Here is a 139,454-nt window from a genome sequence, read left to right on the forward strand (position 1 = left end):
CTTTACGGCTTAGGAATTTATTAATTTATTAAATTTCACAGCTTCTAACACTCTTGACTCAAGCTTTCGCAATTGTTTAGCATATTTAACAATACTTTGATTACAAATTCATGTTAAATTTTCTCCGGTCGAGAAAATTGATAATCGATTTCATGCGTTTGTTATGATTGTTAAAGTACGAGTGTATCTAATCCATCATTAATCTTTCAACAAATTGATCTTGGACAAATTGGCAGTTTGATATCGTACAATTAATAGCTCAAACATGTTCTCCATGGTTACTTTTCAATTAAAGCCATGCAACCAGGGAACGTGGAGTCAACGACTTCTTTGGCCATTTAAAGCGTGGCACGCACTTTAAGGTTAAAATCAGAGTCAAGTGGGGAAGACAAGAGGCAGGGAGAGGGAAGTAGGAGAGATTTTGCAACTGCCACAACTTGGCGCAGGTAACGCTAACTGATAATCACTCAATTTGCTTGGAGGCACAAAAACTATGAAGTTCACTCAACTTGGCCAACAACAAGCAGGCAGAACGCGGGCGGAGAACGGGGATAATGAAAGGCTACAAAAGAAGCCAACGCCTGCGAGGCTTTTAGAATAACAACAACAAGCAAGAGGTGAAGAGATAGAGATAGAGAGAGAGAGAGAAAGAGAAAGAGGCAGCGAGAAGTGCACCAAATTGGCATTACCGTGGCAAAGTGAGCAGCATTAGGTGGGCGGTCATGAAGGGAAGGGAAGGGAAGGGAGCGGTAGCTAGTGCATCTGCCATGCAAAATAAATGTTGTAAGCGTAAACATTGCTTAGCGCTTGCAACAATGCGGGGCAAGGCAGCAACCTCAGCTGAGGCAAATGCATAATGCAGCAGCAGCCGCAGCCGCAGAAGGTTTAAACTTGCAACTCGAAAAATGGGCGAAGAAAAACAGCGAGAGCAACAGCAACAACAGCAAGAGAAACAAAAGAAAAACAACATAAATGGAAAGCACAGGAGAAAAATTAGTTACGCCAAAAGCGAGACGACGCGACGTTGAATGCTCTGGATGGATGCCATGCTAAATGTCTGCGGGGCACGATTATCATGTAAGTCGAGGCCGAGAAGCGAGAAGATGCTACCTAACAGCGAGAGGAATGAGAGGAAGGAGAGGGAGGAGAGAAAAGAGAGGGAGCTACTTAAACTTCTACTATTGCTACTACTTGTGCACTAAGTTTAGTAGTACTTTAGTACATAGTTGAATTCCATGCATGATATTAAGTTGAGTTGGAAAGATACAAATGCGGAAAGGGTATGTAGCCCTACTACTAAAACTGCTCCTACTACTTTTGTTACTATATTTACTACTACTTTTTATACTGTGAGGCTCGCGGATACGTACTTAGAGTCGTACTTAGAACTACAGTTTGAAAAATAGCTGGGTTCGAATCCTATACTGCCATGTTAAAAATCTGTTGTTTAATAATAATAATAATAAGTGTATCAAAAACTATTTTTACTGCTTTTAGGTTGAGTTGGAAAGAAACAAGTGAGGAATAAGGTTGAACTACTAATATTGCTACTATTATTAGAATGTATAATGTTACATTATTGAACGCTTGTTAAAAGTCTATGCTAAGCTACTTAGCTGAAATGCAAGTATGGGGACTACTACTTCTACTATTGGTACTCCTATTGCTACTCTTATTGCTACTACTATTGCAACTACAATGTACTTACATACTTTCCTTATATGGGCACTACATAAGAGGCATCAACTGAATCGAACGCGGCTCGAATGTGTTGAGCTTGTTATATTTGGAAGTCTATAGAATGACTTGCAAGTGGCTAAGAAGAGGGGTAGAGAGGGATAAAAGGGGCAGAGTGGGTGGAGATTTTCTTGGAGGCATTCATGTATGCTGTTGCAATTTGATGCATATACGTATAAGTATTCTGTGGGTTAAGGGTAATTGCTTACTGAGAGAGCCAGAAAAAGAGATAGGGAGATATAGACGAATATATATATAGAGACTGACAGAAAGGAAGAGTATCCTGAAGAAATGCAGATAAAATACTGAATTTATTCATGATACTCTTCCTCTCACTTTCTCTTTAAGAAGTGGGTTTCGCAGGATAAGGAACCATTTAATTCGGAACTTCCTACTTCATTATACCCGTTAAAAAATAAGTAAAAGGGTATATATATTCGTGATCAGCATCAACAGCCGAGTCGATATAGCCATGTGTGTCTGTCCGTCTGTCCGTCTGTCTGTCTGTCTGTCTGTCTGTCTGTCTGTCTGTCTGTCTGTCTGTCTGTCTGTCTGTCTGTCTGTCTGTCTGTCCGTCTGTCTGTCTGTCTGTCTGTCTGTCCGTCTGTCTGTCCGTCTGTCTGTCCGTCTGTCCGTCCGTCCGTCTGTATGTCCGTCCGTCTGAGCGCCTAGATCTCTGAGACTATAAGAGATAGAGATATCAAACTTTCGCACACGGACTCCAAAGGCGTTGGAGTAGGTCAAGTTTGTATTACATTTTTGACACGCCCCTTTCCGCCTCATGTATAAACAAAAGGATTTCAGAGACTAAAAGAGATAGAGTAATAAAATTTAGCACACTGATTTTTATATATCCCTCACAGCTTAAGTTTGTTTCAAATTTAAGCCATGCCCCCTACGCCCCCACAAATCGCAAAAAACTACCACACCCACAGTTTTTAAGATAATTGGTTTTTTTTTGGTCACTAACGTTATCTATTATTATTATCTATTACCCCACTGAATCTCATCAAGATCGTACAAGTAATTTCTTTAAAGTATTTTTATATATATTGAAATAAGTAAAGGGTATCCTATGGTCGGGATCAGGACTATAGGCTTTCCCACTTGTTTTGTATTGAATTTGTCCTTAAACAAATTCAGTGAGGTATGTAATCCTTAGCTTAAATTTAATTCGAAGGTACAACTCTACAGTAAAAGAGTATTTAATAAATATTTAACTGTATACTTGTCGTTATGTTTGGTAGAGTATATAAAACTGCCCCAACTTCTCAGTGAAGTTACTGAAACCATTCTGCATAATTCTAAAGTCAGGCCGCGAATTGACGGCCAAAATGTGGCCAAAATGCCGCGGATGACACACGCTGTCTGACTAACTGGTTGACTGTCTGGCAGGCATGGATCTGCAGAGGATGCAGCTCGGGATGAGGATGCAGTCGCTGTGGCGACACCGACTGTGGCATTGGCGGTTGCATGGCTCAGTGCGCCTAAGCTCCGTTTGATGGGTGACATTTTGAAGCGTCGCTAAGGCAATCCGCATCCCCTTGCAACAATGCAGCCATGTTGCAGCACTTGGTTGCGGATTTGGCGACATTGTCGCATGATTTGAAGATTTCCAGCTGGCGACAAGTTATCAAGACGAACGTGACTAGCAAACAGTTGGCTTAACTTCATCCTCTCCCACTTGCAGACACAAAGTTTCCACTAGTTTCCACCAGACCAGGCCGGGAACGGCTGGAGTTGCCACTGACAGGCGATAGGGCGTTTAGTCTGAAACTGTGGCACAACTTTGTATCTACGTGTGTGTGTGTGTGTGTGTGTGTGTGTGTGTGTGTGAGGTGCATGCTTACTTAAGCAGAACCCGTGGGCTGTCTGACTTTGACGCTGACTCTGTGACTCTCTAATCAAAGTTCTGCAAGAATTTTAAATATGCTAGTCGACTTAACAAAAATTGTCACTTCTATTGAAAGAGCTCTAAATATTCAAAGCTCTAATATTATTAAAATATATATAGTGAATAAATCAATTTGATTTGATCTCACTACATAGCACTCAATCTTTTCTTGATCCCTTCTTGAGTTCATTAGACTAGACTTATTTCTGCTGAAGACCTTTCATTGATCTCTTGCTCATTAATGAACTGACGTAATTTTAATAATAATAGAAAAATCAGCAAGCCATTTTGATAGAAGAATAGCAACAGAAATGAGGCAAGAAATCGCATGGACTTGAGAGATTGAATGAGACTTCATCATAAAGGGCATTTGCTAAAGGTCGTGAGCATAAATTTCAAAAATTGTTTTGACGTTATTAAAGCGTCGCCAGCCGAAGAGTGGAGAACAAATGGCCAGAATGAAGCAGCACCGAACCACCAAACAGCATTGATGAAGTACATCAAAATCAGCATCTAGAGAAGCAACCAAAAGGAGTTGGAGTTGGAGTTGGAGTTGGCAATGGCGACCTCATATGCCACAGGGCAACTTTTCGGCTTGAAACTTATGGCAGAGACTACAAACCTCAGACTGAGATGGAGATGAGTAGGTGAGGAGTGAAGAAAGAGACCAGGAAACCATTGTGCTCAACGGTCTGACTGCCTTCCTATTGAGTGTTTGGCGACTGTGACTGGCCTGACTTGGAGCGGGTCTGGCGATGTTGTGCGGGTGATAAGTAACATGAATCACGTTTTATTTTGCCTTTGGACTTTAACGATGCAGTTCGTGTGGAGGTGGATGATTGGAACGGGGGGGAAGAAGCAGCAGGAGGCGAATACGCTGACTGTTGACTGCCTGGCGACTGGCTCAATGGCTGACTGACTTTGACTACGACTTCGACTGAGACTTCGACTGAGACTTCGACTCTAGCAAAGGTCAGGCCATGCTACAAGTCCCAGCTCTCAGCTCCCAGTTCTCCACACTGAAAAAAAAGACCAAGTTCTAAAATCAAGAACATTCATCTTAAATATTTTGTTCTTAAAATAAGATTATTTTAAGACCAAATTACTAAAACTAAGATTATTAATCTAAAAAATCTTAAAATCTTAATATAAGAATAAAAATCTTAAATTGTTAGTAAAGTATAAATAGGTACTATTTCATATTAAACAAATGATGGCACCGTGGCGCTCTGGTTAGAGAGGCCGCTTCCGTTGTGAAGCAGTAGGCGGCGGCTCGAATCCCCCTCGTAACAAATTAAAATAACATTTATAAAATTACTAAAGCAGAATTAAAAATAAATAAATCAAAATTTAAAAATAAAAAAAAAAAAATAAATAAAAAAAATAGTTTTCATTTATTTTATTTTTTGATTTTAATTTTTAACATTTATTCTTAAAATAAGAACTTGGTCTTATTTAAAGAATTTTATGTTCTCGACGCATTTTTTAGACCGAAAATCTTAGTTCTGAGATCTTGAGTTCTTGATTTTAGAACATTTTTTTTATCAGTGCAGTTCTCCACTTCTTCAGTTCTCCAGTTCCCAATGAGTCTTTGCTGCAATTTTTATTTACCTTTTGTATACGATACGAGAGTTCTGCTCAGGTTTTGTATTATGCTCCAAGCGTTTTCAGTTGTTGTTTTCTTTATATTTTTCTTTGCCTTCCATTGTTGTTGTTTTTACTGTGCAACGTGAGAATTTAATATTTCTTTTCATTAGCCACGGTGCTAGCAGTTCACCTTGTTCAGCTGTGCGGAGTCTGGAATGGGGACTCCGAGTGGAGTGTTGAAGTCACAGGTAAAATTTGTTGTAACTGGCTGAGAGGCAGGCGACACTTATAAATTTCATGGTTCTATTTAAAAGACGACAAAAAAAGGTCACATCAACTGTGAAACAAATGCCAAATAAATTATGCCATAAGGCCAAGGGCAAAATATGATTTGATGTCGAGATTTCTGAACATTTCCAGATGAAATACTTGATATAAGATAAACTAACGACAGTTTGAAATGCATAATTTTCAAATAAAATGATATCAACTAATCTCTTAAAGCAGATTTTATGATTGTTAATTTTTTCTGCATTTTTAACTTTAATCATTGTCGCATTTCTTATCGCCTAGAGATTATGTATTAAGCAGCACTTTAGCGTCTTTTTTGGCTCTCTCATTACATTTGTAAGAGCTCGTTGGGCTTCTCATTTCGACAGCTTTGAGCGCTAAAAAGAAATTATGACAATTAAGCGAAGCACGAGCCAAAAAGCGTCGAAAACCGCAACATAAATCTGTTTAAGCCCAGTCACTACCATAACTCCCCAATGCTATCCCCTCAGCGCATTTGGAGTCCATGGCTTGTGACCACACGCTGACAGTCTTTGTGGCCATGGCTTTAATTACTGAACGTGGCTAGAACCGCTTTTTGGCCACCTGCTGCATGTTTTACGAGTTTAATACCTTAAACGTAGGCCATAGACCCATTGCCTGATCTGGAGTTGTTTTCTATTCCCAATGATATTCACTTTAGCTTAGTTTAGTTTAGTTGAGTTGAGTTTGGAACTCAGCGTGTGTCCTCATCAGTGCTCGCCTTTTATGGCCTGCTTGCATTAAAATCTGCTGCTTATATCATATGATTCACATTTGAATACATCTATGGCAAAACGAAAATTTATGCGACAGCACTTAAAGCTCCAACTTAATCCATAAACCCGTCAATTCGAAAGGATGCCCAATCAGTTTGGCTGAGTTATGTGTATCACGCACTTTATACACCCGTCCATAGAGAATTACAGAGGGTGTATTACTAATTTACGCGTCTTATGAGCATTGTTGTCTATGGATATATATACATACGCATAGGAACTTGGACTCTTTATATAGTAGATGTAGTCGTTCAATTAGAGGTATAATCTAAACTTCAATACGAACATGACATTTAAGAAATAAATAAAAGAGAATAAAGATTTTAGTCAGTGCGGGTATTTTTTATTTGTGATGTCTTTCTGTATACTGGGAACGTCATATTCTCATTTATATATCGTTAGTCTAATGAAGAGTATGATCCTACTACTTTATAGATAAACATTAAGTTTTATTATATTAACCAGTGAATTAATTAAAGTTTTGAAGGATTGTATGCCATTAAAGATCGTTCTGATGACTTTTCAAGTTAAAGCAACTCACAGTTCGGGTAATTTTTAGTCGGATTACCCTTAATCGAATCAGATATAACTCTCCATTTGTTAAGCCTATTCACATAGCTCATTTCATCAAATTGCCAGCGATAACTATAAAATTTTACAGCATTTTCACCATCGAACTCAATTCATTTCCGAGTTGAAAGTTTGTTATCCACCTCCTCATCTACTCCCGTATTCCCCTTTCTGGGATAGGCGCTGCATAAACAAGTCAACTGTTTTCTCAACTTGGCAAATTTACAGACAATATTTTCATTACATTATTTGCGATGCCATTAAAATCGATTTTGGTCCAGAGAAGAGGAACTTTTGGGCCAACTGTCATTAGCATTGTTAGTGCACGAAGTAAAACTTTATCAATTTGTGGGCGTGGCTTTTGCTAATAATTTATGCCAATCCCCTTGCCCCGCAGACCCCAGACAACGGGCAACTAATGGCATTGTCCATAACATGACTCATCAGTAGTGAAGTTTTGTAACACCCCTCGCCGATTCGGTGGGCGACGCTTCCCTCTGGGATTTATATCCATTTGTGTTCATTCATTCATTCCATTCGAAGCGATTGTTTGTCTTCATTTCCGACGCTTAACTCTGATTGACATTCATGCCCCATCATTTATTCATTTGGGCGCCGTTTTAATCCCGAAAACTTCTGAGATGTCAGCCGAAGAGTCCTTGCCGAAAATTTAATTGACTGCTGCCTCAGAAATTGGCAACCCACAAAAGTGGCTGCAATTGTCGGCGGGCTGACAAATATTGGCACTGCTATTAGTCAGCCGGAAGTTGTCTTAGTTCCCCAACTCCACCTCTCCCCACACACACACACACTCCCTCCTGCCTCACCCAGCCAATTACCACCCGATGCCACTTGAAGACTGCTCTGATTTTTTGACTGGTTCCTCAACAGGATTCCATTTGTTGCGGCAGCTGCTGCGCAATTTGCTGTGATTTGCAAGCACCTCATAACGAATATACAGTTTGGGGCAGCTGAGCAGACCCAAAGGGGGAGTGAACGCCTCTCGATGGGGTTGTTGTTCCGTCTGGCAATTAACTTTTCCATTGTTTGTTCTGCTTCCCCCTTGTCATCATCAGACCAACTAGCCCAAAACAGGGTCACAAGTAGTTGGGCTGCAGTTGAGCGCAGCTGTTGAGATTTTTATAGCCTAAAAATTGGGTTAGTATCTCTTACTACACTTTACATATAGAATTCGACTTGAGCATACCCTATATGACATTTTATAGGATTATCGACTGCCTCTAAGCTTGAAAAAGAATGGTAGCTACAGTCTGTAGATTGCTTAGCAAATTTAACCAAATAGACATTTCAAGATACCACAATATTTTTGGTTCCCTTTCAGTAACCAGTGACCAAAGTGACACAGAAAATTATAGTAATCAACAAGAGAATTTTCTATCCTATTCTATTTCTCTGTATAATATGTTTCTTTTATTCAAATTTTAAGATAGTTCCTGTATAAAATCCATTTAATTTTTTACATTCATTCACAATCACATTTTTTACCGTTTTGTTTTTTTAATTGAAAGATAAATAAATTCCCTGTCTCCACCTTCTAAATAGAATCATGACAAGTAGCTATCTATTTACAAAACACTATGCCAGCTTGTTATCATACAACTAATTAACTTTACGTTTTTACACTGCTCCTTATTTAATTACTAGAATTACAGCTTTTACTTTGTCAAAGAGTCAAAAGCCAAAGTCAAGTGCATTCAGCTAAAAAGTATTCTGCTTTTTTGTGAGTTTCGTTTTGGCCGTCGCGTAATTGAAAATTGCAATTAAACGCGTTCAATTCAGTTTAGTTCAGTTTGTCGCTGTTTTTCACAGTTTTTCACAGTTTTTCGCTGGTATCATTTTTGCCGACTGTCTGCCAAAGTATTTGCAATTAATTAAATGAAAATCTCTTTTTTTACCCTGTTTCCATTGCTTTTCTCTTTTGCTTTTTAATGCGACAATTGCAACAAAGAGAAGAAAAGTACTGGTTTATGTGCTGAATATTCTAGTATAGTAAACAACTTAAAACAAGACTAGTTGCAGATGTTGATAATGCTTTTAATTTTATATCTATTAGCCAGATTTGTTAGCTGTTTTGTTGCTCCTCTGGACCTTTTCCCTTTCGCGCTCTGCTCGATAGTTGGCTATACTCTTGCGGACCATTTGAGTCATCTGTTGGCCCACCTCGAGCATTGATCTCAGCTCTAGCTTAAGCCTTTCCCTTGTCTGCTTCGTATTCGGTAAGAATGCCGTCAGATATCCGACAATGTCCGTGACCTCTTGAACCTCGGACTGACTGAAGAAATCCGTGTACACATATATGTGTGCTATGCCCACAGACAGCAGGGCAATACAAACCCAAAATTTAGAAGTCATTCTTGTATAGAGTAATAGAGTAATTCAATATGTCAAATAATCTAACAAAGCTCTCGAAATAATATGATTTCATCTGTCGCAAACTCTGTTTCGAAATGAGATTCCAGGCTGTCTGAGCCCTGGCTTAAACAGTCTACCCATAAAGTGCCAAAAAGTATGCTACAACAAGGTAGCAACTGAATCTGAACGTGCAACAGCACAAAACTCTTGCATTTGTCCATCTGTGGAAGAGGGTCAAGGCACAAGGGAGAACTTCTTTTACTGCCCTCGAAATGTTCACACTTTTATTTTTAGTAACTTCCACACAAATGTCTATCCACTCATATGTTTTCTTTATGATTTTTACGCCTCAAAAGCGGGAAAAAAATGCAATACAAATAATAAAAGCGGCATTAAATATAAGATGTTAAAGTCAAGTCGAATATAAAATGCTCTATAAAAATTGAAAAGTAAATTTGAATCATTGTTGTATTTATTTCTTAAATTGTAGAATATTTGTTGCTTTTTTTTAACAGACCTAAAGGATATTGTTGAGTTCAATATTATTTTTTAGTTATTTAATGTCTTCCTTGTAACCAAGTTGAATATAGAATGCTCTATAAAAATTGAAAAGTAAATTTGAATCATTGGTGTTCTTATTTCTTAAATTGTAGAATATCTGTTAGTTTTTTTTACAGATCTGAAGGATATTGTTAAGTCCAATATAATTTAAAAGTTATTTAATGTCTTTCTTGTAACCAAGTTGAATATAGAATGATCTATAAAAATTCAAAAGTAAATTTGAATCATTGTTGTTCTTATTTCTTAAATTGTAGAATATTTGTTGCTTATTTTTTACAGATCTGAAGGATATTGTTAAGTCCAATATTATTTTTGAGCTATTTAATGTCTTCCTTGTAATCAAATTTCATTCTGCTATACTTATCTTCAGTCGATTGGACGTTCTCGGGTGCATTCCTTATGGCTGGCCTTTGAGACTCTGACTTTTGTTAGAGCATTTAGAAACTTGTCGAGCCAAATAGAAAAGTTCATTGCAAAAACATTTTTGCCACATTAACGCTTGCACACGCCCGCGCCATTTTGTGCCGTGTGCTACACACACACACACACATCTCTCACATTCACACACACACACCTACACATTAATAACTTTTTTATGGCGGTCACATAAAAACGCAACAAAACTCGCTGCCATATTGAATGTTTTTCTTGTTGTTGGTGTTTTTCTCTTTAATTTTTTTTTTTTTTCTGTAAAAACTTTTTGTTTGCTTTTGGCTGCAGTTATAGTTGTTGTTCCTCGACTCGTTCTTGTTGTTGTTTTATTATTTGTTGTAGTTGTTAAATCGCACACGTGTTTTGTAAAACAGCGCCATATCCTTCATATCCTTACGACCTGTCCCGCTGTGTGCGTGTGGTTTGAGGAGAGGTGTGAGGGAGAGAGGAAGGAAGAGAGGATCTAGCGCAGCGCAGCAACAAAGCAGCTCAGATTTCTGGCCGTCGCTTTTAACTGCAATTTGTTGCCAAGGCGCTTATCCGACGCGCACCTAAGTTTGCCACCTCTGCTCCACCCTCTGCCCCTCCCCTTTCCACACTCCACCTCTCCAGCGAATACGTGCAGAAGTCCCGGATTTTATTTGAAGCCGGGCATTGCACACATGTTGTTCAGTTTCAGTGTGGTTCTTTTATAGCCGGAGTATTTAGAAAACAAGTGTAATCAAAATTATATGGGCGTGTGGCACACGGAGCGGCGGGAGGACTAAATGTAGGTGGTCTTCTGCCCCCTCGTAAATTTCAACGCTTACGGCCATGTGGCTCAAGTATAAACTCAGCTGCAAAAAGGAGGAGAGGGAGAGGAAGGGATATTTTAGGGAAGGTTTATGCTGTAGCTGCGGCTGCTGCCAAGTTATGATTGAATTTGAAGCTGCTTTGTGGCCAGCGCTCTTAGTGTGTGTTTACTGTGTGTTCATGTATTCCTGTATATCTATGTGTGTGTGTGTTTATTTGTTTGGGATGAGCTGCATCTAATGGGAAAAGTTTTAGCCAAAAACATGGGACAAGTGCTTGTGGTTATTGTCGGAACTGCAATTAGTTGAAGATGAGCCACAAATATTGCAGCTTACATTAAATAGTGATTTTAATAATGGTCATGATAACGATGACCATGTATGTAGTTCGTAGTTTGCTCGATTTTTTGATTAATATAAAATATGTATATGATTTTATATCGGCGAATTTTGTTGTATTCTTATTTCATTGCAAGTCCTATTAATCATAAGAAATAATTTTAGAAACAGTTACCGAGTGACTTATCTAATTTAAATAATATTTAAGTCATTTTCTTTATCATCAAGAAGTCTTACAAAGCTTAAAAAAACACTACAGTCCTTAATTGTTAATTAATAAAGTTTATCCTTGCGGTCGAAAAAATATCTAAGAAGTTGTACAAATATAGTAAAACATACTTACTCAATTGTTATCTGAAACAGAGTCTTCCCATTACCAGTAATAAATGCCATTCATATTCAGTCTTTAACAATAAAATAAAGTTTTATTTGTTCATATTTGTTTTGTTTATCGGTTTTTCTTGCCATTTGTTGGTTTTGTTTAATATGTATACACACACTTATATATTTGTTTGTTCGCTAAATGTTCATACGTATTGAGTTCTATTTTACAGCGATTCTAATCGAATTGTAATTAAAATTGCAATCGAAATGAATTTCATATGCACTACATTTCTTACGCTTCAATTATTCACTTAAATGCTATATTTAAACTTTGGACACGAATTTCCAAAAAAGATTAAAAAAAAACACACAGTTATAATTATTGTTGAAAATAGAAATTGCAAAACAATTAAACGTGTCAACAAATGTTTAAAATGGCAGTTTTTGTTGCTTAATTTAAGGTCTGACTTAATTAATTGGTTATGCAATTTTTCACAATGGATAGGGCAGATGTTGAGGGAGGGAAGTGTGAGTTCTTAAGTGTTATGACTACAACGTCATTAAAAATGTAATAAAAACGCGTTTGGCTTTAAAACTGAATTCGTTTAACAAATACATACATAATAAATATACAATAATTATAATTATAGCTCTACATTAAACGCTTTAAGTTTAGCACATGGAGGACATTTATTGCTACATAATACATTTATCATTTTTATAGTAGTTTCTTTTCATACATTTAAATAGTTAGATCGTTTATATATTGTTTATCATTACGTTTCGTTAAGTATTGTATTTTACATTTAGTTTCGCATATTTTCTTAACATATTTCTGTAGTGCAATTTGACTTTGGATTAAATAATTCAATGTGAAATTTGAATGTGGCCAATTTTTAATGACTTCTACGGAATCTCAGAAGCTGTATTTACTTTCTAAAGTTATATGCGTTAAACATGTAAATTTATAAGTACGTTTCATTAATTGCTAGGGCACATTTAAAGCTTTCACAAATCATATTAAATTCTGCAAAAATTCTACATAAATGCAAATTTAATGCGCCGTCAATTAAAAGAAAAGATAAGAACTTTGATTAAAATTCGTATACGATTTACGAAAACTAAAATGTTTCAATGATAGGTGATAGATGGTGTCAATAACAACTAGAATGCTTTAAAATACTAGGATAAACTATGCTTCAACTTACAATCTAATATATTTTTTATCAACTTATGCAAATAGTTTTGGTTCAACAAGAAAGCCAGGCTCTAGCTTTCGTATAACTAAATATTAAACAATAGTTTTTGATTTCGCTTGTGAAGGGAGGCAGGCGCGTGATTACGAAACGCAGAGAAAGAGAAGAGACAGGCAGGGGAAAGCGAGAGAGATGAACTTTATACAAAGTTGTATGAGGTTTGTTGACTGCTTCTTGGCGCGGGGTGGACATCGACTTGGTTAGAGGGGGAGGACTGACTGGTAAGACTCTACGTGCTGAACGCCAAGTAACTCTCGTTAGCCGCCGCCTCAGCCGCCACCGCCGCCGTCTCATACTAGACATACGCCTGGGGCCGGGTACGTGGTTCCTTGCCCTGCAATCGCTCCACAAAGTTGCGCCAGCTGACCATGGTCTTGCTGGAGTACAGCCACACACTGGACGTTACGCCCACGAGCATGGAGCACAGATACTTGACCATATAGATCTGGAATATGGGACGCGCCTCGGCAGTGCCAGGCGGTCTGGCAGCCGGACAGGGAATTGAGAATGGTTTACAAATGTCACGATGCCATTGAATCATCCATTCATCAAAGTTGTAATACTCGTAGAACAGGCAACCAAGCAGACCCAGAGCGGGAAGTATAAAGAGACCCGAGAAGAATCCAATGCGCAGCATGAGACGCTCCAATTTATCCGTTCGCTTTCCATCCGTCTTCATCACGGTGCGTATGCGAAAGAGCGAGATAAAGCCGGCGAGCAGAAAGAGAGCGCCAATCGAGAGATAAATGCAGAGCGGCAAAATGAGAAAAGCGCCAAGAGAATGAGTATCCAGCTGACCCACAAAGCAAACACCAGAGAGTATGTCACCTGTAAAGAGAAAAGAGAGAGAAAGTGTTATTAGCAAGGCTGTAAATAAAAGAGATTGTGAGAGACTATAAAAGATAAATAGTTTGTAAAGTATGAAAAGAATAACACGATTTATTAGAATAATAAAGGGAGAAAAGAAATATTAATTAAGCATCTCAAAGAAAATTAGATAAAACTCCTAAAGACTACAAAATGAACTAAGATCAATAGCATATACATAGCTAAAAAATTGAAGGGTTCAAGATCTTTGGGATAAAAAATAATCATCAGATATGTGAATAGAACAGAGAAAATAATGGTTTGATTTAAATTTAAATTTAAAAAGGTAGAAAATAATCCGTCTTTCTATGAAAGAAGACAGAAGTAAAAGAAAATAAATATACCTTAAGTATATTTGAACAGAAAATATAAATAAGTTAGAGTTTCAGGCTTTACTGGTATAAAATTTATTTAATTGACGATCAAGGATCTATTGCATATAAGTTAAATAATTGTTTCATAGTGAAGTTTGAATATTCAAGGAATACAAGATATTGAGATACGAGACTTGATGACTTTTATCCGCAAATATCTCCACTTATGTTAACTTATGCAAACTTAAAGTCACTTTTGCTTGTTAGCTTGAAATACATTTAGATACGAGTAATCCACAAAATGTGGCAGACTACCTAAGGCCGAATGCAAAACCAAATGGCTACAACGTAAATAGAGTTGTTCAAGTGGCATGTTGCAAGTTGTATTTGCAACTCGGGACATGTATTAATATTCGACATTTGATGTCTGCATCAAGCACAAATGCAACACAAATATTTGAGGCAAATATTCGGTTAATGCTCACCATGCTAGTGAGTGAGTGAGTGAGCGGGCTAGAGAGCAAGGAAAGGGATAGTGATAGAGTGAGAGGTGAAGATAAACAATGCTTAAATTTACTTTTACCTTTTGGGTAAATATTTACACAATGATTGTTGCTTAAACAGCAACAGAGGAGGAACAAAGTCGGAGTCGTCTGTCTCCTCGCACTCGTAGTTCAAAGTCGAATGTGCCGACGCTTGTTTAAACAATTTACAATCAACTACAAACCCCCCCACCCCCATCTCCCTTTATACACCCTCTGATTCCCCTCGCACCCCTCTCACTATTCACCTTTGGCAGCCAATGTTGTTGACACCGACACACATCGAAGTGAGTGACGGACGTGCCACAAGAAGTTGAAGTCAGAGACGAAGTTGAAACCGAAGTTGAAGTTGGTCGTTTGCTCTGCTCATTAGCGCTATTTATAAACATGTTACAGGTTTTACCCCCCACTCTTTCTCACTCTGTCTCTCTCGCCATGTCTGCTTGCTTTGGTTTAGCATTATATCCGCTCATAAATTATCGATTAGCTGTTGCACATCGACCCCCTTTATTTATTTTATGACATGCTAATTCAGTTTTCACTTGAAACTCTCGAAACTCTCGTCACGCTTTTCCGAGGCGCTTGCCATAAATTATTAACGCCCGATTGACTTGTAAATAATTTCAATTAATTTGCACATGGTTCGCTTTTAAATATCTTCATTTATTGCCCAAATAATTAGCCATGTTTAACTATGGTTGACTTATTTAATAGAAATACATTTTTAAATCAAATCTAGTTATACGCTCATGCTATAAGCAAACCGCCAACAGATGGCGCCACTGATTGCCTCAGTTTGTTGCAGCTGCTTAAAGAATAGCTGGAAATATAATTCCTGGCCATTAAAGCCAGCTGAGCTGCAGTTCTTTAGCAAATTAAGCGAATCGAAATTTATAAGCGCCTGGAAAATGCAGATAAACGAATACAATAAATAACCTCAGAGTGATGGAGAGAGGAGTACAGTGGGGTAGAGAGGTTGCAGGCCAGCGTTAGGAATGCCGCTTAAATGGCTAATAGTGTGGAGGGGGCAGCAGGGGAATTGGACATCAAAGCGCGCCAATTGAATTGAAAAGCTAAAAGCGAATGGGTTCCACGTTTAACGTCCCACGTATTAAGCGATTTCCGCCACTGGAAACTGAAAATAAATCAGAGTTGCACAGAGAAAAAGCGGCAAAGAAAGAGAGAGCTGATGTGTGAGAGCAAGAGATAGAGATAAAGAGAGGCAATGCCACCTGCCGATGGAACAGCTACTGCCCGATTTGAGTCTCGATATTGATCTTAATTTTGCGGCAGAAGAGCAAAAGACAGCAATGATAACAGACAGAAAGAAAGAACGACAGACAGAGATGGATATAAATAGAGTGAGAGAGAAAGATAGAGAGATAGACAGCGTAACAGTCTGAAGTGAAATGAAATGATATTGAAAGGAAACCGGCCCAAGTCTTTTGCCAAGCGGATCACAGATCAGGCAACTAAAATGTGGTGGAATGAAGACAAGGGGAAGGAATTGGATGCTATTGATAAATGAAGAGCAGACAATTTGCTGTTGACGATGGACGAGGAACCAGTTCCAGATCCAGCTCCAGTTCTGGCGAGGTCCTTTCAAAGCAGAAAACCCGTTTGGAGTGTCAGCCTTTGTTGGCCATTTTGGAAAATTGCATTTTGTAGTCAGGCAACGTTGACAGGAGAGTGGAAAGAGGGAGGGGTGGGGAGGGGAGGGTACGCGCTTGTTGCTGCTGTGACAATTCAGTGCTGTCACTGCAACAACAACAAGAGCAGCTACAACAACAACAACTACAACAACAACAGCAACAACAACAACAATGCATGTCAATTGTTTTGTATGGCATGAGGAATGCGTGTTGGGAACGGGTTGGGTTCCAACCGTCGGGATGTTGCGTTGACTTTTCTGTCTCTCCGTCTGCCCGTCCGTCTGTCCGTCCGTCTGTCCGTCTGTCTTTGAGTCATTTGGGGCCCCGCATGTTGATGAAGTGCAGACAGCAAAATTCCATTTTTAGTCATGCCATTGCATTTGATTATAAAGCAAACCAAAAAAGAAAAAATAAAAGTAAATGAAAAATTGAAAAGAAAAAGGTTTTTTTTTTGTTTTGCCCAGTAAAAACAGCATCTCTTCAACAGAGGCAGCTGTGGTTCTTTCAGTCTGTTGTAGTGCTTGTGGCCAGGAACAAGTTTCGTGTTGAGACAACCACTTCAAAAGGTGTTAATCTGTTGGCCAAATACCTCAAGTACAACTGCAGCTATCTCTCTTTGGCCAGATGAGAAGTGCTTTTGCGAGTGAAATTACAGGGCGACAAAAGTGAACAAAGGCAGCGCCTTCTTCTTCTGCTTCTTCTACTACTGACTACTTCTGCTGACTTCATGAGACTTGGCACTAAATGCTAAAACTCGACTTTGACGTGGTGCTTGAAATGAGGTGTCAGTTGCTGATTGTCAATCAAAAGGCAGCTTTGTCTGTCTACAATTAACAGGTGGCAGCACCCAAAATCACTTAAGATTCTCTCTGCAGACAAAAACCGTCCAAGTGCAATAGCAAACTGACAAAAAAACCTGATAGATTGCAGTCAAGAAGAGAGCTTACAGTTAAAAGTGATGATTTCAAAGCTGTTTCTTATTCATGAAGCTATTAAATTGAATTTATGCAATAGTTACAAAGAGTAAAATAACAGAAAGGAGAGGCGAGTAAAACCTAGCTGTTCTTTGAGTGGATTATTTCTACTTTAATTTTTATATAAAAGTTTACTCTTAATTTAGTTTTTAAAAGCATTCTTAAATGCAGAAAATATTTAGTAGCTACAAAATAAATCAAGGAGAAAGGAATAATAAAAAGATTAGAGAATTAAAGTCATGCATGAAATACAGTAGAAAAGAATTTAAGGACAAAATCACATAAAAACGAGCTTTTAAAGCTCATATGAAATTCCTCGATAATAGGATTGAAGAAAAATAAGAAAAATTCTAGTCAAACTTTCATTCAGGCTTTAAAAGTTCTCTGTTAAATCAACATAAAGCGTAATTAAGCACGAAAACAGAATATCATCAAGTTCATTGAGCTTTAAATGACTTTAGCTTATTTATCAGCTTGAATTAAGCTATAATTGAGCGTAGCCCGCAGTTCTTGAACTCTTCCTTAACCCGAAATAAGCCAATTTCTGGCCTGCCTTTGGTACGATAATCGTATCGGAAAGCAACTTTATGACAGTGCTGTCAAAATGTTTATCTAACACTCGAAATGCGTTCCACAAATGATAAAACACAATGCGGCAAATAAAGTTAATGGAGAGTGATGGGAATACGAGTGCTCGTTATTAAAACAAATATGTGTGAACGGGGCTAATAAACCAACGATCATAACTACTTTCAACAGTTTTTCAACGGAAAAGTGGATGAAATGGAGAAAAGAAAAACTGTAGAAAGAATGAACGAAAAGCAAAGGGAGCTAAAAGCAACATAAGCAGCCTGACAATTGTTTTATAATTATTCTATTATGTTGGAGAGACATAAAGATACTTGTGAAGAGTAAGGGGGCAAAAACAGCAAGTAAAATAAAAGGAAAATTGCTTAATTTATGTGTCACTTATCTAAATGGAGCAGAGTTGCCAAGCAAACAGCAAGAGGAACAGAAGCAGAGATAGAGAAAGAGACAGAGACAGCGACAGCGACAGAACAGAGAGCAACTCAATGAGTGTCTCTCTATATTATTATTTTTATACAGCCAAGCGATAAGCGAATGACAACAGAAATGGGTCGGCAAGGAGGTGGAGGAGGACAGAGGGAAACTGGGTTGACTTTTGTTGTCTTGTGGTGCAGTAATTAAAATCTTCAGGGGCGGAGATAAGGAAAGGGGTTTACAACTGGTGACAATAATCGCGGCGACAACTGCAAAGCGAGAGAAACAACATGCGATTAAATTTAAATGACAGTTGACAGTTTCATCAGGTGTGTGCAACAGACTTGACGCTAACATACATAGATATAGATATGGTTACATATGTGGAGATGTGGATATGGTAGCACACTTTGTATACTCGTTAAAGGATAGGACAGGATATGCGCCAGGTGAGCAGGTGAGCAGGTGAGCAGCAGGTGAACTGTCAGGTCTGGGGATTGTCTTTTCACTATGCAAGTGAAACGGGGCAGCTGCTGAATATTGTCAAACAGATTAAAATGGGTTGGCTGATGAACGACGAGGAAGCTGAAAGAGGGTGGACTATAGGGGGATTAAGCTTCGGTTATGGGTTAAGGAATCTCGCTATTTGAACAACTGCTGCATGAGAAGGGTCTTTGAATTCCATAGTTTCTTACGTACACAGAAGGGAAAACTGACAGCTCGTTAGTTCAAGTTAATAATAAAACATTTCCAACAACAGTGAAATTATTGAAAGTTTTCAATAATCGTTTGTAATCGATATATATTGCAGTACATGTTTTAGCAAACTAAAATATTCTTAGATAAACTTGTGTAATTGAATCTAAAAAATTATTTTATCAAATAAATAATCCTAACTAAACTTATCTTAACTCAAATTACTGCGTAATTTAAATGTAGACCTTTACACACAACCTTAAAAGCTATAGTTGATTTATTATCCGAAAATTTACTTTATTCAATATTAAATTACTAGTTTAATTGGTTAAAGGTGTATACATTTTTTCAGCAGTGTATTATAACATTGTGATATTTATTCGTTAAATAATGAAAATATATCACACTTGTCAATCACTTAAGCAACTATTCGATTACAACGTGCAGGTTAAAATCAGTTGTTCGACAACAAATCGATTACGTTGAAATTGACTTCAAATGGGTTTGTCTTATATTTCTGGTGCATTTCACAGCATTGTTCCACACCTCCGATAGGTAGACTATGGAAATGTGGAAACGTGTTCGTGTTTCTGTATAAACACTCTCAGTCTTACATATAGTACGTACCTATTTACGTATGGTAAGTATTAACGTGGTTACATGTTCTTTTGGCCTTAGTCTTTATCGACAACGCGCTGACGACACGTTCTTTCAGCAGTTCCATATGTTTCCCCAAGTACAACCACAAATGTTGCTAACCGCCACTTAATGCCCTTCCTCTAATCCCCCAGATCCCCTCCAGCTGCCACTACCTTACAGTTGACAGGGACAGGACCCCGCATAGTTGCATTTTGAACTTTGGCAACCAATTTTCCAGCTGTGTGCGTGTGTGTGTGTGTGTGTGTGTGTGTGTGTGTGTGTGTGTGTGTGTGTGTGAGTGTATTTGTGTCCTTGTTTCTACATGCAAATTGAAATTGTTTGCATTGTCTGTGCCTGCCCTCAGTTCTAACCTTGCCAGCAGCAGCTGTTGTCTCTCTTGTTGTCATTGTTGTTCTTGTTATTGTTGTTCTTGTTCTTGTTGTTGTTGCTGTCGACACGTAATATAAATTCTCAACAAATTTTAGGCATGTCTGTGCCTCCACCCCTGCCCCACCCTCATCATTGATGTCTCGTGGGCTTGTGTTTAATTTTCAAATATTTGCAGCAAATAATCGCAAATGCGTTGACAACAACACTTAACTTAAATACACAACAACATCAACAGCATTGCCACAACCTCGCCTCGCCTCGCCTGCCCCTTGCCACATCCCTACTTGCAACACATTCCAACTGCCACGCCCGCAGGCCGCACCGAGCGACCCTCTTTTACTAAATAAAATGTGCCACAAAATGACATTTAATTGTTTTAAAGTTTTTTCACTGTTGTTGTATTTTGTTGTGTCAAGTGAGGAGTAGAAGATGTCAGTGGAGGTGTGGGGAGAGTCAACGCTAATGACACTTGTCGCGTGTGCAGATTTCGTGTTGCTGTTGTTGTTGTTGTTGCTTTTTAAACGTGCAACATGCCGCATTGTTGCCACCATTTCCATTTCTGCGCATTTCCATATTTAATTGCGCATCTTGATAAAACTCGCCTCACTTTTTAACCCCCTCTTTCTGCTCCACACTTCCTCTGCTTCCCCCTCTTACAGTTGTTGTAGTTTCTGCCTTTGTTATTCATTAGCTGCCTTCTCTGTTGTCGTTGTTGTCGTTGTTGTTGTTGCTGCTGTTGACCTCAATTTTTATTGCCTGCCACGTTTTTAATGTCGCGTGTCGCAATTTTTCGCTTTTTTTTCCAACAGTTGTTGTTGTTATTTTGCCACTTGTGCAACAGTTTGTTGAACTTTTGATTGGCTAAAGTGCTTTTTAGAATTGACAACGCCACAAGAAGTGGCACAATTAAAAGTCTGAAATTATTAATGGGAATTTGCGATTCTAGATGCGATCTTAACAGATGATGATGATATTTGGACGTAATCTCTATAAGCTTTAAATATTTTTCATATTTTAGCAAAAGGAAAATAAAGAGGAAAAATACTCAGAATGTATTTAGCATTTTTTGACTTTTAATACAAACATCTGTTATATCTTTTTCAACCTAACTAAAGCTTAATTTCTTCGCATTTTTCATTGCTAACTTAAATCAATCATTATCAGCAAGTAATTTAATATATATTTCATTTAATTTAATAAGAGCCTATCGACTTTTTAAACTATAAATTATTCGAGAAAACTTTGATTATTAACAATCAAGTATTTAGCAATATGCATTTGAGTAAAAGAATTGATAACAAATAACTTAGAAAAGTATGTCAACTGTCTATATGTCTTCGATCTCTATTTCGATTTGTTCACTTTGTTAAATTTTATAATATTTTTTAAGTCATTGCAATTAAGCTTTCTTTATGCAAAAAAAAAATCAGAATTTCTTAAATCAATCATGTTTAATGTTCACCAACATTTATAATATCTCTGGTGTTATATCTGGACTATTTCATGACATTCATGAGTGCTATTCATGGTATATTCATTTAGTCAATTGCTATCCCTGTGCAGTTGTTCACTTCATTCCAACTTTAGCATTTTGAATCCTGTACATGGCATTTCAAAATGCACATTCCACACATACACACACACACATACACACACCCACATACCAAATACAGAGTCAGATTCAATGGCAGAACGACTGCTTAGACATGCATAAATTACGCGTGACAGGACACGATGCGAGTTGACGCATCCGCGGGGTTTCTTCTCACATCCTGTCCTATGCCAACCCATCCTGTCCTGAGCTGTCCATGTCCTGGCTGAGCGTACATAACTCTCACACGCATTCCCGCCATTTTCATCGCAATTTTCATTTGTTTTTCCTTTTCGAGAGTCGGGTGCATATTTAAATGTCGACCCCAAAAACCATTTCCAACTTGCTATTTAAATTATGTGACACCCCGAGAGCAGAGCGAGCGCGAAAGAGAGAAAAAAGAGTGAGAGAACGAGTATGAGCGAGAGAGAGAGAGAGAGAAAAGGGGATTCCCAACTAACCGCAGGCATTCAACATGGCGTATGCTTGACATTAAGTGTGCCGTTCTCTATGTCCTCTCCATGTCCTATCCCCGTTCCTCTTTCCTCTTCCCACTCACATCCACACTCATAATGCGAGGTGCCAAAGTAATTAGTGCTGCACTGAGCACTTTTAGCTTTTCATATTGTACTCCTGCTTATACAATTGTCGACCCCACCTCCCCCGTCCACCGTTTAGCCCTCATGTCCGTCGGTTAGTTTCATATTACTTGCCAAGGGTTAAACACAACTTGTTTTGCGCTTCTCTCGGAGAAGATAGTAAGGGAATATCAATTGTAGAACAGAGTAAAGGAAAATGTTGAACTTATATTACAGAAAACTCTTTATACGGTAAAATTGCTTTTTTGGTATGTCAACTCAATTTTTATTTTAATTAAGCATTTTATTGTATTTATTGTATTATGAAATTGTAAAAAAAATTAACTATGATTTTCTGGATTACAAAAATGTTATAAAATAATTGATATATGTTAATGGATTTTTTAAAATTATTATTACTCAGTTATCTGAATTCTTATTACTGCCACATGTTTAATTCTTAATGATAAAGGTGCCTTTTTACCTCTATATCATTATTATTTATTTACATCCTCATTAACTACTGATCATTACAAATATATTTTATTATATATGTACTCGTGTATTTTCATATATAGGGTATTTCCAAGTCGACTAACTGGGGCCAGCATTGCGTAGTTGTTATTTTTGCTTCTTTCTAGACAACAGCAAGACATCCAAGCGTGCGACGGAAATGAGTTTCGTGTATTTCACTTTCCATTTTCTATTTTCCGCGCACCTTTTGACTGTCGCCATGCAATCTTCTTCCCTCTCTTTTCCTTAGCTATATTCTCTTCTCCCTCTAGCCATCTATCCCAGCTTGCTACGGTTGTTGTATTCATTCCTTGGCAATAAAAAAGGATTAAAATTTATGAAATTGCGCGTTTTGGCATTTTCGTTTGAAAATTGTAAATGAAAATGGAATTCTTTTTCTATAGAAGTATATGTTACGTGCTTGTGGTTAGGTTAAGGTTAGAAATGTTTTTATTTTACCTTTTTCGGGTATGTGAGGGAGTTATAAATCAGAGAATCCCTGGCGAAATTGAGAGTTATCAAATAGAAATGGGGAAATTGCCATAAATCATAGAACATGTGTAATTCTATTTTGCTATAGCAATCAAGAAAGAAATCCTTTTTTTGTTTTAATTTTCCATTTCGCATTCTCCAAAAACTAATCCTTTTTTCCTAAACCTCTTGAATGCGTCCCTGCGGTTTTTGTGTGTAAGCCATTAAACCGGTCTTTTTCTCCCTCTCCCTATCTCTCTCTCTCTCTCTTTCACTTTCGTGCTGGTTGTCCTTAAATGTCCCATTTGTGGGTCGCGTGCTGCGCGGTCTAAACTCAATTATCCAGCAACACGGAGTACCTGCAAGTTCTGAGGTTACGAGCTGCCTTGTAAAAGTACTAAAAATGTTCATTGCAGGAAATTTCATTTAATGGAGAGTAGCAGGGGAGGAATGCAGGGGAAGAGTGAGGGGAAAGGAGAGCAGGTTAACTGGCCAGGTAAATGTTGTAAATGCTAAATGAGGGAAATTGTCATAAGATGTCCTTGAGCTGCATTTCTTGATTATGCTGCAGAAGAGTTGGGAGTTTAGACCGGAATTTGGTTAGGTAAGGAGAGTTGTGATAAATCTAATTGAAATGAATGGCATCTGTCAAAGACAAAGTTTGGTTTATTTACAGTGTGTTTAGGTCCTATAAAATGCAATCTTATGACGCCTAAAACTATGCAACACAAACACCAACGACTAACAAAAAACGTTACAAACAGCACTTTGATGGAGAGGGGGTGAGAGAGCAGAGGGATGAGGAGAGTACTCAGCAGTCAACACCAGCGGCGTCAAGGCCCAAGAGAGAGCCAAACTCAAACCAAGTGGGAAAACTGGTAAACTTGGAAACTGACAACTGGGGAATTGATGAAACTCTTAACTCTCACTCTGTGTCCCGCTCACTCTTTTCGCTCTCTTTGTCTCTTGTGGGGACTCAACTGGGGGCAAACTTTTCTCCGAGTTAGCCTGGCCAGAGTTTTGCTTACATTTAGCTCAGTTTGTTGCTGTTGTCGTCGGTTTGTTGAGTTGCTTAGAACAAAAGACTCAAATTTGGAGAAAAGAAAAATACAAAGTAAGTATTATATAATATGTATTAACACAAAATATGCGCACACATGCACAATGTATGGAAAATAAATTAGAAAAGTTGTGGTGTACTTTTTTCTTAGGCATTCCCCCAAAGTGCTGACAAAGTTTTTCCAGCACACCCGGAAAATCTATACAAAATTTATGAATATTTTCACATGCTCCTCACCTTTCATTTTCCTCTAACACTTAGTTGAATATGAATGCGATTGTATACATTCAATTAAAAGTTGTAAAGGCAACATTTGCTTAGCCTTTAACTTTATTTGATATTTTCTTGTCATTTGCTATTTTTAGCATTTTTGCTTAAGTGCAAAATCGAAGGGAAATCAAAGTTTATGAAGGCGCCAAAAACATAAACCCCAAAAAACGAAACAAACACGAAAATAAAGAAAAGCGAATATCGCATTTTTCTCTGTCGATTTTTCCTCTGCGGTTTTTCGTTCTTTTCACGCTCTGCATTCGTAATGAGAACAAGAAGGAAGAATGAAAAGGTTTCGGTTTCAATTGCCAAGTGCCGCACCAATTTGTTAAGTCGGTGAGCCAAGTGCTTCATTTTTCGGCTATTTGTTCGTCTGATTGGTAGACAAACACGAATTTAGGTTTAGGTTTGGGTTACGGTTTCTCGGTTTTGGCCATGTTTCTGACACTTTTTTAATTGAAGGGGTCAGAACAGCGAACAGTTGATGACTTGACTTGATTTTGTATATGTTTGGGTTGCCCCAAGGCTCTTATAACCCAATCTCCGCCGATTGGATTTGCCTTGTGTATTGACTAAAGTTAATCAACCTCGTCAAAGCCATAAAATAAGTCAACGTTTTAATGAAGCGTGCAAAGGACTCCAGTTTACCAATTTAATACTGAATGAGATTGAGTTGAAGAAGTTCAGAAAGGATCAGACAAAGTATTTAAGTTGCTGGAGAAACAACAAAAATAAATTTACTGAAATTTTATTCAAATTACTTTGATTGTATTCTGCTAATTTGTAATTTCAACCGAGTTCTAAAATGATTTGAGTAACTTTAGTTGCTCCCCTCTTGTTTAATTGAAGTAAGTTTTCGCCCTTTGTAGATAGATTATTGCATTCCATTTCTGCCTTTCCCTTCTCTCTGCTGCTTTCAATGTTTTTGTCTTGAACGATGCGCACACAAATTATTAAGAAACATTCTAACAAACTGCAGACAAAGTTGGCAACAAAAGCAGCCCGCTTAATTATACACACCATTAATAACTAAAACCAATTTGTATGCGCAACAAGACGCAGTCACTGCCTCTGTCGCTGCCTCTGTCGCTGCCTCTGCCGCTGCCTCTGTCGCTGCCATGAAGCCACTGCACTCAATGTCTTCTCCAGGGAAGTTGGTGAAGACGCGTCGACGTCGACTGCGTTGAGGACAACTTCAGCTGCAGGCGCTCTCGCCCTTAGGGCCCACACACGCCCACATTCATACATACGCCCACACATGCAGCGCCCATAAATCAACACACATAGCAACAATAAAAACAGTACAAGCGGAAGCAGCGTCAGCGGCAGAACAAAACGCAATTTGTGTAGAGAGAGGCGGAAAGAAGAGTAGGCGAAAGAGTGAGAGAGAAAGAGAGGGAGAGAGAGGTAGAGCAGCAGAGAAGTAAAGCAGTTACAATAACTGCCAAACAACAAGCGATTGGCAAGGGGCACATAGAGAGATAGCGAGAGGGAGAGAGAGACAGGGTAAGTGAGAACAGCAAAAAGCACTGTTGCATATAAGCAATATTGATGACTTTTATGCGCGTTGTGCCGCCAGGTGGCGCTGCTGTTGCTGTTGAGAGCGGTAAGAAATAGATCTCCCCGCTTACAAGAACAAGACAATGCTGCAAAAACTGAAAACAATGTAACCAAAAAAGGGCTGGCAAAATGTGCAACTAACGCGTGATGTGCACACTAGTGATGCCAAAGAAATAGAAACATTTTATTATTTTTTGTTGATACGTTTTAAAAATATTTTGAGCACGCTACATGCTACTTAAAGCAGTTTCAGTGTAAATTCAATATTTTAACAGAACAGGTAAGTTATAGATATTTAAACATGGCAGGGTTCGAACCCACACTAGTGATGCTACAGAAATAGAAACATTTTTTTTATTTATATTTTCTTAAAGCATTTTCAGTGCAAATTCAATATTTTAAGAGAACAGGTTAGTTACAGATATTTAAACATGGCAGGGTTCGAACCCAGCCACGGGACCGCACAGAAAAATATCCAGAAAAAAAACATAATACTGAAATAATTGAAAAAATAAAGAAAATAATTTGGTTCAAATTGTTTTTTTTCTCGGAAACTATATGTATAATTGTACTACCTTTTTCATTATTATTTGTCACATTTCTTTGTTACTTGTTCATGTGTGGAAATGAAAATGTGCTTAAATGTCATTAATTTCGCAGGGATTACATCACTTTTAAAATTTCTATTTTACGATAGATTCTCCGATCGGGGATATTCGATCTAATTTGGGATTTTTAATATAAAACAGTTTGTTGTTCATTTTTAATATTCTTAAATTTATTATTATATTTATTATTAGTTTTTTGCATTTTCTTGAAAGTTAATGTATGTACATCGTTAGGTAGACTGTTCAGAGTTGATAATATTTAATAAATAGACAAATGTTTTATGCAACCAAAGTAGTTTGAAAAAGGCTAAATGTAACCGGAAAAAGCTAAATTGACAACACTGGTGCACACACACGCACACTTACAATAAGGCCAATGATGGCTGTTGCTTTCTCGCCATCCGCTCTCACTCAAGTCAATCAGCCTGGCACTCTCCCACTTTCCTACTCTCTTACACTCCCTCTCTTCCCAAGTGGTAAGCAGCTTTTGTTCTGATGTGCAGAAAATCCAAAAGCTGCGTTCGCCAAAACCAACGGCATGTTAAAGTTAACGGGCTGCAGCTTTGGATTTGGTTTTGTTTTTGGTTTTTGGTTTTGGCTTTTGGGGTTGTTCGTTTCTTTGGCATTTTTTACACCATTAAATGGTCTGCTGTCTCCCTTGCTCTTAGGCTGCCCTTTGATTGTTTTTAGCTATGTTTTGGTTGCCTCGAAGGCAGTTGCAATCTCATTACGTCACTTGGATTCATGAATTGCACTGACTCCGCTTTTCCAGGATTTCCTTTTGCCTTTTTGCACTTCTTGTAGCATGTAATTAGCATTTGAAGTGACTTTTCTTGTTGTTGGCATTGTTTTGTTGCCATTTTCCAGAGTGAACAACAGAGTGAATACCCACTGAATGCATTCACACGTTTGTAGTATTCACTTGTTGTTACTTTTTCACTTCTTTTTTCCTCTTTTCTTCCGGTTCTCTTAGCACAACAACGGAACAAAATTCTAATGATTGGCCAATTTGTTTTAAAAGCTTGGTTTAAACGCTGGAATAAACTCTTCCCATTCCATTTAATAACATCATATTTTTGCCAACTTTAACCCTTTGACCTAACCTCAATGTAAGCCACATTTTACTCTCCATTGAACTTGCAGTTTCGAAAACTTCACTATCTTGAACTCTATTGTCTTTTGTCTGTGTTGTTCAACAATTTCAAGTTGAACCCCATTCCGGACTCGGAACTTATCTATCTACCTTTTCATTGGCCATCAAAACGCACTTAACACAATTGAGAGCCAAAAGTTCAAAGCGCAAAACTGCCATAAAAGTAACTCAGTAACTCAACTATCTTACGAGTGTGCCAATTCTCTCTATCTATCTCTCTTTCTCCCACTTCTTGCCCAGAGCAACAGGTGTTTTTTGCTCTTTACTTGTCGATACTTTTGTCTGACAACTTTTTAGCTCATTTGCGTAAAACTTATTAAGATAGAGATGGAAGATGGAAAGGGGGAGGGAGTCAGAGATATATAACACACAGACACACAAATTGTAAGCTTTCTTTTAAGCTCTGGCTGAGAAAACTTTCCCTGTCGCAATAAATGAAAATTTAATTATAACGCTAGCTAATGACAAGCCTGACAACTTGTCAGGTAAAGGCAATTGGATCAAACACTCATGAGTGCCCTTATTCATTCCACACCTTACAACACTCACACTCCTGTCACACTCCTTTCCCCTCTGCACTCTGCACTATTCACTCTTCACTTTATCTGCAGTTTGCCATCTACAAGCTACTCAGGTTTATTATGCAGCTTGTCTGGGCCGCATTGCAGTCAATGGGTTAAGCCTCCTTTCTATGCATCTGTCGTCTGTCTGCCCGCATTGATGTGTGCTTGAGATACTGTTATACTCGCACCAGAGGTGTGCTTAAAGCATATGGCAAAATAAGTTTAATAAATGTAATTGAACAATATTATTACTTTTAAATTTAGCATATTATTTTAGCGTATTCTTCCATTTTAGTCACTCATCTATAAAGCTCTTTATTCTGACTGATTGTCTGCCTGATCCTAATCGTCATAACCCAAAACCGTAAGCGCTACGAGGTTAATATTTTAGCACAGCATAGGTTTATGTGTTTATTTCTATTTATTTTTTTCTTTTGCTTCTTAAGTTTGACATATTTTCAATATTTTTTTACTTAATACTTTTTGAGCTACAGTTTATTATTAAAATTTTTCCATTTTAGTCACTCATTTATAAAGCTCTTTATTCTGACTGATTGTCTGCCTGATCCTAAACGTCCCACCCTAAAACCGTAAGCGCTACGAGGTTAATATTTTAACACAGCATAGATTTATGTGTTTATTTCTATTTATTTTTTTCTTTTGCTTCTTAAGTTTGACATATTTTCAATTTTTTTTTACTTGAGTGTGAAGTCGTTCATTTAGGTCTATTTACATTTAGTTTTTAAACTGCCCTCATCAACTTATATAGACATCTCCCTCTCGCTCTTGCACTCATTGACTTCGCTCAGCCAATCGGCAATGATTAATAATCAAAATGTCAGCGCTGTCAGTTATAAAGTCACTTGACAGTTTAATCAATTTGTGTGTGTGTGTGTGGGTATGTGTGTGTGTGTTGGCCTTTCAAGTGTCAAAGCTGAATGGAATTTGCATGCGGGATTCGACTGTAGATTGGCGGCGGAGGCGTGAAACGAGGGGTGCAAACAAATTATAAAGTTTACATTTCTATTCAGCACAAAGAGCTGCTATTGTTGAATACATCTTAAAAGTAATACAAGAGGGCAGTTTCGTAAGTAAACAAACAGAGGCCCACTTATAAGAGGAAAACACAATATTGCCAATAAAATGTGGTGCAAAAGAAAAAGCTAAAGTAGAGGAGAAACAGAAGGAGGCAACTTTAAGAATGACACAGGATCTGCGACAGCTGTGCGTGGTATGGAAATGAAAATAAATACTGGGAAATAACTCAAATACATTTGTATAAATGTGCAAATGTGTATGGGGAATAGGCCACACCGTCAGTATTTTCTCAAGAAGCACACACAACAAGCGCTGGGGCAAACAAAATAAACAAAAATTATGACAAGCAGCAGTAAAAAATAATAATAAAAAAAATGCTCATGAAAACTAGCTAAAGTCTGAAAGAGAGAGCGAGTGAGAAGGAGATACCAATTGGAAGGGGGCGACTGGCGAGTTGGTGGCATGTGTGGGCGGCATACAACCGAGTGGGAAGTGGCAAGTGGCTGGCTGTGTGGCAACTACTAATAAACAGACCCCATATGTGCTTGGCCCTGAGTCGACGAGCTAAGTACGTGTATTAGGCATAAAAATGCCAAGACATAAAGCCAACTAACACGTAAGACCGACGACTACCAGCGGAAACTAACAAATAAATGAGTTAAGACCAGGTAAACAAATATAAAGTTACCTAAAGGCTTAACAATATTTAAAATAACCATAGGGAATCTTATTTATTAACTTGTTTTTTACCAACTTAATGTCTGTATTCAGGTAGAGCTAACATCAACTGTTATGGCCATTATAATGGGAACATTTTTAGTCAAGTTGGCAGCTAACATATTCCAAGTGCTGTTATCCTCCAACTCAACGTTCATTGACTTTCAAATGACCATCATCGGTGCCCCCTCCCCCCTTTTTGGGTCCTCGACATTGTCACATCAATTGCCGCCCCACTTGGCCAAGTGTTTTGTCTGTCTTAGCCTGGCTGTGGCAAAGCCCATTAACAATTTCATTATGCCCTGTTCTCTGGTTTCTGTTCTCTTTTTGCCGTTTTCTTTGTAAAAGTTCTCTGGGGCGATTCTTTAGCTACTTCAGTTGAGTGCGCCTCAGTCTTGCAAAACTAATCATTTTTAATAACCAATAATTTATTTTTAATCAAACTTTAATGAAAACTTGGACGCCCAACGCAGCGCAACGCATGAAAAATTAAGCAACCATAGCTAAAATGCTGATGGCCATCTTCAGAGAATGAGAAGAAGAACAGAGTGAATGTAAAAGAGAGACAGTGAGGGGAATAGCAAACTTTTTGGACAAAGCATTCAGCAGTGTTGTCATGCATAAGAATTAGAGTAGCAGCTGGAGGCGTGGCTGAGATTGAGCTAAGATTTATTGTGGCAAAATTGATAGGAGAACGAGAAAGAACGAAAAATATACACACATTTATATAAATAATTATCTATACACCAAGACTCTGCATGAAGGTCGTGCAGAAATCAAACAACCCAACCGACAACACCTCATTCGAATCACTTGCCTCACTTGCTTCACTTGCTTCAGTTGCCTTGCTTGTTATACTAAACTTGCTTCACTTGCAATCTCTGTTTCAGTTTGCAGCCCTTTTGCCTTAATTAATTTCTCAGTCGTAGACCGACGACTGCTCTACTCGTAGGTCCAAGACCAAAAGGGTTACAGCTCATTATTTTTTGCCGGTTTTTCTACTTATTCATTTTCTTTTGCTTTTTCACTTTTTTTCTGCTTGATTTCCTATACGGACACTTGCAGCCCGGGGACCTGCAATTGCTTTGATTGCCCACAACACGCCGCCAAGAACTGGACAAGAAAATCAGCAGCAAAAACTGTGGGCGTAGTTTCAAAGAGGGGACATTGGGCTGTGACAGGGGCGTCACTGACTGTTGGAAAAGGGATAAGATATCTTCGAATCTATCTTATGTATGTCGATAACTATTAAATATATAGATTAAATACAATAATTTATTTCAAGAGCTATAACACAATGTTATACAGCTCTTTTACAATTATAATCGAGTATTTTGCAGCTAAAATGCAACTGTTATACAGTAGTTAATTTACTGAAATACAATTTAATTTTATATCACTAGACATTATTATACATTTATAACTTAAAATCTCTCTAATGCTATTTTACGTGTTTGCAGCTGTTATACAGTGACCATGCAGCTCTTCTAAACATTAAAACTTAAAACTGTTATACCGCAGTAAAGTCTTTGTGTTTAATTTTGTTAATTACAAGAGTTTTTTGCATCATCAACTGTTATACTACTGTCATACATCTGTTATAAATCTGTTATACAGCTGTTATAGCGTCGCAATTTCTATAAAATATTTTTCATTCCTTTGAAATTCCTATCTAAACAACCACATTCCCCTTTTCAGCTACGCCTTTGCCTGCAATGAGCACTTTTACCCATGTTTGATCAGATTTTTTGCGCCTCTCTGCTGTCCAAGCCATTGCCCGTTTAGTTGCTTGTTCAGTCTGCAGTGTGTAGTGCCCAGTCCTCAGTTCCCAGTTCTCGTCTCTTGTCTTTTAAGCCTTTTGTGTCTATGGCTGTTCGCCTTCGCCTTGGCATCTGAAAAATGTCGCTGGTTAACTTGCTTTAAGTATAGTTTGCTTTAGCTTTGATTGTCCACTTGGACAGCCGCCCACTGGGCTTACTACGGCAGCACCTCCTGCTGACCACAAGATGATGATGACAATTATTGCAATCTGCCCTGATGTCCCCCATCCTTTTCTTTCCTTGCCTTTCCTTTCCTGTCCTTTCAGTTCTTCGTTCTCACTTCTGCTCAGTTGTCTTGTCTTATTGTTATCGGGCGGCTTTTACTCGCGTCTGGAGTCACTTTTCTTCTGTTGATTGTCTGTCTGAAGTTTTTATGAGTTTTCATTTGCACGAGACGAAGTTGACGACAGGCAACCGCAGACCAACTGCCACTTATTACCACCACAAAGAGCAGCACTACTGCAACTACTTTTATGCTACTTCTTCTTCTTCTTATTATTATTATTATTATTATTTTAAGCAACGTGCAACAATGGCGCGACAATTATTCTGTGGACTTTGGAGTGGGGCCCATGACTTTGTGGTTAGTTCTCTATCTCCCCACTCTGTCTTTCCCCCTTACTGTTCCCTGCTCTTACCCACACTTGCTGTCTGCGTTCCATTTCATTTTCGCTGTTGAATGCGGCTCATCAACTTGGCGAAACGTGACGAGCAATTAATTAAAAAATTAAAGCTATGAAAACGAGCTGGAGGCCAGAGAGGGGAGCAACGAAATAAGAGGACACTTGATTGACTGGCGAACAAATAAAAAATTGTTCCGTCAATTCGTTGATCGTTTTGGCCAAGCAGCTGCTAAGCTCAATTCAAATGCCAATGCTCATGTCCCATTTGGTGCTTTATGGCCAACTACTTGACGACTACTGGCCACAAAATTTGTGCTGTTAGCCATAAAACTAGCGTTGCCAATAATAATAATTGGCCAATGATGCACATGGGAAAAGGCCAAACGCTGGCCCGTCGTTGACCAGTTTTGTTGCCATTAGGCAGCTATTAGGCCATAACCATATATGAGCGATAGAGACGCTCCTCTATCGATCATAAAAACTCCCAGACACAGACAAAGCCAGGGGAGAGGAGGGGAAACTGCCTGGCAGCTGTTGCCAAATGACAGATGACATTTCAAGTGACTCAACTATAGGACATTGTCGTTGCTGTAACTAATTTTTGTGGCTAGATAAAAACAAAACATAGCCTAAACGCACTTAACATTATGCCTGGCCAGATTTATGTACTGCGTGGCAAAGAGACCCTCCATTAGAAAGAGAGGGGGCAACTCCACGACAACTTGCTGCGAGTGGCGAGTTATGAACGGCTCATTACCAGCGACTAAGTGATGTAAGCATATGCAAAAATGCTAAAAAGATGGAAATGCTGGATACGCAGCAAAAGAAAAAAAGGAAAAGCACGCAAGAAAAGTAGTCTTCAATGTGCCGAATATTAAATACCCTTGCAGGCAACTGTTAATTTACAAAATAGTATAAAGTAAAATTCAATTGTTAAACTATCCCGCAAAACAAAAGAGAATTTTTTACAATTTTTAAAATTTTCAACCAATACGATGAAAATATTTCTTTAGTTAATAAAATATAAATTAAAATATTTGAATTAATTTCTTCAGACCTAATCAATGTGATTGTTAATTAAATAGTCAATTGAATGTTATACCACAAACACCACGAAACTAATTTTATTTTAAATTTTACCATAACCCACATATTTTCTTGTTGTATTAAGAGTTGTGCAGTTTGATGTGAATTTTTTACTATTTGTGTAGATTTTATGCCCAAAAATTATTATTATTAAAATCATTATGCACCTTAACATATTAAATATTTGTGAAACCATGAAATAGTTTATGGTTAAAATCAATAATACGCTACAAGTTTTGTGACAAAAATATGATGCGCTCTACCAGGGTATAAAAACGGTATTAAAAGAAGTAGAAAACCTTAGACAATGCCAAAGCAATAGTGAATTCCAATGAAACGAGACAAAATGAGACGGAAGAGAAAAGTGGAGAGGCAAGCAAAATGATTTTGGGCAAAGAGTTAAAGAGTGGGCAACTGAATCTGGACCTGAGCGTGGTTCCAGCCAAGTGAGTGAGCTCTGTGAGCCACTGCACGGGTGTAACAAACAGCCATAATGGATGCATATACAAGGCAACAACAGACGTTGACAACATGGCTCAAATGTCAGCCAATGGTCAACGGCTGTTCACAGAGCTTTTGCTGCTACTGTTGTTGTTGTTGTTGTTGTTGCCGTTGTCGCTGTTGTTGTTATTCTGTTTCATCTATTGTTGGCCAGGCTATTGCTTTTTACCATATGTGTGTGTGTGTTGACTCGATGTTGTCGTCGTCGTTGTTGTTGCTTGTATTCTGCATGTGTGCTATGTCCAAGTCCTGCTCCTGCTACTCCCTCTCCTTTCTCCCTCTTCCTTTTCCTAAAGTCGCAGCTGGGATTCCGGCTCACAACGTTTCCGCCTGCCAAACGTAACATTTTGTGAAAATTTTGGCTTCCCAGTCAGATGGACAGAGAGACAGACAGACAGTCGGAGAGAGACTACTCCGACTGCTACTGGTGGTGTTGTTGCTGCCACAGAGTGTTGCCACTGCCACAGCTTACCTGATAGGGACAATAAGTTTGCCATACAAGGCCATTTAGACATGGCTTTGACGAAATTTGCATGATTGGCTTAGTGAGGCATGTAAAAAATGCATGTGTAGGGTCATAAGTCATTCTCTGTACACTTGGATTGGATTGCGCATTGGACTTATGAATAGATAACGCAGTTAGATAATGTTTTACTCTTACTCAAGACAATTGCAGATGCACAAAAAAGGCAAGACACAATTGCCAATTAAAGTGTGTGGGAAATTCTGCATCAAATAAGTTAAGAAATCAGACATTTTTTATTGTAATTAAATGTAAATGCTAAGTAAATTCCTCTAAAAATAATATATAAAGTTTTTCTTCAATTTTCTTAAAATATCATTAAATAAGAAAAAGTTGGCCATAAAATATAATATGATGTATAATATATCAAATAATATACTTAGTATGTATGTGTGTGTTTCATATAGATATCCCAATAAATAATAAAGATATTATGCCTGGACTTTACTCTGAATTTAGCAGAATTATGTATAAAGATTTGTTGTATAAATTCCTATTTAAATCTCAACTTGGGAGTTTGGGACCAAGAGTCGTATACTTTATATTCTGGCAGAGCAAGGGTATTAATCAAAAGGTCACGCGATGACATTTCGTATGGAAATCGATGCAGTCTTTCGCAATGCCAAGTCTACACAGAGGAATGGGTTGAATTTCAATCAAAAGTCAGAAAGTCAGTCAGTCAATCAATTCGCTATCTGTATAACAGTTACAATATCGGCCAGCATTCTGGATCACTTCAATCAAGAGTCAGACAAGTGTCTGAAGTGAAACCTACACCGAACTGCACTTGAAAAGCCAAGCGTCAAAATGTCGCTCAAAAAATAAAATTGAAGCACAAGACTGCCGCAAGTTGAAACAAATTTCCGCAGAAGAAAAACTACACAAAGTCAGCGACGCGACTGATGGACAAGTGCAGATACTGGAGGATAGAATACGGGATAGCTAGGAGCGGTAAGGGGGAAGAGGGGTGCCGTCTCAGAGACAGGCCAAAAGCAAGGCTTGGCCAATTTTTCACACCAAAAGGAAAATCGCAAAATGCAACGCGGTGGGGCAAGGCTGCGATTTTGTTTTGCTTTTAACGTTTTTACGGCTCGCTGCGTGGAGTTGTACAACAATTTGTTATCTATGCATTTGTATCTAAACGTTGCATTTAACGGTACACAGACAACACCAGCAATAACAACAACAACAGCAACAGCAACATGCTGTGGCACGCACTGGAGACAAAGTCTGCAGTCGAAGTGGGAATCGGAATCGGAGTTGCAGACTCCAGTTGTTGTTGTTATGCAAGTGTTGCCAAAACATATTGAAGTCAACACTTTGCCAAAAACTTTTGGCGTCTTATGAATTTACAGCTCGGCAACAGCAACAGCAACATAACAACAGCAACATAGCAACTTCAACACTGCAACAGCAACTGCTAAAATGTATCTCAATTTAAGATCAACAGCAAGCAAATGAATGACGACGACTGCAAACTTAACATAACAAATGACAAGTTGTTCGTTGCAAGTTGCATCTGCATATGTTGCATGTATGTGTGGCATCTTGCACGACACGCACAAACAAGTTTCCTACACTTAAAAAAGGGTTCAACCTTTGCAGCTGCCCTCGGAGAAGCATTCATTAACAATGATTTATGTGAGTTGTCCATTTTGAAAATTATTTATAAGTTTTTATAGTTTATTTATGCCGGTTTATTAATGTTAATTTATGTATGCTTAACTTGCCACACTTGCCACGCACAAGTACAAGTATCTATCAGATATTTTCACACACAACACAGCACAACCTGGTGGAGTCTGTTTATGATTTACAGCAGCTGTTATATTGTAGCTGCTACAGCTTCAACTTCCCCATACTGGACGTGGCTTAATTGGCCCCGCCTTAAATTGCCACACACTCGTGTGCCACATGTGCCACATGTTACGATTTGCAGTAATATGAAACGCACTTTCAAAATGCTCAAAATATGATTTATTGTCGCCTTTGTGTGGAGTAAAAGAAACTGAGCCTCTACTTTTGGCTCAAACCACACAAATTCTTGGTAAAGCTCGCTTAGCTGGCAGTTTTAATAGTTTGACCTATTCTAGGAATTATTTTTAAGCATTTTTTTATTCTTTTTAGCAACGTTTAATGCTGTTTATGTGCCTCACATGAGTTGTTAAAATACTCGCAAATTTTTTAAGAAAGAATTTCGAATAACTTGGACTTATGTGAACCTTATTGTAAAGTCTCTAAGCTGAAATTACTTTTATATTCTTACAATAAACTCAGTTTTAAGCGACCTAATTTCAATTTTATGATATTTGCAAGTTGTAAATTCTATTTCTCAAGTTTTCAATTGCCAAAAATTCTCTGTAAAAAAGTTATTCAGTTATTAAAGCAAGATGACGTCCAGATAAACGACTAGAGAACCACATTTCCAAATACTTAATGGCCAGGTGACAATCCAAATGTCAGTTTGATAAAGCTGAAAATTCAGTCACTGATCGCCAGCTTGAAAATAAAGCACTTTAATACCCAGTAATCAGTGGAGAAACGGGTATAAGATAGTCAAAGGTAAGTTACAGTAGAAATATGTAATACGGTATTATTCCTTGTCAATTGATCTTAGATCTACAGTCACAGATCGCGACTAAACGAAGAGAGAGAGAGAGAGTCCCTTGAATACTCTTTATGCTAGTTCTACAGGGCAGTTTGCAAAGCACTAAAGGGTATTTATGAAACTCTCCCCAATTAGTATCAATTGTCAAGTTTATTTATCCACAATTAATACAAAAAAAAATGCGAACTTAGATACTCTGTAACCATTTTATAAAGAGTATAAAGTATTTACATAAATGTATAGATTTAAATATCAATGATAACTTTTCTGTACATAAAATCCTCATTTGAAGAAATTATATATAATAAGTATTTGTTACCCTGTAATCGACTGTAGATGCTTAATTTAGAGGGTAACTACCTAGTCTATAATTCCCCATTCAATTCAATACTGGTTTTTTTTATCTGTATGTAAATTTATGAGCCGTCTGGCACTTAAAGTCGAGTCAAATAGTTGACTGGCAATAATTATGACTTCTTGGCGTGGCATAAGAGTATTTCTTTCAATTCTTTATAATATTTTTTCATTCTTATTATTCTTTTTTTTTTTGGGTATATTTTGCACAAGTCATTGCGATGCCTATTGACGCGGTATTGCCGAGGCACTTGACAGGCAGCCTCGAGTGGCATTTGGAGAAACCAGTCTCAAGTGCCACAGAATGAATTCAAGTGTGGCAAGCTAAAGCTTCGAGTTGCTTAGGAAAAATAGTGCGTGGAGCCATCGAGAAGCGTGTTGCCATCCGAAGCGCCGTGCTTCACATGTTAACCGTAGAGAAGAGACAAGATTCCGATTCAATTCAATTCTCAACTTGCAGCACACCAAATGTGTGGCAAAAGATAATATTTACATTGCTCGGATTTTTGGTCTGGTTGCGTCTTCTGCCACACAAGACTCAACCGGTTTCATTAACTATCTCTTGTTAGGCCCCAAACCAAGGGACAAACCTTGGTCAGAACGGTGTTTCCTTAAATAACCACAATTAAATACATTTATATGGTACTGGGGTGCCATAAACTATAAATTTTAAGTATTTTCGGATAGTAGAAGATGAAATACACTGCAAGACAGATTTTAAGTATAAAATAAAGTGTAATATAATAATTATAATTATATAAAAGTTGGAAAAAAACAGAAATGGGAGTAGATTTCCGTACACAAAAATGAACTTTTAACATTTACTGTAGCATTTTGAAATGAGTTTAAGCTTAACTTTCCACCCAGTGGTTAAATTTTCTATCATCAATTCTACGTCAGTTTAAAAGTGGTTTACTTTTCCTATAACCGACTTGTTGCTTACTTATACGAAAATATTTATTTATACAACGTTTTTATGCGATTACATTGCGTGACAAAAGCATGTTACCCCAAAGTAAGAGCATATGAGACACAGGAAAACGCCTTCCCGGCGGGCAAACAATAAAATAAAATAAATTTACTTTATGGCATAATTATAGAGCTGGAGCTACCAACTAAGAGCGGAGTAACTTGCCGGCAGGATTTACAACTGGCGTTGAGGATTGTAAAGCGCTTTCCATTATCTCCATATGCGATTTTAAATAAATTCCATAAGCCGGCGATGTTGCTGGGTTAATCAGCAACGGCAACAACGACAAACAGCCATAGAATTAATTGGCTCTATTTGCAATCATTTCAAGAGTTTCAACTCAGAGTAAGTCCCTCTCACTCTCTCTCTCTCTCTCTGTGTCTCTTGCTAACTCTTTCTGTATGTCGGCTTAAGTGGCTCAAAGTGCATATTGATGTTAAATTGATGGCCGATGAACTGGCAATTACAATGCGGATATATATATATAAATGTATATATAGGCACATAGTACATATAAAGCGATAAACCTGCTTAATTGGTGTAAATTAGCAGATGAGTTCAATAAAATGCATTTATATAACTACTCATATGACTGTCAATGGATTGTTGAACTTACTTAGCTAAGTGCACAATCGTATTCATTAGGAGAACATCAGTTTACATACCTGCAATAAGAAATAAAATATGTATCTAATTAGTGACTATGATAAAGTTTGAGATTTATTACTAATTTTTAATTTTATGTTTTAACTGGGATATTTTGTTGTAGTTACATCAGTATCATTATCATTACCTGTAATTTAATTTGACTTATATTTAAATATAATATATGAATCACAACTCAATTTGTCTCTTTTATTCTACATTTTCAACTGTCTTATAATCACAACTTAACCCTATAACCTGTTAACAACCACACAAGTGCCCTCCCCTCTCATCATTACATTGTCTTACCTACTTTCAACTATCTCATATTACTCACAGCAGAAGAAGCCCCACATTTAGAATTTCCCAGAGCAGCGTCTTTGAAAATATTCATAATATCTTTGTGGAACCGCCTAGACTTAAGTCTAAACTAACTTGGAGAGCTGGCGGAGTACTTTGGGTGTTCGTTTACATGTTTTGGTTTTTTCTACTCTGTATTCTAAGTGCCCTACTCCAAGACTCCCCCCACACCTCTTCGCTGTACTCTCCACAAAGAGTGTGAAAAACATAAAAAGGCCGCGCTTCAAAAAATAAAAAGAAACTTTTTTTTTGCTATTTACAAAAACTTTAAGAAAAAGAAAAACTCTTTTACATGACACGACACAATTTGCAAGCTCAGTTGGTCGCTGTTGTTTATGTCGTTGTTATTGTTGTTGTTGTCGCTTCGACATGTTTGTCTGTGGCTTGGCTAAGTTCCCGACTCAGTCTGCTAGTCGTTAATACCTGGTCCCGACCTGGGGCCCAGGTAGACAACAGACCATAGACCGTAGACAAAGTCTTTGAGACGAAGGCCACTTTGTTTACGCGTGTGAAAAATTTGTTGCCGCCGAAACTTTTCATCACATAAAATGTTTAAGTTTTATGTTTTTCTTAGCCGAAAAATAAGAGCCAGAATTGCTGGCTGACTGAAAGCTTGTACTTGAATTTTACTAAAGCTGTCCCAGATTAAATTCACAATCACTCAAAGTGGCAGCACACAATTTTAAGCTAATCAAATTTTAACTCAAACAATTTATCTTTCAGCTAATATTATTTAAACTTATAGTTATGCTTCCTGAAATCTCTTTGGTTTTTGTGTTTTAAACTCTAATATGATATGAAAATGAAAACATTTTTATTTAATGTACAAATTAAATTGTCTCACATTGATTATGCGTATTATATTTGTATAATAAAAGTCAATGTTGTCTTTATTGAATGCCGAAAGGAAACAAACCAAATAAATTTACAAATATTTTTGTTTATTATCAAACAAACGAGCGCAAAAGTCATCAAGCGTATTGAAGAAATAAATCAATTAATTGAAATGGAAAATTAAATCGAATTTGAAATTATGTTGAGGGGCCGTTGGAGCGTTGCCGCTAGATTAATGCGTATAATTGCCAGTTTGATTATTAACATATCGGCAAACTTCAATTAATTGACAATCAATCATTTTTAATGAAACAAGCGACGGTGCCAAAAGGCCCACAGAACTGTTAAGAACTCTCGCCAAGAGGAACTGGCAAAAGAACTGGCGACATTATCGACAGCCTTCGATCTAGACAACAGCGCAACGAGCGCTGGAAAACGACAAAGACAGAGCCAAAGCCAACGGGTAATCAAGCGCTGATAGACTAAGGGATACTCTGTAAAAGCACTGAAGAATTTAACTTGTTACAATCGATTCTTAAGGAAATTTCTATAATATCATGCTGAGATTTCTTTAATAAATTTGGGCTTTTCAAAAAAAAAAAATAATAATAATAAAAATAATTAATTATAATTGTACGCGATACTTAAAAAATTAGTAAGAGGGTACATTGTGTTCGTTGGAATGTATGTAACAGGGAGAAGAAGACATTTCCGACCCTATAAAGTATATATATTCTTGATCAGCATCAACATCCAAGTCGATATAGAGACTATAAGAGATAGAGATACCAAACTTTTACACGCAGATCCCAAGGGTGTTGGACCAGGTCAAGTTTGTTTAAAATTTTTGTTACGGCCCCTTCCACCTCAGCTAATTGCGAAAGCCGTCCGTCCGACTGTATGAACACAAGGATCTCAGTGAATATAAGAGATAGAATAACCAAGTTTGGCACACAGATTTCTATATACCTCACTCTGATCAAGTTTGTTTTAAATTGCGAAAAACCTCTACACACACAGTTTTAAAGATTATACGTTTTTTATGGTAATCACTGTTATATATTACAATTTTCTATTATCCCACTGAATCGCATAAAGATCGGACAAGTAGAAAAGCAGTTATGCCGAATTTATGTTTTCAAAGTAATACAAGTACTTTCTTTAAAGTACTTTTATATGTATTGAAATAAGTAGTCGGGTTGTCGACTATAGCCTTTCTCATTTGTTTTTATTTCTAATGAATTGTTTGGTTTATTAACAGATATTTCTGCATATAAATTCTGGGGTGAATTAATAAAAATATAAATAAATGTGGAAATAATACAATTCCTGTTTTGTTTACCAAACATAATTAAATAAAAGAATGGCAGGAAAGCTCTACATATCTTGTAAATTAATGTTTTTACTCATAGGAAATTCATTTAAAATTTTATTAAGCAACAAGTTATAATATACAATAAATAATGTTGGACTCTTATACCCTACCTCCGAGTTTTTTTTTGCACAGGGTATAAATACAAGTAAAGAAAATATCGCTGATTGTGTACGAGTAGAGGAAAACGTGGCACGCTGGAGTTGACCAAGCGATTGACAAGCGGTTTTTGGTCTTACTCCACGTACCTGGCCACGAACTGAGTCTGCGGGAATAGTATGGGAAGGGAGGGGAAGGAATGGGAAGGAAGTATTAGGATGAGGACTGGCCCTGGTCTCTTTCTCTGTCCGCGTCTATGTAGCTGCATCTGCCACTGACTGTTGTGAGTGGCAGCATTGCCTGGAGCTGAGTTAACCTATGGCAAAGTTGCCAGACAGCCGAGACAAGTCGTTGCCTTCAGCCGCCAGCCACGAGTTGCGGGTGCAACACTGCAGTTGGCATCTTTGGATGCAATTTACAGGGCTGGGTAAATTAACCACTATTGTGATTCAAATCGTTGGCATAACTGACAATTTAAATCATTAAATCAATAGATCTATCAAATTGCAAGCAACTACAAAACAAAAGAAAGCTGAAATAGATTTGAAATTGAGATAATTTTAATAAGACTCATCAAATACCGATGCATATCGATAAATTGCTGTGTAAATGAATAGTTAATGCAGCCCTAAGTGTAAAATCAACGGTTATGCGAGAGTTACATGCTATTAAACCCCTCATTTGGATCAACATCAGGTTGATGACGAGAGGAGGACACGCCTGGAACACATTTCAAACAAATTTATTTGCGCCTGCAATTTACGAGCTTTCATTTAACGACGACAAGAACAACAACAATCGCAACAACAGCAACAACGATGAAGAATAAACCTCTAACGGGGCGCATAATTAAAATGTTACGGCAAATGAGGAAGTTGTTGCTACTGCTGCTGCTGCTGCTGCTGTGGAGTGTAAGAAGAACATGGAACACGGGGCAACTTGCAACATGGCAAGCGGCAATTCAAGTTGCAGATACAACAGCATTAAACATACAACTTTCAAGTCAAGTTGCGCATGCGCCTAACGCAAATTAAATTTCAGCTTTTCGCCTTCGTTTTTTTTTTTCGCATTTTTCTTTTCTATTTTTGTAAACATATTGCAAAAAAAATATGCTAATACCCGGAGCAGTTGAGTGATGGAGTGGGAAGTGAGGGTGTCGCGGGGTTGCTGAGCAATTCAACTTAATTTGCCAGTTGACTACAATTTTTGACTCGTGATGGCTTTTTGCTACTTAAGAGCAGTTAGTTGGGTCGAGTTACCCAGGGTTACATATGAATTCCTGGCTGAAAATGTAGCTTTTTCCACCTGTATACACCAACTCCCCTCTGCACATGCCATTTCGCACCAGGTGCCAGTGGCAGTTGCTCATGTGTGAAATGAAATGCAGAAACGTTGAGGACGACACCCGAAAGAGGGAAGCATGAGGAGGAGTAAGGGAAGTGAACAGTGCCAAAGGTCTGCAACAAACATTTTGGGCCATGCACGCACATTTTTCTGCAGAGCCAGTCCCAGAGTCAGGGCCAGAACCGTAGTCAGAGCCGGATCTTGGTGCATCTGTTTGCTGGGAAATTTGTTGATTAAAGTTGTTCAAAAGTTTTTAATTGCCTGGATGTAACCGGGCAGCATACAGAGAGAGAGACGTGTACTCTGATGTGAAGATTTTCCTTTTTAACATGTTGACTGATGATGAAGATGCAGCCAAAGATTATGCAAACTAAAATTGCGAAAAACGTATGCTGCACACTTGAAAAACTCGACAATTTGCTCTAATACACCTCACTTTTTAAAAAAGTTTTCTTATTTAAAATCAATCAGATTTGAATAATAAAAATATCTAGGAAATAAGACAAATATAGAAATAAAATACGTTAATTATATCTCAGACAGCGAGTTTTTTTTTAACTTTTTTTAGCTAGCTTTAATTTTGCAGTCTTTAAAATTTTAAATAAGTAAATACTATAAAATCTTTACAATTTTTTAATTTAAACAAATTTTTCATTATCTTTCCCATTATTTTTAAAGCTTTCCTCGAGAACGCATTGAGATACTTTCAAGTGCTACCTCTTTGTTCACACCTATTTCAGTCCCCTAACGAAAATAAAGTTTGTTTTTTAATAATCCAATTCAGTGCACAACGTTTTCTCTCTCTCTCTCTCCTACACACTAAAAGTAATCGTTGAAGAAGGGGGAGTAGAAGCAGGGGCAACAACTGGAGGAGTACCCCCCAAGACATACGATTTAGTCGACGCTGTGTGATGATCTATGGCGCCTGTAGTCAAGATTTATGCTTTCAGCCGCTCAGATTGGAATAATATGCAAGGCATTTGACCAGGCCAAGGGGCGTGACGGGAATGGGGGGCGGGGGAGGGCAGTAACAGGCCCGATAAGCCATAAAAAAGCTGGCGAAAAGTTTATGCACAATTCTTGAGCCTTGTGCAAGAAATAGTACAATAAAATAAATAAGAAATTGTATAAATTTATGAGGGAGAAGCGCACTTGATAGTCGAAGCAAGTATGTCAGATCTGGTAGCAAGCAAGCAGTTCCTATTCCCTTTGCCCTCCTCCTATACCTACCAAACTTGGTTACTTCCTGCACTTTGCCAGTCGTTTTCTTATTCATTTTTTTTTTTATATTTTGTGTGTTTTTGCTTTTTAGAATTTAATTGGACATTATATCGCATATTCGCATATTGTGAGAGATTTTGCTGGGCAGGCGAAATCAATGCCTGGCCATATATCAAATTGTGTTAAAGCCAAAGGCAAAGCGGCTAAGGATGTTGGTACAACAAACGGTAATGGCCATGCTCCATTGTCTGGGCTCCAGCTGCTCACCGAGTGAGTACCATTATTTATGGTTGGCCTCTCCATTCCATTCCATTCCTTTCCATTCCCTTGTCTCTGTTTCTGTCTCAAAGAGCACTAATGCACACTTGGCATGTCGCAATCGCATTGGGGTTTCAGACACGGGTTTCGGGGGTCGTCCTTCACTCCACTTGTGGCAAACTAATGTGTGAAAAGTGTCTGGGAACGGTGGCAGCTGCAACATCATCGATGATGCCTTTGACAAACTGCTCCGCAATGAATTGCCAAATGGAAAGCACTTCTCTCGCTCTCTCTCTCCCCCTCTCTTTCCATTACATTGTGATGCTTCTCGTTCTTTATCATGCTCTAATCAAATTTGCTTATTTCGCTCATCAAAATCGCGACAGAGATTTGAGCTCGTCTCAGCTGCCAAGTCAAACTCAGTGAATTGTAAGTAAGCGGATAAGTTGGGGCAGCTTTTGACAAGGAGCCAACCAACTGTCCAGCTTGATAGCTGTCGTTCCATCTGGAAATCTATTGTTGTGCACTGTCTGAATATTCTGACAGTCTAACAGTCTGGCAACCCACGCCACATTGAAGCCCCAACTGGCGCCAGTTTTTAAATCGGCTTAAAATTATAAGCAGAATGTGACATTTTTTCATTATTATTAAGATGTTTACATTTGCGCCTCGCTCTAGATAATGGAAGAGCACCAAACTATGAGTAATGCCAGAAAAGAATAAGAGAGAGAGACTGGGAGAAATAAGAAAAGAATGAAACAATTTGCATACTACACACAAAATTGTTTAATTTAATGTGAAAATGTTTATGTTCCATAAATTTCTTTGTAGTCGAAAAAATAGCAGACATTAATATATAAAATAACAATGATTGAAATGAATAACATAAAAATACATTTTAAATACCATGAAATTTTGTAGCGAACATTTGAATGGAAAACATATAAATATACATTAATTTAGTAAAATCAATTCTTTAGCATAATACATTGTATTAAATTTAATGTATATGGGACGGAAAATGGAAAAATGTTTTAATAAAAATGTGCATATTACTTATTGTTATTTAAGTAAAATTGATATCAAAATGTTTATGTTGAAACAACTGAACAGATTAATTAAAAACAAACAATAATTTAGAATTAGAATTTGGAGTTTTAAATATTTAGACATTTTTTTGGACATGGTTTAAGCATCATCGTCTTTAATTCTACGCATTGATTATTCTTTTTATTTCAATTGCGCCATGAGCTGCCTGTTCCTTTGTCTATCTCTGCTCCCTAATGATGACATTTTAATTGTGAGACAAGCTTTACATTTTTCTCAAAATATAAAATGGAAAAAAAAATTAATAAAAATGTCAAGCTGACCCAGGGGTCCATTTGCAGTGCCTGAATGTGTCCCATATGTTAATGCGGAGATTTGGGGACAACAGGACAGACGAATGGAGGAGGCTGAAATTCTGCTACGAATTAGATGTGAATTATGTTGGACCCTAATTAATGTTGACATGGGATATTCTTTATACCTTGCACTCTACTAAACTGAAGTGAGATGAGTTGAGCTCTGGCTTTGTCTCAGTCTGAAAATATGCTAAACAAATCTCTTAGATTAGTGCGTTAACAAGGGGTCATTGGGATGACAAGTGGATTAGGTGCCATACAGGACGGGAAGAGGTCCTGAAAAATGTTTACCCTTGTCTCTTTGGCTGCAGATTAACCTGGCAGTCTACTTAGATATTCCTAAAGAATTTACATAAAAGGAATAAATAAATAAATTCAAGTTGTTTTAATTTTTCAGGGACAATTTTAAAGCGCACAGATAAAACAAGACACTTGAGGTTCATAATTAATTTTTGCTGTCAAACTGTACGCTATATGTTGACGTCAAGAGAAACTTTATTACATAATTAAATAATTTTTTTAAGTGACTTTTGCCACCTCAGTGCTGCGTCTCTCCCTCTTCCCCCCTCAGCCAAGCAGACAGCTTTTACAAGCTGACAAAAAGTTGCGAAAATGGCATTCGCACCTGACTTGGACATTTCACCTGCATAAATTACAATTTACTTTCTTCTCTCTGCCCTTTTTCCCTCTCATAAATTAAGATAAATCACGAAAGCTGCGAAAAATTGTGAAAATGCGTGGAGTAATTAAATTGGCTATGGGGAGAACTTGCAATAGGAGACAAAAGATGCAGATGCAATAAAGGAAAATTGAAAAACAATGAGAGTGCTTAATGAAAGGGAAAAACTGTCCAGACATGATCATGACTATGCATTTAATCACATTTGTATGTATGTACTATATATCCGGTTTTTTAATGACGTATCATTGTCTCGCTTTATACTTGGCGACCATTAAAAATTTAAAAAAGGATCAATGTTTTCCGACCCTAAAAATACATGGTTGTCTATATGAACGTGAATTTCGAAACTCTATGATCCTTGATATTCACATTTGGAATGTAGGTTTCTGTATGTAAAACTAAAGTCGAAATTTTTTTGCAATTCCCTTTTGCTAATTATCGAAATAATAGGAAAACATTGACAATACAGCGAACGTAAGTATTACTTGTTATAAAAATAGTTTATAGTAATAGGTCCCATTAATTAGTGCTCGTAACAATATAATTAGGTTTAGTGTTCTATAATAGATTTAATTTCTTAGAAAAAGTATGTATATGAGTTTAGTGTTTGCTACACAGTTGCAATTTGCTATCTTATTGGCTGTTTTCTAAAGTACATGAATTATTAGATTTATGTATAGAACTTACACAAATACTTTAATACCCTTTTTTGACCATTTTTGCAGATATTTGTTTCTTGAAGTTGGTAAATGTAGAAGTTATTTCATTAAAAATATTTCATATGGACAAATAATATAAAATACAGTATGTGTAAATAAACTTGTAATAGTAAATTTCATATTAAATTATACACGTACCACAAATTTCAGTACATAAATTACAGTTTGAGTTATCAAATTCTTATCCGCTTTTCTCTGAATATCATAAGTATTAATTCTTATTGGTTAAATATTGCAAAGACGACCATCGTTTTGTTCTGTAGACAAAAGGAAGGGTAACTGATAAGACTTCATTAAAGAGTAAATAAACGACACAATGTAAATTTAGTAGTAATACGACAAGCGATCAACATGAAAGTGCTCCTAGTTCTGGCTCTAGTTTTTGCCTTCGTCTCTGCCTTCGACAAGTATAAACCCGCAACTCCGATTTATCGATAATATTTTCAAAGAATTGTGCGGTGGCTCCATCATTTCTAATCAGTGGGTTCTGACTACTGCTCACTGCACTTACAAGTAAGTAGCTATCCTACATGGATTGATTTGATGTGAAATCTGACTTGACTTATGTACTTTCTATGTATTTACTTGCCAAGTCTGAGATCCGTGAACGTAATATTCGGGACCACCGACCTTAATAACCGCAGACTCACTCTAACTATTGATAGCAGCAATTTCCACCCACATAATGATTTTCATTATCCCCAACGCGAGAACGACATCTGTTTGATCAAAACACCCAATGTTGAGTTCAACGACTTCATCAAGAAGGTAGTGTTGCCTCCAATTGCCACCAGTCACTCCACCTTTGATGGAGAGAATGCTGTCATCGCAGGTTGGGGCAAGACCTCTGACTCAAGTCGCATCGGTACCAACAATCTGCAGTACGCGGACTTTGAAATTATAGACTATGACACGTGTAAGATATTCTTCCGGAACGTAGTCCCAACAACCATATGCGTTGAAACACCCAGAAGGAGATCCCCTTGCACAGGGGACTCAGGCGGTCCTCTGGTACTGCTAAGTAACAAACAACAGGTTGGGGTTATGTCATATGTTTCTGCTACAGGTTGCGAGACAGGTTTTCCTGCTGTCTTTACTCGAGTCACTAGCTACTTGGAATGGATCAAGGATATCTCTGGCGTTTACTACTAAATGCATTTTTTTATGAAATTTTAACTAAAAGAACAAAATTAATTAACGGTTTCCTCCTATAAAGTCCACACTGGAGACAAGGGTTACTGTCAAGATAAAGTTTGTTTTTTGCAATTATAGATATTTTCAAATTATCATCTTCTTTAGCTTAAGATAAATATAACACTCTTATCGTATTTGTTATTGTATGTATTATCATGCATAACTTGTTATTAAATAAGTATAGTAACTTTATGTTCGTATATATATTTAATTTGCAATTATCAGTTCATTAACATTTTTTCAACTGCATGAATCGTAAGATTTAAATATAGAACATGCACAAAAACCCTTATACCCTTTGTGAACCACTTGTGCAGATATTCTCCACTTGAAAAAGTTAAATATAATTAGTTATTATATTAATCTTATTTCATATGAACATAAAATATCAAACAAAATATTCGTTTAAAAATATACTTGTCATAGGATATTTTATATTGGACAGAACAGTATACAAATTTTCTCCAAATAAATTGCAGCGTGAATTATCAGATCCCCATATGAATTATCGCATTTGTAAGTGCATTTAAAAAATGGCTCTCCCTTGTTCACACAGAACGAAGGGAAGCTATGAATAATGCGTTGATATACGGCAACTGATAAGACTTCTTTACAGAGCAAATAAACGACGCAGTGTAAAATCATTCGTAATGCGGCAGGCAAACAACATGAAAGTGCTCATAGTTCTGTCTCTGGCTATTGTCTTCGTCTCTGCTTTCGGCAAGAAAAAACCTGCAAGCCCAATTTATATTCGGGACTTGCCTAAAAAGACCCCAAGGAAGTTTAGCATCACCAACGGTTACAGGGCTTACGATGGTCAATTCCCCTACCAGGTGGGACTCTACATGAAATTTGATTTTTTGTGTGAAGGCTTGTGCTCAGGCTCCATCATTTCCAATCAGTGGGTGCTGACTGCTGCTCACTGTGTATACAAGTAAGTGGCTAACGCTCAAGAATTGATCATATGTGAATAACTATGTACTTGAAATGATTTTTATGCAGTCGCAACTCCGTGTACATCATTTACGGTACCGTCGACTTCTTGAATCCCAGGCTCTCTATACATGTTGATAGCAACAATATCTGGCAACACGAAGACTTTAATTATTCCAATCTGGCGAACGATATATGTTTGATCAATACACCCTTTATTGCATTCAACGACTACATCAAGAAGATAATGTTGCCCCCTCTTAACACCAGGCAGTTTCAATTTGATGGGGAGAATGCTATCGTCGCAGGTTGGGGCCAGACCTCCGACTCAAGTCCCCCCGCTTGTAACATTTTGCAGTACGCGAACTTCATTATTATGAATGTCTACACCTGCCAGCTCTACTACGATCCAGGCATAGTTCAAAGCGATAGCATCTGCGTGGCCACCTCCAACGGCAGATCACCTTGCAAGGGTGACTCTGGTGGCCCTTTGGTACTAAATAGAAACAAACAACAGATTGGTGTTATGTCATATGGTTCTTTACATGGTTGCGAGAATGGTTTTCCTGTTGTCTTTACTAAAGTCACTAGCTACTTGGAATGGATCAAGGATATATCTGGCGTTTACTATTAAATGCATTTTATGCGAAGTTTAAACGATATAAAAATATTTAATTAAGTATTTTCAAGTTGGTCTTAGTAATATGTTTTTTAATAAAGTTTTAATGCAATACAAAATACTACTTTACCAGTCAATATAGTGTTTGCAAAAAACAGTATATTTAAGGCTCTAGAGTCTAGACCCAGGAGATTACTGACTAGAACTTTCTTACTTGTTGTTCTGTTCGTTTCGCAGAATTAATTGAAATATTGCCTGAAGGTAAACAATATTGAAAGCGAAATTGTTGCGGTCCAATGTGCATTGTTATCCTGGGGAACTTCTCGTAACAAAGGGCACATAAATCTTTTAGCTTCAAGCTGAATTTGCGACTTCTCTTCTTCCCCCTACATTTTTACCGTCTTCCCAGTTAACCTTCAGCCCATCTTGAGATTTTTTCGTGCTCGACTTGGCATTTAAATTGCAGCTGACTTGCGTCGACCTCTGAGAACACAATGTAAATACAAAACTTGCTAAACTATGCCGCCTGCTTGTTGTTTCGCTTGTTAACCAACTGAAAACCGACAAAACCATACAAAAAGAAAAACAAGAAATAAGAAAAAATCAAGTGAAACTCGCAAGTATCGTCAGCATTTTGCATACGAGCTCAAGTCGAGTGGTTGGTTGACGTTTAAATACCTCTCTTCGATAAGGATGCTAATGGGTATATTGATCAACAACGCACGAAGCTGTTTAATTTTAAGAAAACTTATAAGTCTTTGAATAACAACAAATTCTATACCATTTCACTCAAGATACTATTTCAAAATACAATTTCGTTCTTAGAAATTTTGTTTAAAAGGTATCACACAAATTTTTCAATTACTTCTTGCTGTCTAGGGTATATTTAAGTGCTTGATTTTACAATTCAGTGTACTTGCTTCTTGCTGCTGTTTCAGCTGCACACTCCACTTAAAAAATCGTTAAGCATAAAAAACAATAAAAATAAATACCTATAAACACTTAAAATGGCACAAGTGCCCCTGTGTTGGATCTGGTTCCCTCTGTCCCCTCATCCTTGCACTGTGTGCAACTCTGTCACCCTCTCTACCTTGGCAACTAGCACACATCCAGTCCACAGACACATCACACAGAGAGCTTGGTTCGTAAGCCAGTTGCCAAGTTGGCAGTAACTAGTTGGCCAGTTTGGCCATTGTAAATGTCAAGCAAATTTGGTTGGTTGCATTTTTCGATGTTCCGTTCTCCTACAGTTCCCCTTGGTCCCCTTTTGGCATCCCTGGCACCTCTTGCCATCTTTGCTCTTAGCCATGCGCCTCATGTGCAAGTTATGGCCATGTAGATGTCGCCAGAATGTTGTATGCAGAAGGTAAACATGGAGTTTTTCCTCTTGCTGGTTGCATGCCTCTTGTGGCAGTTTGGCATTTAAATGGGTTCATATCGAGGCGATAACTTTCCTAACTTTGCCAGTCTAACAGTAGATGTATCGCTCAATCTTATTTCGTAACGGTAGCTTCTTCTATTATCTATGTATTCCCCTCCAAGTTGTAGTCTGTTTGAATAACTTGGAAAGATTTTCATATAGTCAAAGAAGGATAATTGTTGTAAGATCTAAACCATTTATACACAAAAAGCGAATTTTTCCAAGCGTTTCTCTAAAGTAACAAAGATTTCGGATTATGAACCTCAAACTCTATTACTTTCTTCACCTGCATTCGCTTTATGTAAGTTTACTTCCTCATTCATAACAAATTATTAAGTCTTTTCCCTAGGAAAACCCACCGAGTCACCTCCCATTGAGTCTGAATCGAAATATAATTAATGCCCAAACATTTTAGCCGTGGCAGGGCTCATTTTTTGCGCATATTTCTCTCGAAGCAACGAACAATAATGTGAACCATAAGCAAAATGAAGGAAAAGCAACAATTTTTGCTAATGAATTTCCATGTATTTTTCTTTTTTCTTCAAGAGAGGCATCGCTTTGGTACGTGCCGCGAGAAATGCGCATTTAAATGTGTATGAAAATTAGTTAATAAATCACACGTGGAAAATTGATGAGCTACCGTCTGAGCTGACTTTTGCGGTAAGTTGGGGAAAATGCTCTCAAAATTAGATTTGTTTTGTTGTTGTTGCTATTATACATTTATTGTTTACTTGAGCTTTTGTTATGCATTACACGTAAATTATAAAAATGATGTATGTGGCCAGAGTCTGAGAGTCAGGAAGGAGAAACGAGACTGAAGCAAATTGCTGCAACTCTCCAAGGGATTCACAATGGATACCTTAATTAGGTGAAGCACGGGAAGAGTAAACAAGCGGGGTAAATGAAATTAATGCCGAGAGTTGGGAGAAACTGAGAGACCTTTTTGGCGAAAGAAAAAGATATTCACATTATTTATTAATACGTTCGTGTCGGTCGTTTTTCGTTGATGGGTTGTTACCCAAATAACCCCAGGTAGCTCCCATTTACCAGTTACCAGTTACGAATTACGAGTTACGAGCTAAAATTCAATTCGAAAGTTGCTCAACAATTGAAGAATTAGTGAGTTGTCAAGACGGAAGCTTAAGATTTCGTGTTTGCCTCTTATTTTCTTCACTCGAAAAGCAACCATAAACCTTTCCAACAACAACAACGGAATAGCTAACAACAGACTCCAATCAGAAATTTTAAAGGCAAAACCCCAAAAAAAAAACCCGATGAACTCATTGCCATTGTGCAAGCAAAGACCCCAATAGCTCCCTATCTGCTCATTGTCATGTAACTCAAATCAGACCAACAACAAAATCAACAGCAACAGCAACAACAACAAGAATTACATGCAAGTACAACAATAACAACACTTTGCATGTGTAGCCAAAGCACAACAAACCCAACAAACAATGAACACGACACACACACACACACACAAACACACATACACACAAACACACATACACACACCACACAAGTAAGTAGCCACAACAAGAACAACACAAATAGCTGGCTACACAAAAGAACCAAACAAGTAGAACTTGTCTAGGCCTAAACAACATAGGCGGCGTCAATGGGGGCCTAAGATCTAAAAAAAAAAAAAAACTGACTTATCATACAGAAAAAAACGCCGTGAGAGTTCTGAACAATTATTAAAATAGATGTGATGCCAATGAAATATAGAAAAATCTGGAAATTAGGATATTAATTATGATTTTACTCCAATAAGTGTAAGAAAAAGAAAGAAAAATGTTATACTTTGAATAAAAAACGGGTCCTTTTGGACCTTTAAGACGGATCTCAGAAGAAAATTAATGCACAAAATTCACAATCAGACTTTAAAAAATACCCAAGTATGTGTATTAGAATATATAAAATTGAAAATAAAACTACAATGTTATTCAAAGATTTTTTTCTAATGGGAAATATATTCTGGGAAATATTTTCCTAATAGATTGTATTATGGGATGAAATCAAAGATAATTAAAAAAATTGGAACAACTAAAGATCTAAATATCCAATTGGTGCATAATAACGAATATAATATAAAAAAATATAAATAGTATTCTTTAAATTCTTATAACTATGGAAACATGCTCGTGACTTTTTCTACCAATTTGTAATCTTCATTTAGTTGCTGTCTTATCTTTTTATGCTCTTTGGTTTTCACTATTCCTTTTACTTAAAGCCTTTCAACACAACCCCCTTTGAACATAACCCGACTCTGGCTTTCTTGCGGCGTCATCGGTTCAAACAAATGTTTCCCTTTAAAACGCAACTCCTAAAGCCGGCTATTTAAATGACTTTTCTTTCGTTTTAATGCCGTTTCGGTTTTGCAGAGTTAAGTATTATTTTTGTTTCTTTTTCTGTAGGTTTTTTGTCTTTTCTGTGTCTAAAGTCAAGATCACAAACGTGATTTGTTGTTTTTGTTGTTGTGTTGTTTTGTTTTGTTTTGTGTGTTGCTCTTTTTGGCAAGCGCTTCATGGAGCTGCAAAAGATCGTGATCTTTAAACTAAGCAAACTCTGTTGTTGTTGTTGTTGCTGTTTTTGTTGTCGTTGTTTATTTGTGGGCAATGCATTTGGCTTTTTCTTTGGCCATGCTGATTCGATCAGTCGTCACTTTGTTGCTGTTGTTGTTGCTGATCGAAGTCAACTTTGGATATAGTCGTAGTAAGTACGAGTGTGCGATTTTCCCCTAGCCAATGCTCGATTTATGTTAGCTCATTTATTTTGACAAGACCATGGGCCTAAAACCACATCGAGTTGAACTCAATTTGTGTGTGGGTGCAGCAGGCTCTATAGCAATAACTATATATCTATCTAGCCATCTCGCTCACTACAAACGTTTGCTAAAGTCTGTTATGTTTATTTTATGCGTCTCTTTTCCCTCCTCTCCCTCAAATCAGCCTCCAGCTCTCTGATTGATGTGGCGCACATTAATCAAGCCATTGAGCGGATCGCTTTGTTTGATGTTGATCAAGCGATCTTGTAACCTAGTACTCATATCTCTCCCTCTCTCTTTATATATTTTCCTCTCTCTCTCTCTCTCTCTGTCTCTCTTCTCTGTCTCCATTTGGCAATCAATCGATCTATCGGCAGTCGAGTTTGTAACTGAGTTTCGTTTAGGCTCGTTCCATTGATCGTTTCATCGAGATCGATCGATCGATCGTTGGATTGTTTGGCTGCTGTTTACGCGTTCCACTTGCTCATTTGTTTTTTTTTTTTTTTTTTTTTGGTGTTGATGAACACTTGTGGTTAATCTCTGGGGTTCGTTTCAACGTTTTTGGCTAGTTAATGGCCAATTTGCTTTCAATTAATTGGCTTGTTGTGTGTTAATGTTTTCCGTTTACGTGTTTGGCCCAAAGGCATAGTCATTGTATGAGTATTTCTATTTGTATATATTTTGCTTTAAATCACTTGCACTTTTCATCGCCCATAAATTTCACTCCAAGTTGTTGAGCGGTTTCTATTAAAAAGATCAAAGTGAAACGCAACAGAGCAGAAAAAAGTGAGAGAAAGAGAGATAAAGTGAGGAATAGAGACGAACTACCCACAAAACAGTTCTTCAGTCAGTCAATGATAGACTGAGGCATTGATAGAGTGAAGCATAGTTAAAGAGAATGAATGGATCTTTAGATATGCTAAGAAAAACGACATGCAATTTTCTTGATAACTTTAGTCATTACTGAAGCAATGACAATAAATATGGAGGCATTGATAAAAAAAAGAAATAGTTAAAGATACTGAAAAATCTTTGAATGCTTACATCAAAGGGAATTCAAAATAGTTGACAATGTTAATTTTTTTACTGTAGCAACATCTTCGGTATTGAAAAAAAGAAAAGCACAGTTAAATAGACTAAAAGATTTTTCAATGATCTCCAGTAAATTGGAATGTAAATGGTTTGACAATTTTAGTACTTACTGTAGAAATGCCACCGCATATGCGAGACGAATTTCAATGATTAACGTCTGGTTTCGTCTGGTTTTGGTCCATGCAAAATACTTTAATGTCATTTTTCAAATGAAAGCAAAAATTGTTCGGCTGTTTTTGTGGAGCCGTCGCATTCGTTTTACTACTTTGATATGCCGACGAGATGATTTTTCTTAGAATATCGAGCAAACGTACCATAAGAGAGAAAGCGACATAGAGGCATAGAAAGAGAGAGAGAGAGAGAGAGGGAGATACCCCATTGGAATAGACACATTTGAAATGATCGCCGCTCTACACAAATGAAGATGAATGGCAGATGGTGTCTATCGTTTGATGAGTTTCGAGGTTGTTTCAAGCTTTGAAGTTTTACTCTGTGCAACTTTTGGTTCATTAGCTCGTTTCCACTAATTCAGCTCCTCGAAGAAGTCTTAATTATGTGTGTTGTTGGGTCTGCAAGGGGGGTAAACTTTGTGCGGGTAGTTTGCCAAATTCTTTTGAAGTTTCTTGTGTGTGTGTGAAGTTTTTGGCAACGATGCGGGGCAAGTTTAATGGCTACACGTTGCAAGTAACTACACAAAGTATAGATTAGACATCTTTTCCTTCGATAGATTCTAAGAATTACTAACGATTTATCTCTATAAAATATGATTTAATTTTTGGTAATTGGTTTCCTTTATTTATTTTAATTTAGTTTTTCGAATAATATTCTTTGATTCGTAAAATCCCCCACAAATGTTATCTCTCGTTAAGTGCGTCAATTTAAATTTATATTAAATTTAATGTCACCCTCCACTTAACAACTCCAAGAGGCAAGTTTCGTTGTCGTCCTTCAGGCACTTGTTCCAAAAAAAAATTAGAGAAGAGGGAATGAGATTTCGGTTCCAGTTGCCTCACGACCGTCTGTTGGCTAATTTCATTTTTATGACTTTTATGCGCCGCATTTGTGTTTATTTTTTTTTTTTTTTTTGTCTTCTGTCAGAATCAGCATCAGCATCAGATTCGGATCCAGAGTTGGAGTCTCGACTCCACTTGGATGATTTATGGGCCTGGATTTTTCTTTGAATTTTTCTCATATTTTTTGGTGTATTTTTTTTTGCGCTGCTTTTGGCGTTAAAAACATTGCCAAGCTGCCATAAATTTTGTCGTATTTTGACAAGTAATAAAAATGCAGGCCACAGCTCTAAAATGCAAAGCTGCAAATGCATTCCATTTGCATAGGGCCAAAAGAAAAAACAACAAAAGAGAAGAAAGAAGATGAGACAGAGAAGGGCTGTCGGTTATTTCGATTTGTAGCTAATTTGCATATCAAAACCGAGACTCAGTCTCTTTTATGGCCGTCGAGAAATCAAAAATGGCTTTGACAAGTGTCTCCACATTTGGACGATCTCCATCGATGAACAAATGGATGAGTGCATGATTTATGGCAGTTCTTTTGTAGCTCTCCCTCTCTTCTCTCGTCTTATTTCTATTCAATTCAATATCTCATCATTTGTAAGTTTACTAATAGATTTCATTTCATTGTTATAAACTAAACTAACCATTATAAACATTTAGAGTTCATTGTTCGGAAAGGAAAAAAAAAACTTTAAGCCTCCACTGATTACCATATGAAGTTATCACTTAATCACTTTTATGATTCTACAGTTTGGATATAGTATTTGATTTTATACTTTTTATTTACTTTCCTGCTTTGCAAATAGTCGAGCATAAAACTTGGTTTATGGCTATGCTAGAGCGTAGGTTGTAGTAAACTCCTAATGAATATTATGAGACTTTCTGTTATGGTTATGTCTTTGCATCAGCACACTCAGAGGTCGTATAAGTACCAGTGCTATAAATTCTCAATATAGCAAAGGTATTAGAGCCCGTACGTATACGGAATGTGCCTTGGGCAAGTTCGGATTATGTTCTTTCAGATGTACTCAAATTTCATTTAGAGTTTTTCTCACAGTTTGGCTCAACCGGTGAATTTCAACTGTTATTTTCTTCAGTTGGGGTAATGCTTATAGTTAAGAACTGCATCGGCATCGAGTTTATTTTATTTGTTTATTTTAAATTATAAAAATCGTGCATTTCATCAGTTTTGTTAGTTGCCAAAGCTAAGCAAATCTAACATATATAATGAAGAGAAACTGTAGAAGTTGAGGTTATGTTGACTTTCAGGAACATTTACTTATTTTTTAGCTCATTTATAAATAGGAATAAAATGTAATTATCAATTATATCATCGACTTTTAAAGATAAGTAAGTTCATTATAGCTACATTTTTGTATTCCATCAAAATGGGACACTTTAATTAATTTTTTTCTTAATTTGAGGTTGTGTTCGTAGTTAGTTAATCTTTGAAACATGTTTCCATCGTTTGTTTTGATAGTTAAGCATGCCACTTGTTGCAGCTCTTACGTCTCCCCTGTTCTCCTGTTTTTGCCTCCCCTATGACCATTTCAATTAAACTCAAAAAGCCATTAGCTTGGTTCATATAAACTGGCAATGCCGACAATCCGCCCAATAACGATATACCACCATAAGCTCTTACATAATCGGCCATATATTTTCCACACACACACAGACAAATATTCAAAGTTTTTCAATTTTCCGCAGCTTCTGCTGCTGCTGCTGTCTGCCTCACACATATTGAATTGCATATAAATAAAGCGGCACTGTGGCTGCGTGTAATTATCATAAAGCGGAATCTTGTAGCGCCAATATGAAGCTCATAACTAACTTGTGAAGCCACAACCATTTGCACACAAAGTGAGGGACAGACAGAGAGGGAGAGAGACAGGGAGAGTGGGAAAGGAGGCCCAAGCAGATGGTCCTCTCTTGGCCTGGCCTAATGCCCATTTTGGCCATGGCACGTCACCAGCCCAAACGATGTAACTTTCAATTTGCGTAATTTTCAAGTGACTACGCGACCAACTGATCCCTCACCTAAAACCTAATGACTTTTGCCGTGTGATGCTATGCGAAATCGTTGGTCAAACTGGGCTAGCATATACAGATATGAAACTGTGGCCAGGATGAGTACATTTCGCGAGGGGGTGTCATGTAGACTGAGAGGCGTGGCTAACTGCTGCGTTAAGGTGCACGCTTGTCATAAAATGCCGCTTATTATGCTAGCTATTAATTTTTACTGCTTAGACACAACCTGGACCCTGGACCCTGGACCTGAAGACCTGAACCTGGTACCAAGCCGAGCCTCAAACGGGCGAACTCCTGGTCCAAAAACTTGTTGGGCGCTGCTGTTGCGCTTCCATGGCAATTTATGACATACATGCGGAATGGCTATCGCCAGACCTGGGCACATTTGGAGGCATATCGCGCCGCTTCTATCGCAGCTGTACAAATTTATTATGCGTTTGCATGCCCTACGCTTCAATTTGGCATATTAGTTAGAATGTAAAGTTGCTAATGAAACTGTAATTGAATCCTTCAAGGGGTTTCCTTTTGAAACTTTTTCAAACGTAGGAAGAATTACTTTTGAAAACGTATTTAATTAATTTCTAAAAAATGTGATCAGTTTTTCTTATCGGAACAGTCTATTTAATATCATATAACCTGATTAGAATAATCATTTCTATATATATCACTTCACAATGATTTTTTGAGATAAATCTTGGAGTCGAAAAATGTAATATTAGATCATAAAATATGTTATCATACGACGGACTTCGTGTGATATATTACTAAATTAAAACACATCATACATATAGTGTTATGTTTAATCCAATTTATCTGCCATATCTCACCATATGCCAAGTTGACTTTTTCTATATTTCTATTAATTCAGTCTTCATATTTTTCCTCCAGACTATATCATAATTTTGCAGTACAAGACTTATCGCTTTTCCAATTCTCAATATCGGTTAGAGTATCTAAACATCGTAGGTTCAATTGCTCTATGTATGCTATTTATTTCCTTTATTTGTTTCAGCATCTGCTCAGCTTATTGGGGCACAAGAAGCGAAGATGTCGGAAAGTTACCCATCATTAGCACTAACAAGCGACATTACGCTGAGTCTGTCTGTGTCTGTGTCTGTGTCTACGTCTGGGACCGAGGCTGGGGTCTTCTCTAGTCTGGGATCTTTGCTCTCAGGCTCTCAGCTCTCAGCTCTTGGCTCTTGGCTGATTACATTGGCCAGATAGTTGCGAGCACGCGTAGTTGATATAGCTTTGTCTTTCAGTACCCTGTCTCCCGTCTCCTATCATTGGGTTCACTCCTCTTGTATGTTTATTTAAGGAATTTTTATTGCCACATGTGAGTTTGACTTGAAGTTGTAGTTGAAGTTTCAGTTTGAGTTTGTGCCAGGGTCTGTGGGGTTCTTACTTATCGCATTTTTTGATTTTTCATGGGTTTATTAAATTGTTTTATGTAATCGCAGATGGTCAAATGTCATGACGGCGAATGTGAGTTGAATTCTTGAAATTACTCTCGACTTTGATTACACTCTCGTGCTATTATTAACCTAATAATGAGGCTTGTATTGCACTTGCACACATCAACGTATTGTATTATACATATATAAGATATTGTTACTGTTATTGGATTATGTTATTAAGTTCAGTAATTGTAAGTGTACTTATGCGTATTTTCGAAGCATCCATTAGATAGATATATGATTTACCGTACCTGAAAATATAAGAGGAAAGTTTAAATTAAATAATATGTATGAACTGCTTATGATAAATTTTTAAAATAGTACTGCACAATAATATTTAGTTATAAACTTGAAGTGATAAATTGAATAATGAAATAAATTGAGGGTTATCTTCTATCATTTGTGATATATTCAACAACACTTCAAGGGCTGTCAGCTTATTCATTGAAAACCTTTGAGCATGACTGAAATAATATAGTGTTTATCAACTAGATTGCGAATCGAATTTATTTGTATTCCTCAGGTGGAGATAATAATATTGAAAACAAACTTAAAAGAGCTGCCAACTCATTATCTTATAACTATAAATTACAAGTGACAACTTGTTTAAACTTAACGAATTACTTATTATTTATTAGATTGAATCGATTTTGTGGAATTTACAAATTATCCTTTTTATCTTTTTGCCATATAGTTAAATAACATTTATTAACTAACTTGTACTTACAGTACTTGTTGTTATTAATTTGTGTTGCTCCTGTCGAATAATTAAATTCAAATTGCAAATAAGATGGGCACGCAAAATAAACAATATAATAAAGATTTTTAATTAAAAGCGGCAAATACAAAATGTATGATGACAATTATGAATTGAGATGTGAACTGTTTATCGTCCCCTATGTGTGTGTGTGTATGTTTAAGTGACTAGTTTCACTTTCTCAGTGAGTTGTCAATTTGAGGCCTGTCACATGAAATTGTCAAAAATGCATTTAGACGGGTTGCACAGTTGGTTAGTGGGTTGGTCGCAAATAATTTTCATAGTTAATTGACAGGCAGACAGGCTGAGAAATGCTACCGATTCCATTAGCCTAACTTGTCGTCAAGAGTTTCGATTAAAACTGAGTTGTATATAGAGAGGGGTATATATATGGTGGTATATATTATTATTATTTCGGTTTATTTTTTTTTTTTTTGGCTGTCAATAAAGTCAATAAAATGTAACGCCTGCTGTTGCTGCCTTTGGGGTGTTATTTTGGACCATGTCTGTCGCTTTATTTAATGCCAACATGTTTTACAACATTATTAGACAACGTCATAGAGCCAAACCACGAACCGGCTAAGCTGGCTAACATGGCAAATTTTAATTACCAATATTTTCCAGGTGTCGAATCAACGTCCCACGCCATTGGCAACATTTTGCATTTTATGACAGTCGCCTCGACCCCCGTTGCCTCCTTTCCTGCCTTTTTGCCCTCATCGAGTTGAGTAGTGTTTTAAAAATTTAATTACACATTTGTAGCTGTTGCTAATTAGCGTTATGTGACAAACAGTTCTAATGGCTTGTAATTGACCAATATTTGTCTGGGCCATTGATATTTAATTCATTTATATTTATGTGCTTAACAGAGCTTAGGTTCTTCGGTTAGTTTTAGCTATATGTAGCTCTAACCGCGGGCCACCTAATTGAATTGTCGCTGTGGCTAATTCGCAATGTGGTCGGCATAAGCCGCTTATTGTACTTCGTTTTCGGATTATTTATTTATACATTTAACTAATACAGTGACTTTTCTATTTATAGCTAATTCTTAGCTGTCCATGTCGTTATTAATTTTATTTGTAGATACGCCGTAGATATCAAATGACATTTTCTTATCATTTCAAAGGGATTACTTTTTTTTAATTAGAGGCATTATCATTTCTTATTATTTTAGTTCTTATGAATAATGTTTTTTCTTTGTTTTGTGTTATAATTAAGTAGATAAGATATTAAATACCATTTCATAATTGCAGATAGTAATTTTCGTAGGATTCCAAAGTCTAACTCATATTTTGTCCATTCAAACTCGTTATTTGTATGTTAAAATATTTCTAAGTTCATTTGTTTGACTAATAGTTTATTTTCGAAGATATCAAAAGCATTTATATAAGTATATTTTTAATTTGGTTTTTACTCATATTTGTGTACATTTTCTTGATTTTAATTTGTAAATTATTTTTCAGGATTTAATGCTTTCCTTTTTTAATTTGGCTGAAAAAAACACATTTTTGAAATAAAGATTTAACTAATATTTATATTTTTTTTAGATTTTTTTATATTTTTGTATAAAATAAATAAAATTCGTTATATTTTTTGCATAAATGTATATAAATTCACTTCACAGGCAATCACAAAGTTCATCATTGCATCATTTCCTCAATTCACTGTGCCTTAGCAGTGATGATGATGATGATGTGGGGGTCCATGGTGGTGATCATAGTGTCCATGGTGGTGCTCAACGTATCCATGGTGATGGTCATAGTGGTGCGACGGTGGGCCGTGGTGATGATGGTGATGATGATCGTGGTACGTCGGCGGTGGTGGAACGTGGTGGTGATGATGGTGGTGCGGCGGTGGCGAGTGTCCGTGGTGGTGGTGGTGATGGTGTCCATTGTGGCCCAAATGCAATCCGAAATGGATACCAAAGAGACGATCCTCGTGATGTGGTGGCGGCATTCCTGGACTTTGATAAATGCTTTTGTAATCCTTTACTACTGTAGGTCTTAATTCCTCAACTGGAATATTCGTACTGTGCCAAGGCTAGGCAGAAATAGCCAATATATACGAGTTGATTTAGCGGTCTTATCAGATAACAAGTTCTGGTAATGTACATAGGCTGTTATCTTATCAACCAGAGGCCGTGAATCATTGTGAGTCATTTCGTATGTTAAGTCGTAAAGATACAGGTACTTTTAGTACCTATACGAATATTATTATTATAGATTGTATCTGGTGAATAACACGTTTCAGCTTAAGGTGATTCCCTCCCATGAAGAAAAAGGCATTCACAATAGACATAGAACAGATAACGTTACCATCTAATCGAGGTAAATAAATAAATAAATCTGTTTATGCGTCAGACACGACGCAAACGAATAAAGCTACAGGAAAAGTAACTTAAGAAAAAAGGAAAATAAAATGGAAAACATGCCACAAAGTGTGGCAACTTTGTTGTATGGTGGCGTCGAAAAGTTTTGGCATCACAAAAGAAAAGAAAAAGATACAAAAAACGAGAAGAAAAATGCAAGACGCCGTCGACAATAATTTCCGCCTGCATGCCGGAGTCTGGACCGGGAGGATAGAAAGCCAGAGTGCCAGACGAACTCCTAAATATATTTATACTTGATACACTAAAATACTGGATGGATGACTGGCGCATAAAGTGCGAGAAAAGTAAAGCAAAGCACGCGATAGACACAAGTCTAAGAGCCAGAAAGTGTGACTACTTTTGTATGTAGACTTTGCTAGTGTTGGTTAGCGGCATGTCTGGGAAAATGGGGGTTGAGAACGATGTCATCTCAAGTGCTTAGTGCGTGCAAGCGACGCGTCGCGTCGTTTTCGTAGACTCAACAATAACTTTTCCTGCTGAGCCCCCTTTACGAGGGGAAGGGAGAACGCGGGGAAGGTAGCGCTGATAAACTGCGTTGGAAGTTATAAAGCGATTAGGAATGTGTTGCGGCAGGATTGCCAAGGGGGTGGAACCAACAAAAAAATAAGGAAAACTTTTTACTTGGCTGTATCAATTTAATGCCTATTTAAAGTGTGAGCTTCCCCCGAGGCAAGTCGGGAAATGCAGGTGCTGATACTGGAGTTGGTAATGCATAAATTTGATTTTATGGCAGTGCCGTTAAGCACTTGATAAAGTTTTCCAGCAATTCCAACGGTTTCTGTTGTCAAAAATGTACATTAAATGGAACTTAAAGAAAAAAGAACGGTTTCGAAAATTGTTCTAAGTATATTATTTTAAAGATAAGTTCACTTTAAGAAATAAAAAAAAAAAACATTAGTGGTCTTAAAATCTAGATGTTTTCTTCTTTTAATATATTTAGATTTTTGATTTGTGTACTTTTTTTGTTTACTTTATCGACAGCCCATTATAATCAAGGGAAGTCCTCAAGTCCAATTAAAATCCAAAGGAAACTCACTTAGACAGTCGCTTTTAAATTGAGCTCAGGACAAACAAAATCAAATCCAATCCAAACACACAAAGAGAAACCCCAGTTGTTAATTCTGGGCAATATTCCCTTCTCCATTGGCTTACATAAATATGGCAAATTAATAATTTCATCGACAACTGTTGAAAGTGTCGTTGTTGCTGCTTTTAATGCTTCGATATTCAGATGAAAATCATAAAACTCTCTCTAGATTCAAATATTAATTGAAAATGTCACAAGTCAGCGCTATTATCGTAAATTATAAACACGAATCGAGGGTTGTTGGTTTTCTGTTGAGGGTAGGCAAATCAAATCAAAATATTATGATTATTATTATTATTAATATTACGTGAGCGGGCAAAATACGAAAAATTTGCAACCCTCCCAATTGAAGTATTGTACTTATCGACAGGGTGTGCAATTTTCATTACATAATGAAATGTCAACAGAAAATGCCGAGGCAACCTTGGCTACATTTAAATATATATTATTTTCGATAACTTTAAAGGGTTGCATGACTCATCTGCCATGCATCATGGTTGCCCAAATGTAACTCGCCAGGACCTGCCTTGACTTCGCCCCAGGACCAGAGAAATTTCAAAGCTGCTGCAGCTTCCCTCAACTGACTATGCAAAAATGCAGCCAAAAAGCATATAAAATTATTATGCGGGTGAAAAGGAAGGGAAAAGTCCCCGAAAACCCGCTTATGACAATGCTCAAAGGCATTTTTTGGTCAGCATCAGCTAAAAACCAGACAGCAGTGGCAATGGTGACAGCCCTGGCATGGTCATATAAAGTCCAAATAAACTCGAAGTTGTTGACAAAAGGGTTAAAGGCCATAATTGCGGTGCGAGAATGAGATAGGGATAGGGATAGAAACTGTGCTTAGAGAGGGACAGTTTCGTGTTCGTCTGGCACATTAAACTGAGAGTAGATTTTTATTGAAAGTGTAAACATGACGACAGACCAGAGTCATCAGAATTATAAAGGCACACAAATTTTGGGGAATGCGCAGAATATTTGTGCGCATATTTGTGAAACCCTTGAAACACTTTTGAGTACAATGTTTTAATGGAATACTTTAGTAGACGAAAGCACTTTAAGCTGCACTATTACAAAGTGCTACAAGGTTTATTAAATCTAGCCATTAATCTGAGAAAATTGTAACCGAAAGACGTTCTATAAAGGGAGAATGAAAATTTTATTTTAAGATATTTAACAAAAAATTGCATTTGATGCAACAGACTAAAGACTACATTTTGGCAATTTCTTAATGTTATATCTTTGACATACCCTGTAATTGTTTACGTTAAATCTTAATTATTATCTTACCCACGTGCGTATCTAATTACATTGCAAAGGTTCATAGTATGACTACAGAGTATCTGCCAGTCGAGTATTCGAACATTTCTTAATAATAATATTGTCCACTTGTCCTAAGTAGATTGTGAGTCAAAAACGTCTAAAAATACATCCCCAATGTCAAGCGGCCCCTTTTGTCAAATTCTGTCCCTCAATATTTATTTTATAAAGCTTACAAATTTGCGCAAAATTTTGAACCCACAAAGACAGAGAGCGAATAGGATAGACAGATTGTATGTGATTTGGGAAGGGGGAAGTGAAAGAGCAAATACGAATAGAGGTTCATATGAATGCGATCAAAAGGGGGAAACATAAAACCCGAGGACAAAAGACTTCGCTGACTGTGTGAGGAGCTAACAAGCAAGCGTCCCCCATTTTCCAGTTCTTTTAAGTGATTTCAACCCGGAAATGTCCATAAATCGATTTTGAGGGTGGCAGTACCTAATGCCGTTACCCTCCAACTTCGAGTCTCTGCCTGTACCGCAACCAAATCGAGGAGTCCTTGCAACACATGCGGCGGTCGCTTTATGGGATAAATGAATGAATTGAAATGGGCGGCAAGTGTATCGACTTCTGGTTGCGTTGAACAAGAATCTGGCACACTTGTCTACAGCCCAACCACTCCGCCCTCAGTTAGCACAATGCAAATAAAAGTTCATTACAAGCCCAGCCAAGACGCTTAAAAGTTCCACTGAATGTGTCGAGGCTTTTGTTATGGCCAACCAACTCTGTCCTGTCCCATTTCGGAGTGTGTTCTTTCTTATTGCTGACTTTTATGGTCATTGCCCCCCACGCGCCATCGGGTTGCGGGTTGAGGGTTGCGGGTTGAGGGTTGCGGGTCGTCGTGTGTGCGGCACATGGCACCGGATATGCCACATCCGAAGAGTCCGCACAGTCCGCATAGTCCGCACAGTTTGCAGAGCGTACAAAGCAAAGTCAATAAAAAATTCTAAAGCCAAAAAGGAAATAAATTAACAATAAGCAATGATTTTTTTTCTCTTTTCTGCCAAGTTTTTGATACGTCTATAAGCACGGATGATATGGTATCGCTTATCGGTAATCGCTTATCCACAATTGTCGGATATTGTACATAATTTGACGCCGGTCATTTGCTAGTAAAGTCGCAAGAATTCAACAATAACTGACATTTTCTTTGAGCTCTTATTTAAGTAAACAGAAATACATGAGATGGTTGACTTAACCTCAACTAACTTTGATCTTTGATTTATAAAAATTATATATATTACCTATAGCCTTTTTTCCAATTTCATATTACGATAACTTAACTTTCTTTAGATTGCACCTAATTCAATGTACATAACCTCAACTTAATCCTAAACAAGCATATATTTCATTTATTATGCAATTTCCCATTAAATAAACTTCACTTTCATTGACTGTCAAGCTTATCGCTTCACCTTAACCTCATTCGAACTGCAACTTAACCTCACTTTCTATATCAAGAAACGACAACGTCATAGACAGTGCTTGCCATTAGCTTGGCTTGGCAATTTTTAATCAATTTACTTGCATTTTTATGAAATTTCATGCCACTTAATTAGCCCACAGTGCTGCAACCGCTTCCGATGCCACAGCAAAAACCTTAATTAACCCATTACCTTTTGTGCTGCAGAAAGAAATGTGGGGATTACAACAACAAAGAAAACCAACAACTAAGTATTCAACACGTCATGCAAAAATGCCAGGAGGAAAAACTTTTAACGCTTTTTCATGCCAAAAACATGTGAAAGGTGTTGGCCCGGCTAAAACTTTGCTCGTTGTTTTTTGAAGTTGTGCCAATAAATTTTGGACGCTGTAGGGTTAAACAAAAGCCAAAGCCAGTGCGAGTTCTGTGTCCTGCTTCCTCTCTGAAACTAATAATGAAACCTAAGCTACGACTGCACTCGACAAGACCACAAAAAATTATGTTCGAAGTAATTAACAAACGTTTTTTTTTCCTCTCTTTGTCGAAAGATTCGCACAATTGAAAAACAGAGATTTTTTTTTTTTTTTTGGGAGGGTCGACAAACTGAAATCTTGGACCGCCAGAAAGTTGAGCACTTTAGAGAACACCACTTGATACGCCCCCGTCCAAAAAGCAATTTACACGCCCAAACAAAAAGAATGGCAAAGATTCGTTTTCATCTCTCGTGCTTTTATCAAATTAGACAAAGGGGAAAAATTTTCCTTGGCAAAAACCTTTTCGGGTGTGGCTGCCAGGGGTTAAAGGTGTTGGCATCAAGCACGGGAATTACCCCCCATATATCGAGGCTATAGGCCGAAGATACCGAATACGAGTATAAAACTGCCAAAAAAGAGATTTTAATGACAGCAGCAACCGCTGCGCTTTATGGGCTTTATGTGAGGGATGCTCAGAAAACCATTCAATATGGGCGTGTTTATTGTCGCCAACGGCGTCAGGATATTAGAAACAAACAGAACAGCAGGAGGTCCCACCAATTGCCTTATACCAGGACCAAACCGATAAGCGTCAGCCCAGAAAGACAATTCCACTGTGTGGCCATAATTTGCGAAGAGGATGTTGTCAAGATGACTTTAATGTTCACATCCATTAACCAGAGTTCAAGTTAAGTAAAGATTTAGTAAACATTGATAAAGAAATTTTAGTCTAATCTCAATGAATCAACGTTACGTTAAATAAATTTGGAAGAGAAAAATCAAATCAAGCTGACTTCAATGTTTGATTCTATTAGATAACTATATTCTAAATACTTGTATTAAAATTCCAACCCCAATTAACTTTTCAACATAGCCTTAGAAAAGTTTTCAGCAACAATGTAAAATAATTGTTGACGGTGTTTCCTAAAATATATTTGTATATAAGTATTTCAATTCTGACATTTACAACTTGTTCCAAGAGTTACCCAAACCTTAGGCACATTCATTAGCCTCTGTCCGCGTCTTTTCTCAGATCTCGCATCATTAACATTGCTTTTCACACTTTGTGTCATTGTTTCCTACTGGTCATTGGCCTGGCCGAGACAAAAACGGAGACCGGGACCACGAACGTTTCTGCTTTTGCCCTTGGGCGTGTAAAATGCGTAACGCGAATATTTTTTTTTGTATCTTTTTCTTTAAGTTTTATGTTTTTCAAATCATATTAATTTAAATTAATGAATTTAATTGCGACTAATTAGTGACCCGCCAGTGCCGACATCTTGAGCCCCTAATGATCTGTCTCACAACCGCTATGCGAAATTTCCATGTTCTATATAATTATAGCTAATGCTCAAATTCGCATTGGCCAAACAGGGGTTAAGCTCAGATATTTTAGCTTCAAAGTGCTACATTTATGCAATCCATAATTATTTAATAGGAACAGTAATAAAAAATAATAAAACCAATGAGCAACGACGTTATAATTACAGCTTGAAGCTATGCAAAATTTAACAATTAAGATAAAGAGATATCTACGAAAGATAATTAGATTATAATCAAAGGGGGAATGAGCTATACAAAATTGAATAGCTGATACTCTAAGTTATGTTCAAAATATTTATAGATTTTTTTGAATTTGACATATATTATTACATCTAGTCAACACAGAGAATAATGTCTAACAAATCAGTTCTGGTTTGATCAAGTTAGCGTACTTATGGAGCACGTACTTGGAGATGACAGATTTAGACTTGACTTGTGCATAAACAAATGTAGAAATATAAATTGTAGAAGCCGCAAAAACGTGCGAATAAAAAATTCATATAAAATATGGTAGGGAAAAAGTTAGCCCACATGCAACTGGGTGTTAACGAACTCCTTGTACACTTGGGGACACATATTCCCCTCGAAAACTGATAGCTCCCGAGTGTGTGGCAGGTATCATAACCTAGTTATAATTCCCGCTCCAGGTGTGTGCCGAACGGAGCTTAAGAGGGACAAGCGCTAAATTGCAAATGTAATCAACGATACGGGAAACCTCTAACCGATGGGGCACTCACAACAACAACCACAACAACAACCACAACAACAACCACAACAACAATGATACGACGACAAGAAGTTGCACTGAACGCAGAAGCTGTGGCAATCGCAACATGTTGTCGTATGTACCGCTTGTAGTCGAGTGTAGCAACAACTTGACGATATCTACTATCGCTGCTGCTGCTGCTGGCTTCGCTGTCGGCGTCGCCGCTTAGCAGCATCTCACGCACGTATCACGCTTTTTGTTGTCGCGTCGTTGTTGGCAGCCATTTCTGCTACCGGTTTTACGCGTCAAAGTGCGCGTAACTTTTGCCGCATGCCACATTCGACGACGCAAAACATTGTTGCTGTTGTTTCAAGCTGTTGTTGCAGCTACTATTGTTGTTGTTGTTATTATACTGCAAGTTGGTTAACAGTTGTTGACTGGCAACTTCGTTACTTTTATCCTTTGTTTGAATACACTTTGTAGCATGAGTCCTAAAAGTATTGAGATCACTTTAAAAGCGGGTTTTATATGGTCACCCTGAAACTGATAATATAGCGAAGCCTTTGTTAAGCCATGCTTTAACTATTTGTTACGTATATTTCCAGAGTTTACTAGTAAAAGAAAATGAAACTCTTATATGGTCACCTTAAAAATGTCAAAACTAATTAATCATCGAAAAGGTGAGGAAAGAAAAGGGTAAGCATTATCTTTAGCAGACAACCCTTATTATCTAATAAAAATTAAATAAAAATGTTTAAATTCTTTTGAGGGGAGACAAACATATACGTGTTAACATATACGGTCACTCTAAAAACAGTTATTTGATGTAAGGAAGAGAAACTAGGACTATGAGAGAATTGCATGGAATATTTTTATTTCATCTGCAATTTTGCAAGTGTATCAATTTTTTTTGCTCCTCATCACGTTTGAAATTTCTTTTCTGAATTCCTCACAACTGGATGAGGCTCTGTATCATCTTCTTTGTGAACTGGTCGCATATGTGTCTTGCATGCCGTGTTGTGTATCGAGCTCATTCTTTGAACTTGCCTGGTATTTCATTTCATTTGGCTTATTCTGAGCTCATTCATTCATTTGCTATTTCATCTTAGTATTGTTCCTTGAAATTCATAAGGGGAATTGCCAGGACAACGGTTATGAAATTGGTTCCTTTATTAAATTATTTGTGCCTTGTTTTTTTTTCGACAGATTCAAAGGATTCCTTTTGGATCAGTGGCATTTCCTTTTTACAAAATGCTGCATAGCAACATAGTCCTGGTCAAATGCATTAATGCAGTTGGGTTCAGGGCTGCCCTTAAGTTCCTCCCTCCCCTATATCATAAATCATTCATACGCATTTCTTTTTATGCCACTCGATAAGACGATGAGCTGCTTGGCCATTTGTGCTTTGTGCTCAATTCAACTGCTCGATTCCAACTGCCAACTAATGCAATGCCAGCTTTCAAGTCCCACAAGCTTCACTAACCCCTCTCACAAGTCTCACAAGAGTCTTGCAACCAGCTAAGCCCTGGATAAATTATGTTAATATCATGGCCAGTAGTCGGTTTATTCTATCTCTCTATCTCTATCTCATTCTCTGTCTCTTTCTCGCTCTTTATTATAATAGCTTGACAAATGAAGGAAAACCAACTGCAATTGCGAGTATTCGCCATAAAGATACCCTGTTTTAACTAGCCTACATTTCAAAATTTATATTAAAACTTCATTTTGTCATTTATTTTTATATTCGAGTGTATAAAGCCTTTAAAAGTTTCACTTACAGGGTATCAAGCTCACAGACAACTTGAGCTGTATTATTCGCAAAAGCGCAACAAATTGTTAATTTTCTTTTCTTTTAACTTATTTTCGTACTTATCCTTCCATCTCATCATTCATAGTCTCAAAGATTCTGCTTTCTGCTTTTGTTTTGTTGACTTACATATTTTTGTGCCAGTTTTCTTAAATACATTTTGTAGTGTTGACTCGCAATGTAAATTAAAAATAATTGTTAACGCAAAAGAATAATTCAGAAAGAAAAGAAAATAATAATAAGTTCTAAGCTAATAAAACAAGTTGACGGCCAAGCTTATTTAATTTTTTAGTATTAGTGCCAGTTTTCTTAAATATTTTTTATAGTGTTGACTCGCAATATAAATTAAAAATAATTGTTAACGCAAAAGAAAACGTTCAGAAAGAAAAGAATATAATAATAAGTTCTAAGCTAATAAAACAAGTTGACGGCCAAGCTTATTTAATTTTTCAGTATTTCACTTTAATATTGGTAGAGATCTAGCAAATAATAAGAAATGCGTATCTTATAGAGTAAATACTTTATTTATGACAGAAATTAAAACAACTATAATAATGTGATTTTATATCAACTTGCTTGCGTCTTACGGCTTCAATATTCTACATTGGAAATTCTATAATTAAAAACAAAACCAATGTAAAAATATCTCAAAGTATCTAATAATTAAATTAAATTAAACAGCTTCGAACTAAATTTAAATACTAGAACATATGGCCAGCTGACAATTACTTATTCACATGGTATGCTTTGGTATTTGGAATTGAACAATATAAATATCAGCTGGCAATTGGTGCAATTACGCCTACGATTTACACCGGGCCTATTTTAGATGCTAGACACACCCGCACATACACATACGCACAACCAATCAGATTACTGCCCAGGCATTTAGCATACATTAAATATTTGCCTTTTGCATTTGGCAAATCCCTGTCTATAGAGACGGAACACATTTATACAGGTGATTCATAGGCATCTTTTGTAGCTGCCCAAAATAGGGAAATCCATCAAATGAGCTGCCAACGCGTCGCGCAGTCAATACAAATTGATGCAAACCCCTCATACTACCCTCTCTCTGTCGCTTACATTTATTTACTTAGCGAAAAGTGCCTGTAAGAGTTGGAGACATCAGAAGGGAAGTAGGGAAGGGTGGTGGAAAAGGGGGGTAGACTATTCCTATCTGTGAGCATTATTCAATGTTTGCTGCGAACGTGCGCAAATTACAAATTCAATGCACGTAGCCAACGGCGGCGAGACTTCAGGCGAAGCTGGCTGTTGGGAGTTAGAGGAGCTGCTGGCTTGAAGCTGGTAGCTGGTTCTGGCCATGTTTACGGAACGGAACGTCGCTGCCATCATCGTCGCCTCAGAGCGGCTTGGCAACAGCAACAGCAACAGCTCTCAACCAGCTGACGACACATTAAAATAATGTATTTTTAAATTTAACATTAATTGTCGTTGAATGGTTTCTGAATGGGCTCTCTTTCACTCTCTCTCTCTCTCTGCCTTTCTGTCTCTGTCTTTTACCGTTGTGTGCCACCATTTTGGTTGCCCCCACCCCCCAGGCCTCTTTTCGAAGCAACCTCTTAAGGAGTGTCTCCTTTTCTCTGTGCTCAGTGCATTAAGTCATCATTTTTACTTGATTTTTCTTTCGTTTTTCATTTTGCCAAAGATTTTCATAAATCGTTTTGGCTCGATGTTAATGTTTTCCATCTTTTATTACAGCCATGCAATTGGGGGAAATATGTTTTTTATGGCTTTGCCATTTTGCATGCATTAGCGAATGTCTGTCGAAGGTTGGGACGCCTGTTTAAGTGGAAAAATTTGTGTTTGCATAGCACTCGAAAAATTGCAATAAGCTTATTTTAAGATAAGTCCTAAGTGCGTGCGAGTCTTCCAAATGTAAAATTTTCTAATAATTGATATTTGTAAATATTTGAGTTATAATCAATCCCACAAAAAAAACCTCTAAACGAGGTAAAAGTCTAGTGACGAAAGCAATTTCTAGACCCAAAATTTCTGATATCCAATTTTGTGACGAACAAAATTCAGTTTAATCTAAAATTTTAAATAAAAATATAAATTAATATAAAAACGAAAATTGGCATTGTGCACTGTGAGTAAAAGGGTGATCTTCTTTGTACATAAAATAACTTTTGCGCAGTGCCGAATGCCAATTTTCGTTTTTTTATATTAATTTATATTTTATTTAAAATTTTAGATTAAACTGAATTTTGTTCGTCACAAAATTGATATCAGAAATTTTGGTCTAGAAATTGCTTTCGTCACTAGACTTTTACCTCGTTTAGAGGTTTTTTTGTGGATATCAGAAATTTTGCAATTGCTTTTGCTTTTGACATTGTAACTTTATCATTAATGCAGGCAAATAGTAAAATATAAAAATTTAGTTGTTGAACGTATTTCATATTTAAAAAATTTTTTTTCTTTAATTATAAAGAAAAACTAGGGGGCCCCGCCCCCTGCTCGCTTTGCTCGCGTTGCTACAGCCGAGCATACTATACTGTCGGAGACCTCGTACTTACTATGAAAAAAAAAGTTTTTCATACTAAGACTTGGATTTCACCCGATCGGTCCTATGACAGCTATATGATATAGTGGTTCCGATTAGAACCAACTTTGTTCAGGATATATAAGTCTTAAATAAATGCATATTCTATTAGTTTGGTTACGATATCTAGTAAAACAAAAAAGTTTTTCATACTAAGACTTAATATTGGACCGATCGGTCCTATGACAGCTATATGATATAGTGGTCCGATTTGAACCAACTTTGGTCAGGATATATAAAACCAAGTTAAATGCATATTGTATTAGTTTGGTTAAGATTTCTCATTAAACAAAAAAGTTTTTCATACTAAAACCTAATTTTGACCCGATCGGTCCTATGACAGCTATATGATATAGTGGTTCGATTTGAACCAACTTTGGTCAGAATATATAAAACCAAGTTAAATGCATATTGTATCATTTTGGTTGAGATATCTCATAAAACCAAAAAATTTTTCGTACTAAAACGTGATTTTCGACCGATGGAAAAATGTATTTATTCACTTAACAGGTTATATATTCCGAACCCCTCAACCAAAATTTATGTTTCATATACCAAAAAACGCGAAATTGTACGTATTACAACATATTAAAATTTAACAAAAATCGTTAGAGCCGTTTTGGCAGAAATCGCCAAAATGTAAGCTAAAAAACTTTATTTCACCTGTAAAATGTTACTTGAATACTTTAGAAAAAAAGTTTAAAGAAACGCCTAAAAGCCCTCAAACACACCTTTCTAATGATATATAGAACATATCTGTAGCTTCTATGGTTTGGAAACTGTTGAGGTTTCAATTTTATGGATTTAGCGTTTTCCCGCTAAACTAGCGGAAATTGAAAAAGTCGTAGAACAAACATTTCTAGATTTTAAAAGGAATCAATCCTCATCATTACATTTAAGCTTCTTTAGCGCTTTGATGCAAACAGACAAACAGACAAACAAACTGACTTTTCATTTCATTTTGAGAAGTCCACTAAAATTTTCAAATTTATTTATCTTTTGAACCAGTTATCGGATTTGGGTGATTAAGGTATCAATCGACGCGTATTTTAAGTAGAATTTTTAAAAATAATAAATTTTACCAAAAAAGCCCCAACGGCCCCATAAGCTGCAATTATCAAAATTTTTCCTCCCACTTACACCCCGTATCTCATGACCCAGGTTGGTTAGAAAAGTTTTAGTACGCCATTTTGTAAGTTAGAACTAAACCTGTCGATCGGTATAAAACTCGATCTGATCGGACAGTCGGCGCAAATTTTCCAACTTAGCTGTATATATAGTTAGTCGCCTTTCGCACCCTTCGTGCTGCTTTCGTCACTAACGCGAACTGCCGTCCGCAGTGATCTTTGAAATTATCTTTAAACTTAATATTACAGAAGATAAACGTAAGTTGGAAATTTAATATTGGATTTCAATCGGTTCTCTAGCACTTGTCCATTTTCTACTTATCTACTTGTGAATTATGCTTAATGTTATTTTAAATTGGAAATTGAATCGATTTGAGTCTAAGAGCAATATACAATTTTTTTAAGTCAGTTATATGATTTTATTTTAATTTCTTTATGTGCTTGTATCATTTCCTAACTATCAATAAATCTAATCAATTAAATTACCTGAATTAAAAGCATGCGTTACACATCAATCGAATATTGGATAGAAAATAAAAAAAAAACATGTACTCCATTTATCACAACCCAACTATATCTAATTGTTATCTTCTGTGGATGACTAATTGACTGTTGCACATCTACAGTAGCTGGATTTTGTTGGCAATTAAAGTGAACTATATATCTTTCTTACGTGTAGGTTAATTACTCGATAATGCCATTCAAGCATTGATTGCTATTATCCGGTGTTAAGTCCCCGCCAAAGCTCTCACTTTACATTCGGCATTTACAATGTGAGGGAGGGGTGCAGCTAATGTGCAGCTCTATATACATATAGTCGTAAGTGGCCATTGAGAAGCCATCGCAGAGTGTTCTACTCATTCATTGGATTTGCCTAACAAGCCATAATCGTGTGGTGCTGTATTTAATTACAGTGCCTGCCTTCAAATTCCAATTGGAAATTGCTGCGGGTCGAGGCGGGTGTGGAAATTGGAGTCTTGAACAGAGGACAATCAGCAGTAGCTAGGAAATTCTAATGCGCCATAATGCCAAACACAATTGAGTCATTAAGCCGCAATCTAATTAAGCCCAAAAATGTGAACGGCTATCCAGAAAAAACACAACAGCAACTACAGCAACGATAGCAAGAGCTAAGCGAATTCGCTTTGGTAACTGCTCGAGATTTTTGTTCTTGTTTCTTGTTCTTTGACCCGAAATTGGAGCTCATGAGTACAAACAAAAAAAAAGAAAGAGAAAAAATAAATAAAGGAGAAGAATTATCCAACGGTCTAAATCTACGTTGGTTTTTTTACGGCATTTTAACGTGACCATTTTAGCAACCATTTTGTTTTACATTTCTTGGCTAAGATTTATTTCGTGTCTGCTTTCGACCACGTAGGTCATTAAATTGCTTAGAAATCGCGGACATCAACTCTACGGAACTGCTAAGGCCGCCCTGCCAGACACAACCCGGCCCGTTTTTAAATGAACCACAAAATGACTGGGAAACGGGCGGCACGCACCGTCTGTCTTAACATGTACAATGGGCCAAGCTCAACAAAATGTGACTAAAAATCCGAAAGGGGTGACTTGAGAAAATTACTAGCAAAAAAACCCCAAATTTTGTGATACTATTGAAAACATTTCATATTTGAATACAAATATCATATTTTAATACAAATATTATAATAATTATAGTATTTCGCATTTATATTTTAAAATATTTTATCTTTCTAAATCAAATGGTTATATATATATTAATTATTTATATATATTTATTTGATTCATAACTAAAGTATGAAGAATTGCTATTAAAAACATATAGAGCTTCGACAGTGAAAAAAAAAAATTTTATAAAATAACTTTAAGCTAGATGCCCTAAGATTATTTTGTTTCAAAACAAGTTGTAAAAAAATAATAAAAAAAAAATCAGTTTAGGATGTTAATTTATTTCTAAAATAATATATCATATTTCTACCTAATAATGTTCTTATTTGAGTGAGAAATTCGCAATGTTGCCCCTTGTTTGTTTGTTGCTTTAGTTCTTGGGGTTTGTTATGTCTGCGCAGCATCGAAATAGATACAGTTAATGCCATAAAATGATGTCTAATGACGGTTTCGCCTTACATGACGAAAACTGACGGCTGCTGTGGCTCAGAAGTGGGGCTTAAACTGAGGTTTTGGCAGAGGTTCGGTTGGGTTAGTTTGTGTATCTATTAAGTGCTGGTAATTTATAATGACTTCCAAGTGGGGTCCATCAAGTTAAAGGTCAGTGGAGTGAGGAGTGAGGAGGAGGAGTTTCACTCTTCCTGTTTCTATCTTTGTTTTTCATATTTTGGTATTATTATTATTTTGTATTAATAATTGGGTATTTGGGGGTACTCACCTTCAACTTTAGCCAGAGCCAGCACGGAAATGGTTTGAAGAGCGGGCACCGCCCAGGCAACCAAATGGAATAAATGAGATTTATTTTCAATTGCCTCGTGGCCCCATTTAAGTCCGGCAGCAAGGAACCAGGCAAAAGCCAAACATGACCACCACGCAAAGGCGGCCATGCAACAGAAATATAATGCCATGAATAATACGGTGCAGGCCGTGGTCTGCCGATGACCCTGTAAGAGGATGCAGATGAGCATGACGATGAGAACGAGTGAGAAAAGAGTGTGCAGGCAAAGGAAGTTGGTAAATAAAAAATGAAATTCGTTTCACCTGCCTTTGCCTGCCTGCTTGGGAATAAAAATGGCTATGGCAATGGGGAGCTTGCGACTTACCTGTGTTATGGTGGACATCATCTGCAGACGTCCCAGCTTCACTGGCGGCGGAAATGGTTCCCGGCACGACACCGAATCGCCCGCACCAAGTCCGGCCACATAGGCACAGCCAACGACCAGATAGCAAACGGCCAGAAAGACAATTGCACGCTCCGGATAGCGAAAACGCGATGAGTCTATCAGAAAGGTGAGCACCTGCCGAGAGAAAAGGACCATATACGATTATTACAAAAGAGCCCACAAATTAAACATATTAAATATGCATTTTAATTTAATTAACTCTGTAATTATAAGGAGATGCCGCTCCACAGATTTATGTTTATTCCAAGTGAATCAAGTTGAGAGGCTTAAAAATACATTAGTCGGGGAATGGAAGGATATCTTGTTTTGGTTTTGGTTTCAGGTTTCTCTTTGGTCATTAGGCACTACACATTAGCTGATTGTTGTGCAATTTATTTGATCTGAGCTCATTTGTAGAGTGTTCCTTAATGAGAGTATAAGACCCTACTCCCATGGGTTATCCTGTGGCATTATATATTTAATAATGCTATTAGGCTCAATTCCCCATTCAGCTGCACACACAAATTGCTTGACAATTCTTTAGGCTTTAAGGACAATTTCAATTAAATGACAGACTTACCATCCTACCAGCCCATTGATGAGCCACAAAGACCACCCAAACAATCCGACAAAACCAATTCAACACATAAACTCAAAGCTAAAACTGCAATTTCCCCAACTTTAGCTCGAAATGAAAGCCAATCTAAAACCCTGCCTGCTGATTACGCACCATTTAAATAAATTCATTACAATTTGGACTAAGCCCCGACTAAATCTTAAGTCCTTTGTCTTTTGTCCTCCACAGCCATTTAACTTGATCATTACAAAACTATCAGAGACACTGAGAGGGGATCAGAGAGTGTGAGAGAGAAAGAGAGAGAGATGTGGTCTCGCCAGTTGTTTTCCATTGCATAATGTGCTGCTATTATTATTATTACGACCAAGAAACATTTGAATAATTCATAGATGTAACACACAACGCAATCGTCACAAGACGCAAGCATTCATTTGTAAAGATTTTTGAGCTTATAGGGTATAAAGTGGTATAAAATAAATCTTTGATAGCCGAAAGCTAAGCTTTATGCTAAAATTTATCATCTACGTCAATAGCAATATAAATAAACACTGACATTTATACTTTTAAATAGTTAAAAATTAAATATAAATTTAAGAAATGCATTCATTATTTTTAAATGTGTATATACTTATCTATGTTATGTGAATAATGTCTCATCCCTAAAATATTAAATTATAGACACTTAATTATTCTTGTCTATTTCCACATTTATTTCTTTAGTTTATTTTACCCAGTTTTTACAGGGTGTCTCTTCTGTGCATCTCTCTGACTGTTAAATATTAAATTATAGTTCTCGTATGTCTACATTTAATGCCCGCCTACGCTTTCACGTTTGCTTCATTTACATGCGAAATTTATGCCACAGATTTTGGGTGTGTGTAACACACATTTGTTGACATACAGAGACAAATGCAAAGACTAAAAGAAGTGAGGGGAAAAAGAAATAGAATTGAATGGAATTGAATTGTTTATTTATGCCAAGCAATTCGGCAAAGGATTGCCAGACAGATCTCGCAAAAGGTAAAGGGTTACGATAGCTCCAAGAGCTCGACGTCTATTTTAGATGCTCTCCCCGACAATTCATGTTTAACTCTCAGCTGTTTTTCCCTCCCCTCAACACACAAACATAAACACACAGTGCTGGCAATTTGTTATGCCACGCATGCTGCTCTTTTCATATATTTTGAAGGGGGCGTTTGGGGGTGTGGTCGCTTGGTAGGTGTGACTGCTGAAATTGTAGCTACAAATGAAGTGAAGACTAAGTAAAGCAGTCGGAAGCAGACATCACAGAGATGACTCTTCCCAGCTCCGACTCCAGTTGGGACAAAAATTATGCGTTCCTCGAACTTTAGTTGGTCTCTTTGCTGTCAGCTCATCGTCATGATGGGCGTGGGCAGCGCTTTGATAAACATGGGGCGTACTTAGTCAGTTTCCGGTTTATATATAGGTAGGTATAGAACCTACACGTGATATACCAAGCGGGAAGGGTATCACGAAGACAATAAGTTAAGAAACTGAAGTATTTCAGGTGTGGCGAAAGAATATTGCTGGTTGGAGTTTTCGTGGGAAGTTTACTTCTTTAAATCTTGATATTTCTGTAACAGCACGAGCTCAAATTTTACTTACATAGTTATTTTGTCAATCATCTTCTTTATAAAAACTTAGGATTCGCATCTTTAATATTTGTCATTTCTTTATAAAACTGAGATAGATCAATTTTATCCGGTAATGCTCCAAGCAATTTCATCTCATTGCTACAGTTTTAATTCACTTTGATTATAGCTGATATTTTAATTTATAATTTCTCTTTTATACGGTTTATCCACTGTAGCATAGTTTAATTAGAAATTTGATGAAGCATTTTTTTTATTTATTCAATCCATAGTAAATGACCTTTCCAGACTTCTAACCCTAATAACCCAATCAGCGGAGGTTTTCAAAAAATTGACGGTAGCTTATTCACTTTAATCTTAGTTCTTTGACTAGTTTATATCGATCCCTTATCTTCCCAAACTTTTTAATTTCAATCCTGTGTCAAATTAAAGCCGATTTCCCTGCGGAATTTCATTTGACGCGTTGATATCAGCTGCTGCTTTGCCTTGCATTAGTTTACCCTCTTTAACCTAGTTTATTCCGATACCTTATCTTAAGCACCGATTAAAGTGAGCTTTTTAGTTGATTATTTTGCATATGCAACCCTCGGCGAGCAACTCCCAGTAGACCAAACCCAACATTTACCCACACAAATTTAAGCCACACCTCTCCCTCTCTAATGGTCAAGTTTAATGTTTAATTTCAATTTTAACGCCGCTGTGGCTCATAAATTTCTAAAACTAGTCATTAAAATCAGCCAAAAACTAAGTCCCCTACTCCCCCTCTCTTTGTGGGTTGTCTTTCTGCTTTGTTGTCAGTTATGAGTTTTGCATAAATTAAATTAAAATTTTTTATATTTTTTGTAGATTTTCATTTAAAATTCAAACTAAATGACAACGTCATTTGCATACAACAAAACGAAGACAACAACTACAATTCTTGAAAGTGGGAGTTTTTTTTTAGTAGAAGGCGTGGCTGGAGGCTGTAACATCGTCTAAGTTAGCGCCTATGATTAGCATAAGACTCAGGTCTTTTTTTTGTGAATTTGTTGAAAGAATAATTGCGACATAAATTGTGGTAAATGTTTAGCGGTTTCGCTTCGTTTGACTGCTTGATTCCAGTTTATTTTGTTATCATTTTAAATATTTTTGAATTTATAGGATGGAAATATTTCGGATATTTTATCGGTTATTTAAATGATTACAATTTTGTTCGTGCTGTCGTTGAAATGTGCATAGTTAATAAGAAGTTAATGAGCTTTCATAATTATTATAATTTTCAGCCAAATGTCAAATATGTCAAGTTGTTTGTACCAAAATGCTAGGCGGGTATTACAAATAGTTGAAAACAAATGTAACATTTTCAAATGGGAATAATGTAGAGAATATTATAAGAAGTTTTAGCTATTCGTTTGTCAAAGTAAAGATAAAAGATTCAAGTTAATTGTGTCACATAGTAAACTATTTGTTAGGGTGTTCTTTCGTTTTGTTGTTGATGTTTGTGCAACTATCGTTGTTGGCCCTGTTGCAGTTACTTTTGTCATCATGACACGGCATATTTGCTCACATCCTGATGATAGTCTGTCTGTCTGTCTGTCTGTCTGTTTGTCGTGTATGTCAACATGCGCCTCACTGAGTTTCTGTTTCAGGTTTTGTAATTAAGAAAAGTCATCAAAGTCAACAACGTGCTGACTGACTGTCACCTGCCCCACCAACCCACTCGCTTATTTGCTGTCAACATTATCAGAGACTCCTTCCCCTTTTTCCCAGTATGTCACACTATTCTACTAGGCTGCTTTCCAGGCAGCAACCCATTGAGAGCCCATTACAGCCCTAGTCATTTCCTTTTCGCTTTCATTCTAAAACAAATGTCATGTCAGATGTCTCTCATCCCATTCTCATCACAATCACATTCTCATTCTCATCTAATGCGTTTAATGAAAAAGGTGTTGATTGTTGACAGTTGTCTCTCATACTCGCTGTCTCAGTCGCATTCGCATTCGCAGTCTCCAGGCGATAACTTGAGCTCAGATTCCACGACATTTCAACCTGACGGTATTCCAAAAGTCAACGGCAAAGTTTACAGCCAGAGAAGATTGTATATTTGTTTGTTCTTAGTTTGACTTGTCTTGCTAAATTGAAATAAATGCACCTTTGTTTATTATTTAGTTGATACTTTTCGTAACTCTTACCTGTAACTTTACAATTTGAAAGTTCTTCCAACTTTCTCATGTCCACATGGAATCTAAACCCTCGAGAGTTTTCTTTAATCTTCTAACATACACAAATCAAGAAAGATACAAAAAGATAATTTTAAGCCTATCCATTTAAAGCTCAATCAATCATATCTCTCTTTATATAAAACAAATATACACTCAAATAAATGAGAATTGGGTCATTGGAAAACATTTCATAATTAAGTAAATAAAAAAATATAGAAATTTTAGTTTTTATTAAAGCTAGTCAATATTTGTTGAAACGCTTTTCACTGCAATTTTCTAATGCACTCGACTGACATTTTTTCTCAAATGTTTTTTCATAGATGTTTTATTCTCGTCATTGTCATTGCAATGCTGGTTGTGCTCTTTGTGCGTGTGATCTGTGAGTGTCTGTGTATGAAAAGCAGCTTATTAAAAACATCTGACTGATAACATTCACATACGAGCATAACAAAAGCGCATAAAAACGGTTTTATTTGTATGCTATGTGAACTACAAATAAAAAGGATAATAGCCAAGTACTCGCGCAACGTTTATGCCATGAAATAAAAGATTCTGTTTTATTGAAATATCAAAACACTATAGTTTTGATAAATTAAAACGTGTTATTATTTTTATTTATTTTTACATATATATTTTACATTCGTATGTAATTGAATCAACCTTATAACAGAAGAGCAAAACCCAAGTAAACTAACTTCCTTATCTATAAAGTGAATCTGTGATGTTAAATTCAATTTCAATTTTGGCGTAGTTCTTCTTAGTTAATTTAACTCTTATGAACTTATATATTTTTATTGTAATCCAAGCTCTTCTGGTTAATTATTATAGGGCTTCAAATAACATGTGAATTTCATGATAAAAGTTACATTGCATTTTAACAATGAAGCAAAAAAATAAATAAAGAGCATACAAAACAATTCCATCAGCTTGAATGCTTAGATTGGAAATGAATATGTCAGGGGGTGGAAAGGAAGAAGAAGCGTATGATAGAGGGTAACTCACTGCATCAACAGCAATAACAATAATAACAACAAATCTGAATAACTTGTGAAGGAGAAAATGAAAGCAAAAGCAAAAACAGCAGAAGAATGCTTGCAAAATGCAAAATGAACACTCAGAAACATAATAATAATCATAAAAAAATAAGTAGAGAATGCTTGAAATGACTTGAGTGTAAATAGGGGGTCAAAGGGGGAAACGAAATATTAATTTGCGCACATTTTTTGCACTGATATACGCGATGCCACGCCTACATGCAGACACTGTATCTGCCTCTGACAATGGGGCGACAAATTACATGCAAGACCAAGTTTATCACAAGTGAAAACAAGTACGAAGTGGTGAGAAGTTAATGGCTCGACTAAGAGATACCCTGTAGCTAATAGAACTCAGATATATTAAAGCATCTCTGACTGTTTCAGCTTAAACATTGCCTTTGTATACATTTTATGGCCACAGGGTATTAAAGAACTTGGAAAATAGAGAAAAGCGGCAAGAGAACTATGCAAAACATGTCGCACTGAAAGTGACAATGTTCTCTTCTTCATTTTTTCCCTCATTCCGCATGTACATATGTGATGGATGTAGCTCAGCTTTATGACGTACAACTCAGACCCCAGACCCAAAAAAAAAACAGCCCAACAGCCTAAAACACGCTAAGATCAACGGCAGGCAAATTGTGTTGTTGGCCAAAAAATATTTGATAGATGTGTGTGTTCGTTGGGCCATCCTGATGATTGCACCAGTGCTCTGCAAATTACGATGTGAATAGACAAGACTGCCTGAGATACAATTTAAATACCCTATACGGAATTTTTTTTCTTAAAAAATTGACAGTTCGATTGTAAAGACCAATATAAAACATGCAAAGCATTTTCAAAACAGAATGTCTTAATTTTATCATTTTAAAGATTTCATTTTAAAATTAAAAATAACTAAGCTAATCAATTAAAATCTATTATATATAAACACTGGAAATTTTACACAAAAGTAGTCTAATTATGTACTTTTTAAAAACTTAACTGTTCTTTAAAGTAAAAAAAGTATTAATCTATGATCTCAAAGAGTATTTTGCTGAAATATTTCAGGCACTTTTTAGATGTATCAGCTATTCTCGGCAGTCTCTCATGATGACAACAGCTAGGGTATAACCATTTTCTTTGACTAAATTGTTTTTTTATTCAAATTTATTTTGGCTTTAGATTTAGTTCTTTATTTGATGCATGCAGCATGATGGATATGTTAAGGTCTACTCTATGTTAAAACAGTATACGAATAAGATAGAAGCAAAAGGTAACAATTTTTTGGGCTTTATTCGGGTTGAGGTTTCAATAAAAAATGCGAGATAAAGGAAATAAATTTGCATATGTGCAAGTTGAGGGTATTTGGAATAAATAAATGGTTATTTACCCGTGAATGATGAATAATGTGTGGGGTATTTCATAAAACTTTGTGCAATTTGTGTAGTTAATGGATTTATGGTGAAACAATAAATGATAAATAGTCAACTTTTCAATATAAGCTCAAGATATTTGTCCGCAGGCATTTTGCATTTAATTTATCTATGCAAAAGTCGAGATATATCCAATATTTCAACTTGGCTTTGTTCTTCGCAAGGTTTTCAATGCCGCCAACTTGCAATCATCTTTTATATATTTATGCATGCCAAAAGGCAAACTACACAAGCAGCACAAACTGAATGGGCAGCTGGCAAGGACAGCAATCCTTGCAAAACCTGACTCAAACACAAACACAAACAACGCCGCAGGGCGACAGTCGGAGACGTTGTAGGTGTTGTTGATGTGAAACAGAAGTTATTGAAGTGAAGAGAGAGCCGCAAATGTTTTGCCAAGTTTATTGAAAAATATGCGCTGACAGGTAATATGTCAATGCGTGGGATTCGACAAAGTGGCAGCATCATAATAGACTCACTGCAGGAGCAGAAGCTGAAGCAGAAGCAACAGCAGCAGGATATGTGCTTCTCTAAGGATACGAGTATGCAAACGCTGGCATAAGGTTGTTTGCTCTCTCCCTCGAGCCATGTTTTTAAGCCAAAAGAAAATATGGCAGCACTCAGTATAAAAGCAGGATGAAAGCCTTGGCATAAGCTTAAGGAGAGCAAGACGGATAAATATGTGAGGAGAGATAGAGATGTGAAGTCGTGTTGAGTGTGAAGACTGCAGTTCTGTCTTTTCATGATTTATTGCCATCAAATTGAAAATTGAGTGGCTGACATTGTGGCACAGACAGCAGAGCGCATTAATATTAAATAAATTTATAAAAATACAAAAAATAGCACTGGAAAATGCTTTTCTACTTACCGTAAAGAGACAACTGGCCACACAGACAGCCGCCCAGGAGCCGACCCAATAGCGCAACACGGTTCGTTCCCGTTCCGGAAAGAACATGGCATGACACGGAGCACCACAATCATGTAGATCCTGTAAAGAGCAAGCAGAAGATGTTGATGAAAATTCCATTGAGTGCAAGTCAGAGATGATAATCAAAGTAATGGGTGAAAATGAAACGGAAATTAATATGCTGTAGTGCGTAATTAATTAGACTTTCAATCAAGGATGCCAGGAATGAGAGAAATGCTATTTTTAGAACCATAGCGAAAGAGTGAGAGAAATAGAGAAAGGTGATCCCATAGAGTGGTCATTTTTTTTTTATTAATTAATTACATATTTAAAGCCGCTTGACAGTTATTATATTATTGGCATTATTATGGTATCTCATTTAATAGTATCTAATTAAAAATGTAATGAAAAACATGTTGGATATTAGTTTATACAACTATATACATATTTCATTTATTGTTTAATTCGATTCATTGACTTCTATTCTGCCACATTATCTTGCAGCTGTGCCACATTCTCCGAGTTGGACATCAAAAATCTGTGTCCGGCACCAATCGCAGCTCCATTATTTGTGCTCCACTTCATTCCAATTTAAATTTGCATTTTCCTCTTCAGCTTTTTTTTTTTCGTTGTTCCGCCGCAAACTGCAGGCAATTTAAAGGCGCTCCCCATATTATTTTACCACAAACACTGAAAATTTTTTTTAAAATACCCTGTTAGCATTGAAAATGGGCATGGTAGACTTGTGCGCTTCTTAAAGATCTTTACCAGTGTCTTAAACTTCGGAGCTGAAGACATTATAGATTTGCAAATTTGATTAAGAAAGCTTTAAGCAATTTACGTAGATATTTTATTAAATTTTTTAGAATTTATAAATATTTTTTTTATTTTTATTTATTTATCCGAAAGTACATGGAAATTTATTATTTAGACAAGTCACAAGATTATATTTTCCATAACCTAAAAAATAATTATATCATAGCATTGTTTACAGGGTATCTTCATGTCGAGCTCTATCGAATCAAGTCTTCTTACTGCCCTCTTTGGTATGTTCTTATGTTATTGCATGTGCCGCAAATATGCGTAAATATTGCCAAAGTCCTCGCTCCCTTTTTTTCTCCCCTCTCATTCTTACTCTCTTTCTCCCCACTCTTTCCCTCGCTGGCTGACTGACTGACTGCTTGCTTATCATTAACATCATTATATGAAATTTGTTGCCGCCGTTGTTGAAAATGTTGTTGTTTTCTTTTATTTCGGCTCGCAAGTCGCGCCAGATAAAACGCGTTAAAGGCGACGACGTCGACAGCTCCTCTTCCCTGTTGGCTCTGCCAGGGAGAAGGCCCCTCATCCATCTAAAGAAGAAAAAAAAATCGCAATTTGCGCCGCTAACCTAACGATGATTGCTCCAAGTGAATAAGGACAGTCGGGATCAGGATCAACAAGGGCAGCGGGAAGCGGGAAGCGCATTTTAAATTTTTAATGGGAATTTCAAATAATGCGCAGGCCGAGCCCGTACAAATTTGGGGTTGCTCTTTGACAGGGCTACTACGCCCATAGCTCGCTTCGTTTTAAAACTGCTTAGTTTCAGTCAGACAGGGGCTGCTCGACTTGTGTTGCCCCTTCTGCTGCCGCCGTCTCTGTGCAGCCTTAAGCTGCATGTGAAATGAGTTCAAAGTCAGTTCGAGACGTGGCAAGTTGAATGGAGTCGACAAGAGTTCAGTTTGTTGCAGAAAGATAGAGAGAGAGAGAGAGAGAGAGAGAGAGGGAGAGAGGGAGAGAGAGGGAGAGAGATGCGTGAGGCAAACATTTGCAGATGTGTCGAGAGATCTGCATCAGATGCAGATACATTTCCTAAATTTCGTATTCACAGTTGCCCAGTCAAGAATTTTTGCGTTGTTTTCTGTTTGTTTTGCCTTTCACTCTGTCCATGTGTGCGTGCCTAAGTGAGTGTGTGTGTGTGTGTGTGCGAGTGTGTGTGTCTATCTAAAATTCAAATCTCTTGTGGTTTACACACTGCCTCCAGGCATTCAGAATGCAATTTGTGGGGTTGTTTTAAACGAGAGGTAGAGTTCAAGGTTATGGCTACGACAGGGTTGCCACCATCATTCAAAAATAATCTAAATTGTATTCGTAATATCATTAAATGGCATTCATGCTAGGGTTGCTTTAACTTTAAATCTATTTTCAAGTTTGCTTTTCGAAATCTTTAATGAACTCCGAAAAGGCAAATACAGACACCTCTTCTATGGCCAATTATAGCACTAGAGGCAGGCTTAAAGCTTGAGCGGCTGTAGGGAGGGGGCAGCACAACTTTGTGCGGCTGCAACAGTTAGAACAAAAGCCCAAAAGACAACGTTGCCCAGAGGAGTTACAACATCAACAAGAACAACAACAACTTGAACAACTGACCACAACAATAGGCCCTGAAACTTGCACATTGCATTGTTAGGCCTCTGTCTGGGTCTGGGTCCAGTTCCAGCTCCATCTCCTCCCCAGCCCCTCATCTCCGCACCCCATCACTCTTGTCTCTAGTCCGACTGTAGCCCATTGTTTTCGATTTTTATGAGGCATGTATAAATAATTGCGCCCAAAGGCCGCCGACATAAGTTTTCATGCCGGCCGCGTGGACGAACAGCAACAACTACAACTACAACTACAACGACAACGACAACTTAAAACGCCAAGCGACTAAACTGGGACCCACTTCCCGATTGCCACGCCCATTCCCTTGCGCCCTGGCGTCGGCCAGGCCAACAACAACAGACAAAGTATTTCATTTTTGCTGCTGGCAACAAATAAAATAACAAAATGGCTGCAATGTCTGAGCAGCATTTAAGGAGTTTTTAATTTATTATAAATAAATTGTATGCCGAGGCAGAAGGATGGCAAGGGAAATGCAGGGATTCAGGTAAAGAGCTGACTTCTACTTGGAATATTGGGGGGCGTGTTGATGATGGGGCAGACTGCAAATTATTATAAGTAAAGTCTGAAAATCAGCGTTGGGGTTGGAGTGCACAGTGCTCTGCAGTGTACAAAAATGGATCAAAAAAGGAAAAAAGGCAAAAAGATAACCTTAATTAATATTTTTGAGAGAATATTATGAGAGAAGTCAAAGCTGGTTAAATGCATTATCGAAAATCAATTTTAGCATAGTAGTTTCTATACAGAGAAGAAAGATCCGGGACTCCGTGTTAAAATTAATCCAATGTGGTGTCAGAAGTACGATAATCCCGGATTCTCTAAAGCAAAGTACAAAATACTTAAATCAGGGTTCAGAATAAAATAAAATTTAAAATAGAATAAATTTTTTTTTCAGTTAGATCAAATAATTTAGAATTCATTGACTTTTAATACTCTGTGTCCATCGAAAATGGACAAAAAAACCTTTGTACATAATGTAATTATTTTTATAATCCTTCCATTTTATCTACGTATTATCTTAGTTAAACAATAATATCCTGAATACATACTTAAATTTAAATATGATTTTATTTTCTATGTATATATTGATTTTCTAATGCTAAATATTCAAAGGCATAAATTTTCAGCTATTTATATTTTACTAGAACTTTTCTCCAATCATTCCCTTATAATTTTTATTTACAGGCGAGATAACAAATATAAAATTACAGTTTCACACATCATTGCGAATAAACAATTACAATATAACGTGAAAAAATTTAAAATTAAATGCGTCTATCAATCTAAAAAAAAGTTAACATTTAATTAGTTTTCTCAATTGATAATACCACAAAAAAATCGAATTAAAAATAATAATAGATTTTCTCTCTTCCGTCTATCTATCTGTCAATTAAAAAAAAGTGTATAAATAAACTTTTTGGTTTAACCTTTAATATTTCTCTCACTGGAAACATTTGAGACGTGCGACAGTTAGCCAAAAAGTGTTGACAGTTTTAATAGCTGCACGAACATTATGCGTGGCAGTATATATATAATATCTTTAGCTCATTTTCAAACAATATGAACATCAAATTTCACTTTTAGAAACGAAGAAGAAGAATCAGAAGTAGAAAATAAACAGAAGCGAAATAAAGAAGCAAAATAAAGTTATTATGAAAGTTTTGGGACCACTGTAAGTCCAAAAACTTCTTAAGCGCAGAGTTTGAGCTGCAGATTCGTCATCCGAACAGAGTCAAAAGCATAGACAACCCTCGACAGTGTTAATGATAGCTTCAACTGTGTGTGTGTGTGTGTGTGTGTGTGTGTATGGGTGTATACTTTTGGGGGTGTTGCTGACGTTGTTAAAGTCAAAATATACAGAGAGATGCAAAAAGATAGATAGAGAGACAGAAGGACAGACAAAAGCATCGGAAGGACCCATGTTTTTGGCCATGTGGTATTCGATTGTCCCGAGGGTGGATTTTCAGCAGGCAGGATAAATTCCAGGGACGGAAGACAGGCGGCTGGATGAGCCTGTCGTCTCGTCTCGTCTCGGCTCGTCTGGCGTTGTTTGTGTCTCGTTGTCTGGCATGTCCTTGGGGAGAGGGAAGAGTCGTACTTGAAACAACTGGCAAGGACAACAGGAGGCAGCTCGTGCTGACAACAAAACACGCATTCGAGCATTGAATACAATTTTCAAAAAAAGAAATTGAAATTCAATAACGAAACCGGAACGAACACGAAGTTAAAGGCGCTGTCAAAAGACGACGACAGGGACAGAAGATAGAAGACAAGTCTTAGCAGGCAATTTTCTGCCGGAAGTGGCAACAGCAACAGGATATGTATGCAGGAGTCTTACAGCAGAGCACAGCCTGTGCCAACTGTTTAAATGTCAGCCACAAAGTGGTTGACCAATCCTGAAATACAACCATATTTTAAAACGTTGCTAAAATATTCATAATTTATTATTAATATTATTGTTTCTGGGTCGCGAGCCTCAGACCTCGAGTAGAAGGCCAACAGCAAGGCAAAGCTCAAAGACAAAGTCAAGGGCCGCACAAATTACACATGTCGACACTTTATTAAGGACACCCTAAACCGAAGTGCGCCGAGAATTGGCTATGAGCCGGCAATGCATGAATGGCCCATTGAAACGACACGATGCCATCGATGGCATATCAAAAAACATTTGGTTTTTGCGGTCCCGCAAAGAGCTGATCCCGAACCCAACACCGACGGCTATAAAATGTCAAGCCGTCCATATGTTTTCGGCACAAAAATGAAGTGGGCGGTGCCAGGCATAAAAAGGAAAACAAAAGAGCAGAGTGTAGACTCTTCATTGAAGAGTGCTTGACTGCGAGATACCTAGTACATATAATACCAAAGAAGTTTTCTGCTCTCTCATTTGTATTGGAGTTTCAGACCTTTTCGAAATATATATTTTTCTTTTGCCTGTTATACACAGTTGTGTAATACTCATTTATACATTTTATTGTTTGCAGGGTATAAAACTCTTTTTCTTCTGCCTGCTCTACACAGTTGTGTAATACTCCTTTATACATTTTAATGTTTGCAGGGTATAAAACTCTTTGGCTCGCGATTTTGCCATTCTCGTTCATTCGTTTCGTTTTTCGGTTTTTGCTTTGTTATTTTTTTATTTTGTTCTTTTCCTCACTCAAAAGTTGGCAGACCCATCCGTTGGCTGTTGCTTAACCCTTTCATGGCCAAATTGTTGAGGCTACATACAAATTATGCCCACAGCTATGAGGAGCGAAAAAAAGTGTAAGAGAACGCCAAAAAGAGAAAAAAATATGAAGAAGTGAGAAGAGAAGAGTTTGGGCTTGCTTGGGTCATGTAAATGTAAATGCTTCGGGTTATACAGGAAGAAGCGTCATGGAATTCGCTGATCGTGGACAAAAGGGACGGGAACCTGCAGGAGAGAGGTGGAAGGGGGAGCTACACCCTGGCACACATCGTATAATTTTAATGGAAATTTATAATGAGAGACGGTTTAAAATTTATGTTGCCAAAGGTGACACAGCACGCAAATTAAGGTTGATGGGCAGATGGGTAGATTGGGTTGATTTTAAGGTACTGGGTAGGACCAGTAGGGCCCCAGGCCGTGTGAATGTTGTCGGATCGTTGTTAAAGAAACGCAAAAGGTGTTATCAAAGGACGCGTGGAATTTATGCACATTTCAGCACAAGCTTAAAATAATTTAACTTTCTTTTTTTATTTTCTGTGGGCTTTGCATATGCATGTATGTTGATTGGTTGACCATGTAATTAGTCATTGAAATTAACAAAAAGAGGTTACCTTTTGAATATGAATTAGAAGGAATTTAAAATGATGAGCAGACTTTTTAATGAGAGTACACAAAAAAGGGTTATAAAATGGTAATAAAATGAGTGTAAATTATTATTTATACATAGCCATTTTTTTCTTATACATATTAAAGAAATCAGTTGTTGTATCTGTACAATGCTTAGCCAACTCAACAGCCTCTTAACTTGTTATCTTCACTTATCTGTCACAGTCTCCAACTTGAATCTGCTTCAGTCTTGAGTTGCCGCACAAAGCTCAGCTAATGCCAGCTAAATGCTAACAACTTAAAACCAACTTAAAAGCAACTTAAAGACCTTTACTTACATTCCATGCCATATAGCATGCCATATTCCATATACCATTTACCATATATATCCTCACAATGTCTTGCCCTAAAGACTCGGGCAAATATTTATCGGATCGCTTAGCATGCGACGCACGTACGCAGCGGCAGAGAAGGAGAGGGATAGGAGGAGAAATGTGGCGGGAGTAGAATGTGGCATGAAAAGTGAGAGACAGAGAGACAGAGAGGGACAACGTGACGTTGACACTCCATGCCATGGCCAGTTTTCAGTTGCCAGCGGTCATAGTCACGCAGCTGACGCACAGCAGCAACAACAACAACAACATCATTTGCAACATAATAACCCACATAAAGCAGGCCCAAACCAATCAGCCAGAAACAGGCTGCAGCTTGAGCATTAACCCAAAACAAATTAAACAATTTGTTGTTTGCTGGCTGTAACTGTAAATGGCAGGCAACATGTTGCCAAAGCTCAAGCTAGACACAAATTAGGCATTCATTTTGTGTTCTTAGCAACATGTTGCTAAACGTCATGCTGCTAGACTTTGTTGCTGTCCAATTGATTGCTGCTCAATGTGCCAAGTAAAGTTGCAGGTGCAGCTTCTGCTTCTGCTCCTTCTTCTCCATTCTTCTGTTCCTCCTGCTTCCAGTTCAAACCTGTAGTTGAGAGCCTCTGGTTCCTGGCACGTTTCCATGTCTGTTGCACTGACATTGACGCTGCCAGCGCCAGCAATTTTCAATTTGACATTTTGGCAGCTCTCTCTTTCTCTGTTTTCTACTCCTTCGGCTTCTCCCACTTTTCTAATTGCATTGCAGGGGAGGCTGAATTGAGGTCGTGCCACGAAGTTGAACTCTGGACACGCTTCGCTTAACAGCATCTTGTGCATAATTTGACATATTAATTATTAGTTGCTTGTCAGAATGACAACAGCAAAAGTATCTATGCATCTATGCCACTCTTGCTTATAGGGTATCTTCGTCTCCTCTGCCACATGCTGTTACTAAACTGTTTCTTTTGCCACATGTAGCGAACATACAACTCACACAGTTGGTGGCACTTTCTTTCAATTTCTGATTCTATTTTAATGCTCTTGGCTGACTCTGCTCAAGACATTTACGTCAACTTTTCACCCATTTTCATTCCTTTTGTCTACATTTTTCCATCATTTATCCGCTCGACTTTTTTCTTCTTGTTCTTATTGCGGCGTCTGAAAGGCGTATAATTTAATAAATTTATGAAATTTAATAGACACAAACGTGTTCGGTGGCCACAAATTTGTGGTGGGTCTTGAAATTTATATGCCAGCCTCAGCTAAAGTCGGAGTTGGAGCTGCAGTGGAAGTTGAAGTTGGAGCTGACACGCTGACGCTGAGTGGGCGTGTCAGCTGTGTTGCAGTTGAGTTTGTCGGAGCATAAAAATGATTATACTTAAGTTGCGGATAGCAAATGAAACTCTTAAAGACCTCGGAACTTAAATGAAAGTAACAATAGAATATTTTAGAAATCTAATCGAATTTGATTTATTTTATCTTTTATTCAAAATGATTTTCAAAACAGATTTTACAATCGTTTTGTTTTTGCTTATATTAGACGTAAATTAACTTTAGCTTTAAGACATTTATTAACTATTAAATTTTTTTTTAAACACCCTAACCGTTTCAATAACCGTTTGATCAACATTTTGACATTCATTTCTAATAGATTTAATTTCGATTCAACTGCTTTAGACTTAATTCGAGTGGAAAGGAAGTACACTTTTAAGACAGTCTTATAGGCTATTTCCACGACCACTCACATTTGCCACATTTGCTCACATTTGAATGTGCCTCATATTTGGCATTCCAAGACCAAATGTGAAACTCTTAGGACACCCAAAGCTGATCGGCTTCTGTGCACAAATTATAAAAAGCAGATAATAACAACATTTTATTATTTATTATGATATTATAATTGGCGCAAATTTAATGCCTACCGATTTTATTGATGAAAACAGCTGGTTAAGGTGATAATTGCTTTTTTTTTTACGAGTTTATCGATAAACATCGCGTGATAGATAAAAAAATACTGAAAATCGCCGTGGCAAATGACAAAACAGCGGCTCATTCAGTATGAATGAGCCAAAATGATCATTCGGATTTTGTACTGAAATGAAGTCCACATTTGGGCCAAATGATGAAAATGGCGTCGAATGAGCCAAATGTGCTGTCGTGAAAATAGGCTATTAAGCTAATATGTTTTAGAATTCTGTTTCACAATAATTTTAGCATCTATTTTCAATCGTTTCACTTCCGTTTGAAAATTGAACTGCTTTTGCTTTCGTGCCTGTAAACTGAAGTTAAGTATAGTTTTAAGCAAGTTTAAAGATGAGCTTCTGCCCAAGTACTTAATTTCCGTCATTAGGCATACATCACGTTACAGTCATTAGACTTTGTCAAAGATCTGTTGAGCTGAAACGGTAATTTCGTTTCTTGGTGTCGCCATATCGACTAACAAGCAAACGGTCCACTTTTAAGTCCCAGCAACAACAGCACAACAGCACAACAACACAACAACAACAACGGCAACATGGAGCACAAAATATTACAACAATTTGCATAGGAGTGAAGCCTGTTACTGTTACGATTTGGTGATGCCGGTGGATGCTGCAAAGATGCAGATACGCCACGAGAGCTGAGCTCAGGACTAACGGCATTAGGTGAAGTGTGCGGCAACTGGTAGAGACAGAGAGAGGGAGACAGAGAGAGAGAGAGAAGGAAAGAGGAGGCATTTCGCCAAAGATGCATCGATGGGTTGCGATGGGATGCCACAGATCCGATGTTTACCATGCCGTACAGTTACTCTTTGCATCGCAATCCGGTTCTTCTCCTCTCATTTTCTGCTCTTTTGCTGCCTCCACCAATAATAATTACAAGAACAACAACAAGTTATGGCAGGTGGCAGGTGGCAGATGCCAGAGGAAAAGACAAAGACAGGGAAAGACTTTGCCCTGGACAAAAGTGAGCCAAAGGAAGAGTGAACAAAACGTTGAGCTGCTTGTCTTTTCTTTATCCCATTGTGAATAGTCTTTGTGAGCTCTGATATAAAATACGGCTGGAAATTATATATCATTTGAATAAAAGCGCATTAAATTACGTTAAAATGCCATATAATCGATACATAGACTACGGAATGTTGGGGACTTTAATCATGGAAGTAAAAGATGATGTTTTGCATGCTTCAGCAATTTATGCGAAGTGAGAGAAAGTGCACTGACATCTGACAAGTATTGAAAATAGTAAGGTGTCCCCTATAAAATGCTTAGACTTAAACTTAATTAAAAAAAAAAAAAATATGATAAAAACAAAATACTTAATGTACTGGCAATTGGATATATTAAAATTCGTTTTAAAGGATGTTTGTTTAAGAATATATGAAGAACTTTGAGTTCCTGAAAAATGTCTAACCTAATCTATAGTAATATCAAAGTATATCATTTTAAACATGTTTCATCTAATTCAGTTTTCAATTTTAATTTATATCTCTTTTCTGCTATTAGACGATTTTATGTTTGTTAGACTAAGGTTTTTTGATGTAGAATAATTTACTTTTTCTATTTACTACTTCTATTTTTATTTAAAATACTAAAATGAATAAAGACTGTATTATGTTTTTAGAAAGTTTTCTGTGCTATTTATTGAATTTTTACTTAATATGCCATTTATGGCTGATGTTGTGAAATTGTAATTCAAAGTTGGCCATATTTTTATATTTATTTGTAACGTCTTTTTAGTTGGCAAGTCACGTAAATACTGCAAATTGTATTTTTGACTCAAGACCTGCATCGATGAGTGCCCGGTACTCATTCATTTAGTCTGGGAATCAACACTCGAGCTTTCAGCTGCATGTGCATGTGGCATGTGGCATATATGAGCATATAGTACATACATACATACATATGTGAAACACTCGCCACTTGCCACTTCATTGGCTGACATCGATGCCATTGAATCACACTTGAAGAGCCACACTCCTGTGCTCCAATGGGATATACTCCTCGGGGCCCAACACCAATTGATGGGCCAGTCCAGTTTCTGGGCTGAGTCGAGCTGAAAGCAACCCATTAACTAAAAGCCTACTCTGCTTTTGACTGTGGCAGAATGCAAGAAAAAAGCATTTACTGAAAACTATTTGCAACAATTTTTCACAGTCGGCTGCCATAATTTTTCACACAGCGCAACAGATGCGATTCCACAGATCTGTAGCTTAATTTTTTTTCCCCTTTTTTTTTGTAATATTTTTCTCTTTTTTTTTGCATTCATTTTAACACTTTAAACACTGACGTTTAGAGATGAGCGAGGAGGGACTGGGAGGTGGGAAAGGGAGGACTCCAACTGCATTTTCATTTCCATTTTTTTTGCTACAGTGGCGAGCGCTTTGTAATCAACAAGAGTCGAGAGTCGGGCTCCAGAGTGAGTCTGGGTTGCATCCCAGATACAAATGCAACGCAGATACAGATACACCACAATTTATCTCACAGTTTGCAGTCTAAACAAAAATGACTGTTGGTACCGTCTGCTTTGGTCGAGGGCCCTAACGATAGGGAAGTTTCGCAGCGCTCAGCGGCGGCTCATCGGCTCATCTCCTGCCAACCCATTTGCCATGTCCGCATCCGCATTCGTTACCGCGTGTCCGCGTTTCATTGCCTCCTCTCTCTCTCTCTCTCTCTCACTCTCCCTACTCTCCTCTTGCCTGGTCACCTTTGCTCCAGCGGCGACAACGATAAATGTTTTAGCATTTCAAACACAAACTACAAAACTTTGAAATATACAAATGATTTCGTATTTATTTCAGCCAAGTTTCGAGTACAGAGAGAGATCCACAATACTCCCTTGGCCAAACGATGACAGCGAGTCGCTGTTTAAATCCCCTGGGTTTAGTTCACTGGTCAATGCCGCAGCCTCAAACTCTCTCTATCTCTATCTCTCTACCTATTCCCATCTCGTTTTGTCTAAGCCTAACCATGTAATTTAGTGCAAATTTTTACGAGGATAGATGGCAATTTTGATGCGGGCCTTGACAGTCTTTAACATATATGCAAGGTATAGGAACAGCATTGTAAGTAAAGTAGAAATATAAAACATCACATCGATTATTTATTAGAGACTTTAATTTATATTATGTAAAGATTTTATTAAGAACTATTTTTGAATATCAATGAATATAAAATACAAATAAACAGGGGGAAAATTGATAGAAAGCTATTGAAAGCCAATTAGTTAAAAAACTTACAAATTAAATGACAAAAAATAAAAAATTTTTGATATAAGATCTATTTGGCAAATTTGTACTAAATGTTACTGAAAAATTATACTCTTAATAAAACACCGCTTTTTTTTTGTTGGTTCATCTGACGTAAAATCTAAACTCCTTTTTGCTTCAATATTTAGTTAATAATTGTAGTTTTTGCATGTTACACTGATCAGCAAATTTATTTCTCTCCCTTTTGTCAAATAAAAAATGTTTTGCCAGTTGTATTAATGAATAGAGTGAACCAATTAACAGCTTACTGAATATATCCCCAATAAGTAATGGATCATTACACATTTAATTGGCATGTAAATCTATAGCTCTGCTGTATATTAATTTGCGTTCAGTTAAAATCGCGGCAAATATGCCAGATTAATGGTGCAAAGTTCTCAGCATACAATATCATTGTATTTGTAAACAAACTGACAGAAATACGAGAATAAAATAACTGACAACAGTCGAATGGCAAATGTTGAGCTAAAAACTCAGATAATGCCGCAACTTGTGCATTTACAATGTTTGCCGCATTTATTTTCATTTATTTATTATACACAATATTTTTTTCACATTTTTCTTTAATTTATTTTTATATAATTTTTTTTTTTTTTTCTTTTGTGCTGTCGATAAGCAAAGAGCTCTGTGAGTTCTCTCGACAGTCGCTCATTGAATTGGCCACTCGATGGAGACCAATTCCTATCAGCTCTACAGTTTGGGTCACTTCGGTTCAGCTCGATTCAGTTCTGTTCTTTTATGTTCTGTTCTGTTCGGTGTTTCTTTTGTGTCGGTTGATAAATGATTTCAATATTTATAAAAGCGCTAAAGCTGCGGGGCATTAAATTGCGTCAAAAGCCTGTCAGTCTCATTAATTTCCAGCATGGAAAATGCAAATCGTTCTCGTGGCAAAAAAGGAAAAAAAAAAACAGATTTTAATACGCATTCAAATGCTGATATTCAATTGCTGGAAAATGCCGCTGTCAATGAAAAACTATCTTTTAATAAAGCCTCCATATCCACCAACTCCTTCGCCGACCACTTCTGAAGTGGCTTGTGGGAGTTGGCCAAATCAATTGATTATCCGTCGGTCTGTCTGTGAATGGTGATTCAGCATTTGGCATTGAATTTATTTTAAAGCAAAATTTCCTCACCAACAGAGGGAGATACATGTTTGTGAAGGCTATCGAGAAGTAATAGCTTCAATAGCATTGCAAATTCTGAGATATGCCATTCTAGAATTGATAAGATAGTTGATACAAAATCTGAAGACGGAAAAAAATAGCTAAACCTTTATTTAAAGATTATTACATATTTATTAAAATTTATTCAATAATATTAAATAGCCATAATAACGATTTAATTTCTTTCAAAGATGAATTTCTACAATTCGCAGCATAACCCCTCAAGCGACAAATCCTGTATTAAAGCCTATATAGCCTGTGACCCATGTGTTTGGCTCAATTCAATTCATTCCCCTGGCACAACTTTAAGCCGTTTGTCAACAAGCATATCATGGACCATAGATAACTATGCAAAAATGCGTTTCCTAGCGCACCTACAAAAAATCGTTTGCTGCCAAAACAAAAACTGAACCAAAACTGACCGAATTTTAGGCACACTCACTGCCACTCTCACCCCTTGTTGCTCCCACGACCGCAGTCAAAATTTATGGGCAATGGTGAAAAACAACATCGCTTCACTTGAGCGTGAACAGTGCCCGCCAAACGTACAACAACAACATAGCAAAGGCTAACAAACAATGAGAAATGGAAGCAGCATCATTGCCGATAGTTTCTGGGGATGAGATACAGAGACAGTGTGTCCTGCTGTAGTTTGAAATAAAATTCAATGAGTCGCACAGCCAAAATAACCAACAGTCTATACCCTGTGAATAAAATACAAGGGAAAGTCGTTAAAGAACAGAAAGTTTCCCTTGAAGTAAAATCACTCGGTATCCTCAAATTATATAGAAAGATGAGAAGCTTTGCTTATAGAAAGGATCGCAAATAAGAGTTATGAGATTAAAAAACTGAAATCTGAACCAATTTGTGCGAAAACAAGAGTTATTTTATGGTTTATAAATGTAAATTTAAGTTAGATTCATAATTTTTTTAATCTGATCGAAAAATAAATATAACATTTAATAATGTTATATTAGAGTTTATCAGAATAAATTTAAAAAACAAAATGATACCACTATTTAAACGAATATGATTTTTTTTTTTGGAAATTGAAAATATCTAGCTTTTTTTTTATAACTTGAAACGAATATTTTATAATTTTTTGTATTTACAGGGTATATTTGAGTACTCTTTAAATATTTGTAGAAGCCGCCATGAAAAGCAAATTAAGCCGTCAAACAAACTAAGGAATAGAAAAAAATTTTCTGTTTGCGTATTTCGCAAAAAAAAATAAAAAAAAAAATACTAGAAAACTGCCAGCTCGATGGTGCTGCACCTGCAACAATGCCACGCCCCCAAGAAAAAAATGAAAACTAGAAAAAAATTAACAAAATGTTTGTTCGAAATTTGTTGAAGCGCAATTTTCCGATGCGACATAGGCCATAGAGAAGCGGGAGAACCCAGCAAGGAAATGGCAAAGCGGAGTCAGATTTGTGACCCAACGAAAACTTTGAGAGCGCGCACCCCTAACCCCGCCCTAACCCCTGTCTAGCCATATTTAAGGGTTTAGATGAGCACAACGGGAAAGTTGCCAACTTTGACAGGTCCCCAGTTCTAGTTCTACCGAAATTCGGTTCGGTAATTGCAAAATTTGTGCGAGTGGCGCGTTGCAGATAATGGAAACTTTTGGTGCCGAGTTAATGCCACTTGAAATTGTCGGAGGTCCTTTGACAGTCATAGAGAGTGGAAGAGGGTGGGACTTGGAATAACCTCTTTAACCCAAACAGGTAACCAAAAGTTTTATTAAGAAACAGCTGAAAGTGCGACATTCACCAGCGAATTATTTGCGTATTTATGGTAACAGTTTTCGACCCTTTACCAACCGAAGGCAGCGAATATAAATGCTGCTTATGCGTATGCGTATGTGTCCCCAATGGCCCAAAACTTTGCCAATTGGCTTTTGGTCGTAAGCTGCAAAAGTTTGAATCCACTGCAGAAGCTGAGACATGCGTTGAGTCCAACTGTTTTGACAGCTTGCGAATGAGGGTTGACTTAATTTTACTGGACTTACGACTTGACAAGTGACTGATATTGTATGTAGATTGAAGTAAATCTATGAGTTTGAAACATACCTGAAATGAGAAAAACAAGGATTTGATTAAAAATTTTAATAAAAGTTATTATTATTATAATAATGCAAAAAAAATTATTCTGTTATTTATTTAATTTATTGTTATTTCTTATCCCAAACATTGTTTTTTAAAATGGCAATTTATTGCCAGGAAGTATCCTATTTAATTGATAGTTTCTTAAGTTATTATAAAATTTTTTCTATCATTAAAAAATCTCTATTTTCTGAGTAAATTCTAAAATTGCTATATCTCAAATTAAGTAAAATGCTGTAAGATATATATTTTTGAAATTGCAGTCTATTTCTTACAGAAGTATGAAATATTTATCTACTAAGTAACACCTTCTCTTAACTACAATTCTGGATTCTTTTTTGCATATGCCAATCATCATGTGCAACACGCAATTGGAGCATGCAGCTCGTCAGCTACATGTATCTTTTTGTAATTTCCATGTTCGACGCTTTCCTTCTGCTCCACTTCAGTTCCTCCACTTTCAGTGAGTCTGAAAGTCCTATCTTTATAGTATATGCAATGTAAGTGCAATGGCAAACTGGCATTTCCACAGCTTATTACAGAACCCGCCCCACATTTCGGCATGCCTGGTCTTGGTCTTTACAGTCTCCGCCAGCAGCTTTCACCTAGATCAGACGGCAAGGCATTGCCACATTGCCACATACTCCTTCCAATTCTGGGCTCCCACTCGTACATATAATTTTGTTGTTAATGCATTTGGAAAGTAGCTGCATAGAATCGCTCAATTTGCTGGCAAAAGGAGAGAGAGGGGGATAGAGGAAATAGAGAAGAGAAAGAGGAATGGAGAAGGAGCAACTGCCCATGAAACAGCAGCTGTTTTGTTGCCCATTTACTGCCACTTTAACCTAATTTCATTAGCAAAAACACTTGAGAATTGAAGAGAGAAAGAGTGAGGAATGAGAATTGCTTAACACTTTTACCTGGCCACGTTGGTAACTCAATTAAGCTGCGACCCCAAACATGGAAAGATATAAAAATCAAATGTAAAAATAAACCTGGTCCGGCCAGAAGCTCAATACAATCCAAGTCTATGTCTATGACAATCTCTCACACTCTCATTGGCCATAGCACTCAGAGAAGGCAACAGTGAAAGAGGAAGCGAGAGGAAAAAAAGATGAGGGGACATCTCCACATGCATGTCAAGTGTCTTCGTCTCGGGCTTCGTTGTACATAAAAATCCAATTTTCGTAATTAAAAAAATAAAAGCGACGCAAAGAAGCTGGCCAGGGGATCTATTGGGGTTACCTCTGGACAGAGCATAAAACGAGTCTCATCTCATTAGAGCATACACAAACAAACACACATACTCTCGTCACAGTAGCGAAAACACTTGAGAGCACAAATAAAAACAACGAAAAACTGGATATATAGATAAATTTTGAATTCAATCTGTGGAGAACTGGCAACGAAACCAACAACAACACCACGATGCAAAATCAACAAAAAATAATAATACGAGGAGAATAGTGAACGTAGTCCCTATGCCTCTCTCTCTATCACCTATTCCCACCTTCTTTGCCCCCCAATTCATGGTATGTGCTAAGGCACTTCTAAATCGCATATCATCGTAGATGGACGAATGGACGTCATCATCATCAACGCTTGTCCTCAGCTTCAAAACTCTGTCCGGCTGTCGTTAAAACGCTAAGCACGTTTTTAATTATCTACCACTGTGAGAAAAAGAGCGGAAGAGAGGAAAAGAGAGAGAGAGAGAGACGAAGACAGAGAGTTGGGGCTAGTGGCACCCTTAGGAGTTACGCTTGAAGAGGCAGCTTGGATTGCTTAAGTGCTGGCTTCGGGGAGACATAGTGCAAAGGGTTTTGAGATATGATGGAAGAAAAATAAAGACTGAGAAAAAATGTATGAACTTATCCGAAACGATGTATGCTAGCCAGCATTGCTCGTGATTTTTAGCGACTTACATCAAAATTCAATGACGATCTTACGTTTTCACATTCTAAATAGATATATTAACAATTTTATTAGACGCGTATCTTAATTAGAATTTTGAGAATACATAAGAATTTTTAAAATTATAAATCTTTTGAGAAAAATGTTTAAAAGTTTTCTTTATAAACTTGCGATATTACAAATAATAAAGAAAAAGTTTCTTATTTACATACAAATTAGAAAACCCTAAATTTTTCAGAATTATTTTTATAGTTTTTGTAGCTTTTAAAGTAGTTATCTCCCTTTCTTTCAACTCTCTGCCCTGTACTTTTTATGGCTTTTTGCCAACAAGGCTCAACCTGTCGGACACATAAAAAATATTACAACCTTTGCAAAGGCTTTTCATCAAAGTCCTTGCACTGAGCTTTATGTCGAATATAATAAAGCAAAGCACTGACAGACACTGTGTGGCACTGCGGAAACAGTGGGTAGATACTGCAGAAGGCACTGTGAGGCACTGACAGAGCTCAGAGACAATGAAAGGGATTGTTTGGTACTCAGAAATTTTGATTGCATTTTGATGGCTTTTAATCAGCTTAAAAATTAGTAGCCAAAGGCAAAGTCTCTTTTACCTCTCTCTCTCTCTCTCTCTCTCTCTCTCTCTCTCTCTTCTCTATCTCTATCTCTCACTTTATGGAGTGCACCTATGTATATGAATGTGTATTTACTTTTATCACACTGACAGTCATCAGCTGCAGATTATTATTCTTAATGATGCCAAACATAAAAATCCTTTTTATGATATGCAAAGCAGTTTGATAATTTGCTGTAAATAATACGTGTATCTCAGACAAATCGGGACTCCCGACAGGATGCAGGTGGCCGCAAAAAGATTGTGCCAAAGCCTCAGCCTGAGCTGGAGTTGTGTCATAAAAAAAACACTTAAGCAGCGACTCAATAAGAGAAGAGGAAAATTATTTTCATTTTCATTCTCATTCTCATGTAAATTGACACGTTTTACTTTGAGAATGCAGGCGAAGAGCGCAGATCTCGAGGTTTTATATGAGATGATTATGGACGAGGCCTCATTGCTATGGCAACACAACGATGACGGTGACAACAAAAGAGAGGGGTGGAAAGGTGGAAGCTTTATATCATATCAAGGCTCGTATCATGCCACACATTGTGGTCGAGTTTGCGGGCGGTGCAACATGATATGATGTGCGGTAAGTGAAGTAAGTGCAACAACACCAACAACAATAACAAAAGAGAGTTGATACATGTCTGTTCCAGGAGCTGCAACAAAATAGTTGTTGCAATTGTTGTTGTTGCTGGTTTTTTGCCTTGCCAGAGAGATGGGCGTCAGTTAATTAGTACATTAAAATGTTTTGTATTATAATATGAGCCATCAGTTGAACTTATAAACTCAGCCTTAATTATCCACTGACGGGTATATCAATAAAAATGTCGATAAAGCACATAATTTATTATCAGTTGTGTAGAATTATGTTAGCTAGAATCATTCAATTCAAAGTTACAGGTCTAAGTTTTACGGCTTATGGTGGATAAGTGGCAAAAATTAATTAAAAGGAACTTAAAAAAAAGGTTAATAGATTCATAGACATGGAAGAAGATAATCTTTTTTCTAACAACCAAAAAAGATCTTTCATAACTGGTATAATGAATATAAAATTCAGTATTGTTTCATAACTTTTATATATAAAAAAATATTATATTGCAATTATTAATTAAAATGAATTAAAAGTCTGAAATAAAAATGATGATAATTATACATTTCGATAATAGAAAGAAAATAAAAACTTTGGTGACACGTACTATAATTATTGCAAGGTTCCTTTATATTATATTAATCAGTTACAATTTGATTTTCCTATTTTCTTAAAGATATTTAGGTGTATAGAATATATATCTTTCGTTGGTCATTTTTGGGCGTTACTAGAGTTCTCGTTTCGTAATTGGTGTTGTCTCAATGCTTGGAATCTAATCTGTTGGCCAGTTTGGCACTTTAAGCTACTGCAGTTAAACATTAAACGCTTTGAGTATTTTTTATACATTTCCGCTACACTAACTGCTGCCACACAGCCCACATGCTGTTGCATGCCCCATCATTTATAACTGTCAACAGTTTTGTGGCCGAAACACGCCACAGAAACAGAAGAAACGCACAGTAAAACTAATATTTAAGCCATCAACAATGACGAAAGGCAGACGGATTCAGCCTCGAAGCAATTGCCACTCCACAGTTACTTGCCTGCCCCTTTTCCTGTCCCTACCCCTTGCGCTGTCTGCAACTGCAGCTAGACAAACAAATTATGGCCACTGTCAATAGACGCGCATTTCTATGCCAACAAAATAGGCAAGAAGTAGACGAAGAAGACGTAGAAGATGAAGGAAAATTGGCTAAAAAGAAAAACAAGTCAAGCTAGGAAGAAAGGCACCCACTGTTGCCATAGTTGCCACTCAGTTGCACAGTTACAGAGTTGCATGGTACAATTTGACTGACTGCCAAGTCGCAACTTGTAGTTTTCTTTTCTGCCAACTGTGAAAACTGTGAAAATTGCCGTCAGGCATTTGGACAATGCCAAATGTAAGAAGCAGCAGCAACAGGCGGTTCCCTTGGCTAATCATTGCAATTGGCATTGGAATTGAAATTGCGATTGCAATTGGCTTAAGAGCTTGCAACATGTTGCTGCAACAAGTCAACAGCAATTTCAACATTTGCATTTTTTTTTTGCCTTTTCAATTTGTCTAAAAAAATTGTTGATTTTGTTTTATTTGTAGTTTTACTTTTATTTAAATTGTCTAAGCGATCGCAAATATTTTAGCTTTGTTGCCAAATTTTGCAATTCTTTTTGCGCCTAAGGATATTTATGAAATATGCAGGCGATTGTGTCTATGTGTGTGTCGGTGTGTGAATTGACGCATAGTTTTCCAGCTAACTGGATTTCTTTTTAGCCTTGTTTGTTTGTCTGCATCAGAAACTGTTTTCATCCTGCGGCGTTTTTCGTATGTTTGCCAAATTATTATTGCATTTTATTTTATTTTACATTTTTTTTTTTGTTAAAAAAGTTTGCCAAATTTTAGTTATTTTTGTTGTTTCTACTGGTTTGCAAGTGGTTGGCCATTAAAGTAAAATGAATTTAGATGGCTTTAATGGGCTATGCGGCTTTGCAATTAGTGAAAATAGTGTAAATATTCAACAATCATTGAGGGGAACCATTTAAGTGATATCAAATTGCAGGAAATAAATGAATTTTGAGTTCAAAAATGAAATCTATAACAATTCAAATTAAATTTTGGATATATTAAGTTACTTAAAGCTGCGAGAGAATTTTAAATTTCGTGTATATAAAGGATGATTGATAAAAAATTCTAGTCAACACCAAAATTAAACATTAAACACCAGACCAAATGTTACAAATTCCAAATGATATATCTAGACATGTATGTAATGTAACTTGGCCCTATAAAAACTAGCATAAAATGCCAAACATCCAAATATATATAATCAATCGCAAATGGTGTATTAACGTGTAAACTGTCAAACCGTTTAAGGTACAAAAGTATTTAACAACTGTGAAGTACCAAAATCGTGACAGCTTCCTGTGCAATCGATTGTAAACTGTATCAGTTGCCATTAAGGCAATGGAATGATCTCAAAAATTGTAGAATTGCAATTTAAATTCGATAATGCAATGTATTTGAACCCATATTAGTCATGGCAAATTGATTTGAGGCAAAACACTCTTGAATGCCCCACCAGCCCCATTTGTGGCACTCCGCAAGGCGCATTTATCTCAAGTTTTTCCACTCTTTTTTTTTGCGCCTTTGCATAGCTAATTTCCTTTCAAGATAAAGTCATAGACACAAATGGCCATAAATTACGCACTACAAGAGCGCTCTGGCTAAAAATTGCATTTATGTTTATCGCCATAGATAAAATCGACCGCCTTTAGATAGGCATCAGAGGCCAGAGCCGCCGTCTGGGGAGCTGGGGAGGCTTTCACTCTATAAATAATATAATCAAAGCATATTTGTAATCAATGCAAGGCTATCTAAGCAATTTAATCGCCAACTTTAATTGTAAATTTTGTGTGCGAAACTGGCACACACTAATAAAAAAAAATTTACAAAATGCGAAGAGACTACAGACTATTAATGGCTCCAGTGGTCGCATTATAATAATGGTCTGTAATAGGTTTAATGGACGATATCCATAGGCGTTGCTACGTCAACCAGTTGCCATTTAAGGTCGTTGCAAATGCAACATGGCCTGCAATTTTCACTTGACGCATTGACAGCAGCTGGCCAGCAACAATCATGCGATATACATATGCACTCGTATATAGGGTAGCTGCCACTCTTACTTGCACCAACTAGTTGCACAGCGAGTAACCCAATGCAACCGCAAAAATATGCCAAGACTTGGCTAAAACGGATGTAAGCAAATATTTTATATCTATCTATCTTTCACTCTTTCGCTCCTTTTTCTCGCTCTCTTACTATCTCTCTTTTTCTCTTTGTTTGTCTTGTTGTCCCTACTTCAATTGAGCTACCTTTTTGCTTCAGCACTTGATTGTTTTCTCACCTGTAACACGTAACGTCACGTAACCTAACGAAAGTCGAATTTAATATGCCCTTACAATGAATTTAGAAACATGAATATAACATGATTTGTTTACTTTTAAACCTCAACACTGTTATTTTAAAGAAAGACTTTACTCCATATTAGTCACTAGTCACTAGTAATAACATGATTTGTTCACTTTTAAACCTTACCACTGATATTTTAAAGAAAGATTGTACTCCTTGTTAGTCACTAGCGTATTATTCAATAACATGATTTGTTCACTTTTAAACCCCAACACTGTTATTTTAAAGAAAGATTTTACTGCTTGTTAGTCACTAGCGTATTATTCAATAACATGATTTGTTCACTTTTAAACCTCAACACTGTTATTTTAAAGAAAGACTTTACTCCATGTTAGTCACTAGTCACTAGTCACTAGTAATAACATGATTTTTTCACTTTTAAACCTCACCACTGTTATTTAAAAGAAAGATTTTACTCCTTGTTAGTCACTAGTCACTAGTCACTAGCAATAACATGATTTGTTCACTTTTAAACCTCTACACTGTTATTTTAAAGAAAGATTTTACTGCTTGTTAGTCACTAGCGTATTATTCAATAACATGATTTGTTCACTTTTAAGCCTTACCACTGTTATTTTAAAGAAAGATTTTACTCCTTGTTAATCACTAGCGTATTATTCAATAACATGATTTGTTCACTTTTAAACCTCACCACTGTTAATTTAAAGAAAGATTTTACTCCTTGTTAGTCACTAGCGTAGTATTCAACTGTCAGTAACAACCCTACCACTAATATTCTGTTAAACCAAAAGACGTGTGATGATTTAGTAAAAATTTAACAGAATGTGGTTAACTTTGAAGACCTATCTTCTACAGTAAAACTAATGCGATTCTTTAGAGACAATTTTATAGCAATACTTTAGTCACTTGTGCACTTCTTACACTCGTTCAACCGCCATTAACATGTTAATGTTATTGGGCTGTTAACGCGCTGTTACAAGCAAGAGCTTTTGTTAATTAAAAGTCCCACGCAAATACATGTCGATGGTTCATTAAAATGAAATCTTCGAAGCTATTAAGCGTGATACTACTTTTTAACTGTGTGATTGAGTGCTGAACTAGATTGTAAAATGGAATATACCCTCAGCTAAGCCAGAGAAGTATATGTGTATAAAAAAATGCCATGTGGGCTTTTTTATCACACCGCACTTGCAAGCTGAGAACTGCGTCGCCACATTTCATCTGTGCGTGTCCATCTTCTGCCTCAACTTCAACTCCTGCTTTAACTACATAAATCCCAAGCTCCTGCTCTGATTGTGTTTACTCGTTCGGCATGCGTGCGATAGATCATCTGCTGTCGAGACTTACAGCTACAGACAGGTACGAGGTGTATACGAGGCACCAGTTTCAGGCCTGGGCAGTGCAGATATTTTAATTAAATTAAACTTTACTTTGAGACACGTGTCGGATTCTGGCATATTCCTTTATGTGTCTCACAATCCCCATTCTCATCTTCAGCATACATCAGATTCAGGGCCTAGTCAACAGAATTTTACGACAATTTTTACTCTTTTTCCTGTGTTGCAACTTGTTATTCAATTAAATTTTTGCCTTGTCTGTGTTTTAATTGCATGAAAAATGGTTTATAAGAGTTTGCTTATCTGCCAGCCTGGAGGCTTTCCCTTTTTCTCTGTGGTTTGACTAATTGATTGCTGGTGATTGTTAGAGCTCCTGCAAATTGATAGAAACTTCTGACGCCACAAACCGACATAAAATACGAGTTATGATTTTTCTGACCACACAGAAAATAGAACATTTTGTTGACTGCTTAAAAAATCAAAAAGGACCAACAAGAGCTTTCTCTCAAATACGCAACACACAGTTTCGAATATTTAAGAAGCTTTTACTAATACATGTACCCATGTTTACTCGTACATTCAACTGTAGTCATACAATCAGTCATGCTTCTCTTATCTGACATCAAATGCTCTATTACAACGCAGAAATGTTTGACCTACAAAAACCTTTCCAACTTTTGACTTTAACCTCACAGTTTACTCACCACACACACACACATAAAGTTATCGTGCCTTTTGGCTCTTTTGGCTGACATGTCGTTTCTGTTATTGTTGTTGTAGGTTCACCAATTCCCAACCCACATGGATCTAACACAATTTGGTCACGATTTAAGCAACGCACACGCCACAAATTCATCAACGACATGCAAAGACTCCTCCAGCCCCAACATGGCATTTCTCCAATTTGCCTGATAAGAAGCGTTTAACTGAAAACATGCGCCAAATTACAGCAAATTTCTCAATGTAATGTGTGCACAACTCCTGCCCCATTCCAGCGTGCCACGCATAAATCAAGTGCCCCCAAAAAAAGGTTGCATGTCTCTGTTATTTCGTCAACATTTCATCGAACTTTTAGCAACCAAAAAATTCACAGCCACGTCACGCAAATCCAGATACCAACAATAACTATAATAGAGTACAAAAATAACAATAGCAGCAACAAATAAAAGTAGGCTACAATTCGCACTTGTCTATATATATATATATATATATGTATGCAAAAACATAGGCAAAACATTTCATTGATGTAATGTTCGTGAGACAGAGCAGAATTCCCCCCAATAAAAGCCACATCTGTCAGACAAACTACACGCAATATTGAAACTATCACAGTATAATTTCCCCTACTCCGTATTCCTTACTCCCATGCCATTCTCACCATTCTGCTCTCTCATTCATAATCGTTGACATTCGCATTTTGACTTTGCAGAAAACATGAAGCCACAAATCAGAATTTCGAAATCAGAAATCACGAATCATGTTATCGCTGTGATTTGTCATCTGAGCCCCTAGGCACAGGTTCTCCCTACCAACTTCTCGGTCTGTCTCCGTTCCATTTTCAATATTTCTGCCCGGTCCTTATCTGGCACGTTCATTGTAATTAACGCTGTAATCAAATTGGTGCCCCATGTCAAATGGCCCTCATGACAGATCAGCATCAGCATCAGCATCACAACATCAGATTCAACTTCAGTTCCAGCCTTAGCCTCAGTTTCATCTTCAGCCTCGACAACAACTGTTGACTGGGCCCACAGTTTGGCCTTCTGCTGGTCAAACAAGTTTGAATGCTACAGTTTCAATTGGCCCAGACATGCACATCTCAGCATCAAAACGTTGCCGATGCCGATCCATCATCAAGCCTCAAGTTCTCATATCAGTTGGCGTTTCTTTCATTTTCCCCCTACTCTCTCATCTCAAACTATCTCTTAGTTTCCCAACTAGTTTTGTGAGGGCTTAACTAGTTTCTCAATTATTTGGTAACAAGTCGAAAAGATAAATAGAAAAACTATAAATAGGATATATTTCACTACTCACAAAGTTGAAATGAAAAATTTAATATACATAAAATTAAAATATTTATGTCATCATATTCAATGTTTCTTCTGAAGAACGAAAGTGCAGATTTGTGCAAATCGTTGATATCTCAACATATTTACAAAATTTCTTAAATGTATAAGAACATTTTTTAAAAAGGAATAAAGTCTATTTAAAAATTTTATAAGTGATGTTTAACAAGCACAATTATAAAAGATAGAAAAGTTTAATCTTAAAAAAATGATTTTTAAAGGAATTATTTTATGGAACTTATTTCAATAAACAATAATCCTAATTGTTTCTTAGAAATGTGTATTAAAAACTGAAAAATTGTCCAAATTTATCTTGTATGTCTGGAAACCATTTTCTTAGAAAGAAAATAACAGCTTAATTATAAAGAAACATAAATTGAGAACAAATAAAAAGTATTTTAAGTAATATTCCTGTAAAAACTACTTCTTTTAAAAATTAATTAAAAATTAAACAGTTCCCAAATGTCTCTCATTGAAAGGGTATTTCAAGATTGCATTGAAAGCTCAACAGTTTTAACTTTTAGTTTTGTTTTAGTTGACTTCATATGCAGCCCACGCCCGTTCAAGTCCAGTCTTTTGCTACCTCTTCATCTGTCTCTCTGTCTCTGTCTCCCGCTCTGTTTTTGATTGCTCTACATATGTATGCACGCTCCATAGTTGTCATGATTTACAGTTATGACAATTTTAAGTTGGTTCATTAGGGGCAGCAGCCACAGATGCTGACTGAAAATGCACTTACTTACAGCTACAAATAGAGTTTACGTTGCGACTACTTAACTATCTCTGTCTCTATCTCTATTCATATGTTTTCATCTCTTTCTATTTCTCACTGGGTGTGTGCGTGTCTCAATGTCTATGTTATGATTGAAGATGATTACAAATGTCTTCTTATGGCAGTTGCCTCTTTGCTGTTGTTTGTTGCATATTTCCCAACTCGGCCATTTGTAGTACTAGACTTAAACGTGGTTGTAGCACTCGTGGCTGAGTTTGTGCCTGACTCCGCTTAATTAATAGCCTCTGTCAGCATTTTTGAGCAAAGCATCCGACAGTTGTAAGTTGCGTATAGTTAGAGCTAAATAATAGGTCTCCTAATGGTTCCTTAACTATTTATTTATGGCTTAACAAAAGAAAAGCATTTGCAATAATGGATTTCATGCCGTGTGGTGGGCCCTAGAATGTTGTATTTACAGCTAATTGAATAACATTGTTTTGCTTTTCAATCTTCTGCTAGAATGAGAACAAGTGAGAGCACGAGATGTGATCATTAAATCTGTCTTTTACTTTATTTAAGGCATTTTTATAACAGGCTACAAAATCTACACTGTAAATCTGTCACTCATTACAGAAATTATCTGTAAATTAATTGATCCTTTACCATATCTTAAAATATACACCTATATTTCATTTATTTCTTATTATACAAATGATCTTTCCTGAAAAAATTCTTAGATAAATCTATATGAATTAATTATAAATAATATTATTATTATCGTATTCGTTTTTTATTGATCTCTCAAAATAAAAATGATTTTAAATGGGATTGTTTTTTGACTATCTTTAATTGATTTGCAGGTGTAAACGGAAATTACTTAAGTAGCTTATAAAGAGAGAGAGAACTCGGATATATTGTAATTTATTGGGGTACTTATTAAAGGTATTGTCACACCGCAATCTCAATCCTGTGCTAATGAAGCCCGAGGCCCGTTTGGAGCCTTTTTAGCAGCTGTTTGCCATTATCATTTGTGGAGTTAAAGAAACGAGAAGAGATTCAACCTTCTCGTTTCCTGCTCTGGCTCATAAACCTTTAACAACTTCTTTATAAACCCGCATCGCAGCCTACACACACACACGGGCAAACACACACACACACTCAGACACACACATACCTTTGTTGGGAGAATATTTGCCCCTGGGACTATCACCAAGCCAAAGCACTAAGCATAAAATTTATGATTTGCCTTTTGGCTGCCTTTTCTGACAGCAACTGCAACTTGGACTCGGAGTTGGACTCGGAGCTGGAGTTGGAGCTGAAGTTGGACTGGGGCGACATCGATTCGCGTTATACATTCGCCATGGGGACAAAACAGAAACAAGTTTCAGAGCGTTGTCCATTTGTGGACTTTGGAGTTGGGATACAACTTTAGTTTCAACTGAACTAACTGAACTGGATCTTCCCTCTTGTTGGAATCGTGCGCGTGTTTCATTTTAATTAAGCTAACCTGATGCGAACTCCATTTCCAATTCCACTTCCAATTCCAAATCGTATCCGTTTATGGATTCCCTGGCCAAGGTGTTAACTGCCAATTGCAATTTGTATTTGCCCAAAAGCAGCCAGCGTAACCCTGATTCCCAAAGGTGACCGCTAACCAAAAAAAAAAATGTATTTTCAATTCTGGAAGCGAGTATTATTTATGGAGCAGGTCAACATGAAGTTGGTAAGTTTATTGGCCCAAGGCCTATGAGTGTACCCAATAAGTATAATATGTTAGTCGGTCGGATGGTTGAATGGCCATCTTGTTTCGACCCTTTTTCTTGCAAATGATTTCAGTATGCTTATTTATGGGCCAAGTTCTTTTACTTTTGTTGCCAATGTTTGCAATTGTCTGGCCGAAGCAGACAATGGGCATTATAAATTCATCAGACAGTTGCCTCTGACATACAAGCAAATATACAACGCTGGCTGCATAATGTAGCATTGCATTTGTATTTGTATTTGTATCTGTATCTGTATCTGTTGCGGAGTATCTAAGTATCTGTGAGATGCCTTTGGTCACAAAATGGCGCAGCGCTTAGCGAACAATGCAAACAATAAACAAACAAGAAAACAAGCAACAAAAAAGGATGTCTGCTTTGTGGTTGACATTTGTTTTGTTTGTTGTCGGCTTGTTGCTTTTGTTTTTAATTGTGTCAAATTTTTGTAGGTGGCCAACGGGGGACGAGGGGGCGGTGTCGGGTGTGTTGCACAGCTTTATCAAGCCCCAATGTGGAGCACTGCGGTAGGTGCAAAATCAAAAGCCACTTCACAAAATATTTGTAAAAGCTTCCACAAACAAAAAAGGGCCTGCCACATTGTTTTGTGATCTGAATAGCAGGATTATGCACTGTGATAAAGGGGGAAGTAATGGGGAAGTTGCAAGCAATTGGAACGTTGATTAAACATGCAACGGTGTGCGACTTAAAATATATATGCATGTGCTTCTGGTCTAGTTGTTGCAACAAAAAGAGCCCACATCTCTTTATCAACAGGAATAAGCCAAAGGCACAGAAAATGGGATTTTGAGGTTAGAAGCGCCCACTCTCTAGATAGACTCCCTTAAACCTCAAGCTAAAACCAGCAACTACTTTATTTAGCAGCTTCTTGACAAGAAATTTGTCATCATATCCAAGAAAAACTTTAGAGAAATTTCACTTTATGGTTTAAAATACTGCAATAAATGAATAAGAAACTAAAGAAATATCGCCAATAAATGTAAGTAAACAACAATAGCAAAATTTACAATAGTTATTAAACTTCTATATATATTATATATTAAATAGAGCTAAAATGGAAATTTTTGGTTTATCAAAAGATCAATTTTAACTTTGGACAATCGTTAAATCTGAAGAAATCAAATTCATTTAAATCGTAGTAATAGGAATTTTTTATTTAAGTTAAATATTAAAAATATATATTACAATTTTTTACTTAATGACACACCAAAGATAAATACTCAACATTTGGCGTAAGTTGAAACAAATTTCTTTTTAATTATATACAAGTATTGTCACAATTTAAACAATAATTTAAATCAAGTCAATTTGTTTGTTACATTTTTTTTTTGTGAAGCCAACATCACAATTTCTGATCTTTCAGATATAAAAAAGAATCTTTAATCTAGCGAAAAGTGTTAACCAAAATAACGATTTATTTGGTTCGTCAATATTATCCTCTCCGCCGTATTTACACTCCCCATCGGCATTTTAAGTTTTGTTTTCAGTTTATTTACTGTAAAATCTGGCATAAAAAAGTGTCAACTGAATTGTGTACTGACTTTAATGCTGGGTGCGGTCAGTTGTTGGCCAGTTATTACGAATACAGTAAATGGTAAACTTTTTGGCATGGTTTGGGGTCGGTCTGGTTTTGGCTGTGGGTTCTATATGGCTCGGATTGGCGCGTGGACTGTCATTAAATGGTTGTAATTAAATATTTTAACAGTCGGCTGTCAGACAAAAGTCACAGCTTAGCATTAGCATTTAGGAGAGCCGACGGCCCGTGAAAACAAAACACAAAACACGAGTACTCACATTCGAATTCATATGTGTGGTAAGTATGACAAACATGAGTATCTCAGAGTTTTGTCGAAATGTGTTTACCATTTGGTAACAACAAACCCACACACAGAGCTAGCTCAATACACTGGCGACAACTTGTGAAATGGAATTGCGCGATAGTCGCCAAATTGTCAGTCAGTTGGCCAATCTATCAAGAGTTCAATTTTGCGTAGGATGCTGAATAAGATTAGACGCCAAGATACCCTGTCAATTTTAAGCTGAAGTTGTTTACTATAAAATTCTTTGCGAATATGGTAAGCTTGTAAATTATTTGAAACTATCTCATCTTTAGTCATTGGATAATAATTTACTAAAAAAAATATCCAATTAAACTAAATTTATATAAATATTTATTGATAAATTGATATTTATTATTATTATTTGTTTTGTTTTTCTCCGTCTCATGCTCATTTATAGGGTAACTAAAAAGCTTTACTTTAATGTGCTTTTATTCTTAAAAAATTGAAGTGTAGAACAAGTTCTATTTATCTACTTTAAGTTTGAAGTAATTTTAAAAAAAATCTTGTTTACAGTTTCACTTTCAAGTTCTTTCTTGTTGCCTGAGGACAAAGGACAAAAAGCGGATGACAAAAGGGGAGACAGGCAACATGTCCTGTTAAACATTGTTGTTGCCACTTAGTTGTCGTCGTCGTCGTCGTCTTTGTTGTTGTTGTTATCGCTCTGTCCAGTCACTCAAAGCTGGTGAAAAGCGAATAGAAAAGTAACAAAAAATACAAAAAAAAAAAAATAAATAAAAGTAAAAACAAGAGCAAATTGTTTGCCGTGGAGACTCCTAGTAATTTTCATGGATTTACAAGGATTTAATGCAAGGACATATAACGTACACACACATGAAAACTTAAGTAGCCGGAAGTTTCCTTTTTCTGTTTGTTGTCGCCCAGCAAATTAATTGAGTTGAAAATATTGTTCTTGTTGTTGTTCCCATTGCAGTCAGAAAAATAAATAAATAATCATCATCAGGCTTCGCATTTATTGGTTATAAATTGAACAATTCAAGCGGAAAATATTAAGTGGATTATAGTTTTAATGCTTCTCGGCCTGAAACTTAACTGTGGCAATTTGTTAAAGGACATTGCGTAAAATAAATTGCACAGATACACAGAAAACAAGCATAACGAAAAGAAAGAGACGCACAAGAGAAAAAAAAGAGACAGAGCGAGAAAGTGATGGAGTGCGGTTTACTATATGCTGACCTCTGGGCTCTGGGTTAAGAGCTTTAGCCCACTAAATGATTATGAGACAACTTCGTGTAGCTGAGAGATTAGTCTAAAGCTTCTGAAAGTCGATAATGATAAATGCTGCGGGCCTGGCTAACGGTAAGTTGGTCAAAAGTGAGGTCAAAGTTATCAAAGCTAACTTTGTTGTAAATTTCAAATTAAATTATTACTTATAATAATTATCATATAGTTTTCAAATTTTTTACAGCGTTGTTCAACTTTTTCAGCTGACTTGTGCTCGGTTTTTGACAATTAAATTTGATTATTAATAAGTATAATAAAACATAAATAATTTTTAAATAATAATTTTTTTTTCTTTTATATGAAAAATGCGATTGTTAAGACAATTTGTTTCAGTTAAAGAAATTGATTTCAAGTCCAATAAATTCTTTCATTCACGCAGTATCTACGGCTCATCAAATCACAATAAGATTGCTAAAAGCTTTCGGTTATTTAAATAATAGCTCAATCTATTATCAAAATGTATTTTCTTTCCACTTTCTTTTATTAAATAATACAAAGCACAATAATTTCATTATGCATTGTCAAACTCCTTTTAATCAAATTAACATTCTCAAAGTTGACCTTCGCAATTGTGAGATGATAAAGCAGATTATTTTATACAAAACCAACAAACCGAAGCATAGAAATGTAAAGAATCATTCCAATTAAATTAGTGTAAGGGGCGCGTTTGAAATAATCATGATGCTTGTAGGATATTCAACATATGCAACGCCTTTTGCCACAAACAAGTTCTATTATGCAAAGGCAACGGGGCGTTCTGCCAAAACCCACAAAAGGATGATTCTATAAGCCCCAAAATAAAAAGGGATTTCAGGGGATTGGGATTGGAAAAACCCAAGGGGGGAACAATCAATTACAGTTTCGCTTGGCTGGTTGCTTTTCATTTTAGGCATTTCAGTATTCCTATTTCCATCAATTAAAAGGTCGCCACGCCCACAAAAATGCCTAATGGCATTCAGTCAATGCCACAAATCCCAATGAATTATCCTGCGCAGGAGTGGAGAAAGGGGAAAGGCGGGCCTACAAATCGAAACCTCATCGTCTCGTCTGGTTCCTAAAATGCGTCAAAATCGTTTCAAATGAGGCTTTTAATGGTTTTACGATTATCCATATAACAACAACAGTAACAAACGGTACAGTGGCTCCCTAAAATTGCCCCAAAATGGTCTGTTGTCCTCGCGCGGTCTTTGATTAATTTATTTTCATCAGCCCTTTTCGAGGGGACGTGGGTGGAGAGAGGACCGTGCCTGTCTACACATTCAATCATCAATCGGACATTGGCCTAGGCAACGCTGTCAGTGCGTAAACTTAATCCGCTCGCTTTGAAACGCACCCAGACAGAGTTCACTTCCCTCACTTCCCTCACTCCTTTCCTACCCCTTCAGTTACCCAACAAATTGACGAAATGGCAAGCAGAATGCGCTCGAATGGTTAATAAAACATTTGACTATGGCAGGATTCCCCGAAAAGTCCTGTGGTAGAGCTGAAAATCATTGAGAATTGTTGTGGTATTGGATTACGCACAGAGTTCAATTGATTAAGTATTCTTTGAATTGGCGAGTTTATATTACAAACCAAGCAACATCAACAGACAAAAATACGTAGAGAAAAAAGATTAGCTGAATAACTGAAGTAAAAGAAAAAAATCAAATGTCATCAGAGATTAGACCGATTTCTGATGATATGTGTAGTGCTCAATATTTTGTACAAAAATTTTTCTTGCTATCGTATTTGGATAAAATAGGCTAAGAATAAGCTGCAGTTTCTAAAACTGAGATTTTTTAGCACATTCTTTTAGTCCAAAAAATGTTATTTATCTTATTTTTATACTAAATTATGAATAAAATTTAAGAACGTCTCTAGTCTCTAAAAAAAGGGCTTTGATTAAGATATTACTTAACACAATCACAATCACTAGTTTAAGTTGTGAGTATTAAACACAACTGTAATTTTAAAATTGTATATTTTCTACACAATATTATTTTTTTTTGTACCTATAAAGGCCAGTGCAGTAAAAATAATAAACCTCTGTACCAAGTTACAAAATTAAGAAACTAATTTGCAAAGAAGAAAAACAATCTATTTTTACTTATTTTTTATTTCTATAATCGCTATCATTTATTTCTGATCTAACTATATTAATATCAATAATAATATTACAGCAAATTAGCACATTTTTCTATGACGCTCCATCATTAACAAACAAACTAATATATTTGTTCCCTTCTTCTCTGATCTTAGCCACCTTCTTTGGCAACAATTTCATGTATGCAACCAACAAGCTGCTAAATTTCGCACGCTGCTCTAAAAAAAAAGGCATTTTAGACAGAATGCTTCGAGTTGTATTCCTGAAAATGATGATGATGGGGAATTCAACACAGACAGACACTCAAAATGATGCGAAAACCCAGAAGAAAAAATAGGAGAAAAGAAAAATGAGAAATACAAAGTGTAGCTAGCAGCTAGACGTGTATCTGTATATCCGTAAGATACTTGTAGCAAGCGGCGCCTTTTTCTCCCGCTTTCTGTGTGTGTATGAAGAAAAGAAGTGTGAATTATCCTGCCTCAAAGTATTTAATGCGCTTTACACATGGCAACAAGGAAAGGGCCAAGGATGTGAAATAGAACACAAGCAATAAGTACTGTTAAATGTAGAAAAAAAAAAATAAAAGAGAAGTAGATGAAGCACAAGAATAACAACAACAATAACATTCAAGGCATTTGATCATCAGTCATAAAAACTAACAGAGAGGGAAGGGTGCAGATGCAGGGGGTAAAGTAAACAGTTGAGAAAATTACTTGTCGAAAATCAAGCCAATAATGTTCCCGATGATGATAATGATGATGAGGAGCCAACTGCGCGCTGGGAAATTAATTATACACGAATGCGTTGAAAATATCAGCAGACGGTCTATCAGTGGGCGAGGGGGGACTGAAGAGTTGGGGTGTAATAAGCGTTAGCTCGTTTTCGGCTATTGGAATTATACGTAAGCGTAAGCAGGCATTACAAATTGCATCGGTAACTGAAAACTGGTTTTAGTTTAAAACGAAAGCAAACAAAGAATGGCTTCAAAACTGAAGAGTATTCCATTCCTTTCAGTGCCGTTTTACCTGCTCTTTAACTCCAGGCAGGTAGATCGAGACCCAACACATCACAGGGTGACTCGCTTGAGACTCCCTGCTGTTCGACTCGGTGGTTGAAATTCATTCTACTGCGCAACAGGATATAGCATTTTTCTGGCTTTGCCAGAGAGCTGAAAGTGCTGAGCATTATTGGGTTTTGTGCTGTTTCAAATGAAGACATAAAATATCAACAGAAGTTGACCTATTTGAAACAATGTGGAATACTACAACAAACTATTACTTTACAAAAAATTAAACTATTTAAGAAGGAATATAAAACTTGAAATATTCTTCTGAGAGTCGAAAGAAGTATTCCGCTTTAGCTTAAATTAATTAGTACTTTGTAAGCAGTCTTCTTATCTGAATAAACCATTGTATATAATGTCATCATATCTATTAACATCTTTAAAATTATATAAAATGTCCAAAACCCACAAATCCAATACTATTTCTTTTTGATAATCTGTCTGATAATTATCGGAATACGAAGAACATATTTAAATAAATAAAATCTCACTATTAAGATTTTAGTCGAAAATTCTGTTATCTGTAAACTATTTTGTTCAATTTGGTTTCTTTGTTTTTTCTTTCATTCTGAATTTCTTACTCTATTAATACTATTTATTAAGTATTCCACTTTTGCTCTCCAATCTTAACTTTAAGTTCTTTTAATTGGCTCATTTATCATACATTTTACATATGTTTCTTCATTATAATTTTCTTCTTTAAGTTTGACTAACCTCTCTATACTTTAAAGTTTAAACATCACTATTGTATCTCTTGAACCATGTTGTTCTTTAATCTTAGCTTGAAATACTCAAACATTGTAATTATTTGTCTTTGGGCTGTGTTCCTTCATTCTATATATCATAATTTTATATTTCTACTTGTGTTTTCTGAACTTTTTCTGCTCTTCTGAGTCACATATCATTATTCATGGATCAAAGTATGTTTGCTCATTCCTTTACTGATCTCTTTCTGATCTTTAGAGTCATACTCTTAGGAATTAAAGATTATGTTTACCTTGCCGCCAACTTTGAGCTCATAGCCCATGCCGAGGGGAGTCTTGAGCTGAACTGGACAGACGAATCCTATATTCCGATGTGGACTATCCACGCTGATCTGATGCTTTCGCGTTGTCACCTTGGGAGCACTGCGAGTGGGCGCTGGAGTCGATGATGAGGAGGTCGTGTTCTCGGCGACACACAAATCCTCTCCGCCGTGAACTGGAAACTTGGAGCACTCCAAATTCTCGGGCCAATTAAAGTTGTAGGTTTTCATGAGATTCTCACAGACGCGAGCGGATTCACATAGGGAGCGGCAGGGGGGAATGGGACGTTCGAGGATCGTGCAGACGGGAACGTAGAGGGAGCACAGGAATAACTGTAGATCAGCGCTGCAGCCGATCTTAACGAGAGGAGCAAATTGATGCACCTCCAGGCCAGCTTCCTCCTGCTTGGTATGACCAATCAAATTGGGCATAATCGTCATATTATAAGGTATATTCTTGCATATGGAAATTGTGATGGGCTCGCAGCGATTGTGATGTGGAAATCCATCCAATGAGGTGGCCGACGTTCCCGCCAAATCCGATCCCCCGCTCCGATAATACGAGCTGGCATCCAATGGGGTTTGATCGTAACGTTGTGTTGCTGTTGCCTGTTGAAGTTCGGGAAGCGCTAAAAGCATCACAAGTGGCAACAACATTTTAAGAATTTTCTGCATTTTTGTTTTGGCGCGTTTTCGACGCGTTTTCAGCGCGGTTCTCGACTCGTGGATTCCTTAAGTAAATTCTGAGTGCTTTGTTGGGATTCTTAAAGCACACACATTTTGGACAAACACAAACACATGCACACAAACAACACAGACACGCGGACACTGACGAATTCGGAGACGTAGCCGGAGACGGAAATGGAGACGGCGACGGCGACACACGCGTGCAGGCGACAAAAAATAATATTTGACACTTGGCACCTTTTGGGCATTTACATAGCAGACACAAATATGTAATTATTTTCTTTCAATTTAAATTTCATTTGCCTTTTTTAATCACTTTTTGCGTTTGTTTTGCCGGCTGACCGACGGAACGGGACACAGCAAAATGCTAAAGTACCGTATGTAGCGAAACTACGTAAAACGCGCGGAACAACAAATCGCCTCTAGTAACAATATTTTCAATATTCAACCGAGAGCACAACCGAACGGCAGGGCAAACGCTGACAAACTAACTATTGCACGAGCAGAGCCAGTTTCGTTAGCCAGTGGTGGGGGAGAGAGCAGGTTCTTGTTGGCGGTGGGCGAGAAAAAGAGAGAGAGACCGACCATCATCATCAACAGACAAGCAACAGCAGCCGTCGTGTCGTCACTTGTTTGCATCGCTTACGCTCTTCTGCTGAATATGCGCTCTCACGCGCTCTCTCGCTCTCTTCAGCAATACCCAATGCAAGGGTCGACCTTGAATTTGACGCTCAATGCAATTGGCGCGCCAAACAGAAGAGCGGGAGAGCCAGTGAGCGCCAACTTGAACAGGGCTGTTATACGTTTTGTTTTGAACACTGTTACCGCTGCTGCTGGCAGCGCCGTCGACGCTAGCAGCGAGATTGTGGCGGCGACAGCAGCTTGAGCTCCTGTTGATTGAGTTGAAAACTTATAGAAGAGAAGAGAAGTATCAACAAATGGTTAAGTGTTGCGATTAGCGTATTAATTAAAGATTATAATAAGGTACTAATAAAACTCAGACAAGAGAAAAGTGAGGAAGGAAGGTGTGATTAATGAAATTACAACTTAAGATAGAAAATCGAATTTTAAGATATTTATGTATTTACTTAAGGTAAGAAAGTTAGTTTTTATATAATTAAAAAATTTATAAATTTGACATTCATGTAAATAAAATTTAAAAATTGTATTGTTTAAGCTTTAAAAAATTTTCTAATACTTAGATTAAAATTTTATATAATTAATTACGGGTAATGTGAAGGGAACATAAAGATTTACTGTTAAAGCCGTTGTAATGCAACCGTTATTTATGTACACTGCGGGAAAAGTTATATGACCTCTTAATATGTTTTCTTTCTTGTCTAGTTCGGAGTTTGTTCTGATGTTTTATGGGTTTTTCACGACAATTTGCTGTGCCTAATGTGTCCCTCTTTAGCTACTCGTATCTTCCTTTTCATCTGTTTTCATAGAGAGTTTCTTGATTTTTTTGCTCACTTTTCCAACACTCGAACTTAATTAAGTCATTAACTTGCGTTTAATCTGCGCTTAGCATGGGGAATCAACACAAACAAACGAACTTCGCATATCCGAGGCATTTCTCTAATGACCCCCCAGGCCAATTTACGGGAATGGTGGCAGTGCGGGGACAGGCAGCCAATAAACTTGTTATATTGACAATAATGATGACATTAGAGCAAGCTTTGTCTTTGTCACCTGTAGCCTTTTGTCCGATCACAGACAAACACACACACACACACACACACAGATTCAGAAATGCATCCAGCCGAAGTTTAACATATTTTTCATGCTCACACAAACACACACATACACACACATACAGCTTGCATTGTTGCCTTGTCTTGCTCCAACTCATAGGCTCTGCTCTCTAGCTTGCGCTCTCTCGCTGCCTCTCTTGTTCTCGTGTGGGCTGTAAACAAGTGTTACCGGTTTAGCTGGCGAGTTCCTTCTGAGCCACTGTGGCTTCTCTTCTGTTCTTCACTTTGCCCTCTGCTTCGTCATCGTCGGCTTGTTTAATAAAAAGCGCCAAAGTTGAGCAGCATAAAAAGACTTTTCATTGTTGTTGCTGAGCAACGTCGACGTCGACGTCTTTGACGCTACTGAGGCTGCCTTTTGGTTGTTGTATTCGTAGTTGGCGCTCGTTTTATGTTTACAAGTGAACGAACTTTGACGCCGCGGCCGCTGCTTCTCTCTGCCTATCTGCCTCTTTGTCACTCTCTCTCTCGTGCTCGCTCACGCTGCATTGTTAGAAAGTGTTTGTTGTTGTGTTCTTCTCGCGTCTTTTAGAATATGTTTCGTATGTAATTTTATGTAATTAAACTGAAATTGCTTCAAAAGTGTGAGTAAATGTAAAGTGCGATGAAACTGAAGATTATGTTAAAGATGAGACAGATAGTAAAAGTCAAATTGAATATTTCCCCTGTCAGAGTTTCCAAAATTACTGCGTATAATGAGAGTTAATATGCCAAAGGGAACAACTGATATTTAATCACTTACATTTTAAATTGTTTCATGTGATCTTTCTTATTATTTTGTACGTTAGCTGGTTAAATACAGTGATGACTCCCTAAAATAAATTAGCCCAGATAAGGTAAATTTACCTAAGTCTGCTTTTAAATAATGTTTAAAAAAGAAAGCTCATAGACAGTCATTTATGTAAGCTTTGATTAAAATCGGCCCAATCTAAAAGAAAAACTATTTTAAACTTTTTTTTCAATATATTTTTATTCCTATGTATAATTCCTATTGCATTGCAGCTTTCAAAAGCACTTTTTTACGCCAAAACTTCTTTCAGATCAATTCATCCAATATGTTCTTTTGATTAAGCTATCTTTAACAAACTTACATTTTTACACCAATTTATTCTGTGCTCATGGCTAAAAGCGCTGCTTGCCGTTTGTCCAATGATTCCTTCTTGTTTGAGTTGCATAAATAATCTGTCCTAAGCTCCGTTCGAAAGGGGATACGCAAAAAGTACAACCTCATTTGTAGCTAGAAAATACAAAAATCAATCCGCATTCTCGTACATAGCTTTGGTTATGTTCCAGTTGTTGTTTGGCTGTCAGTTTGTGGCGAAAAGAGAAACAATAAAAGGAGAAGAAATAAATAAACAAGCTGGAAACATGGCGTCCAAATTAGGAAGGGTTAACTCATATGTATGTGCGGGTTTTTCGAAGACTTAATGCTAAAAGGACTCGGCCCTAAGCCAAAAGGGTTTGTCAGTTAGTTACATAGGAAAAGTGCAAGTATTTACAGAACAGACTTTGAATGTAAATCCCATTTCTTGGCAACAGACAACTCCTCCCTTTGTTGAACTCTTGGGCATTTTGCGTCTTAGGCCATATTAGTTGACCAATTTCAGAGGGAAAACTTGCCCCTTATTCTTGGACCAGGGTGAAATGTCAACTTTTAAATGCCACAGTTTCAGTTTCAGATTCAACTTCAACCGCAGTCATAACAAACTAATTAGATGTAAAAGCTCTGCATGTTCTCTTATTGCTGAGCCTCAGGCTTTTGGGCTTTTACTCTCTCTCTCTCTCTCTCTCTCACTGTCTCTCCCTTGTTGTTGAGTTAAGGGTTGGGGGGTTAGTTAAGTGCAAAGACTTTGTTGAAGACCCGCTGGCGAATTTCTTGATTAAAAGTTTACGTTTTCGTTTGTTGTCTTCTGTTTACGCCATTTTTACAGCTCATTTGTTGCTATTTGCGCAATCACAAGGTCCCCATACTACACCCTCATCCCCTCTGGGCCAAAACGTCTCCCTTTAAAAGTTTTGCTAGTCATTTGGTATTGGCGGAAGCTACTCATAAATAATGCATTATTTACTTAAAACAGCCAACGGGCAAAAGCTCAATTAAATTTTTGAAAAATGACCAAAACACTGCCCCGAGGGGTTGGGGATGATGTAGGTTAGCTCGAATTGCATCAACTGACGCCATCAATCAACGCGAGCGCTGAAATGTCCATCAAACGAGGCTCGTTACAAGCATCAGTCGCATTCAATGTCCTTCAAATGGAATAACAAAGCTCCCGAAGGGGTAGCACAAATTTAAAAATACCCTACAGCTTACAAAAAGACTTTATAAAAAGGTTGCTCAATGATCATAAATTAATTGACAGTCGAATGTCTTCAAGAATACCCATAATACATATATTGGTACACTGGTGGAAAATAAATTCATCCGTTACATTCAATTTTTGTTTAGATCTAAAATTTTTACTTAATACTTAATTTAAAATAGATCAAAATACAAGAAAACAAAGAGAGTCTTAGGATTTAATGTGAAGAAAAAAAGTTTAATTAAATTAATTATGCATAAAAAAATCGTATATTTAAAACTAATTTTTATGCCCCACAAAGTTTCCCATTATAATACTCCTTTAAGCTAACTAGAAATATTTACAAGATTCTTTTAAAGCTTACATTAGCTTAAACAACATTAATAAAGATTTATGAAAGCTCATTAAAACTTAGTTTAAAAACCCCAAGTCAGTTTATAATTTATTTAAGATGATCTAATTTACCTGTTGAGCTCCCATTGAAGTACAGATAATGTGAATTTATTAACAAATCTGGAACCAAGAATATTTTCAAATGAAATTTAAAAGTTCCCACCGGGTTACACAGTGCATAACAAAGTTATGCTACCACCTGCTGGACTATAAATAATTGCATTTGAAATTTGAATGCAGTTGAACTTGCAAGCCACTGTTTGAGTGGACGGTGGGAGGGGTAAATAGGGGGACTGGGTTAGTCTAGGCCTTGGCTATACTCTACAACATTCGCATTTGCAATCGCGTCGAGTTGCGGAAATTTGCAATTCGCAGCTCGACTGGGAAGAGGAGGAGAGGAGGGAGTTGCGAGCATTTGTTCTGTGGCACGGCATACGCTACGTATGCGTGATAAATGTGCTTAACGTGGGAGTGGCTACCTACTCCCTGCCTCCCCCAGTTCTCCCGCTCTTCCGAGTCTTGTTCTGGTCTCGGCATCATCAGCGGAAATGTGTGCGGTTCCACCTACGCGCCCCTAACGGACCCTCCGCCTGGAGTGTTATTTATGCGATTTGGTATACGACTTTTGGCGAGCACTATGAAGTTAAAGTGGGAGCGAGAGGGGAGTGAGCGTTCGTTGTTGTGCCTGCTGGCTAAAGATTTGATCAACTTTTGTGGCAGCCAAAGATTTTTCGGCCCATTTTCAACTTTGAACCACAGTTTGATTTACATGCGAGTCCACGCACAGACCGGAGTATGGCCAAGTAGGAGCTATAGAAGTAGGGTTCAGAGTTGCCGCTTGGAGGAAGTTGTCGACAGTCTGGTTAATTGGGCGTTACACAGTTCAACTTGTTGGCCCTGTCTGCCTATGCTTGGCTTAATTGAATGCGTTTCGACCAAGTTATGAAAGAACAAGTGTGCGTAGAGCCAGCTGGTAGTTATTTCACAGAATCTCTGACTTATTGGTTGAGTTGGCAACTCTGCTAATTCAATAAACTTTAACAATACTATAGTTACTGAAGACTGAAAATATAAGTAATAAATGAAGCGATGTAGGATAATGCTTTAAGGCGAAGTTTAAAATTTGTGGACATGCTGGCAACTCTGGTTGTTCAATTTATTAAACATTCTACAAGTATACCCCTGATTGCAGTATGCATTGGCTTAAAGTCTATCCAATGGTGAGATGCAATTAAGTCAACAGTGTAGGATAGATGCTATAATTCTTTGCTTTATCTGACAACCCTGGATGGTTTATTTTTCTAATGTAACTTTAAGTGTTCCCTGGTTTGCAGTATACTCTAAGCCAGAATCTGTCCAATTAAGAGATATATTTGTAGCTTCAAGGAAGGACTATGCTTGAACTAGCAATAGAGTAAACCTGACTGTTTACTATAAAAAGACAACCCTAGTAATTCAGCTACTATATTAGACCTTAAATTATTCCCTTGCTTGCAGAATACTCTTCTAACCCAAAGTCTGTCCAATTATGCGAACCAATTGACGTAGTAGATAACCCTGGCCAATTAACAATCGCAATCCCGTTAACCCCTCGCCTCATTATACCATTGTCCGACACTTTGGCACTTGGGCTTAACCCTTGTGAGCCACTTGAATTAGATTAAACCCCATTTGCCTTTTCAGGTTCACTACAACTCTCCATCTCCATCCATTTCATCTATTTTTTTTATGATTCTCTGCTGAAAATGCGCCCCAACTAATTTATGGCCCAGATTTTCCCTTTTTTGATGAATGCATTTTGTCCGATAGGTGCCTAGGAGAAAGTTTTGCTAGCCCCAAGAGAGGATGGGAAAGGGGAAAGAGGAGACAACCGCAGCGGGGCAGATAAAAAATTTGTTAAGCGGATGCGGAAGCGACGACCGCCCGTTGCTTCCACACACAAACACACAGACACAAGTACATGGACATAAACTTGCAACAAATTAAATATGGCGGCAACATATCGTCTGGAAAAATGGTAGACCAAAACAAACTACAGCAACAGCAACAAGCCCAGACATAAAACAACAACATTGAGAACGAGAACAACTTTTAGCAAAGGGTCAAAACGTGCACAGACTGTAAAATTAACGCCACCTTTTTTTGGGGTTTTGGCCTGATGGCCAAAACGTGTAGAAAAACTTAAACAAAAGGTCGTCAAAAAGGCCGCCTACGAAAAGGGCGCCAAAAGGGTACAAAAGTCTGGCAAAGGGTTATGCCGTGCCACACACACATACACATACATAAGTTGCTCATACGCCACGTGAGCCACATGATCCACTCCCCGAGTTGCAGTTACAGTAGCAGTGGCAACATGAAAGAGCGACACGACTCAACGACTGGCTGACCAAACAAAAATAAAATCGCCTACAATTCGCCTATAAAAGTGTAAACAAAGTTGCCTGGCCAACAAATAAACACAAGTCGTTAGCCAAATGCTCTTTATAGAGTACATAAAAGTGTCTTTTAGAGTTTAAGATAGTTTTGAAGATGAGAAGTCCATATATTGTTTAAGAAAGGTATAATAAAATAAAGTAATATTATTAAGTATAGAGTAGGAGTCTTGAATATGAAAACTTGATAATGTTATTTAAACAGCCAAAAATAGTTACTTTAAAATATATGTACAGTTAGTTTTAAGTTAGTTTTTAATATTAAGAGACTATGACGTCAAACGTCAAAAATTCAAATTTAATTTATATGAACTAATAACTAATAATAGTTATTTTGGATGGACAACATTTATATAAATATTTAGCGTAAAATATTAAATATTTATTTTAAGTTCTCAATAAACATATAGACCATTCAAGACGCTTATAATAGTAATATTTTCGGAATCGTAAATTGTTTTGAGGCATAAAGATTTTTCCTATTCAAATATGAAAAGTCGAGAAAGATTATTTATATAATTAATATTGAAAAATAATCTCTTTAGCTCACTTTATTTAGACGATACAATAATTGTAAAATAAATGCAAAGATTTAAAATTTAAAAAAATTACAACCAGAATTTAATATTTACATAAATTTTATATAAAGTTCATAATCCACTCACAGTAAAGATTTTCTTACGGTTAAAGGCCTATTTTACTTAAACAGAAAGCCGACAAAAGGCACACATTGTCGGGACACTCGTCTTTCGGTAATCAACTAAGTAATCTACACCTATTAACGTCTTCTTCTTCCTCTGTGTCTTCCTTTTCCTATGCCACAAAAACCCCTTTCGAAATGCGGCAAAGTAAAACGTTGCGCATTTTGTGATTGGCAAAAATTTTAAATGTCTGGCAACGGCGCACAGTGGGACAAAAGGGGGTGGGGACTATATTTAAATCATTTTGTCGATGTAAGCGATTTCAAAAGTAATAAATGCATTCGATAGAGAAATTTTCAAAGATTACAAATCCAAAATGCCGTAGAGTTTTGTTTCTTCACTTGTTGGCTTTTTATCCCAGCGATGTTTAAAAAAAGCACTAAAATTAGGCAATTTTTTTAGTTTAATGGAATAGAACTTCCTTGGGACTCCATCCCACTACAACAGGAGTCTTCGGTAATCAATTTTCTAACTAAATAATCCCGGTCTTTCTTGCGTCCAGCTGAAGTTGTAGAGCAAAAACTGATGCAACCTCGAGAAAAAATGGTGATAGAAGGTATCATAAGAGAATAAAAAATATTTTTTTTTAAATTTTACATGTAAAATATGCACTTAAAATAATTTTCAACTTTGAACGAAAGCCCGAATCAACCAGTGGGCCTATCACACAGTGCAAACACTCATTTTTAAGCTCAAGAAGTTTTTTATCAAATGCTTTTTAAATTTTTTAAATATTTTTTTGGTTTAAAAGATATGATTTTTATACAGCAAAATCAGAGAATGTGCCACTGTGAGGCGCTTCGTCTGGTAACTTTTGAACCAACGTCTATGACGTCGTGGTGAACATACACACACACGCACACACACATGAATACATTTCCGTATCCGTATCCGGGTGTGAGGTAAATACCTAAGCAGTATCGAGGGTGGATTGGTGAACTACCTTTTGACGTTGCGTCGTAAAAGTTATTGATTTTTGCTTAAAGTTTGCCGCGTGTGAAGCTTTAACAAAGCACACACACACACACCCACATACAACAGCGGCAGGTTGGTTTGAGGTTTGGGGACTGCTGATTTCATAATTTCATGCTGCATGCCACAAAGGACATGTTAAAAGCGCGCACAGGACGTGGCTATCTAGGAATGTTGCGCCATAAATTGGCAGCCAAGCGGACAATTTTCTTTGTTCTTCCACTTGTTGTTGTTTTGAATGCCGTGTAATTAAAACCGCAACAGGAGAGCAACAACTCAGACCAGGGGACTGGAAGGATCTTCCCTACAATTTGAAGCAGAAAATTAAATAAATTTGCATGTCAAATGCGCATTAAAGGCAGAGCAGGCTGCGTTTTTTTTTTCATATCCTTGCATCCTTGTTGTGCTTGTGATTGTGACAACAGGCAAAAAGGATTTGACGGGATGACGACGCTGGAGTTGCACAAAAAAAAAAAATGGAAATACACACCAAAGAACGCTGGAAAAATGTTGAAAACCAGAGGAGTTGCCATCTCTGAGGTTTGGTTTTCTTTTTATACATAACAACCACAACAACAAATGTGTATTGTGCGCAAATTAAATTAAATTGTTAAGTCTGCCAGAAGTGTCGAGGGGAAGAGGCGTGGCGCTAAGGGGCGTGATTGCAATTTTGTTGCTAATGATTTTGGCTTGTTTTGAGGATTTTCAGTTTTCCACTGTCCAAAGGCAAAAGCAGGACTGCAATTGTTGCCATATACCCTGTAAAATAGGAAACAGCTTAATATGTTTGAACTTTGTGATTTCAGAGACTTCTTATCACATAGGTATCCTGAAAATTCTTACAAAAATTTAAAATTTTCCGGGATTCCAGAATAAATTTGATCCAATGCGGTGTCCCGGGTTTTCTTAAGTCTCTTCCAAAATACTTAATTTATGCGCGATTTTTCTAATTTTTTAAAAATATTAAAACTGAATTTCTGAATGGTTTTTTGCTTTGTAAAAATGGCACCACAGTTGCAGTTAATAAGCGTGGAAGATACAGGATATCATCTAGTGTATCATTCTCTACTGTGAGCTCCTATTTGCTTGTTGTTGATATTGTTGAAACAAATTCTAAAGAAATGTTCAGCCTGCAGGGAAATGTATTTTCACTCTGAAATAGCTACAAAGAGAGCAAGCAAGAGAGTTGGAGAGAGAGAGAGGGAGAGAGAGAAAACGGGAGGATTTGAGTTGCAAATCCGAAGCAAACAATGCAATTTTACTTCAGCTAAATTAGTAGTTTTAACCGAGAACTGAGCTGCTGAAAGCTGTAGGGGAAATCTATTGAAAACTGTAGGGAAATTTGTCTAAAAGAGGTCATTAATTGGCCAAGGGTCGAATGGGGTACAGAAAAGAGTGCTATTTTTTATTTGTATGGCGTTCAGTAAGTCAATATATGAGTTGCAAATTTTAAAAGAAATGAAGTAAAATAGTTCTTGACAAGTTCACATGAAAGGTGAGGTCGAAATTATTTCAAATGTAACTGTGTACAAAATACAAATTGAATATATTTTTTTTGGATTTTTAAGGATCTGAAAAAAAATATTATTAAATGATCATATAAAAATTTTTGTTTTTTAAAATACATATGTATATTTATAAAATTATTTAAGTTTTCACTTCAGTTATTTTGCTGTTTTCCAATTTTTTTTATCAAAAGCGATACTTTCCAGTATTAATTTTCAAAAAATTGGAAAGTAAAAACTTCGGACACAGATTTCTTTGAATTTTAGTGCTGATTTCAGTCCAGCTCAGATAACATTGCAATTAGAAACTTTCAGAAGCTCAACTCTTTTTAATCTTCAGTATCATGTAATATCAACTGTTAATTTAAAATATAATTAACCAATTTATAGCAAAATAAATAACACTTCACTTATATTATCAATACCAACAACGTCAAAAGCGTAAAGAGTGAATGTGTGAAATGAGTTAAGTGAATAGCAATATAAACAAATGTGAGCCATATAAAGATATAGCGGAAAAACGGCCTATCAATCAAAACGAATCCAATTGAAATTCGACTGCAGCTCAAAGGGAAAATACTCGTAACATAAAAAAAACAACGAGAAATATTGACTGTAAATATGCCAAATATTTCTACCAACAACATTTTGCAAACATTATAAATCAATAAAAATAAAAAAAACACGCGTTTCGAAAGGGGAGTGATAAGCGAATTTCCAGAAATCACTTTATGATGTACAACAAATTTGATGTAAAGCGGCAGCAGCATCAGGAAAATGAATCAAAGTTTGTTGTCATTGCGTTTCGGCAAATATTTATGAGCCAGAAAATTGGGTTTTCCATGCTGGAGAGGGAGGTGGAGTAGGTGGATTGAGTGGGATGAAGGGGACAACTACTTGACACTTGGCCAGTTGATGTTGCTTTTGCTCAAGCTTTCTGCTTTTATTGCAGAACAATAAAAAGCCTATCAAGTGCACATATTGAGCCATTGCCATGTGTAGTCAGCCAAAGAGGCACTCCGTGTGCTCCATGTCTTCCACGAGCTCCATTTCCAAGTGTGCCTCATGTGCATCATCGATAGACTCCGCCCACTCGGCACGGACCAATTTAATGTGCCATCAATTTTTGCCGCCTCTTCGGCTGATTTTTATCTGGCAAAAGACGCAAGAAAGTTGTAAAAAGGCTAAGAGAGAGAGAGTGCCCCCAAGGAGAAGTCCCATGCCCCCCCCCCCCTAACGCCCCTTTTCCCTTTTTTGTATGTCACCTAAAATGCCATCAGCAAAATTGGAAAAAATCTATACACATAAACAGAGGCTCAGGCAGACAGTCACACACACATACACACACGTATGAACGCTCTGATATCGGTAGCTATAACTAGCATTGACAGTGTTGGAAAACGTAAGACTACAAATAGGCTAAGGGAGGCTGTCACTTTAAGGCCACGAATGCGACGTGAGGCTTGTCAAGGACTGAGCACGAATGACAGTTTGAATTGAGGCTTAGGCAATCAGGAATGTTTTTAGTTTGTGTGTGGGAATTTCAGAGATACTCGCATGTAATAAAATTGAATACATAAATGTAAATGACACTAAATTCAAACGTTTTCCTTACAATATATGAATGTTGATATATTTGATATAAATAAGATCAAACTGGTATTGATAGGGAACTGCTAAGCAGCCAAAATATTAAGTAGAATAAGGATTTGCTTATTAACCTCTTGACTCAGTAGATATTAGCTAATAATTCTCGTAATCATCATTTAAAACTTCTTCTATTTCAAGACTTTTTAAAAAATATGGACAAAATCTATGAAAAATACTTTTAAATAATTTGGAATAAAAAAATGTTCTCTTTGCTTGAATCGCATTTTTATAATTAATCTACTTCCTAAATTTTAAAAAACTCTATTTATCACTTAAACTCAATTGTCAAATCTTCTTTAATCTTCCCCTATTTTATGCTCACAATTATCAGCTTATAGACAGCCTTTTTGTTCGTGTCAATGACCCCAAAACGAAAATAAAACTGGCACAACAAGTCAAAAAATTGTTCTTTTTTAAGGCGTAACGAACATAAAAAACCAACCCTTAACCCCGCTCGTCTTTCACAATGCTAACATGCCCCCTATCTTTATCGGCAAGTCAACCAATTTGCGATAAAAACAAAACATATTGCTCAATAGACGACAAACAACTTGGAAGAAGAAATATTCGACTGCACCGCCATCCCTCTGACTCATCCCCTCGACAGGCCCGCACGTCGTATGCGTGATGTGGGAAAACTTTCAGAGCTGCAGTTGCCGTTGTCACGTGCCGAATTTGCTACCTAAACATTTTTGCTATACATTCACATCATCCTCTTCTGCTGTTGACTTTTAATACCCTGTACTTAAGGTAATGGGACTATCTTAGGATTTATGTATCTAAGTAACTATGTTTCAATATAAGTAAGTATGAAAGTACTTTCTATATTTATTATTAACGATTTATATTTAAATTTATTCACATAAGTATGTCTACCTATCTGTCTATATATTCAAACTTAAAAACAATTTAATATGTACGACCTTAAGAAATAAATGGCATTTTTAGAATTTCTACATGTCACATGTGTTTCTCTTCGAAATATTTCGGGAAAGCGAAACTTTTGGAATGCAAAAAATATTCACTCCGGCGAATTGATGGCTGAAAGTTTGTTTTGGGCCAGAGTGTCTGGGTATTAGGGGCATTTGTTTGGTAAGGCGTTTGAAACTAAAATGTATACAAAACTCGGTGCAGTTAGTATAAATGTATGTACCTTTGATGCAGTAGCAATTTTAGGCTAAGGACGGGTGAAGAGAGTGCCGCCAAGGGATTACATTTCATTTATCGATTGATTTGAAAGCATTGCCAAGTTGTTGCCATAAAGTTTGAGCCAGACATTCAGTTACTTGCTGCCAACCAGGTAACTTTTTAAGCTGAATCTTTTGCGCATTTGCATGCACTTTTCAATTCGTATCTATTTTCGCATTAGAATGCCAATTGATGCGCAAATCGGGTAATTCAATAAGCTTACAGTTGTTCTTGTTGTTGATGTTCTATTTGTTGTTATTGTTGTGCACATTGTGTTAAGGAAATGAAGCGCAATGGCTCTAAATGCGCAAAGGATGTATCTGCACAAGCAAATATACAGACAACAGATACAGCTACATCAAATGTTGCAGTTGCAAATGCATTTACTGAATTTAACAGTATCTTACTGCATTTGACGGCATTCGAACATGCTCAGTTTTTATCACAGTTACTTCAATGGTTTTTAATAGTTTTTCATTCATCCCTTTTTCCCTGTATGCACTTTAAATATGCGATTTATTTGACATTTAATGTTTTTCCTCTCCCTGACCAATATGCCAAAATTGGCTTAGGAACATGTCCGGTTATAAATTATGCATATAAACTGAGTTATGTTCCCAGCTTGAGCCAGATGCTAAGTTATTTGCCCAGCTAGCTTTTTATATAATCACTCAAAAGTATTAAATATGATAAATGACACACAAATACACACACATCTACCCAGGAAAGTACACAGTATTAGTGGGCAATTTTGGGCCTCCCAGGATCATAAATTTTATTTGTTAGCTAAGGTATGGAAAACTATATGTTAGGCTTTTGGTTTGAATTGAAAGATAATATATCAGTATCTAAAATGATAAATATGTATAGAATATATATGCAACTTTGGTTAAAACCCGCAACTAAATCCGAAAATATTTACTTTAAATATTACTCAGATTTTTCCTTCGCTTTAACTAATGCACAACTCTTGTCAGCCAAAAAAAAAACCAATTCACAACCTCCCAGGCTCATAAATTTTATTTGTTAGCTAAGGTATGGAAAACTATATGTTAGGCTTTTGGTTTGAATTGAAAGATAATATATCAGTATCTAAAATGATAAATATGTATAGAATATATATGCAATTTTGGTTAAAGCCCGCAACTAAATCCGAAAATATTTACTTTAAATATTTCTCGGACTTTTTCTTCGCTTTAACTAATGCACAACTCTTGTCAGCCAAAAAAAAAAACCAATTCACAACCCTTTTCCTTTTTGCATTATTTTAAGGAAAGCAATTTATAGCATAAGGCCCTCGAAATGGAACCGAATCAAGGCAGCAGAGGAGCTCCAAAGAGTGGCAGCCGCCATATGTTCCAAATTGACCACAGCATCATAAATTTGAGGATTTAACATGTGAGCCAAAAGGGAAGGAGAAGTTTGGAAAGCAGAAAGGAGTCGCCACTGGGCACTCAACTACTTGGAGCGTGCAAAAAGCTGGAAAAACTGAAGATTGTGCAGGTTTCTGTTTTTATGTGTGGAATTCGTGCATAAAAAATGCATTAAAGTAATGAAAATTTATTGACTGCTCGATAAAAGCTATAAGATCATTATGAATTCAAGGAGTTCCATCCATACTATATGTTGACAATTACACGCAGAGAAATATCTTTTTAATCTGGCAATAAAAATAATCATTTTCGTATGCTCAGCTCTTTTTCACACCCTTTTGCATTCAGATGAACAAAAAAAATTAAAAGCAACAACTTTTTGGGGTCCAGCAATTTTTCATGCTTGCCGCCATGGAAAATCGTTTTCCAATCACGTAAACACAGCTGGAATTTTATTGCTGCATGTTTTTATTACAAAAAAAATCTCAAACCAAAAAAAAAAAAGATGCAAAATGCAAGCAGAAGCTGAGCAAAATCGCTGAACGCATATTCGCAGAGCGTTCGCATTGCAATAATAAAAGTTTTCCGCCAAACGCCGCCCAAAAATCCCCAAAACCATAGCAAAAAAAAAAAATAATAATAAAAGAAAAGAAAAGACAAGAAAAAAAAAAACGGAAACGACAAGAAAATGAAAATACAGCCACAACAGCCACCAAAATCTGTATGCCGTCCAATATCCCACAACGCGTTCAACATTGCTATTGCCGGCTGTACAAGTGTGTATGTGTGTGTATTTGGGTGTATGTAAGCCACTATATTGTATATACTGAGAGTACACTCGTTATACACCATATAAATCAACCCAAGCGGACATACTCTTTATTTGGTGCACTATGTTCACTATAAAGCTACCACTATTCAAACAATTTAATATTGTTATAATCTAAGGATCTATCTTTCAGTAAAAAGAGCAGAACTTTCTACATAAAGGGAAACCATATGGAACATAACTACTTTCTCGCACTATTTTAAGGCTTTAAATTATTTTAAATGTTTTCTTTTTCTATTTAAAGGTGATCAGATGAGCGTTCACAACATTTTAAACAATAATTTTGAACATACTTTTCTCTCTTTGGAATTCTGCTAGAAAGAATTCTTAAAAATATTTAATTTTATTTTTTCGATAGTTAAATATTAAATAAAAGTTTTTATAGCCTCTTCTAAGGTATATTTACGATCGGTTTGAAACTATAGTACATCCTGTTGCATTTTGGAGACTGAGGGCAACAACTGCTGTTGCATTCTGTTCGCATCCTTCGCATTGTAGCGAGTTGTTTTCCTTTTCCTTTACGCTTTTGTATTGTAGTTGCATCTCTTTTTCTTATCGTGTTGCATTTAGTTATCATATTCTTGGTGCTTTTGTTTCTGTATCTGGCCATGGGCAACGGGGCGTATGATGAATGCAGTGCGCATTAGAGAAAGCGCGTGCTTGGCGAGGACGACAGAGAATCAGAAGCTGGAATGAGGTGAATTTATTTGTTTTGTACTTATGGTGTCATAAAATTGTTTTAAGGCCAACTTAAATAAAAATGCTGAAACCAAATAAAGAAAAGAATGGCTGACAACACCGAGAATGAACAGTGTCAGAGTGGACAGCGAACGCGAAGAAAATGGCACAAAATCAAATGAAGATAAGAAGTGCACAAGAGTGGAAACTGAAAAGTGGAAAAAGCACTAAAATGCATTGCATGTCATTTTGTTATATTTTCGCCAAATTGAAAATGTTTTGCGTTACTTATTTAATGTAAGCAGCTGAAGACTGTAAGCCAAAAACTACACAAAATAAAGGGATACAATGGGGAAAACTTGACATCAAACAGGATAGAAATAAGGAATTGTAATGAAGCACTAGTTGGAGATTTCAGATACATATTATAAATTATAAATAATTAAGTTTGCAGATTTGAAAAGTAAAAAAAGGTATTATAATTATTATATTATTGTTAGGATAACGTTGTTATTATTTTTGCCACTTTATAAAAGTATGAAAATATTGTGATTAAAAGAATATTGTTTAACTATATATATATTTAATCAGGTTAAATGAATTATTCTTTGCCTTTGTATCATTATAATCAGCAATATTTTTGTATGATTTTACTAAAAGAATAAAACAATGAAGCATAAATCTATTGTTCGTGATTGATTTTAGTAATGGAATTTTATATTAGATTTAAAACTAGTATATATAAATATTCAAATTTCTCGTTGAGAATATTAATACCTTATTAATGATAGTTCTGTTAAATTTATTTAAAAAATCCTTTTAACAAAATGCTAAGTCCTTTGCAGTGAATATTCGTTTTGGAAACTTGTGCAATTCCCTTGACATAAATATATAAAACGCTTACCATAAATTTTAGCTGGAAATGCGCTTCTGTCAAGTGCCTCGTTTCTTTTGTATTTTTTTCTGTCTGTTTCATAGTTTCTATATTTTATTATGCAGCTCAGTGTTGTCCCTGGATACCCTCTAGAAGGCGTGTCAGTGCAGGGCAGACATTATATTTAAGCTGCATAATGAAATGTTTGCAAATGCTTAGCATTGCAAATGCAACTGCCGTTCAGGTGGCAACGGCACCCTCTGCTCCAAAATGCTGCATCTCAGCAGCTGGCAAATTATCTAATTAAAGCAAAAGAGCCCCAAACGTCAGCAGGAGCTTACAAGCTTTAAACTATATACATGCAAATATATATAATCCGCAACGGGGGAGCATGAAAAAGTCTTAAAAATACTGCGAATTAATAAAAATAAAAATAAAAAAAACCAAGTGGAATGCAAGGACCAACTTTCAGCTATACGAAAATGCCACTAAGCAGCTTTAAGTGTCTGTCAATGTCATATTTTAATGAAGCTTACAGCAATTTTTTGGTTCTCGTAGTTCTGATAAGCTTAAAACAAATGCTCAAAGGCAAATGACAACAGAAATGGAAAATTTATTAATGAAAACCGAAGCGCAAATGGTCTTTAAATGAATATTAACATAGGCTGTTTAATGCAAAATATATCATTTATATTTAGATAAGATTAAATGGAATTATTCCTTATAAATAGATAAATTAACAATTGCAATTGTAATACACAGATTGTCCTTTTGAAAAATAATCTTTAGTATACGATGTCAATAGCTGTATATAAATGAATAAATAAAAACTCACCGATTTCTTGTAAATAATATAATAATTATAAATCAATGGTATATGGATTAGATAGCTTGTTTAAAAATAGTATAAATAAAGTTCTTAAATATATATTAGAATATAAATTTTTATATAGTTTTCAACTTTAAAAGTCTTAATTAATTAGCTATTTTATTTTTAGTTCCTGCTAGAAACACTTAATTTAATCACATAGTAAGCATTCCCTTTGATCTAAACGGCATGCAAAATGTGAATTTTAAAAGGGTTTCTGTGCGAATGATAAAGTTTTTTAAGCGCTTTCAGCATTTGAATTGCTTGCTGCAGTTGGTAGCTCGTCCTTCAGTTCCTCTTCGTGTCTGTTCGTCTGTCTAGATGTCTGGCATGTCTGCCATGTGGCTTCATAATTAAGTAATCCCCAGTGCGCAGGCAATGCAATGCACCTTAAGCTCAGATTGAAAGACTGAGAGTGGGCCAACTGGTTTGGCGGCTGCTATAACGGACCATCAAGACCTGGCCCAGACCAGGATTGGGTGGGGTGACTACCAAAAAATGTTACGAGCCGGAGCAGTAGCCGGCACTGCACTGCGGGCATCCCAAAATCAACGCGAAGAGCAGTGCCCAAAACCCGTCTTAGTTATGGCCATGTGCGAAGGCAATGAGCATATCTTATTACCACTGCAGAGATTACCAACCAATCAGAGTGGGCCAGCGGGGGAAGCTGAGGGGGCAGGCAACCAGCTTTAACGGCCTTTTGCTTTGACTTTGACACATGTTATGAAATTTGAATAGATCACCGCGACTATAACGTGTGTCGTGTAGTAGATAGAGAAGACATTACATTGCGAAAGTGTTGAGAGTGAGTGAGATAGCAGGCATAACATGATGCAGCAAAC

At 36.8% G+C, this 139,454-nt stretch overlaps 4 protein-coding genes and 1 long non-coding RNA gene across 5 annotated transcripts; 3 read left to right on the forward strand and 2 right to left on the reverse strand.

Annotated features, from left to right (window-relative positions):
• Positions 1 to 12,288: 12,288 nt before the first annotated feature.
• Positions 12,289 to 121,578, reverse strand: LOC117789283 (frizzled). Its single transcript, XM_034628405.1, has 5 exons — positions 120,382 to 121,578; positions 85,601 to 85,720; positions 77,830 to 78,024; positions 77,445 to 77,670; positions 12,289 to 13,780 (listed from the first exon to the last, which is right to left on the reverse strand). The coding sequence occupies exons 1-5, from the start codon at positions 121,081 to 121,083 to the stop codon at positions 13,248 to 13,250; spliced, it is 1,776 nt and encodes a 591-aa protein (XP_034484296.1). The 5' UTR covers positions 121,084 to 121,578; the 3' UTR covers positions 12,289 to 13,247.
• LOC117789286 lies at positions 29,797 to 31,416 on the forward strand. The gene is made up of 2 exons (XR_004617851.1): positions 29,797 to 30,001; positions 31,216 to 31,416. It is a non-coding gene; the product is annotated as an uncharacterized LOC117789286 (long non-coding RNA).
• LOC117786623 (serine protease 3-like) lies at positions 34,061 to 48,767 on the forward strand. Its single transcript, XM_034624960.1, has 3 exons — positions 34,061 to 34,125; positions 47,981 to 48,085; positions 48,166 to 48,767. Exons 1-3 carry the CDS (start codon positions 34,061 to 34,063, stop codon positions 48,722 to 48,724), a joined length of 729 nt encoding a protein of 242 aa, XP_034480851.1. The 3' UTR covers positions 48,725 to 48,767.
• On the forward strand, positions 49,426 to 50,376 carry LOC117789284 (collagenase-like). The gene is made up of 2 exons (XM_034628406.1): positions 49,426 to 49,700; positions 49,769 to 50,376. The coding sequence occupies exons 1-2, from the start codon at positions 49,435 to 49,437 to the stop codon at positions 50,331 to 50,333; spliced, it is 831 nt and encodes a 276-aa protein (XP_034484297.1). The 5' UTR covers positions 49,426 to 49,434; the 3' UTR covers positions 50,334 to 50,376.
• On the reverse strand, positions 62,420 to 62,895 carry LOC117789285 (histidine-rich glycoprotein). The gene has a single exon (XM_034628408.1). It carries the CDS (start codon positions 62,809 to 62,811, stop codon positions 62,527 to 62,529), a length of 285 nt encoding a protein of 94 aa, XP_034484299.1. The 5' UTR covers positions 62,812 to 62,895; the 3' UTR covers positions 62,420 to 62,526.
• Positions 121,579 to 139,454: the final 17,876 nt, after the last annotated feature.

Source organism: Drosophila innubila (genome assembly GCF_004354385.1).
Source record: "Drosophila innubila isolate TH190305 chromosome 3L unlocalized genomic scaffold, UK_Dinn_1.0 0_D_3L, whole genome shotgun sequence".
NCBI classification, from domain to species: domain Eukaryota; kingdom Metazoa; phylum Arthropoda; class Insecta; order Diptera; family Drosophilidae; genus Drosophila; species Drosophila innubila.

What these genes read in the sequence shown, in the direction of transcription:
- LOC117786623 (XM_034624960.1), top strand. Translation starts at nt 34,061, where the DNA reads ATGATTTTGGGCAAAGAGTTAAAGAGTGGGCAACTGAATCTGGACCTG. An exon ending in CTGAGCGTGGTTCCAGCCAA is followed by an intron (nt 34,126 to 47,980) that starts GTGAGTGAGCTC and finishes GCCTTCGACAAG; the next exon opens with TATAAACCCGCAACTCCGAT. An exon ending in ACTGCTCACTGCACTTACAA is followed by an intron (nt 48,086 to 48,165) that starts GTAAGTAGCTAT and finishes TTACTTGCCAAG; the next exon opens with TCTGAGATCCGTGAACGTAA.
- LOC117789284 (XM_034628406.1), top strand. Translation starts at nt 49,435, where the DNA reads ATGAAAGTGCTCATAGTTCTGTCTCTGGCTATTGTCTTCGTCTCTGCT. An exon ending in GCTGCTCACTGTGTATACAA is followed by an intron (nt 49,701 to 49,768) that starts GTAAGTGGCTAA and finishes ATTTTTATGCAG; the next exon opens with TCGCAACTCCGTGTACATCA.
- LOC117789285 (XM_034628408.1), bottom strand. Translation starts at nt 62,811, where the DNA reads ATGCCGCCACCACATCACGAGGATCGTCTCTTTGGTATCCATTTCGGA.
- LOC117789283 (XM_034628405.1), bottom strand. Translation starts at nt 121,083, where the DNA reads ATGCAGAAAATTCTTAAAATGTTGTTGCCACTTGTGATGCTTTTAGCG. An exon ending in TGGCCAGTTGTCTCTTTACG is followed by an intron (nt 78,025 to 85,600) that starts GTAAGTAGAAAA and finishes TTCTCTCGGCAG; the next exon opens with GTGCTCACCTTTCTGATAGA. An exon ending in GGCTCTGGCTAAAGTTGAAG is followed by an intron (nt 13,781 to 77,444) that starts GTGAGTACCCCC and finishes TTCTCTTTACAG; the next exon opens with GTGACATACTCTCTGGTGTT.